Source organism: Pocillopora verrucosa, chromosome 6 (assembly GCF_036669915.1).
Source record: "Pocillopora verrucosa isolate sample1 chromosome 6, ASM3666991v2, whole genome shotgun sequence".
In the NCBI taxonomy this organism is placed as follows: Eukaryota; Metazoa; Cnidaria; class Anthozoa; order Scleractinia; family Pocilloporidae; genus Pocillopora; species Pocillopora verrucosa.
Window position 1 is genome coordinate 24,504,815 of NC_089317.1, and position 139,294 is coordinate 24,644,108.

The 139,294-nt window shown below is 37.6% G+C and overlaps 16 protein-coding genes and 1 pseudogene across 20 annotated transcripts in view; 6 read left to right on the plus strand and 11 right to left on the minus strand.

Annotated features, from left to right (window-relative positions):
• Positions 1–832: 832 nt before the first annotated feature.
• On the plus strand, positions 833–8,722 carry LOC131798225 (amiloride-sensitive sodium channel subunit alpha). The gene is given in 16 exon segments (XM_059115886.2): positions 833–943; positions 1,605–1,790; positions 1,792–1,818; positions 1,820–1,846; positions 1,848–1,883; positions 2,176–2,311; positions 2,413–2,701; positions 3,017–3,150; positions 3,430–3,593; positions 4,009–4,119; positions 4,621–4,735; positions 5,011–5,089; positions 6,327–6,384; positions 7,117–7,196; positions 7,379–7,454; positions 7,628–8,722. Coding segments are annotated over 15 exon segments (1,659 nt in total). The 5' UTR covers positions 833–943; positions 1,605–1,622; the 3' UTR covers positions 7,787–8,722.
• An 826-nt stretch (positions 8,723–9,548) lies between these two features.
• LOC131798224 (uncharacterized) lies at positions 9,549–15,680 on the minus strand. Of its 2 annotated transcripts, none has more exons than XM_059115884.2 (7): positions 15,526–15,680; positions 12,132–12,627; positions 11,774–11,938; positions 11,554–11,610; positions 10,986–11,048; positions 10,637–10,697; positions 9,549–10,329 (listed from the first exon to the last, which is right to left on the minus strand). In XM_059115884.2, exons 2-7 carry the CDS (start codon positions 12,597–12,599, stop codon positions 10,001–10,003), a joined length of 1,143 nt encoding a protein of 380 aa, XP_058971867.1. In that variant the 5' UTR covers positions 12,600–12,627; positions 15,526–15,680; the 3' UTR covers positions 9,549–10,000. The 2 variants fall into 2 exon arrangements, with proteins under 2 accessions (XP_058971867.1, XP_058971868.1); XM_059115885.2 differs by lacking the exon at positions 15,526–15,680 and adding an exon at positions 14,629–14,745.
• A 688-nt stretch (positions 15,681–16,368) lies between these two features.
• Positions 16,369–20,529, minus strand: LOC131798255 (cholesterol oxidase-like; annotated as a pseudogene).
• Positions 20,530–21,330: 801 nt separating this feature from the next.
• On the minus strand, positions 21,331–23,362 carry LOC131798222 (neuropeptide FF receptor 2). The gene is given in 3 exon segments (XM_059115881.2): positions 21,331–22,657; positions 22,660–22,852; positions 23,198–23,362. Coding segments are annotated over 2 exon segments (1,050 nt in total). The 5' UTR covers positions 22,802–22,852; positions 23,198–23,362; the 3' UTR covers positions 21,331–21,749.
• Positions 23,363–28,025: 4,663 nt separating this feature from the next.
• On the minus strand, positions 28,026–31,261 carry LOC131798240 (L-rhamnose-binding lectin SML). The gene is made up of 7 exons (XM_059115903.2): positions 31,143–31,261; positions 30,781–30,853; positions 30,020–30,322; positions 29,530–29,677; positions 29,126–29,277; positions 28,836–28,883; positions 28,026–28,279 (listed from the first exon to the last, which is right to left on the minus strand). The coding sequence occupies exons 1-6, from the start codon at positions 31,161–31,163 to the stop codon at positions 28,843–28,845; spliced, it is 738 nt and encodes a 245-aa protein (XP_058971886.1). The 5' UTR covers positions 31,164–31,261; the 3' UTR covers positions 28,026–28,279; positions 28,836–28,842.
• A 2,107-nt stretch (positions 31,262–33,368) lies between these two features.
• LOC131798231 (uncharacterized) lies at positions 33,369–37,584 on the minus strand. Its single transcript, XM_059115890.2, has 6 exons — positions 37,140–37,584; positions 36,410–36,456; positions 35,308–35,352; positions 34,893–34,946; positions 34,345–34,494; positions 33,369–33,994 (listed from the first exon to the last, which is right to left on the minus strand). The coding sequence occupies exons 1-6, from the start codon at positions 37,454–37,456 to the stop codon at positions 33,519–33,521; spliced, it is 1,089 nt and encodes a 362-aa protein (XP_058971873.2). The 5' UTR covers positions 37,457–37,584; the 3' UTR covers positions 33,369–33,518.
• Positions 37,585–41,893: 4,309 nt separating this feature from the next.
• LOC131798209 (ankyrin repeat domain-containing protein 42-like) lies at positions 41,894–51,335 on the minus strand. The gene is made up of 17 exons (XM_059115862.2): positions 51,225–51,335; positions 50,989–51,143; positions 50,264–50,371; positions 50,061–50,106; positions 49,885–49,958; positions 49,345–49,422; positions 48,909–48,966; positions 48,704–48,801; positions 48,065–48,134; positions 47,837–47,869; positions 47,292–47,417; positions 47,118–47,174; positions 46,822–46,914; positions 46,473–46,550; positions 44,427–44,553; positions 43,768–43,906; positions 41,894–43,137 (listed from the first exon to the last, which is right to left on the minus strand). Exons 1-17 carry the CDS (start codon positions 51,229–51,231, stop codon positions 42,982–42,984), a joined length of 1,503 nt encoding a protein of 500 aa, XP_058971845.1. The 5' UTR covers positions 51,232–51,335; the 3' UTR covers positions 41,894–42,981.
• A 129-nt stretch (positions 51,336–51,464) lies between these two features.
• Positions 51,465–60,813, plus strand: LOC131798223 (calpain-5-like). Its single transcript, XM_059115882.2, has 13 exons — positions 51,465–51,694; positions 52,960–53,097; positions 53,353–53,561; positions 53,668–53,860; positions 54,210–54,293; positions 54,935–55,044; positions 55,480–55,557; positions 55,703–55,883; positions 56,283–56,399; positions 56,934–57,130; positions 57,222–57,355; positions 58,643–58,782; positions 59,093–60,813. Exons 1-13 carry the CDS (start codon positions 51,530–51,532, stop codon positions 59,273–59,275), a joined length of 1,929 nt encoding a protein of 642 aa, XP_058971865.2. The 5' UTR covers positions 51,465–51,529; the 3' UTR covers positions 59,276–60,813.
• A 456-nt stretch (positions 60,814–61,269) lies between these two features.
• LOC131798208 (calpain-5) lies at positions 61,270–69,958 on the plus strand. Its single transcript, XM_059115861.2, has 13 exons — positions 61,270–61,530; positions 63,193–63,330; positions 64,027–64,235; positions 64,463–64,655; positions 64,752–64,835; positions 65,040–65,149; positions 65,246–65,323; positions 65,740–65,920; positions 66,330–66,452; positions 66,940–67,136; positions 67,836–67,963; positions 68,502–68,644; positions 68,991–69,958. The coding sequence occupies exons 1-13, from the start codon at positions 61,369–61,371 to the stop codon at positions 69,171–69,173; spliced, it is 1,929 nt and encodes a 642-aa protein (XP_058971844.2). The 5' UTR covers positions 61,270–61,368; the 3' UTR covers positions 69,174–69,958.
• Positions 69,959–70,411: 453 nt separating this feature from the next.
• Positions 70,412–80,674, minus strand: LOC131798257 (uncharacterized). Its single transcript, XM_066168290.1, has 8 exons — positions 80,338–80,674; positions 76,580–77,261; positions 76,108–76,212; positions 73,750–76,010; positions 73,529–73,583; positions 72,993–73,232; positions 72,096–72,173; positions 70,412–71,696 (listed from the first exon to the last, which is right to left on the minus strand). Exons 2-8 carry the CDS (start codon positions 77,250–77,252, stop codon positions 71,503–71,505), a joined length of 3,606 nt encoding a protein of 1,201 aa, XP_066024387.1. The 5' UTR covers positions 77,253–77,261; positions 80,338–80,674; the 3' UTR covers positions 70,412–71,502.
• A 2,369-nt stretch (positions 80,675–83,043) lies between these two features.
• On the minus strand, positions 83,044–94,723 carry LOC131798234 (fibroblast growth factor receptor 1-like). Of its 2 annotated transcripts, none has more exons than XM_066168705.1 (13): positions 94,648–94,723; positions 90,034–90,354; positions 89,690–89,815; positions 89,080–89,122; positions 88,414–88,589; positions 87,863–87,979; positions 87,155–87,342; positions 86,459–86,590; positions 86,186–86,274; positions 85,489–85,529; positions 84,949–85,048; positions 84,486–84,582; positions 83,044–84,043 (listed from the first exon to the last, which is right to left on the minus strand). In XM_066168705.1, the coding sequence occupies exons 2-13, from the start codon at positions 90,239–90,241 to the stop codon at positions 83,936–83,938; spliced, it is 1,425 nt and encodes a 474-aa protein (XP_066024802.1). In that variant the 5' UTR covers positions 90,242–90,354; positions 94,648–94,723; the 3' UTR covers positions 83,044–83,935. The 2 variants fall into 2 exon arrangements, with proteins under 2 accessions (XP_066024802.1, XP_066024801.1); XM_066168704.1 differs by lacking the exon at positions 94,648–94,723 and adding an exon at positions 94,393–94,484.
• Positions 94,724–96,629: 1,906 nt separating this feature from the next.
• On the minus strand, positions 96,630–101,630 carry LOC131799349 (extracellular calcium-sensing receptor-like). Its single transcript, XM_059117369.2, has 2 exons — positions 101,472–101,630; positions 96,630–99,765 (listed from the first exon to the last, which is right to left on the minus strand). Exon 2 carries the CDS (start codon positions 99,729–99,731, stop codon positions 97,053–97,055), a length of 2,679 nt encoding a protein of 892 aa, XP_058973352.2. The 5' UTR covers positions 99,732–99,765; positions 101,472–101,630; the 3' UTR covers positions 96,630–97,052.
• A 941-nt stretch (positions 101,631–102,571) lies between these two features.
• Positions 102,572–105,215, plus strand: LOC131780090 (DNA-directed RNA polymerase I subunit RPA12-like). The gene is made up of 4 exons (XM_059096744.2): positions 102,572–102,736; positions 103,345–103,442; positions 104,272–104,381; positions 104,909–105,215. Exons 1-4 carry the CDS (start codon positions 102,601–102,603, stop codon positions 104,931–104,933), a joined length of 369 nt encoding a protein of 122 aa, XP_058952727.2. The 5' UTR covers positions 102,572–102,600; the 3' UTR covers positions 104,934–105,215.
• Positions 105,216–105,709: 494 nt separating this feature from the next.
• Positions 105,710–112,627, plus strand: LOC131779931 (patatin-like phospholipase domain-containing protein 4). Of its 2 annotated transcripts, none has more exons than XM_059096642.2 (4): positions 105,710–105,860; positions 106,366–106,769; positions 108,351–108,416; positions 112,252–112,627. In XM_059096642.2, exons 2-4 carry the CDS (start codon positions 106,371–106,373, stop codon positions 112,531–112,533), a joined length of 747 nt encoding a protein of 248 aa, XP_058952625.1. In that variant the 5' UTR covers positions 105,710–105,860; positions 106,366–106,370; the 3' UTR covers positions 112,534–112,627. The 2 variants fall into 2 exon arrangements, with proteins under 2 accessions (XP_058952625.1, XP_058952564.1); XM_059096581.2 differs by lacking the exon at positions 112,252–112,627 and adding an exon at positions 110,265–111,564 and having other exon boundaries at positions 105,711–105,860.
• A 5,098-nt stretch (positions 112,628–117,725) lies between these two features.
• On the plus strand, positions 117,726–118,777 carry LOC131768272 (beta-2 adrenergic receptor-like). The gene has a single exon (XM_059084339.2). The coding sequence runs from the start codon at positions 117,857–117,859 to the stop codon at positions 118,775–118,777; it is 921 nt and encodes a 306-aa protein (XP_058940322.2). The 5' UTR covers positions 117,726–117,856.
• A 1,220-nt stretch (positions 118,778–119,997) lies between these two features.
• On the minus strand, positions 119,998–121,478 carry LOC131792345 (histamine H2 receptor-like). The gene has a single exon (XM_059109748.2). It carries the CDS (start codon positions 121,397–121,399, stop codon positions 120,491–120,493), a length of 909 nt encoding a protein of 302 aa, XP_058965731.2. The 5' UTR covers positions 121,400–121,478; the 3' UTR covers positions 119,998–120,490.
• A 1,352-nt stretch (positions 121,479–122,830) lies between these two features.
• The window catches only part of LOC131779601 (uncharacterized), a 23,019-nt gene continuing 6,555 nt past the window's right edge, over positions 122,831–139,294 (minus strand). For both annotated transcript variants that reach the window (XM_059096198.2, XM_059096267.2), the window contains 24 exons: positions 139,212–139,258; positions 138,771–138,808; positions 137,396–137,596; positions 134,939–136,803; positions 133,599–133,638; positions 133,194–133,228; positions 132,981–133,026; positions 132,222–132,310; positions 132,083–132,122; positions 131,486–131,559; positions 130,483–130,519; positions 130,261–130,400; positions 129,820–129,841; positions 129,178–129,245; positions 128,767–128,827; positions 127,632–127,816; positions 127,264–127,291; positions 126,958–127,031; positions 126,544–126,707; positions 125,939–126,084; positions 125,481–125,536; positions 125,307–125,343; positions 124,368–124,512; positions 122,831–123,883 (listed from right to left, as the gene is read on the minus strand). In XM_059096198.2, the coding sequence (XP_058952181.2) occupies positions 123,616–123,883; positions 124,368–124,512; positions 125,307–125,343; positions 125,481–125,536; positions 125,939–126,084; positions 126,544–126,707; positions 126,958–127,031; positions 127,264–127,291; positions 127,632–127,816; positions 128,767–128,827; positions 129,178–129,245; positions 129,820–129,841; positions 130,261–130,400; positions 130,483–130,519; positions 131,486–131,559; positions 132,083–132,122; positions 132,222–132,310; positions 132,981–133,026; positions 133,194–133,228; positions 133,599–133,638; positions 134,939–136,803; positions 137,396–137,596; positions 138,771–138,808; positions 139,212–139,258 (3,906 nt within the window). In that variant the 3' untranslated portion in view covers positions 122,831–123,615. The remainder of the gene's footprint in view (positions 123,884–124,367; positions 124,513–125,306; positions 125,344–125,480; positions 125,537–125,938; positions 126,085–126,543; positions 126,708–126,957; positions 127,032–127,263; positions 127,292–127,631; positions 127,817–128,766; positions 128,828–129,177; positions 129,246–129,819; positions 129,842–130,260; positions 130,401–130,482; positions 130,520–131,485; positions 131,560–132,082; positions 132,123–132,221; positions 132,311–132,980; positions 133,027–133,193; positions 133,229–133,598; positions 133,639–134,938; positions 136,804–137,395; positions 137,597–138,770; positions 138,809–139,211; positions 139,259–139,294) is intronic.

Below are 139,294 nucleotides of genomic sequence, written 5' to 3' on the forward strand. Positions count from 1 at the left end.
GACAGTTTGACTTTGGGATTAACCATCAGGCTTTGTTGTGAGGAATTTTCCTGATTACTTTAGGTCATAGATGTTTTGATTTGTTTTGCATCTTATTTCATTCTTTTGTTTTCTTATTTTTGGTCAACACTTTAAAAAATTGAACGCTTTAAAGAGAACTCTCGACATTCTCTGAAACCAAAATTCAAATACGTAAAACCTGTCAAAAGCCGGTGGGTTTCCTTTTGATCTCGTTTATTTCATTGTATACATCTTAACTAAAGTCGGAGAAACAGACTCTTAGCATCTGCCGTCGTTTGTTTCGTGTTGTTTGTATTTAGTGTAATACAACCCACAAACACATGTCGGTTAGTTTTTCCCCTCTAAGTAATGAGTAACACTTCGCTAACCATCCATTTACGTTCAGAAGTGCATTCTCACCATTAGGTTTTCCGCTAGTTAGTCAGTTACGGTAGATCATTTTATGAAATGACTGCCTCTGTGATAAATAACGGAAGTTAAAGAAAGTTACGCAACGCATGTCAATGAAACAATATTCCCCCATTATAAAACTAAGTATCTATTTTGTTAATTAATTAGTTAGATTCAATTCCAGAATTTTCATTTGCAACAGAGGATAGAGCCATACGGAATCATATCGAAAGGCTTCCTTGAATCTTATTCTTCTTGACTCATCCCTGCTTGACCATGTTGGATTCTTTGTCCGTTTTGAATTTGGACTGAAAGACACTTGTTTGTATCCAGGGAAGACAGCTCTAGTTATGAATAAGTAAAAATTCATTATTTACTTTAAAAGAGCCCACCAATTGGTCCTTTTTTCTATAAACACACAGAAAAGACGTTGCTATCGTCACTTGGAAAACTTTGACACAGGACCAGGTGACCGCGTCATTTCAGGACTAGCGTTTTTAGTTATTACGAGAGTCGAAACCGCATATTTCTGGTATGTATTCATATTTTGAGGAACGTTTCAGCATTTACGAATTAATCCATAATGGACTTGACTTCGTATGTACGATGAATTGTGATCATGCACAGTTCAAGTCGATAATTGTATATTTTACTGCATTGACAGTTTTAACAAAGAATTTATACTTCATCTTATTTACAACATCTCAACATCTCTTTGGTAAGCAGAGAACACATTTATAAAATTCTTCAGACGTAGGATTAATCAACAGTACTTAGATACGATCAAAAATGGGTTTCTGGCTCTAATTGTTCAATGCAAGATGAACGAAGATTTCTGTTCAGAACCATTCCCAAAAGCCTTTATAAAAGAGATAAGGAGCTGATAATGAATATGGCATGCAATGTTAAAGTTATTTTTAGCGTTTTTCTTTCCTTCGAGATGAGAAAGTAAAGCATAGGAACAAATTTAAGTTTTTGAAGGAGACCTGCAACGATTATGTGGAATAAATAATGAAGTTATCATATTTGTATTAAATAATGAAGTGTAATTTTTAGACTTCAACATTTCAACATAACCAGAATTCAAGCGAAATAATATTTATGAAATACACCAACAGATGCATGCGAATCAGAATCAAAGTTCTCTAATCGCAAATTTTTTACAAGGCTTCCTGTTTTCAATCCCTCCGAAGGGAAACCTCTCTGAGGTAATGGCATGTGCAACGGAACTTAATGTTAAGAAAAGCGAGGACAATCAATCGCCGAAAGAGCTAATCAAGGATTTTTGTGGCTATACAACAACGCATGGAATTGGGCGACTGGCAGAGGCAAGGACACTGTTCAGCCGTTTTATATGGACTATTTTCATACTTGGAGCATTTTACCATGGTTATATTCCAAACGCATGGGCTTGTTCACACTGTGGCTGAGTCGTCCCTGTTGCTACTGTGGTAAAGGTGAAACATAACGCTGTGAGTATTTCATGTTATTATTCTATTCCATTTAATTGAAGAAACTTGTTTTTATTGTTTCCGTTTTGTTTGTTTTGTTTGTTTGTTTGTTTGTTTGTTCTGTTCGTTACTTTACTTTGATTTTTTATACCATGGTATGCTTTTAGAAAATAACCAACTCATCAATAGATTGGTTTGGCTCCTTCATTAATTCAAATACTATTATTTTTTTGCTTACCTCTTTTAGTTATTTGTTTGCATGTTTCTATTTGTTTTGTTTTATTTTATTTGTTTTATTTTTTTTTACTTATAGCATGTGAGTTTTCCAGCCGTCACAATTTGCAACCAAAACCCTATTAAGGAAAGCGAAATTTCGAAACGTTATTTAGATGAAATTTACAAAGAAATTGACGAAAGGATGAAGGAACAGAAAAATGTTGCCTCACAAGGTAAGCAGCTCTTCATATGAGGTTTTGAACGATTTTGAGAGCTTTTGAAAGACGCTTTGAAACGATTAAGACACCTTTCGCATTATCTTCACACATACTAGATCCAGATAATGCTGACATGCCAACCAACGATGCAAATGTCCAACCAACTACAGAAGACGATCTAGCAACCCCCACGGACGCTTCTGGATCCGGAGAGGGAGACCGGTCTCCTAAAAACAACGACACAACGGAATACTATACTCCAGAGGAACAGCTCATTGTCGACTATCTATTTGAGGACTTGCTACTCTCATTTTTAGCATTAGAAAACCAAACAACCCTACACAAAATGGGTCACAAGTATGAGGATTTCGTGTATGACTGCAACTTCAGGGGAATTGACTGCAGGTAATCATTCGTCAGTATCCAAAAGGAACTGAAAAGGGGTCGGAGCTGCGTGAAGATCATCCCCTTTCTTATGTTTCTTTTGCTTTGTTCGTGTTGTTGTTGTTTTTTTTTTTTTTTGACATAATGGAAAAGATCGATATCTATTTGTTGTTCTTGTTCTCGTTCTTGTTCTTGTTTTTGTTCTTCTTCTTCATGTCATCATCGTCTTCTTTTTTTCCTTTTCATTTTCCTCTCTTGTTACCAATCTTGTTACCAATCAATTTCACATATACAATTTGTACATGTGAAAGTGAAAGTAAGAATTTTAACTTACAGGAAAAACTACTCAGAATACTGGAACAAGTTTTGGGACTATCGGTACGGTAATTGTTACACATTTAATGGTGGAGTGGATGACGATCACAACAACCAGACAGTTTTAGAAACTCACAATACAGGTCCATCAGGAGGTAAGGAATCTTAATATTCGAATCTTAATATCCATCAACCTCCACACAGCTGGCTTAGCGTGCAGACTGCCGGAGTGCTCCCACATTGTAAAAACCCGTAGCACCAAAAAAGCCCTAGGGAGAGTTTGCTATCTCTTCGATGAAATCTGCAAAATTGTGATCGGTCAAAAAGTTTTCTTTTTTCACAAAAGTTTATAGAACCACTATGACGTACTTTTTGGTTCGAACTGCAATGTTAGTACGAAGGCGTCGATCATCAAAAATCCTTTTTACTTTCAGGGCTCAAATTAAACCTTAACATTGAGTCAAACGAGTATGTGCCAGAGATAAGTCAAGCTGCTGGAGCGAGGATAGTGATCCACCCCCAAGGAGAAATGCCTTTCCCAGATGAAGAAGGAGTCAACCTGGTGCCAGGTTTTTCGACTGCCATTGGAGTTCGAAGGGTAGAAATTTATTTTTCATCATTGTTGTATCATTTATACCATCATCATTTGTTTTGTATTCTCCTTTGTCACCTTTTGTCATGGCGTATTTTCAATACCAGATCTAAAGAACTGCTATCGATCCATCTGTACTTTCTTTAACACCTTAATTCCTCTTCTTTTAATTCGGCTAAGTTAAATTCATTTCACTAGTTTGCTGATGAACGAAAAATGAGTTTCACTATCTTCTATCTCAATAGTAGAGTGTAGACTTCATGTGTTGGAGTTTTAATTTTTTTTTATAATATGCGGTTTGTTTGTTTCCATTTGTTGAATATATATTGTTTCTGTCATATTCCAAAATACCATGGCCACAAAAGGGAAACATACATCATCGCCGAGTTTTAAATTTCATATCTGGTTCACTTTTATACAGGAAGTTGTTATTAGAGTGGATCCTTTCAACAATGGAAGCTGCAGAAATCCCGACAGCAAGCAAAAAAGTGATCTTTATAAAGTGAAATATGGATCATTTTATTCACGGGAGGTACGAGTTAGCAATTTTAGGGCCAAAAAATAATTAGCCATTTTTTGCTTGTATTTGATAATGCTATCAACGAAACCTCCTCCCATTACGTAAGGGCTAACGTACTCAGAATGAATGTCTACTTCACCTTGCCGTTTTTCTCGATTGGGCACTTTTCGATTTGAAATAAAGTAACCACAAGCAAATAAGGCAAAAAAGGGAGGGTGACCTACCTAGTAAGTAAAGTAAAACTGATGTAATTTCGTTTTATAATTTCGACTAAGAATAACCCAAAATCACAAACACGAAAAGAAATGAAGGTTGATTTGTGCGACACCTTGTTGCTCTTGGAAACGGTAGGCATGGTTTAGCGTACTTTCCATTCTGAATGCATTAAACTGCATCGTCCCTATATATATCATTCATCTTTCTTATCTGTTAGAATCAGCGTTGCGATGTTAAAATGTAATTTCTTTCCGAGACGGTTTTCGATTTTCTATATCGTTACTTATGTATTTTCAGTCTTGCATGCGGTCCTGCCTGGCGATAGCCCAAATAAAGAAGTGCGGATGTGCTGACGCTCGATTTCCTGTCGAGGAGCGTCACATTTGCGACAAAATTAAGAAACCTGATACAGGTTAGGGCTGAATTTTTTTGTTATTAATCGATTTTTTTTATTTTTCCACGTTTCATTTCCCTCCTGCTCCTCAATTCCTTGGTCGATTATTTACTACACAAATTTTGAGCTCTACCGCGATGACAGCAGATACCTCCTATATGTAATTTTGAGATGCAGGGCAATTCCTCGATCCATATCAGCACTTGGTGACTTCCTTTTGCTGTTCTATGACGAAAAGCACGTCTCGATTGTTCGCCGCCTTGATCTCAATTTGCTGCATTTTTATGTCTCAGAGATTTGCCTTGATGACTTAACAACTCAGTTCAACGAGGAAGGTCTTGACTGCGATACAGACTGCCCTGTTCCTTGCAGGTGAAAATACACTGAATTTATCAGCTCAATTCTTAAATAAAGAAATACAAAACGCGCCGAGTGCATTGTTGAGTTATGTAAGCACGTGGGAATTTTTAAGAACACGAGAGAAGTACGGAGAAGCACGAGCCGAAGGCGAGAAGTGCGAGAATGCATTGTGAATTGCGCGCGCTCGTACCGATGAAGTAAGCTGCGTGCATAATGCCTCAACAGTGCACTCATGTGACTAAGGCGCGTGCTTTATAGAAATATGATAAACTTGTTCTGACCAATCACAGCGCGCACGTTCCTCTGAACATTTTTTAAAGGCGTAATAAATGACTCGCAAAGTGGATCACAGGCAGCCCAAGCTTCAGCTATGAGATGATCACCTTGCGTAATAAGAGTCATGGGGAAGGTATGAGAGCTTGTATGAGAATATTTACGACCGCTCTTGGGAATAAAACTTGAAAATACAGTCAAATTTTCAATGAAAATACCTCGCCTTGCGTTCACAATGCATTTCTTGTTGTCTGACCACTTACTTCGTCGCAACGAGGCCATTTTAGGGACTTATCCATTTCTAGGATTGCTACTCCCAAGAGAAGGACAAGGCTGCACACTCCATTTCCAAACCATGGTTCTAAAACAATTTATTGATGCCAAATGACGGTGTGGTCCCGGTGAGGCACAGTTTACTATGGAGGCAGGGTCACTAAGCTGGTTTTCAACGGCCGTGTGTCGTGGTTAATGTGTACGTGGGTCGTTAAACGTCTAACTGGAAACTTTGGAAGCAAACTTCGGTTTAGCGTCGGTTTAGCGTCGGTTAAGCGTCGGTTTAGCGTAAATATTCCCATACAAACTCTCATATTTTCACCATAACTTTTATTTCGCAAGATGATCATCTCACAGCTGGAGCTTGGGTTGCCTGTAGGTGGATGTATATCTTCTTGGATCAGATGCTGGTAATTCATATTATTTCAAACAACGTAAATGAAGTTTAAGAGGCACCCATTAAATGATGCGTTTGAAAAAAATCTCCTAACTCGCTTTAGACAAGAAATATCCACGTTCTCGTCTCCAAAGTTTTAAATTCCACAATATAACGGACTCCAACAGCTTGACAACTAGATCATTAGCTATATTTTATTAACAGACCTTAAACAAAGAGCTAGCATCTCTAAATAAGTATGGTGAGAAGTTTTATAGAGTAACGATCACTTTTTATCTTTATTTCTGCCGTCTTGTCAAATTCCAGTGAACTGATATACAAAACCTCCATGTCCATGGCAGAGTGGCCCTCCGAAGGATTCCAGGTGGGACTGTTTATTTCTCTGCATTCATTAAAAACATTTCGAACCTCTTTCTTAGTTTCAGAGACGAAATATGGGTGAATACAGGGTCATTTAGTATTATCAACTGAGTTCATGATGTAAATCGGCCACCGTAGAGACTTTAAAAGCTGACGCTTCGAGCGTTAGCCCTTCGTCAGAGCGATTGGATTTAGCTGACTACATGCTTCATTTCCTTTTATCCAGCATGTTCTTCAGGGCTCTTCCTCGAAAGATAAAGAAAGTGATGTTAGATATTAGTACATGCCAGTATAGGTAACAAGTTTCAGCACCATACGTTAAAAGAGAAAGAGCAGCCGCAAGAAACAAAATAAAAAGCATACAATATACAATGCCAACCAGCCTAAAGTCAAATACAAACACAATATAAAGCAAACAAAATAAAAAGCATACAATATACAATGCCAACTAGCCTAAAGTCAAATAAAAACACAATATAAAGCAAACAATATAACTAGGATGAAACAAAATCCAAAACAAAGTAAAGTTTAAAGTGCTTTGTGGTAACAACAAAAAAATAATGCCTTTATCAATATAAGCCTCATCTTTTTACTCTCGTATCTAATGACAACTTGCAGTCATTTTTTACTTTGCTAACAAAGTGCCAATAATAATTGCTCTATTAAAACAAAACCCAACTCTAGCTTCTCAAAAAATAAAATTAAAGCTACCATGGGTTCTTTTCATATTTACTAGGATGTGCTGTACAATCGTGTCATCAAAAGGAAAAATGCAGCGGCTCAAAATCAAAAAGCAGAGGGTCCTGAGTTTTTAAAGTAAGTAAGCAATGATCATTTACGAAGATAAACACATGAATAATAGAAATGATAATAATAATAATCATAACCATAACCATACATAAAATAATCATTATTTATGACTTCAAAGTGTAATCCTCGTCACAACTCAAGGATGCATTTGAATTAATCTGCATTTCTCGTGTACTTCAATTTCACAGTCGAAACTTCCTTCAAGTGAAAGTGTTTTACGAGCGACTCAACTTTCAGGAAGTTCAAGAATACCTGAGTTACAAGGTGAATTTTTACACTTAGAAAATCAATCGTAATGATGTCTTCAACCTACGCCAAAAGTGTATCAGAACCAGTTGCCACTGAGAGTCCTAGACTTCTGTCTTTTTTAAGGCTGGATGACTGTATCATAAAGTTTTCATTGATTTCATTATCATCACTCTTATCATTCTTAATAGGGGATTAACTTGATTGCCGACATTGGAGGCCAACTTGGTTTGTGGATTGGTATTTCGGTACTAACCTGCTGCGAAGTTCTGGAGTTGGTGCTGCTCCTGGGGCAGACTGTTTTTAAAAGGATCACTATGAAAGAAAGTAGGGTAGAAATACGGGAATAGCGGCAAAAAGTTAGAATGACCAAAACGTCTTTAGAACAAACATTGGGTATATTGGACGATTTTTCCTCCTCTCTCAGAAGCTCAGTTTAGTAACTATAGTAACAAGGATAGTATCGACATTGTAGATTGACAAGAAAACAACGTCGATTTCACTTTAATAGTTTAGAAAAATACGAAAAAAAAATTAATTTCAAACTATTTCTTTAAGGAACTTTTGTATCAGTAGATGTAATGCTCACTCGAGTTTCGTGGCAAGTTACGTGCATTACCATGGCAAATAAGACGTAATTATATGGGGATTATTCTTTGGTCGTTTTCCTCTCCAAATTTTTAACCAACCACACCATCTGCATTTCAAATAACACCTTATATAAAACATTGAAGCAAAAGAATGGCTAAGAAGTAGGATGTGTTATTCGGCAAAGAAAAAACATTGTAAAAATTACTATTATATTTAGTTTCTACCGACATTCGCTGGATGGAAAATCATCGCGAAAAGCCAGCTGAAAAAGCAAGCTTGTATAACTAACATCACTAAGGAAACCACTATCATATATAACCTTTCAGAATGCAAGTTCTTGTATAATGGGCTATAGTATTTACCAAACAGGTTGAATAGTGCTTTTTGGCCGCGCTGGTTGGCTGGTTTGGAAATAATTAGCAAGTACTATTCACCTGAGCATTCAAAGAGACAAACTCGCGTTAACAATTAAATTTCTGACCATTTTTGGTATGTGGACAGAAATGAACTTGTTGTTTTGGTTTCTGTGTGGTATATAAAAGAACAATTATTTACCTCAGTGTGAGTGAAAGCGGATATGATATTTGACTCGCTGCTTCGCAGCTCGGTAAATATCCACCACTATTCACCTCCAATTCGGTGATTATTGTTATTTGAATAATTCGACAAAGCCAGTACAGAGTTGCCAAAATAAATAAGTGTCGCCCGTGAAAGATCGGGCACCATTTGCACTTTACGGGCAAAATTCTCTGGAGCAATAATAAAGTATTTCGATGGTCTCACAATGTAGTCACTTCCGATGTGGATCACTAAGTTTCAATTGCATTCGTCTAGTCTTATTCAGGCGATGAGGTTGATTACTTATGTCAATTTAACTTCACAAAGCACTATGCGCCCGTACGATTGACTGATTTTCAACATCAGTGGTTGGGGCAATACGATTTCCTCCATGTGCTATCCTGAGAATTTCCTTTAGTTCTTACAAGTTTAGTTTCTAGTAACACCGTTTCCAATGGCTATTTCTAAGAATTTTTCTTTAAAAGCATAAAAATTATATTTTATGTTGCAAGAATCTGACATCAAGCTCACTGCGTTTCTTTCACTCTGCCAAAGAGCGCTTTTTCAACCAATCGAAGTTCCCGTTACAATGAAACTCCAGTCAAACTATTTCAATATCATTTTAACCAAAGTCTTTGATAAAAGGAGCGGGAAAGAGAGAAAGGAGTGCTCAGAAAGGGGAAAAGGGGTTCTTTATCCTTTCACTCCCAAAATCTCGTCAGTAATTCTGCTTACTATCTGCCACACGATTCTTATGATGTTAGTTTGGAGAATTTGGTATTGGATCAACTTGTAGCCCGATAATCGAGTTTTCTTCTTTATTCTCCTTTATTCATACATGGGAGTTAAACGGTTGAAGGGGAGAGGAAGGGAAATCCTAAATTTTATTAAAGGTGCAGAGGCTTATGTCAGATAAACATAATATAATGATTACCGAGCTCGAACGAAAAAGAGGAAGGATCCATATCTGAACAAAAACAGTTTAACAATTTAATGATATTGAGGCGTTAATGACACTGGGTCTACATCTTGCATCTTATTTAAAAACAACAGACTGCTACTAACCAATGTTAGATTGTCAATGTCTTTCGGTGTCATTATATTAGGTTCAGAACCTGGTCCTAGGAAGTCATTTATATCACAACTTTGAAAAACGCTGCTGTCGTCAATCTCTAGAAAATTTGTATTTTAGATGACAAAGTTAAGCTTGATACATCACTATAGATCATTCCTGGAAAAAAGGAACTTGCGGATACCTTTGAGCAAATTCTAAATCGATTGGAGACCTGATAACGAGCTCTTATCCTAGAATTTCCGTCGAAACATACTTGATCAGTTCTAGACGCCCTTAACTCTTTGAACAATTCTACGTATTACAAGTCACCTCAGACAGTTTTCTGGGCTCAATATGTCGTTTATAACTCATACGCGCCCAAAAAGTTGATAGTATGATCGCCTTCTATGGTGCCATGACCTAGAAGTCTCACTGTTACTATACTTGACTTTTTCATTACAAAAACAGCTCCAGAGTAAGTGGCTTCTTCACCTTTCACAACTTTTGACAGGTGAATATTTCCGTTGATCAAGATTTCAAATCCTGTCCTATCATTGTCAGTTTGAAGGAAGTGAAATTGGCAGTATACGAAGTAGCGACCATCTCGTGGAATTTCCAAGGATGTGTTGGTGGATTTTATCCCTCCAGCCAGATGTGAAGTTGGACACTCCGAGCACCAGCGGGAATATTCTGCTCGAGAAAAATAGAGACATGTGTATATACAATATTTCATTTATACATTTTTGACTGTAGAAAGCAGTCAACCTTAAATAATTTTATGATAATGCCAAAATCAAAGCGCCAATCATAATAAGGATCGCAATGTCTCATAAGATATTCTGCGATATTCACGACCAGGTGCGTGAGTTTGAGAAAATCGGTTGAGATTTTCTTCTCTATCACCCTAAGATATGTTCCCATGGTTAGACAAAGAAACAATTCATTTGGCACTTAGGATAGATAGACATTATCATATGTTGTAGCATTACTAACTTACCCAGACCGTCTGAGAAACGAAATGCTTTACCATCACTCGTCACATGAACAGATGGCTTCTCCTAAAAAAAAGCAAAACGATAAAATGAATCGGCAATTCAACAATCAACAACTCACTTGTCGATCAATACGTCAATCACTCAAATGTTATCGCCACACTTGACATAATTTGTAGAAAGTGCAGCACCACAGATCGGTGTCCTTCCTCTGTGCTGATGCATTCCAGACATTCTATCAGTTGAATGTGATAAAAATCATCGGTTCCTTCGTATTAAGACAAACAAACCAGCTTACAATTTTATTCGATTCTTCGATTGTTTGTTGTTGTTGTTGTTATTCACAAAGCTTACCTCCTTGTACGTAGTCGTTGAAGACGTAACAACACCACGAGTTTCATACGCTTCAGCGCACCCCTTTAATCCAAGTTGCATTTGAAAGGAGAAAAAAAAAAGCTGATGATGAGACTTTAGAATGTTTTCTTTTGTCGCTCGTGAACTCAAATACCTCATCACTTACCCATGTACCATAACCGTTTCAAATTTCATACTTAGGCTAAAAAAAAGATGTTATTTTTGTTCATCAAAGAAATTTTTCTCTCCCCCTTTGTCACCAAAATTTAACTAGCGAGAGTTTCCTCAAATTTCTATTTTCAACAAAAAAAAAATTCGGGCCCCAGTATTCTTAAGGTGGAGTCGACATCATGATCAAGCGAGAGTGGACTCGATTGTACTAATTACGTATTCTTTAAAGTACAAAAAGAAAAATGAGTCACTCTGCTGATGATCGATTGCAGCACATCCAGAAGTAAAAGTCGCATTATGTTGTATGTAGTCAAGCAAAGGCTAGATTTGATGAGTTTCCATCAGCCACTAGGTGATATTATTCATTAATGAGCCTTGTAGACTCTTTTCCGCTAACCTTTGATGATCCAGAAGGCCCGGCTGGTCCAGGAGGGCCGGGATAGCCAGGGTCACCCTGCAATGATTGAAAAAACAATATTCATTTATCTAATTATCTATTTGTTCATTTTAATTCATGCCTCTCCCAATCAATGGATCGATTCGGTTTTTTGGTATAAGTGATTAAATCTGTTCACTTAATGTATAGTAAAGATTACCGAGTTTTAGCAACTCCTTACTTTTGGACCGTCCCTTCCATCTCTTCCATCCTTTCCATCTTTACCATCCCTTCCATCTTTCCCTTTCAGTAAAGGAGCCACCTTTTTTATCAAGTCTTCAAGCGACATGGGATTGAAATTCAGTGGCTTTTCGTCTTGGGAGCTTTTCGACAGAGAAATCACGTCCTTTTTTCAAAAAAAATATGCATCAAACGATCAGAGTTAAAAGGAAGAAAAAACAAACAAAAAAAAACTTACATACAAACTAGCAACGAGCAATAACACTAACTTTTCAACCAAAATTCAACAAAAAACAGACAAAGACAAAAAAGACGTCCGACGGAAAAAAAGGTTGAACTAAGATGATTATTCCTCTCACATTTTCATGTAGACTCTTTTTTTCCCGTATGTATGACCTGTCTTCATTTCGTGGACCAGCCGTAAAATGGTGATATCTGTCTGAATTCTCAGCAACACCCATATAGTCTTTTAACATACCCAGACCCTCAGGAAGCTGGCGTTTATCAACTGAATGTTCTCTCTCCGTCCCTGATGAGTCCTCTTCAATTCTTTGTTTGCTAGCCAAATTGGCAATTTTGTCGTGGATATTCCTCTTAACTTGGTCGTCATATCTCGGTTCAATATTTCTTCGTCGTCGCACGAGATGCAGAGCCTCGTGTATCAAAGCACTTGGGTTGGCTGCAAGTTCTTTGGCCTTAAGCTTAGTCAACCCTAAGGCAGTTTCACTTGCGTTGTCGTTGAACTTTGCCCTTTGGCCGGTCACCACAAGGACTGAAGCGGTTATCAGTGAAAGCAAAACCTCAAACTTGTTTGAAAATTTCATCATTGATGCTTATTGCACACGTAAGGCATTTCTGAAAAGGTCACGGATAGAAAGAAGGAAACATTAAAAAGGAACATATTTTCAAACAGAAAGCCGCCAACTGTGCAGCCTGTTGCTCAAAACAACAATAACAATAACAACAACAAAAGCAGCAGCAAATGAAACATCAAGTCTAACTGACTGACCCTCTGAAAAACTGACCAGGCGGTCTCACATATCAGATTGGTTCAGGATCACTCACTGTCTTCTACCTGACCAATGGCTTAGATGTCGGATGGCTGATTTGGTGAAATGACTTCCAAAATAATTCATTAACTCAAACATTTGAAAGATTCTCCGTTGTCTTCAAGTTGCCCCCCTTCTTTATGTTATGATTCTTTAGATTAAAGAATAACTGACAAATTCTGTATCATGTGTTCACCCCCCACAAACATTTTAATTAAACTTAACGAGTGTTTACCCATATAAATAAATGACAGATGCTTTAAATGCTTTATTTGATATGAGATTTTCATTTACAATCTCTAACAATAATGTCATTCTAGGTCAAACGATGTTTCACCTTCCAAATCGGTTTTAAAGTCCTTAAATTCTACGAAAAGGCCATTCACTTCTCCCTTAATGGTATAAAAGATGAAAAAATGATACTGTTAAGGAAGAATGTTCACTAAGTTCCTTAATTGAAGTAAATTTCTATTTTATTTTATACACAAACTCAGTAAAGCGGAAAATCTGATCAGACATTGGCCCTTCCTGGCATACAACTTCTTTTTGGTTGCTAATACTGATGGGAAATAAAAGATAGTGGAGTGTCTGTAGTCAAAAACGTTTCTGATTTCCTTACTTTCCCACAAATTATTATTTTGAATAACTGAAAAAATTATATTTTATAATTTCGTTAATCGCTCTTTGTATCTTGCAACGAATAAGTTACATCTTATTAGTTGCCTTCGCAATATTAGATAGTGTCTTCAGGTTTCCGTTGTTGAAATAGGAATAAATATATTTTTTCCAGCAAGTTAAGGTTCAGTAAATTTTGTTTAAATCAGAGGTGACAGTTTTCAAGTGGGAGGTAATTAATTGGAAGCCGTGAAAAAGCAAGAAATTGTCCCACGCCACCCGCAAATGCAAATACTTGTAAAAAGCAAATATCCAAACAACAGCTGATGTCAACACAAGTATTAACCCTATAATCTACTCAACAAAATCTTATTTCATTTTTCTTTTCAAACGCTCATTCACAAAAGGAAGGAGAAACGTTTATTGAAGCTTTGCCTTATTCATTGGCGATTGGCTAAAACTGTTTTCAGAGCAGGTGCTCTTCAGGGGGTCATAAGTTCAAACAAAACAATGGCAATGATAAAATAGTCGACCACCATTGTCAGTAACAGAAATTAATATATTGAGTTACGCCCTAATTTAGAGTTATTTTTAATCCTTTTAACTAATAAACCCGCTGAGTTAGATTTTCTCAGGAGTTAATGTTAATGGCCAAGAGAGCGTCTTTGAGATGTCAAATGAGTATATGCTGTATTTTTCCATTAAATTTAGGCAAACTCACTACTAGACGAACGCCATCAATACGGATCAAAACCTATAGGAAGCGACGACTGAAAACGAGCTGTATCTAATTCAAAGTTACAATTACGGTTTTAAAAGCATCCTTTGTCATCCAGAATTCTCAGCAGTTGTTCTACTCCCTGGGACTCTAATTGCCTACCAGTCGAAATTAAATATAACTTAACCATCAAGATGGAAGTCATGAAACAGGTAGTTATCTTCGCTTCTGCGACTTAAATTCTAGATTGCTACATGTCCTATATTATAATTTCATCTTTTCCCGGATTCTTTATAATATAGGAGCACAACCTGATAGGAATTAGGTCTTTTAGAGCCACCAGTCTCGTTGACGGTTTCAAACAAACTCGTTCCTGTAGAGCAGGTGTATTACTGTTGACCAATTTAGCTGGTGTTGCCCTCGAAAACGTCTTTCAATTTCGACCCTCTAAGATATAACCGAGTTTAGACTTACCTGGATAGATTCCAGTCGCTCTTTGACTCGTTTCGAACATTTCAAAGGGTGCTTTGGAGCATTTTGCACCCGAAAAAATCGCATCAGTGCTTCGTTAAACTCGAATGTCGTTCTTCTGAAGCATTACCAATTCTTACAGAGGCAAAGCAGGTGGTTCTCAGTCATTCACCCACTCGGGGTAAGTGATTTCAAAAAAAATATATATCGAATTAACCTGATAAAATTAGGTCTCTGTTGAACATAAGCACAGCAGTCTTCTCGAAGAGAAGATTTTTGAAATACTTTTATTCAGTTCAGTTTCTTTCTAAAAGAGCACTTGAATACCCCGACGTTGGTACGCATGAAAATCTCTACGCTTGACCCAAACGGAAACATGAAAAATTATTTGTCAACAAATGTTGCTTTCTTAGCGAAGGATTTCAATCGAGTATTGTGCACTTATACTTCCTTCCTTCATTAAAGGTATTTATAAGTTTAACAATAGTTTTCCCAAAGATAATTGAAGGGAAATTACATAAGGACGTGCAATTACGATAATCAGCGCAAATTAGTTACGGCACTTAGATTTCTAGGGACTCACTGAAACGTTGAAAACAAACAAAAACAATCATGATTGTTTTCAAACTGTAACCCATCGTTTCAATGTAGTAGAGGTTGAACTTCCCCTTCAAGGAGCTTTCCATCATTCTAATCACTAATCACAAGAAAGGAAGCATTTTAGAACTTAAATAGATATGATAACTGAATAGCATTCACTTTAAGAAAATCCAACATTTTTATCCAAATTGAAACACTCGTTTTCCCGGAGGCAACTTTATTTGGAGTATAGTTTTAGACGTATAGTTTTAAACAAGACAAAGTGGATAGTAAGCTGGAAAAGTTCCCTAAATTACTTACCTTTCATATCTATTTTTCCATGTGCGAGCTCTAATTGCAAATAGGAAATCCTGAACGAACGATGCGTTTTCTCAAATGGATTCAACTTCTACTTTGTCACAGTTGTAATATGTTAAAGCATGTCCTTTTGTTTTTTCGATAGACGGGAAGTTCGTCTGAACTGTTCGCTCGATAGGATCCCAACCGGGAGTATGACATAATAGCTTTGTGACGCTATCAGCTTACTCCCAAAGTAGTTAGGTGTAAAGAAAGCTCTCAACGCCTTGATGTTACACTTCCCTTTAGTTTCGTTCAGTATTGCAACAAAGTCGTACTTTTTAATTGTTTTTCCTAAGCTTTTTCTTTGTTCAGAACAATGCTTAGAGAGCATTAGACTTTCAAAAGAATTCGTAATTTATGGACAGTGTCGTCTCGGTCCATGAAAACGGAAAAAAGAAACGAGGCTAATATCTAGCCATCTTGACCAAACAAGTTCGGTCAATAAAATATTTTCTATATTCTACATTTAATTTTTATTTTTAATTCTCTATCTTATTTAAGATTTCGCTTTATCAAGAATCAAGAATTACTTACCACAGTATGATAAATTCAAACATTTGTAACAAAGATTGCGACTTTGACATGTTAGCAACTTATTATTTAATGACAATTGAACACCTCTCGCATACAGTGCACAGTTATGCATAAATGTTTTTTTGGAGTTAAAACAGCCGCTTCATGTTCCAAATTTTCAAATGTTTATTAAAACTGGGGTGATCCCTTTGTGTCACTGATGTGAAGTTTAGCTATAAAAGCGACTAAATGAAGACGACTCTCAGTGATTGAGTTAACACTAAATTATTGTTAATTTCTGCCAGATTCACCCATGGAACAGCCATCCAAGGGATGCACGGAGATGACTCCTTTACCCAATGTTTCTGACCACATTGGATTGCTCACATATGTTCCACCAAGACCATGTACTACTTTTTGCAGTTTCTGGTCAATCGTCTTGAAGTTGCTCTCATATCCAACTCTGTCCCATGTTATATCAATGTCATCGATTTTTTTTGTCGAAAGAAATTTCCCCAAATGCACTGTCATGACTCATACTAAGAAGAGAGAGGGTGTTGTTGATTCCTTTGCCTTGAAGTTCCTGACGAATAAAGACAAATTCTGATTGTTTTCATTGATCCCAAAGGTAAAAGATGTAAGTGTTAACTCTTATACACATTTTTAGTTGTTGTTTGCTCGCGATTTAAATATTTTTTAATCGAGTACTGTGATCATGATCATGTGATCATGTAGGGATTTCTAAGCTCGAGATTCTAGTCCAATAGTTTGTATTTTTTGTGTACACGCCCCTTTAACAATTACACACGAACGCATCAATCTTTATAGTTAGCAACAGTACTCTAGACTCATCAAAAAACAACAGAACACTGAACTAATTAGTAGAATGTTCGTCAGACTTTTGGAACATTATCTTTTGGGGGCCTCAAAAATTCTACTTCTGTATTATTTGATAGCAGCTGTAGATGTTTCGAAATTCTCAGGAGGTACATCGGAGGAACTTTTAATTTGAAATGTATGCTGTACTTATCGACACCTTGGTTGCTACGTAATGCATTACCTGGAATGCTTTCTCGAGCGTTCAGTTGAAGGAGATTTATCTTCCCCGGTCATCTTTGCGGCAAAACTTACACCAAATGCAAACATCTCAGAAAGACTTGAGGCCGGTATGCCATCTTTGATGATTATGTTTTTTCCAAAATTGTCGTTATTCACTTTTCGGAAGTCCATAATTGAAGTAATTGTTGGTCCTGGGGTTAGACAGACGCCATTTTGCGGGTCTCAACCCCAAGAGAATTTGGACGGATACGTCCAAACCACGTTCCTTTGAGCGCTGAAGAATTTGGTAGAACCTAACGCGCCTGCACCTAGAATTACGTAGGTTGCACAGACTCACCGTTCTTCTAGATCGAAACTTCCAGGAGCCTGCCTCTTGTAACTGACATCCAATCAGTGAAGTTATGAGCCTTGTGAATAGATACTACCTCTATATACCTTCAAAGAAAAAAAAAATGGAATGTAGAAGATTAATTTGAGAGTACAGACTACGCAAACACGGTATCTTGATATTTTCTACTTTGATTGAAACCATATCTGTTTACCTTAGAATACCTGGAGTGTTATAAAGTTATTCGATTTTAAACGATATTCCTAACGACACAGAAAAATCATTGGACCGAAAAAGCCAAGACACCATATTAAGCAAAAGATAGCATTTTCTATAAATCATTTCTTATTAGTTATGAGCATCTACACAAGGTAAGTGAAGGCGAGATATCGACTTGTTTACCCTACAATGAAAACCTTTCTTGATCTCCTTTTAAAGAGATCAGTTAAATTACCTCCACAAATATCTCTGCTCCATGAGCCTTCGCATCAGGCAGGTAATTAAAATTCAATGTCTTTTTAGTTCCCACATTGCAGCCTGAAAAACAATTCCCGCACGCTGTGCATTTAGGTTTGGGGATACCAACGTGATTCGATGGCGTGTCCTTGAACGTGACGTAAAGAGATGTCTTGTAAAGCACCTTATCAAAGTCCTCGATATCAATCTTGCTTAATCCATCCCTCATTCGGTCAAGTTTTTTTAAGGGGCGGGTAATTGTCAGGGTATGGCGTTGGTTTTATTATATCAATAAAGTGCTGCTGATCGATTGTGAATAACTGATCCACGTCGTACCTTAGTTCTTCTAGCCATGCCGGGTCCTGGAACACCCCAGGCTCCGCTTCCAGTCCCACATTGGCATTCACCAGAGAACCCCCACCAAGACCGCACCCTTGAACCACTGCCAGGTCATCAGTGACGATCAGTTCGTGTAAATCAGAGGGCTGACCTAGAAAATAGTCGAGACTAGCATCTGTTGGGGAGAGCTTTCTTTGCACTGATTATGTGTAACTTTATCAATAATAACGCAAATGTACAGAGGAAGTCTCTTCAGATTGTAATTCGTAAACCCTAAACACTGTCACAACTGACATTGTGCAGACGTTATTTCTTTCAGGCTCTTTGTACGTGGAAATTGCTTGAAAGTACCTTATCCTTTTAAGACCCAAGGTAATTTGGCAAAACAAAATTGCAGAACACTGCAGTGAGAATAACCGTGATTGTTATCGTGAAATAGATTTACCATAAGAAAGTTCTGACTTTTTACTAAGTTATTGTCTTCAAGATCAACAATATTATAGTAGCATTTTAAATCGATCTTTATACTCTCGTTTGACTTGTGTTTATAGACAGCTCGCAATTTCTTTTTTGAAAAACACTCATTTTCTCTCCGAGCTGATTATGAGCCATACCTAATTTTCTTCCCTTGCCACCAAAATTGACTTGTGCATGTTCTGGTGCTTTTCTGAAAGTCTCAGGAAAATCACCCGGTAACCACTCCTTGCCTCGTTCCAGAACGCACTCTGATTAACCAGCGCGTGCGCAGCGGCTTGCAGCGATGGATGTCCCATAACCAGGTCCAATCACTACGACGCAATACTTGATCAAAGAATGTGGCGAGGATATCCTGTGAAATAAAGGCTTATTTTTAACCTGGATTGTGAGGAAAAAAATATGAAAGATGATTAGATGTGAAGCATTCATTGATGCCCGCTACTGAGTCAAAACAAGCATACCGCCAAAGGAAAGGGATTAGACTTACCGGTGAGTTTTTTTTAGAGCAAACCCCAATACTTCTTCGGGAATTATAATTTGCTATCTAATATACTCACATGATAAATCTTCAATTAACATCACGGTAAGCAGAGTCGTTTTGATGATGCACAAGAAGGCCACCATTTACTACAGCTGCATTTTAGGCACATTAATCAAAATATTTATTTAGGGACATAAAATCTCCAGTAAGAAAGTCTCGGTGGGATTCAGTAGTAGTCGCAAAACGACAAAAAAAAATTTCTGTTGGGCATAAGAGTTGAGAAATTTCAACCGTTATTATAAGATTGTTAACTGCTGTTAGTCGTAAAAAAAGCTAAAGATAGTAAACTGTAAAAAAAATTCCTGTAAACCGCGACGGAAAGAAATTAACCGTTAGCCATAAAATGGCCAAAATTTTACCCGTTGCCGTAAAAGCCATCACCCCGTGGAGACCCTTTAATTAGAGCCAAGGACAGGAACTCTCAAATTTCAGCTGAATTTCGTGTATCCAAATTGATTTTGCTTCGTATCCCCGTTAGTTTCTGTCAAGGGGACGAATTAAAACTTACTTCTACCTACTTGCTCTGAAAAAACTGACAGTGACTCGGAAAACTCGCTCTAGTTCGAGAGGTGGTTTTGTTTACTGAAATTTTAAGATATGGGGACTTCTGAAATTACATCGTATCTTTGAAGTTTGTAGAACTGGCGTCATTCTTGCATTTTTTTAATTACTTAAGGTAGGCAAGCATCAGGGAAGAAAAAGAAAAAAAATCGTCTTCTCTAGGCTTTTTGTGAAGCAAATTTGATTGCTTTTGCAGCTTTAAGACTAGACTTTTCTTAAATTTCTTATTTTCACCTTTTGCTATGATCATGATTTTAATAAAAATTTAATACAAAAATGCTGCATTTAACCTGAAGCAGATGATAGAGAAATTTTCATCTTTTTCTGTTGAAAATCATACAAGGATTGATTTACTCCTCTGTAGTCTTTTCTTGCTTTGTTTTTTCTTTCTGGTTATTTTAAAGACCTCAGCAAGAGGTCCCATGGACTTTCTTATACGATATGCAAATTTGCTGACTGACAAGAGAATGATGCTCTGAAAATGTGAGAAAGGTTTGCCAAACCCTAACTTTGTCGTATTTTTCGATTATCTTTTCATCGATAGGAGTGCTCTTCCCTTTTTTTATGAAACATAGGGCTACCTTTTATATTCATAATTATACTTTTTCTTTCTCTCTCCTGACGGTGCAACAAAAGAAACGGTTGCACTTACATGACCTCTCCTGCGCGGTTTTGAAGATTCATTTCCCATTACCACTACTTCAGTGAACCGAGGTCCCTTTAGGTCTGTGGTTTTAATTATCTGAATACATGAGTTTAACAATGTTTGTATCAGTGACACCCATATAACATTCAAGATGTAAAGGCCGACTTGCAACTGAAAACGCTAACAACATTCTGAACATCTGTACCTACAGAAGAAAAATTGTGTGATATAGGCTTTGTTTGTTGTTTCAAGCCATTGTTCATGCCTGAAGCTGTTGGCCATTGGTACAAGATACTGGAACCATAGAAACCTGACATTGCTTTTAGAAACCCGTGGCTTCTTTTTGCAGACAATATTCACAAAAACGTTATTAATTAATGACAGATGGGCTATTTATGATCAGAATCGGTGTTTAAAAAAATCTAGAATCTTATACTCAGACAACTGGTGTAAACATTAAGGGGTAAACACGACAGATTGTCGAGAGTATTATATCTACCTTGAGCTACTGTTTGAATTTGAAGAATTATTTTTGATACCTTTTTATTTACTTTTTTTTTAAATTTTGAAACTTAGTATCTCGTGCTTATCGTTATTCCTCTTACTTTAAATGCATGATAATGTAAAGATATATAAAATATGGACTCTACAAATACAAACCAGCAGTCAATTAACATTCTATTGGTTAATTCGAATGTTCGAGAACATGAAAGAGACTTTTGAAGTTAAAGAAAACTTGTCTCTTTCTCGAACATTATCTTCGTTTGATTCGTTTATCCTGCCAAACAAACCTTTAATGGCTTGCTACAGCATTACTCAATGACTCGTACGCGTCCATAAAACCATTGTTTACTGTGTGACAACAACAACTAAAACAATCCACACATAGTATACGGATGGTCATACTTATACAAGACGGCCATGAAATCCATCGACAAACTTGAAACGCACATGGCTGGAGAAACTGTGTTTAATGTTATTCTGATCAGCGGTACTCTTACAAAGCATATCAACTTAACGAATTAAACCAACAAGACTGATCAAAACGCATCTATCTGCTTTTTTATTCAAATACTAGTACTGGTACTCATTATAATTAAGATTGCACATTACTACCGGAATCGTCCTGATCTTTAAAATCGTAGTAGCAAGACGAGATGAGTAGCAAGCGCTACCATGAAACATTATAATCATTGCCTGACAGGATGTCTGCCGGAAAATGTCTTTAATTGAGCTGAGGCAATATTGACTACCTGCAGCTGGTTCTAGTTGTCAAGAAGAAATTTATTCATAACATAAGATGACACGGTGGATGATCTTTTCTTAGCTTCTTCAATGGAAAGTTGCTTACTGACAGCTTTGTTTTCCTTTTTTCCCAGCATGTCCCGGAGTTTGCATGATCTACATGCAATTAACCTCGATATTTCCTGTCGATAATTTTCATTTAAGATAGTGTAACATATAGGGTTGACAGCGCTGTTGGAAAATATTAGAATATTTGTGAAGGCGATCAACTCCCAAAAATATTTGCATTTCCTCTCAGCGTCTCCATAATCCAGCCAGAGCCACATGACGTTGTTTGGCAGTACACTCATAGCGAACAGCGTCGTCACCACCTTCAGCATGCGTACTACTTTCCGGGCCTCCAACTCCTGAACATCTTTCATAGACTGGTTGCCATTCTCCGCTCTTCTTTTCAGTTCTTGGCTGATGCTAAAATATGCAGTGAACATTATACAGAATGGCAGGAGATACTGGAAGAAGAAGATGACTGAAGTGTACACTTTGGTGGAGGTGGAGTCGTTCCAGCTCTCCTCACAGATGTGGAGCTCTGGATTAAATCGTAACGCTTGAAAATACGGAATAACGGGAATGGAGGCAAACAGCCACAATCCAATTATGATTATTTTAGCGCCAGATTTGGTCAGCTGCCTCTTCATAGGATATACAATGGCCCTTTGCCTAGCCAGGCTTACTGCTGTTAGAGTATTCACAGAGGCGAAGAGCAACAGTGTTTGTATGGGGTACAATATTTTACACATGATTGAACCGTACGGCCAGATAGAGTTCAATTCTTGTACTGGTATATCAAATGGGATGCAAAAACAGTTCAGCGTCAGATCAGCGATGGCTAAGTTAAGAATGAAATAATTTGTGACTGTCTTCATTTTTTACGTCTCAAAATGACGATGCAAACAAGACTGTTTGCGACAAGGCTTATAACGAAAATTATGACGTATAAACTCAACTTCAAAACCCTCAGGTAAAATGGAAACATAGGAAGCGACGGAGACGATTCGTCAGTGCTGTTTCCCATACTCCACGGATTCAATTAAATCCTGCCTCGTCAAGCTGATGTTCCGATATGCTGTGGAAGAAAGAGAGTCTCACAGTAGGAAAAATCAACCATTAGCTTAAACCTATTTTCGTAGTTTGAACTTTTTTCCTATTTTTTTTTTGTCATTATTTTACTTAAGGTATTGCATGTTACTCTTTCTCAATATCCTTTTTATATGAAAATGTAGCAATTCATTCTGTCTTTCTTCTGGTCGATTTATACAGAGCACTATACCTCTTCAGAAGTCAAATTATTTTCGACTCAAAAAAAAAGTCAGTTTGAATGTTATTCAAAGCCGATTGAAATGATGAAGCACGATTGCATGTGCTGCTTCCGAAATCATTAACTGCTCAAATATACTTCAAATAAACTTACCTTTAAAATGAAAGTTCAGAAAATTGACACAGCAAAAATTCCATATGTATTGGGGCACTGAAGATAAAGCTTCTGATTCTCGCTGAAAGATTTTAGTTGTGGGTTCTGCAACCATGCGAAAATGCTAAACCTGATGTGTAACCTATATCGAGAATCTTTATTCAAAACACCTCATTTTTCTTTGACAAGTTGGACCTCACCTGCCATCCTTTTTAAAATGTGATAGCAAAACAACTTCATTTTGCAAACAGAAACTTGATTAATTTTCATGCTTCCTGCCGCGCAGTGCGTATTAGTCAAAACATTCCAAAATTAAAAATTTACAGTAACGACTTTTATCTTTAATTTTCTGCAACTGCGGACAACGTGGCTAAATTAGGAGCAGATAAATTAAGTTTCACAAAGCTTGGAAGCATCTCGTCTCCCTATCCAGCAAGCTTTAAGGATTTTCATTTGACGTTCGCAAATTGAACGCTTTTTAATTATCTGCACCTCCTCCGCAAATGTTGACATAGTTGTCTTGCAGAGAAGATTGCTTTTTTGAATTAGGACTGTAAATGAGAATCCTGGCCTCGCTTGAGGAATGATTTTTGTTTGTATTACTTAGCGAAATTTAATTTCTTTTGTTTCCTAAAGTCGAAGAAAATATTATTATTTATTTATTCATTTCAATAACTGGTCAAACGATTACAAAGTTACATGGTCAAACTTAAATTTTTTTGATTTATTTGCCTTTCATTTACATTTAAAGTTTACGTGGAGGAGACTTGAAAGAGAAATAAAAAACGAGATTACATCGCCGAGTGACAAGTTATTCTTTTATAAATTATTACAGTCCGGATCTTGATATTAGTTTACTAGACGTTTTTATATCTACATGTTGATTTTGTTTTCTCATTTTAATTCTCTTTCGGGTCTCGTTGTCTCTTTATTTCTCTTTATTTACGTCTTTCTAAACATACTTATATAAATTTCCGGGCGGAGAAAAGTTACGAAAAAAGATTTAGAAACCGAGAAGATTGGTTTACAGTCAGATGGCGGTTCGTGACGTCAGAATGGGTTGTCATGGTCTGATTCCATCTCAGATAATTTTGAAGAAATTCATGGCAAACTCAGAATGTTTTAAATGTTGTCCGCTCTTTGAAAAGAGAAAAGTACATTTATGTCAAGCCGAAATAAATTAAAGTTAAAGGGAATTTGATCTGTTAGATTAAAAGGACTCCGATTTGATAATCAACCAGCAACGGCAATCAAATTGATCAGATAACATGTTCATAGATTTTTCATTCGGCTCAAGGAACCTTTTTTGGCATCAAATTATTCTCATGTGAAATGAAACTTAAACAAATAAGTGAGTAAATTAATGAATAAAGACATAGATGAATAACAAAGCTCAAAAATGGAAAGAAAAGCAAAAGCTAATCATAGTGGATAAAACCATGCCTCCAAAGATATTTATCTCGTGTCCAGGCCCTTGTAGAGTTGTTTAGTTCACACTTTTTCCATACTGCTCAAAGTACTCGTAGTTGAAAGAAAAGCATTTATTTCGGGACAGGCACCTCTTTAAGCACTCTGTGACGTTAGCGACGAAATATTCTTCAAATGCCTGATCTATAAGAGCGTGATCCCTGTTGTCGAGTTCGGCAGACATGAATCTTGATGGACGAATCAGATGACCAGCTGTTGGTTAAAATTTGAGAGTAGCAATGGAGGCAATAGGTTTTTATAAAGGGGAAAGTATCATGGCTGTTCAGTCCGTTTTATAAGTAGTTTGTATTACAAATAATCAAAACTATGACAAAATTCTCGAACGTGATTGGTTATCACAAGCCGATTTGGGCACCAATAGGACAGTTTACGCGTGATGCTTGTAATTGGACAGTGTAATGGGACAGTTGACACGTCATGCCTGTGTAAGTGAACATAATGTACAGTCGCGCATTTCGCCGAGTCAGCTGTTTTTGTTTTTGTTTTTGTTTTTTTTTTCACGAAGACGTATAACCGATATCTAGTTTCTTTCTCAAATTTTGTCATAGTTTTGATTAATTGGTTACAAGACTTCGCGTCGTCCAATTCTGTCTTTAATCATACTCGTAATAAACAACTCGTTAGAGCTGATAAAGGGCTAATGCTTTAAACTCTTTACAGTGGCCAATTTACGTTATCGACTCAGTGGATACTAAATTACCATGGACTCCACTTAGTCCTATTGCAATTATTTATCAAAAATGTAACAAATTCAGGGACGTGCTTGGCTATCTCCACCACAATTTGAGCACCAACATGACAGCGTATGCTTCATGCTCGCCGATTGGAAGGTGATTGGGCAGTGTAGGCGTCATGCCTGTGTAATTAAACAGTATGCGTCATGTGCAGGCGCTCTCTTGGTGCATTTTGCTAAGTTAACGGTTTTTTTCCTTTTAGGAGAACGTATAACCAATCGCTAGTTTTTTGTTGTTTTTTTTTGCAAATTTTGTCAGAGTTCTTAATATTTAATTGTAACAGGAATTCGTGTCGTCCAATTGGGGCTGTAATCAAACTTTTATTCACCTCTTTTGCATACATACGGTCTCTTAACAGAGCAGGCGATATCGTTCCACTTGCCGCTGTTTACCAAAGTCTCCACACAGTGTTCAACGCCCTTAAAGTTGTTTGGCTCCCCGATATTCCAATTTCTATACGCCACTTTAGTACCATCAATCCAAAGAAATGAGCCACCTTTAAAATTAAGCCCGATCCAAGCGCTCCCGGACTGCAGAGGCTTTACAAATAAACTGTAAATAAAATCCATTTCCTCTTGGCTTTTTATCACAACAAGATCCGCATTCATAGAATTACAATCCGCCAGACCTTCCTCCCATGTTTTCGAGCGACTGGATATTTTGTAGCAGGATGTGTTAAAAAACTTCCATCCAATTCCACAAGCTTCAGAATCTAATGAAATGCAATTCAATTTAACTTAATTTTATGGAACGTGAATAAAAGGTAAATATTTCGATCGATCAGCGTTGATCGGATTGGGAAAAGTTCTCGCTACTACCATCCCCGGAATACAGTCTCGCTCCATGGATTTGCTAATCACTTGATGTGACTACATCTTTGAGCACGAGGTCTCGATTCGAAGAAGAGGACGAAGGATATTTTAGAATGAAAAATAATAATAGATAATGCGACAATCTCACGGCTGGTTTCTTAAAAAATCTAGGAAAAAAGGAACATTGATCAGTTTTTTTTGTCACACTAAGTGAATAGGTGAGTCGAAATGATCATGGCAATCACTGTGGTGATGCAAACATTTGGACGCCAGGCTTAAATTTTTGCAAGGAGCTGTTTATTGCAAGGTGAAAATTTTCCTTTATGAAGTGGTTGGTTGATGACCTAACCTGATTAACGTGAAAGGTATCACATCTATTTTGGCGATAGACGGATACATAAATTTTTTTTTATTAAACAAGAGAAGATTTGAACATATAACATGACCGAGCACAAATTAAAATTTCTTTAGCATCGAATCGTGTACTGATTAAGTTGTAATACATGAACGACCTCATTCTTTTTTAACTATATTTCGACTTAAATCATAATTCTTGGAAATCCTTGAATGGGCCGAGTCATATACCATTATAATACACTTACCCAGTTGATCAGAACACCCAAAAACCACTGACAAAGTGGGACAGGCCAGTAAAACTCAAAACTTGTACAACGAAAGAGTTGGCCTAGGATAAAACATCCCCGCCAAAGATTGCTTCAATTCCTTCTCTCTCAGTCTTCACCTTAAAGAGATCATATTCTTCAATTTCGTGCTCCTCTCCGTCCGAACGTGAAGGTCAAAGTGACAAATGACCGTCTGTCTCTTTTTTCATTACCAATGTTTGCTCAATAAAGCCGCTTACATTAAATCTCTGCGCACGGAGTAATAAACTTGATAAAAACTGTATTTGCCATGCTTTTTGCAATATTTGACACTCAGATGTCTAAATTCAAGCCGCTCTTTTATAAAATTCTTTATAAAAAAAATTGTAATGCTAATGAAAAAGCAATAAAATTGTTCAGTGCCAAACTAAACTCAGGGACTCTCATATATAGGACGAAAGGTTCCCCAACTGGACTGACAACCGGATAAAAATATTGCAACTGTCACTGTGAGCTGCATGCAAGGTTTTCATAATTCGGAGAAAATGACAGTAATGTATTTCTCATAACGTTAAGGTTACAATATAATGTCAAGAAGCATGCATATTTTTAGGGTTCAGAATCTTACCCGTAAGTGAATTTATTCCATTCCAGAAAAATAACAATTTCAACAACACGTCCTTGATGTTTTTTTTTTTTTTTTGCTTTTGCATTTCAATCGTCGTCTCTGTCATATTAATCAAAGTGGCGAAACATCGTTATCATACTAAAAGTGAGCTGAGCTGTAACAAAAAGCTTTAACCAGTGATGAGTTGAATTATTTTCATTCTTACTTGTACCTTCCGCTTGCTTGTACATTTTCACCCATCTCTCTAAAGGTTTCATTTCAAGGATTTGAAACAACATCGGAAAATTACGACGTAAATTAGGATCAGATCCAGTATGGACAATTTTGCATCTGTTGTAATATGATACAAAAGTTTTCTGGCGTAAAGCATGCGAGGAAAGAGAAAGTTAGCCGATATTATGAGCTTGCCTGGTTATTCACCGAGACAACCAGTTATATTTACGAAAGTTAAAGCTGAAAAAAAATTATTTGTTGAGTGATATTATATTAAATTTTGTAGAAGAAGCCAAAAAGCGCAAAATAAAGTCATAAGCTTGCCCAATGGGTTACAATGCGAAAATCCGCCTTCGTGCTCAAGTCTCTTATGGTCTCTCAAGGATGTGCTGCAATTTAATCTGTTTTTGCTTTGGGTTTCTTTTATTTAATATTGCTTCTATTTCTCTCATAGCAGTTCAGAATCAATGCTACTTCTGTGAAATATTCATAAAAAAGATCGCTGGCACAACCATGCTCGAGTGTATCCTTTGATGTTATCATTTAATAGTTTGGGTACTCTGTTCTGTGTTCTCCATTTGCGTCAGACTTTCTCATCTCTTCTTCTGTGGATGCGACAAACAGTGAAAAGAATTTCTGCATAAAATAAAGCAAACTGATTTAACCGTAACAGTCTGTTCAACTCTTACTCGAACTTGCAATTATAGAATGGCAGAGAAAAAGTCTCATTAGTTTTTTTCGTGTTTCTAGTCATTTATATTGCTTCCATACTTTGCTTTCGTGTACTTGGGCTGCCCATCAGGAAACCCTCAGCTGTCTCCCAAACGCAAGTGCAATGTACTTGATGGGGGAAAGAGTCCAATGGTTTAGGCACCAGTAGGTGGTATATCATACTCGAGCTCCGCCGTTACGAAGAAACTCTGGAAACCATGAACACCAAACACGGGCCTGGAGTGTTTGGGTTACAAAGACCAGTCATGCACATGGGAGATCAGGACATGTAAGCAAAAAACAAACCAAAAAGTAGTTGCCGTTACCGTGTGGAATGGCTCGTTATCTTCAGTACGTTCACATTTTGAGATGTCTCAGGTGTCCATGGTTTTCGGAGTTTTAAACAAGCTTGAGAGAATCAATAACGATGTCCTTGACATAACTCCTTACCTCATTTTTAAATTGAAAAACTTTTAGCCATTTCTTCCGCGTTTTTTACTAAAGAAAAAGAAAATTCCACCATTTTTAAATCCATTTTTTTTCAATTCATTCAATCATTCATTTTCTGCTTTGAACTTAACAGACAAAAAAACTCTTAACTAAGAAAGACAAAAATATGGGAACCTCAGGTCCCTGGGTTGTCTGATGGCTCAACCTAAGTCCAACTCTTAAACTGATTGACGGCCTTCTTACAGGTTCGTTCCTCATTTCGATCCTCGGTAATTAATAAGTTGCCTTACTTATGGTTTTTCCTGCTTGACAATGATAATCCACTTGAAGGTACTTGTGTGTCTTTCCACAAGGATTTCCAAATGCTTCATTGGACGCTTCGAGTTCACAAACGTTTTGACCATTACATTTTTTTTTCACCATCTGATCTGACTTTGGAGACCTGCAGAAAATTAAAGATGGAAGGAAAATGACAAGAAACAACAAAGAATTAAACCAAAAAGAAAAATCAGGGAGGTGGAAAACAACGAGATAGGAAGTTTATATAGGAGACTAAAAGTGACGGTTTTCAAAGTCTCGATTAACAAACCCTTCTTAATCTATTTCTGCCTCTGAGCTGTCATATTTTTAGCACTACCACGATTCAATGACTTAGTTTGTCAATGTTGGTGAAGCTGTTCACTTATTCACTTACTTGCATTGGTTGTTTTCAGCTAGTTGTCCTCCGCATGTCCATTTATCTGTTCTTCCGTAGTTAGCATCGACAACTTGTATAGTTTGTGTCTCCGGACATGTAATATTTTCCGGTGGACTGAACTCGCAAATGGATTTTTTAATCATCTCTGTAAAAGTGTAACAATTGCAAAAAAAAAACATATATGAACACTGGGAGGGGAAAGCTTGTCTGACTGGAAAATAGCTATATTTTATGGAGAGTACACTGAGAAAGAAAAGATTCGATTATTAACCACCAAGGATAGAATAAGCAGCTCTATATTGAGCTCAGTTTTTCAAGAATCTTACTATATGTGACAACATTTAGTAGCAAATAATGTTTTTTTTCTTTTGTAATCACACCTTGTTTTATTTCCACTTTTGCGACAATGATAAAACTCTGAACTAGGCAGATTAGCACTTCCTGATTTAGTTTTATGGAGACGGCACCAGAGGCACCAACACCTTACCTGACTTGCAGAGGTAATAAACTTGTAAGTACTTCTTTACTCCGGCGCATTCTGGAGGATCTCCATACGCATCTTTGCTCGACTCCAGCTCACAGGTATTAGAATCGTCGCAAGTCTCCTGCACCATGGACAACACGGTGTCAAAGTCGACTTTGCAAGTGACGTTGATAAGCTGCTCACCGTCAATGCAGATGTCATTATGCTGTCGTCCATAACTCGCCCAAATCGTAGATAAGACGTTTTGCTTCGGGCAGGTTAGAGTCCTTGCCGGTTCACCATCGCATATGGTCTCCACGAAGAATTCTTTGAGTGCAAGGGAAAGAAAAAATTATGAGTGACAATCAGATTATTAAGATTTACATTACAACGAGAGCGTAAGGCGAAGGAAAGCTTACAAATAGGCTTGCCAATGAAATGGCGAAACTTTACAATTGCTGAGAGTCAGCCAAACTTTTTCTCACAGCTGGGTAACTCAGTCTGAGAGATTCCTATTCATGAGCATTGCATTTTTTTCTTAGGTTTGCGTAAGTTTCACAAACCGAAAATAGCTCGACACAGTTAATGGCCATTGGAAATTCAAGCTGTAATCATTTATTAACGGGGCTGGTTTACATAGAGTATAAAAGCAATAATGAATTTCTTTTTGATATAGAATAATAAACCTTCTTTTGACTAACTCACATTTAGGAAAAAATAAAACACAAGCAACAAACAAACTAGGGCATTGTTCCATAAAATCTGTCAAGTATTTTGGCAATTACCACTTGCTAGTTCTGCTTCGTGGACAATGGCAATCGTCAAAAACGCAAAAATAATAACAGCAGATGTACTGATCTGAAAGAAAAGTAAGACATCATGGTGAAGTTGAGCGCTAGAGAAGAGATAGTGGAGAAATGTTTCATAAAGAATATGTGGAAATTGCCGTCGAACACTCGCTTGATTCATAAACTTACCCGAAAAGATTTTGTACAAATACTTGCTGACTATTATTTACGAAGCAGGAAATAATGTGTTTGCTACATGTGTCCATTTTCTCTCAAAAACAAAAACAGATCATGAAGCCATGATAACATAAATATAAATTTGGAATTCTATGAAAAGGATAAGGGGTTGATGCGTTTACCTTCTCTCTCGAGACTACCATCTCCTTTGGCTATCAATACGACAAAATATATATAATGTAACTGCTTAATAACAAAAGTCACTTCAATCTGCTCTTTGTTTTTTGAAATTATGTCGTCTGTTTTCTTAAAAGAATCATTTATTCTGTCACCCAACAAGTGTCTCACTCGATGAATAGAAAACAAGTTATTCGTTAAGGACACCCGCACAACAATGGCAGGACAACCAGCTAAACTGACAATCAAAGGACCACTCCTCAAACTTATTTTATTTTTTTTTTGGATATTTATACCAAACAAAGAGCACCAAGCAAGGCGATTGAATTTCCCCGTAAAGTCTTGTTTTTTAAGTAATCCCATAGCATTGCTATCGTCATCGTCATCATCATCCCGACGACCTCATTCAGACTTCCATCGCAAAAGGTCTCCATACAGTCACGACTCTAATCGCGTACGAGCTGGTCTTTGCTTAAACGGATCCTCTATGTGTTGGTAGGTAAATGTGCGTCTGAGCCAGCTGCCACAACTACCTCGTTTTACAGGAGGAGGAGCGCATAGTATTATCTTGTGAGCAACTTCCTGCTCACTAACAGCGTTCCGCTAATATTGTCTAGAGAAGCATCTATCTCTGACGTTGGTTTCTCTTTTCTTCAGGTCACAATAGAATGTTCCCATTAGTGGCGCCTCTGAATCATCTCATAATCTGTGCCGCTCCAAACATGAATTTCTTCGCTCCAAACAAGAACTTCTTCGCTCCAAACACGAACGTCTTCGCTCCAAACATTAACTTCTTATCCAAGGCAATAATTAGAGACCCTGTACCTGATCCATACAGTAAAATTGGCTCTTCAAAAGCTTGGAAAACTTAACTTTTACGTTCCTTTGAAATGGCTATTTTCTGAAGTTTAGAGCAGGCTTCAGCAAGTTTTATTTCAATATTAAGCGTAGATCAATGCGAACCTTCAACAGTAAAATTGGCTCTTCAAAAGCTTGGAAAACTTAACTTTTACGTTCCTTTGAAATGGCTATTTTCTGAAGTTTAGAGCAGGCTTCAGCAAGTTTTATTTCAATATTAAGCGTAGATCAATGCGAACCTTCAACACTCCCCCCCCCCCCCCCCCCCGCACAGTCCACGGGTATTTGAGCATTTGAAGATTGGTTTGTTCAATAACCTGCCCTAAGGGTTAAAATTACGTCCAAATGGCTCACCCATTTTTGAACGATTGTTTGCCTGATCGATAGGTCTGTTCTGACTGTGTTGTAAAAAGCTAAAAAGTTGCCCGCTGGAATGTCAAAACGTTGCTGAAAAATTGCCAAAAATCTAAAAAAGTGCTACCTAAATTTCAAAAGTTGCCACCTAAATTTCTTGATATTTTTATATCAACGTTGAGTAAAAGCTTTACTTCTCGTTCTTCACAATAATTGCTACCATGGCTTGAAATTTAGCTTTAAAAAGTTGCTCGCACGTATGGGTGTCATGTAAGGGTACTCAATTTTCCAACGGAACACTGACACATGGGCACTTGAACGAAATTAGCTCCACTGATGGTTCGAAAGGTTGATCAATATTCAAGAAATTCGCATAAATAGAGGTTTTCTATAAAATCGTCGAGTTTTTTGCGCTTAATATGTGCTCTAAACCTGGATATTGCTGAAAAAATGCTCAGAAGGACAAACGTTGCTCGAGGTTGCTAGGGGTTGCTCCCAAATGCAAAATGCTACTCCAAACGTCAAAAGTTGCCGAGCACAAGCGGGACAGGCCTAACGATCAAAGAATTCTGATAGCAAAGTCACATATTTTTTCCGCTTGTTAGCATCGTTCTAAAATGTGAAAATTGTATTTCTATGCCATTCAGTCACGAAAGCAGACTATTTACCTTTAAGCACCTTCATTAAAACATGCGTATTACGCTGGAAAGACTTTTCGCTTCCGCTTCAAATGTCCCACTCCACCCAGGTAAGGTTCAAATTTTCCACTACTGGGACCGGAAGACAATCGAATGCCCGTGGGTTGTCTGAAGGGGAGGGATGCTGAAGAGTCTCACTTGAAGGTATCACGGCTCCAGTATGCAGAGTATGAACAAGCTCTCCCTTGAAATAGTTCTAACCTACGTGTAGCCGTACCTTTCCGTACGATGAAATGAAATAGAAAAAACTGCAAACAGGCCATTGGTTTCAATCATCGGACAAATCACCTTAACCAAACCAGTTTTATTGCCATGAAAAATCTTATCAAGACCCTATTGTTTATTTTAAAGTATCATGTTAAAAAAAAGATGAGTTTGACTCATTTTAAATTGTTTTATGTAGAAAACAGGAGGAACGACCAAAGGCTACAGCTTTCTCCAATGGCCATTGTCATTTTAAATTTGACGAAATTACTTTGTGCAGACAACACACGTCAGTTCATGCCCATGGATGTACGGTCCGCATGTTAAGGCGTGTCCACAATCTCCCTGTACCATATACAAAAGAGCTCCATTTGTGTCTCTGTGGCTTCCAGGTACAGCCTCTGCACCCTCGTCAACGCACACATATTCACTGGGATGGGCATGGTCATAGTGTGAGCTCATCAGATACCCCTTGTATTCTCTGGTCCATCCCGAGGGGCACTTATTTGTTCCAGGTATCATTATTTGGGAGCCACGTTTCCTGACGTAACACACAGCGCACGGTGCGTCATGCTGGTCTAGGTTCGAAAGGCCTGGGAACCCAGAGGTTTCATACTCGGTGCCATAGATTGCTCCTGTACCTTGAAAGCCACCAATGACTTTTCCATAAATTGGGCTGTCGGTGAGACAAACGAAGTTTGTTCCGTCACCAGCGTGTGTATAATATCCACTGCCCATAAATCCTACCAAAAAATGAAAAAAAGACAGAGCCTTGAGCTAGCTTCAGCCTTTATATCAGTTTTAAAGTCAATTATAGTTTTTTTCTAAGACTTGATATGGTTTGTTTGTTGTTTTGTGCGTCCTGCTTGTCTGTTTTTGTTGTTGTTGTTTTTTGCTGCTGCTCCTGTTTTTTTATTTGTTTTGCCTTTTTTCCTTTTATGGCACAATATTTGGGGTCTCTACATGGGTGTACTGATCTGTTAAAATAATATCAACGAGAGAAAAGTGGTGGTTTTTAATCAAGAACAACATCCCGACAACATCCGAGAACAACTTGAATTCCTCGGGTCACCAACGTTTCTTTCCTCCCTACCTCCGTACACTAAAGTTGCATCGCCAGAGCAGTTCTTTCGTCCCCAGCGGTTGTAACTGACACCTGACAGCCCATATCCTTCTTGTCCTTTTTTTCTTTGAGGGCCAGGAGGTCCCTGGGGTCCAGTACTTCCCGTTCGGCCGACGTCACCTCATCAAAATACAAAGTTATCAGCGTGTAATGCTTTGGTACATTAGCCATAAAGACGCTTAGTGTTGGTTTAGAAAATCTCCATCTTTTAGGCAACATTATAAAACCGGTAGGTTTGATTGATAAGGTTAATGTCTTTTGTTCATTTTTTTTTCTTTCGGAGGAATTTGACTTACTTCAGCATAATATGAAGAAAAATTGTCTAACCAGGCAAAATTTAACTTAGCACTGCGTCATCCTTAGAGGCTAAAAACAATTAGAGTCATGTATTCTGCTTGTTTCCCTTAAAAATGTTTTTTTTTAATTTTGTTAATTTTAAATTTAATTTGGAATCAAGGAAGTCGTTTAGCTGAAAATCTTACGTTAACCGATCGCAACCCTTAATTCCATGGTAATACCTTTTGGTCCCGGAAGTCCTCTCGGTCCTGCGGGTCCTTCTCTTCCATCCCGTCCTGGAAATGGATTTTGATAATATGATATAGTACACTTTAGTTATTTTTATTTGAAACTTAAGTCGTAATAAACAGAAAAAGGGAAAATTGACTTATTTTGCTGACAATGCGCGGCAAGAGAGATAAGTCTCTTTGGTAAGGAGACAATTTACCAGACAAATTGTGATCTTATTCATGCTAACTGCTGAATAAGAGGTATTGTTGCTTTCTTTTCTGTTTTTTTTTCCTTTTTTTTTCTCTTCTGGCGTTTATTATTATCACTTTCTGGCGTTTATCATTATCACTTTCAGCATTTCCATATGCATGAATGTCATTCTTTTTTCGTATCATTATTATCAGCATAATATCATAATTATATTACCAGCAGGTCCAGGGGAGCCTGACATGCCATCTCTTCCGTCTCGACCTGAAAAAGTTTTGAAGCGAAGATTTTAAGCGCATTTGATCATACATTTTAAGTAATTTGCGTAGTATTCACTATAATCATTATGGAAGACAAAATTGCACGGAATTACTGGAATAATCAAATGTTTGTTCATTCCACACTGATTGGCGTGACATCTTGAGCATGGAAATGGATCTGTGGATTGTGGAGTCAATATATCCGAATAAATTGACTCATTTGATAAATGATATGAACTGATCGAAAATCTTTCTACTAGAAGTTTTTCGATTAAAGTTATCTAGAAGAATATCACGCCATGTGTATTTTGTGTGACATTGGCCATTTTGACAATTTCAATCGGCGTCGATTTTTATCAGGCTTTTTTGAGACATTGTTTGAAGACTTTTAATAATCATTGGTTCCTTGAAGAGAGGAAGAACAACCATGCTGTAAACGAAGGAAAAACGATAAAAGCCAAATAAAAGTACATACAAGTGAATAAGTTGTCATCAAATATGATTCAGTTTTCAAAGAGACGTTTCAAGTTTATTGAAATATACTGTCGCAAAAAATTGAGGTCAACTGAGTGTGACAACGAAACAGCAAAATGCGTCTGAGTTGATATCTTACTGTGTTTGTCAGATTTTGATGGCATAAAAATTTGAAGCGGCCACTCAATAACCCAAACAAAAGTGTTATAAATATTCTTATAGACTCGATAGCAGGTATGGATAGATAGCTAGAAAGGACTTTTGAAACCCTTTGAATCATATTGACATTACCGGTGCTTCTAAACCAAACGGTCGCATTTGAGGAGGCTGGTTTCCGACTCCGGCGCAAATCAATTCTCTCAAATGAAGTCGAAACTGAGCAAAATTTTCCGAATCTTTGAAAACTCCACAGGAAATCTCTATGATCCCAAAATGGGGGGAGGGAAGATTAGGATTGTTTCAGGCCAACGTACCTCCCTTTACGCCAGATGTCTCTGTGCCGTGCTTCGTATTTAATTGATAAATAACTGTCAAACAATCAAAGTACTTATGATAGCAACAATGAGCACATATTATTCTTAACTAACCTCGAAGGGAAGACTTGAGACGCAATTCTTTCAAAAGGTTATCTGTCCTGCAAAGGAGATAATTAAAGGACATCTGGAGTATCTAAAATTTAATATCCATGAGCATTCATTTATTCACGAGATAAGACCCTAAGGGGCCCAATAATTGAACAAATCCTCTCTTAACCTTCGCCTTCAGCACTTTCTATCTTTAATTTCCACCTTCCTTATTGTTCAGTGTTGGAACATCTCTTCCCTTTTTCGTGTTGTCAGTGCTGACTCTCGGGCGAATACTTGCGTGACGGTCATCCGAGAAAACGTAATTTTGTATCTCTTTACGTGATGTGTATGTTTATAGACTAACAAGATGCGAACACATATTCATTACATCCGCTATCTTTGTTTACACGTGGCTAAATCAACTTCTGCGATGCAACGGGCAGTGATTTGTGCGCATTCCTAGAGAGATCAGTAATTTCACCGAATATAATAACTCATGATTTTGCGAGGTAATCACGTAGGTACTTTGAAGACCTTGAGCTCAATTGAGACATTATCATGAGTTATTTTTTATATTCCTGTTTATTATTTATTTGTTTTTCAGTACCTTGACTCAGTAAACGAAATCAATGTTCAACTCTAAGATTAAATCGGCGTCATTACGTTTAAATGGTTTCATTAAAGGTAGCATTATAATCAAGCTTTAGTTACATTCAAGAAATAGCCTGCTCCATAATTTAACACACTTTACCTGGTCTCCAGTGCTACAAGTTTCTTGGTGAGATCTGACAAATTAGTCTTAGGATTAGCACTTCTCCTGTGTCTTGAGGAGCTTAGCAGTCCGTTTGTCTCCATCTCAGACTGGGTGTACTCCGAACGTTTCTTTGAAATTTCATTCAGCTTTTTCTCAACTTCCTTAAGTCGTCTTTCCGTAGAGGCCAAAGTAATGAATTGAAATATTACACACGCAATCAGGCCCGCTATCACCACAACGAGCAAAGGGCTAGCTTGTTTTGCCAACGGATAACGTTGGTCAGGTTTTCGTTCCTTATCTGGGATTGTCTCCATCACGGTAAACGAGCGAGCGACAAAAACACGGAAGTGTACCAAAGTTCTGATAAAATGAATTCTTACTCCACTTGTTTGACTTAAAGTCAGCTCGAGTGAATGATTAGTGTACGTGATGACGAACCTAATTCTTTAAAAATGCTTCAGTACTTGGGGAAGTAGGTTTCGTTTACATCGATCATTTGATCATTTCAAAGTACAGCGAGTCTTAAATTTTCACACGTGGGATATCTGTGATAAGCTGGTGCGTACTTTGAACTAAAATATCGAGTCCCTCAACGAAGCCATTAGTTTTTTTAAAATATGTTGCTTGTCATTCACTGTTCCTAAAATATCTCGATTTAAAGACAGTTCACCAGTCTTTTGTGACTGTTTTCATCTTTCTCTACATTTAATTGCAGTTGTATGTGTAGTATGACTTGTCATCATCTTTCTTTCTCTTTTTTCCTTTTTGTGTTGGTTTAGCTTATTAGTGAATATATAATAATGCACCCGTTTTCAAAAATGTTGCAATTTAAAAATATGTATGAATATTTATACCTTTTCTTTTCCATTAAAAGGTGATGACAGTATAAATTAAAAGGACAATTTTCATAACGAAAGTACAATCGCTGTTGTCAAAATGAGAAGCAGCACTCTCAAGTAGTAAATGAATTTAATGAAGCTATGGTTATTTATAATTATGAATCTGTAACATTCAGGTAACATGCAATCTGCATTCGTCATTTAGTCATGATACCTGATCTCTAGTGCAACAAGTCTCTTGGTAAGATCTGAAAAATTGGCCTTTAAATCAGCATTTCGCCTATATCAGCTGAGCTGAGCGATCCTTTCCTCTCATTTTCGGGCAAATTGTGCTCAGTACCTTTTTTCGAAATTTCTTTCAGCTCGCTCTCAACTGACGCCATTCGCCTTTCCACCGAGATAAATGTGACAAACAGAAACACTACACAAACGATTGGGCCCAAAATCACCTAGAGAGCGCGAAACAACCTAATTTCCATGACGGGAAACTTTTGGAAGGTTTACGTTTACATCTGCAACTTGTTCCATAACGGTAAACGAGTGAATGACAAACTCAGCACCTTGGCGGTTACTAGTATCGGCTTTCAGGTGAAAGAGGAAGAATTCTTGAGTTGTCGTGTTTTCTCTGTACTGATTCCGGCTGACCAGTACATCAGTGTGAAGTATGAGAGTGAGTAATTCGAAACCTGTAAAGAACTTGGTTAATATACCGGAAATAAGGTTTCATTTACATGCATGTCTCTGTCAAAAAAAAAAGAAGAAGCAGGTCGCACTAGCTGAGCCATCATGAGCAGTGGTATGAGACTATCTGTTTGCCTTCCTTAAGAAGATCGTATCTTCGGACGTGTTGAGCATTTTTCAAATGAGTCTCATAAAATCCAACAAAAGTAGTAACAACGGCCAACCAGAGCGAAGTAAAGTATGACAAGGAGCAAATGAAAAGTCAGAATCAAAACAACAAAACAACCTGAAGAGCGGGAAATTGCAAGTGACTAGGTCACAATCGGTGTTACTCTTTGCAACTTATTTGGTTGAGGTGGCAGGAGCTTCAGAACCAATTAAAAAGCAGAGTAAAGCGAAAAAGGGGCACTCTAGAATTACATTCGACAAATATTGACTTACCAACGGTTATTACAAATAGCTGTGACTCAGACAACCAATTCCACGGGTTTTTTTTCATGCAATTTTGACAGATACGTACTTTTTGTTTCTTCATCTAAACGTAAGTTGGCAATTTCTGACGATAGCGGTTATTGCTCCCAAAAAACAAATTTGTACTTAGCCCGCAAATTTGATGCGCGGATTGTTTGCGTGAATCGGAACTGTACAGGAACTTCGTGTACCTGCATTAACAACCAGTTGACACAAAACCGAATTTGGAAATGAGAAACCATATAATGTAAATTTTATCATTAAAGTATGGTTAGTAATTTCTTGTGTCAAATGAAATTGTACGGTTGCAAAATTTTCGCCCCACTAATGGTTCAGTGGAACGACATTTTCGACAAATTTCTGGGTGAGAAATTGTCCACGACTGGTGATCAGTGTTAGAGACAAAAAGAAAGAAATCTCATCAAATATCGAGTAATCTTGAACTTATTTAGTCTATAACAGAGAATAAGCCGCATTTGTCTTATCAAAAGTTTTAGCGACGAGAAGAAAACGTGTTATGATCAACAACACATGCCGGGGAAAACGTTCTGGAGTAAATTTTCTTTAATCTTTACAACCTTTTTGAGAAGTGTGTTCGTCAGGTACTAGATCTACAAGTACACACCCTTCAAAGTCACCTCTTTTGTGTTATGTGATAGGGAATTAGGGAAGCAGAGGAACACTCAAAGATTAACTAAGACTATCATTTATCGAAAAAATGTTTTTAGAGCACAGAAACCATCCCAGCTGACTGCAATGAAACTATTAACTTGATAATAATGCATTGTTTGAGTACTAGTTTCACCGCTTCAGTGGAGAATAAATTCAACTTATTATATATTAACAAAGTGGTCTGCTAACATAGGATGGTTTTAATTGTCTCATGTTTACTTTTGAAAAGAAAACCTGTATGTTATGTTAAAGATGAATTACACCCTTGTGTAACTTAAAGCCAATTGGCTGTTTAACTTCAGTGTTAAGGGCAGGTTACAAAAGGGAGTGTGTGAATTTGAAAGTTTTCAGTAGATTACAACAGTGTGTAGATGCTGTGAACTGAAGCAAAGAAGCGTGGGAAAACTTAACCCTGCCAGTAATTTTCAAGAAATTACGAAACTGAAAAGCCTAACATTACAGGGCATATTGAAGTGTCGACAACATTCTTTTTCTGTGGGAATTCGATAGGGTGATTCACTCAAGAAACGTTTGGCGATTGATCGCGTAACTTTGGGAGCAAGCTATGGCTGCTGTGTTTTTCAAGTACACAACTGATAAGGCGAAATTTCCAAGTAGAGATCAAACCTTTGGCTACAAAAAGAGGTCAGTGGAAGCTTTTTTGACAAGCAATGGTTGGTATTCAGTCAGTAACCAAGTGTTTCATTCCGGTCCTTCGTACGGCACGGCTAAAGAGCAGATGTTATCGCAAGCTAAAGCACTACGAGACATTGAAGAGCTCGTTAAATGGAGACCCTCATTAAGGGAATTCTTCAAAGATACTTTAATAATAGTGGGTCAAGTTTACGACATTGATTCCTTGTTGAAAACTTCCGATGTGGATAAAAAACCCACCAAAAAAGAGAAAAAGGGCAAACAAGCAGTGAAGCTCGATTTGGAATCTAGGGAGGAATGCTCCGTCAAGGAAAACCCCGTTTCTCTCAACGACGACACAAAATCTGAATTGAAAAGCGCTAATGAGACAACCAAACCCGTAAAATTCGGTCATTCGGGCGTGACAAGCCCAGAAAGCCTGCAACTCAAGAATGCCCCTCGTCCTTCCCGAAATCGCCGAATGGGATCTGCCTCGAAGGTGACGAGCCGACCAATTGTAAATTATCCTAAAGCACCCGTCAAAACAGCCAAGAATAAAGCAACCACAAGAATGTTGATTTCTGGTCGTTGTTCAAGCGACATCAACTCAAACCTTTTGACTGCCCTTGAATGCGGAGCAGAACTGGTCTATGACGAAGACGATATGACCCCGTTGTATCTCCCATGTTTGGAAGATGAAGAAGAGGAAGAACGGTTGGTTGAAGAGGGGCAGCCGTGTAGGTGCCGAGAGTATGGGAGCTTTCATGTGGAGACTTTCGTCAAGATGGATAGTTGTGTGAGAAAACTCTGTTGCACAAATGTAAATGTGGACCCATCAGAGCGAGTTGTGGTCTGATGTTTAAAAACTACAAACAAAACGTTATTGACCCTCTAAATACCACATCCTTTATATCATCATATTGATGCTCTAGTGACTAATTTAAAATAATTTTATGGAAACTTATGAATCCGTTCACAAATGGTTAACAAAATACAACTAATGGGTCACTTCGTTCGTCAGTTAACCAGCTTTTGAGCAAGAAATTAGCAATCATCCCGTCGGTCAGCATTGCGATTGTACTCGAGCGACTTTATTCCGCGCCTCCACACTAATCCTAGTGAGGCGTTGTTGTTCAATAAATGAACGCATGTAGCAGCCTGTCTATCTGATCATTCGGTTGATGGGTCAGTCGGTCGATAAGCGGTTTGATAGTTTGGTAAAATATTGTTCCGTCAGTTTGAGAGGATCGGTAAAGAAAAATAGGGAAATGGAAGAATGTGCTTTTAGACTAGCAAGTATTATAAAACGCCGCCAACCTCAACGACAATGAGGCGAAGGTTGAGATATATATTTTGGTTCACTGACTTGCGTCAATGATTCACAACTTGATTAGTTTTACAACGAATTCTTTTTATATCAATTTTGGTCTTGACCATGAAATGTTTAAATGTCATGAGTAAGGTCGGAATAAAAATAAGTTATTGAGCACGAGTTTTGAAACTTAGTAGCTCGAAAAGTCGTCAACAAGTTGTCATGCATTGCGAAACGAACCACACGTTGACCACCAGAGGGCTTTTGAAGAAAAGAAAAAAGGAAAACGTGTTCTTCAATTTAAAGGAACACATTTATTGCCTTAATGTAATGCACATGTCTGTGGATCAAATTTCAGATCAAGTTGGCAAGCGAACGTACATGTAATTTTACCTGCGCCAATCACCAGTAATATAAAGATTTAAATAATCGATCAATCGTCATCGTTGTAAAGAGAATATAAGAAAATCATATGTTTCATAAATCTAAAAATCATTTACAACATTAAAGACAGATCAGTCTACTCTGAAACAAATCTTGTAAAAGCAGAGAAAGATGTTATTCCAATTTCATGAACGTGAGGCTGGGGAAGATCTAAGTCCTCAAAGAGGAAGTGATTCTCAAAACTTCACATATCGTGGTCCGACGATCTACCAAATAGCTCGCTGGTGGGCCAGGCCAAGTTCGACTTCCAAGCAACGCATGTGAAGAAATTTCGGTATACTGCCTGGATTGGAAATGTCGAGAGCGTTGTGTTTATAATTGGAAAAGAAAAGATGGTGAGAAAATGGGTAAATGAAGCTCCACACAACTTCAAGCGGCATCGGTATCAAAGGGCAGTCATGGTCTCCAATTTCAGACAAGTTGAAACTGTGTTAGCTTTGATTTCAGAACTAATCAGAAGGTTTAAATGGGGTTTAAAATTTGGCCATCTAACGGCTAACTCAAAATGATCCTTTCTAGAAAGGTCAAAGTTTTTGCGGTTACCTTCTCTTACTACTTCCAGTTAAAATTTGTTAAGTTTTACACCTAACGGCTAAAATTTTCTAGCCATTTTACGACTAGCTACTACTTAACCCCATTGAAATCCTCTTTTCAGTTCTGCTTTTAACTAGTATGACTTCTTTTCTAGAAAAATTATTATTATTATTATTATTATTATTATACACAGATCTTATAAATATGCGATTATGCCTCTTAAGAGTTTGTCTCGTCATGTAAGAGATGTTAGTCAGTCCTTATCCAGGCAGTGAATTGTCCTCGGACTAGAGACTCCTCTTCTGACGAATATTCCAGTGGTGGTCGTGTCTAATCGTTTGGCTTTCTTTTTCTTGCGTCGTAACGCAGTTTGCTGTGTCGAGGTTGACGATCGTTGAAATTCAGATGACTGCAATGAAATTTTAAAACATTAAAAAAAACTGAAAGAGAAAATGGGAGGCTTCTCTCCAGGGTGAGTAAAGTCGCAAACTGTAATGATAAACAAGGACCCCCCCCCCTCTCCCCCAGTAAAAGGAATCTAGCCCCCACATCCGTTAACCCTCATAAGAAAAAAAATACTGATTTACACCACCCATCAATCACTAACAGAGAGAATATAAAAGAAAATGGTCAATTTAATAAAATAGTTCAAAACCGTTAAAGATTAGGGTACTTTTCTGAAAAGCGCTAAAAAATAAACGACAATAGGAAATAAGATAAAGTGAACTGAAATACGCTTTGATAAAAAAAAGAAAGGAAAAACATGAGAAATTTCGAGTGGCTGACAGGAGACTAATTAGCCATCACAAAACGCATCTAAGGAGAGGAACTTGGAAATCAAAACAGAACTGACATGTAAAATGCTTAAACCTTGGTTAATGTAGTACAACTGTAGAGGTCATCCTGCCTTGTCTCCTCCTTTACATTCAAAAGGTGAACAACCAAACTCAGTGACATCCATAGCGATGATATATTTTAAAAACAGACGCTTCCTAAACTACTCCTAGGTACAACTGCCAGTTACAGTGAAAAATCTTACCGTGGCGTTTCTGCCGCGCTCGTCTTCCAGCTGAAGGGTAAGAGTGTGTATCTGAGCACGCAGTTTGTCCATTTGGGCCTCCAGCCTTTCTCGTTTTTCTCGCTCATATTCCAGCTGAGCTTCTAACTCGCGTATAACCCTGAATTAAACGAGACAGAGACCAAATATAACAATATGCTACGAGCAATAATTATTCCCTAATGACTAGCCAGGAAAAAGAACACTGATTAAGTTCAAGTAAATAAAAATTCGCGATCACGAAATACAATTAATGTTTTCCTTATTGAAATTTCCATGAACGCTACTATTTGTTGCTAAAAAGCAACAAAGTGACCGAAAATAAACATTTTACTTTGATTCCGACAACAGCAAGGAAAAAAAGAAAGATCCTTCTGTAATCAGTGTCGAAGTTGAGCAGAATTGCAAGAATTGTTAAAACTGAGGTCTGTGTCATCTTTCGAAGCCGAGGTCGACTTCCGCCATCGCTCAAAACCGAATTCAAAATTCTTTTAATACGCAGGCCTAAAAACTATCGTCTATAGGTATGACCAAACGAAAACTGTACCAGCTAGAACTAAGGGCGTCCTTTTAGCCAATCAGAATTACAAGTGTGGCAACGATGTACCATAATGATGTGAATTGTCTGTCTCTATATGTACCTAGCACTTTCTCTCTCTTCTTCAAGTTTCTTTTGGTCTTCATCCAAAACTCCTCCCAGCTGTCTGTAGTTCATTTTGGCTACATCTAACAGATGCGCCAACTCATCAATTTTCCGCTTAGCACGACCTGCATGCAAAATAAAGGACCTTAATATGGAAGTAAGAGATACAAGGTTATATGATTACTACTTGCGCTCCTAGAATGAAGGTGCAACCTGAATAGAAGTGTCCCAGAGGAAACGTTTCTCCGTTTAAAGACACGTTTAATGGATAGTGAGTGAAGGTATGGTATAAACGGCTCTTTCAACCATCTCTCAAGTTTACCGAAAAGCTGAAATCGACCACATTCAAATTAGTATTAACCAATCACCCACGAGGAATGTTGGGATGATCGCTCAATACAGGTTCCAAAGTAAAAGGATATTACAAAAGACAATGCAAACAGGCCGTTGGGATTTAGTCAAGGGTGACCACGACCGTTAAATAGAGATGAGCACTTAATAGAGGTAAAATACAGCGTCTGGGGGGAAAGGATTTCGGGACTGTCACAATTGACCGGGTGAACGCTTAATACGATGCCGCTTAATAAAAGTACGACTGTCTTTAAGAAGAGAACAGTGAGAGGAACTTTGAAGCTGATGACAGAAATCAAATAGGCAGAAGGTTCAGGAATAATAACAATAATAATAATAATAATAATAAATAAGATATAGAAAAATAGGAATAGAAATGAGGTCCCAAATGTGAATGAAACCAGTTATGAAAAAGTCATTGTGGGTATGTATCAGTTGTTCATTTTTTAGTACCTTGGGCGTCTTCAAGTCGCTTCTGCTTGGTGTCCTGAACAAGATCGTCCGAGATTTCCGGTAGAAAGGTTGGAAAATCATTACCTTCCGGATCTCGGTCGTCGCGAAGAAGAAAAGGAAAAGCTAAAGGATAAAAAGTAGAAACGAAAGAGAAAGGAAGAAGAAGAGGTTTTATAGATACTAGGTTGAGCATAGAAGGTTGTTACATTGGGATCCCTCGTCTGGTAAACCCAGCAAACGTCCTTGCATTAAGCTGACCGGGCAAATATCAAGTTTATATTTTGAGTCCTTGGTATGTCGTTGCCGAAAGTTAAACTCATGGGCGGGAGAATGATTTCAAATCAAAGTGCGGATAAAATCGCACACGTACAAACGTAAAGAGTCTTTCGACGATTTTCAAAGGATTGAAAGGTTAAGCCCACGTGTTGCTTCTTAAAGGCCCACTACGGCGTTAAAGTCTTCAACAATTAACCAGGAAAGAATTTCTCCTTTCGACATCAATACAATATCAAGAAGATAAGTGATGAGAATACAGAAAAATATCCATTAGGGGATCACTACCTGATCCAATATCAAACTCTCAGAGCTAACATCATAAGAACTGTATGGCAGAAAGTAAGGACAATTGCTTGTGAGATCGTGGGATTGAAAGGCTTGAGAGATGATTTCACCGGAAACTTGACGTGTTACACGAAGCCAGAATAACGGGATTGAAAAAAGAAAAAAAAACACCCTTGAACGAATCAAAGTATAATGGACTCGACAACGCCGCAAACTTGCCGAGAAAAACAAAGGAGGTGGGTGAGGACGGTGGGTTTTCAGGAGGAAATCAAAAAGAGGCAGTGTCGAGACCAGAAAGAAATTTTAATTGAACAGAATTAGCAAATTTTACTGAGATGAAAGAAAGTCTATCGGATGGAGGGAGCAAAGGCTCAAGATAGTAATTTCAATTTTTATGATACCATTTTGCGGAGAGGAGAATAAAAGGAGAGTACAGCAATAAAACAAAGAGAAAACAGTGATGGGTCAATAATGGAAAGGCAATATGATTGTGACCGTTACATTTGTCGGTATGTGTTTATCATCATTTAGTCATCAAATTTATTCATTTTTTTAAAAGCACAACAATTTCATTTCTGTAAAAAAAAAAAAGGAGAAATAAATTCATTCTCATGGTATTCTTGGGTGAGCCAAACGAAGTAAAAATAACTAAAAGATTAATATAAATAAGTAAATGCACCTCTGGCCTCGGCTTTAGACTGTGGTTCAGATGGCTTGAAGTCTTCTGCTCCTTCGTCTACAACGTTTTCTTCATCGTCTAATGAGCAAGAAAAAATGTGAAATGCAATAGGAAAGCAAATTATAAGGACGAAACATGCAAACAATGAATGGAGAATTTTAAAAAAGGTAGGTGTTAAATATACTACACATTTAACGAGCTTCGCAAGAAAGATTATTTTAGTTAAGGCGGTAATAAAAACGGGAATTTAATAGAGTCAAATGTATTTTTTAACTATAACTGAACTCTTTATTACAGGTACATGTGGGTTCTGCAGTAATTTTCCTTTGTAAGGTAATGGAATATTCACCTGAGTCGCCTCCAAGAATTGCAACACAGCCAAGGCGACCAAACCTACGGGCCACATCTTTGGGTGTTTCACCAGCGGAGTTGACAATTCTCACTGAGGATTAAAAACAATGACTTATTTTAAATCTAACAAGTCACAAAGGCCGTGAGTTCCACAATGACAGGTTTAAAATGATGCTATCACTGTGGAATAAGTTTATCGTTTCGTTTCTTTTTCTTTTTTTCTTTTTTTTTTTTCAATTACACCGTATTTAAGTGAAAGTACAGTGTAACAACAGAAAATGAAAATTTACTTACAGTTTGCTCCATTTTCAACAAGCCACTGTAACACTTGAACGTGGCCATTTCCTGCAGCTAAAGTTAAATGACAAATTATAACACTAAGTAAGAACGAAAGGGATAACGTGCATGTTAGTCGTGCTCTTCGAAAAAAAAAACAGTGTTTTTTTTACCAATATCCAAACTCTGTACCTTTATGTGCAGGGGTGGAACCTTTGTCATCCCTTTCATTCACAGATACGACCCCAGTCTCTATTAGCATCTTCAACTGGGCCAGGTCGCCATTGTATGCTGCCACATGGGCAGGGAAAGCTAGGTCTAAGATGAGACACAAACATACAGTAGTAAGAATGTAATAATTCTCAGTCATATTTATAATTTATTATCTCTCTCACACACACTATAATTGGTCAATTTCAGTGTAGGGCTTGGTTAGTTCAAAAGTTGGTTTGGATTAAAATCCCCTTCCTCTATTTGAACGCAAAGATGTAATAAATATCTTACTAACTCAATCTGTACTGTAAATTATGGAACCTTTTTTTTTCTCTTGAGTTCAGTCTGTAACTTACCAAGAAAAGACCTTGAACTTGGTCAGTTATTTAAAGATTGCAGAGCCAGTTCAACACTTTAATGTTATTGCAATGCTTATCAGGAGGCAGCCTCTCAGTAGATACATCTAAAATGCATTTAGACCAAAATTAAATCATTCAAGAAGTGTGATGCACTGATAAACTTACTTTCTTCATCTTCAGGGTGAAGCAAGTCATATTCTGAAAATGGTTAAAAAAAAAAAGAAAAGAAAAATGACTAATTGCCCAAGTGAAGAAGGATGACTGTCATGTATTAGGAACTCATACACTGTATGTACACATCAATGATATGTATTTACCAAGTTTAAAATTGAAATTTTTAGCATACAAAGGAAAAAATTAATTTTAGATACCACAGAAGAAAAACTGACATACCGACTGCATTAAGATAGTCAATACAATCCTTTTTGTAGAATTGCTGAGCAAGATTTTTGGGTGTGTCACCCTATTCAAAAAAAGAAAGATAAAATAAGACATTCACACAACAGTGTCTAACTGATAAAAAAATTATTTATGATCGTTTGAAGATTTTTGTAAAAAACTATTACCTGGGTAATTAGTATCATTACTAATGAATTTTTTTTTCACTGGCAGGACTTTCTGAAACCATGGGAGGAGAGTATTTTCCCATTTGGAACACACCTATACATCAAGGGATATCATATTTAACATTTTAATTAACCCACATGAAAAGCTATTCATGAGCCATACAAGAGCCCACAAATATGCAGTTTGCTGATGTTGATTGGAAAAGAAGTTCTTAAATTTTTCTCATTAAGAGGGGAGAACTGGACACCTCATGAGAAAACAACTGCATTACTCCCAACCTCCAATCAAGTAATGGCATTCTAGTTTCTTGCAATTGCTTGAGACAGAATGGCATATTTGTCTCATGCTTTGTCATAAGAAGTCTGTAAAAACAATTTGCTTTGAGTATTAGATTTTTCAAAAAGTTCAAATTGTAACTAACATAATGCAAAGTTGCTATACACTACTCCTCACATTGGCATGTACCTGGTCATTGCGCGCATTCATTGTGTGATCAATGCTTGCTCCAGCACAAACAATAAACTTGAGACAAGGAAGATGACCTTCACTTGCAGCCAGATGAGCTGGATAAGATGAACAATATGGGTGTTAAATAAAAAAAAATCATATACACTTAAAATTTAAGGTAAGTAAATTTACCAGAGGCTACAGCTGGGCAACAAATACAAACCTGGTGTACTTCCAGAATGATCAACCTCATCCACACTTGCCCCCCACCTGGAGAGAAGCTACATGGAACAACAGGAATAAAAATAAAATTGAGTTTCAAATGATTTCTTGTAACATAATTCATTAGGGGCTATTTCATTTTCATTTGCTTTCACATTACAGTGTATGGCACACTTCAGAAAACCATAAACATCAGAAATACTGGTACTCATGGGATGTGATTGCATTCAAAGAAAATACCCAATTGGGTTTTGGAGAATATCAATCTGTCAGTATCAAATCAAAATGTTCATGGTTTTCTGAATCTCACAGTAACTACTAGGTAATATGAATAAGACGCCAATTGATGCTAGTTTTATTACTTCATTTAAACATGATCAAGAGACTCTTCCTATGTTATACATTGTATTTGGAAGCATATAAGGGTCTGAGGTTACCTGAAGACAGCCCAGTCTCCCATGGAAAGCAGCACAATGAACTGGGGTCCAGCCCATGTTGTCAGTGGCATTAATGTCCTAAATGATATGAAGTTCAACCATATTAAGCCCAATTCTTATCCTGCTGGCATATTAGTGACTTTGTGTATTATTTTGAAATATTATTTTTTAAGGTAAAAAATGACCTTGGCAAGTCAAGCATTGATGATGTTGAAACTTGCACCTTCTTCATACTAGTTGGGAATGACTACCAAATACTTTTTTACACTACAGTATCTCAAATATTGCATATTCATTATCAAAGCATTTATTTATGGTTCAGCTGCCTACTTTGAAATTTTCTGATAACCTAAAGTGGTTCTCAAAAGTAGATGAACAACAATTTGCAATGTGAAGGTTTCATGAAATATTAAGATGAACAACAATTTGCAATGTGAAGGTTTCATGAAATATTAGGTTGCCTTTGTGCCTCAACATAACAAGCTGGTCTTCTTATTATTAAAATGTTTGGCATAAAGTTATGTCTTCCAGATAACTCACCACACCATGCCTGAGTATTGACTGCAAACAGTAAGAATTCCCATGGGCTGCAGCCAAATGTGCTGCGGTACAACCTGCCACAAAAAGTCATAAGACACTCACTGATCAACTGTCCCAACATATATAGCAGGCCCAGTGTCATTTAAAAGGTGCAATAATTGCAAAATCAAATTTACCTCTATTGTCCTTGTCATTTAGATCAGCCCCATTTGCAGCTAAGGCCTTTAAAAAAAAGAAAAATCAATTATTACACACTACACATTACTGCCATTTCTACACACTCAAAATTCATAACATGTATCTGGCTATCTAACAGGTATCATCACAAATAAATCAAATAATTGTACATTTGTTTGCCAAGAGTGAACAAGTGTTTCACCTGTAAACAAGCATCTTGTCCCCTGATTGCTGCCAGATGTGATGGTGTCCACCCTTGAGGAGTTTTGTCTGAGTGATCAGCTCCATGCCAAAGTAGCCAATGTAAGCACTTTAAAGAAATAAGTAATATCATATTATAAGAAAAGCATCACACAATCAGAAAGAAGGCTTCTCTAAAGGAACTAGGAGCAATGGTGACATCAAAATGGGGTCTCCTCTTCCTCGTTGAGACTTACAAGAATTGTGTGGATAGAAGCTTATGGGGGTTTGTCTCATTCTTATTTTTTTGGTTAATATTTATTAATCTTATTATTTCTACCCTATGTTCTATGAATTACAATGTTAATTTCAAAAATTACTAGAGGATTGAAAATTCTGCTCCATTTTTGTCATTAATAAGAAAATAAATTTCCTGAAAATAATTAATAAAACATAAAATAAAACACTGTTGATTGTCACCATCAAATTAAATATTTAAATGATTACTCCATTGGGAATACATTGTGCCGGATGAGCAAGCATAAAAATTACAAAAAAAGTAATTTCGTTAAGGGAGATCAGTTCTGATCCTAATTAAAAACACATTAACATAATACACGGTGGGGAATTAACAAATCTGCAAAGTAAACTAAGTCGAATAAACAAGACTGAATTTATAACGCGTACTTGTCGCGCACTCGTAAAAAATCCACAGTTTTTTAGTCCTATTACATTGTAAGTTCATACCTCTAAGCTGCCATGATGAGCTGCCCAGTGCAACGGAGTGAATTTAAATTTGCCATCAGCATCGTTTATTCCGGCACCTCTTTGGACCATACTTTGCAATTCCAAAACGTCGCCATAGCGAACCGCTTCATGAATATTAGCGAGACGAACTTTCTCTGCATAATAAATCAAAATGAGAAAATAATACAATTAGCTGGTAAACCGAATATTGACCTACTTGTTTTCACCGAAATTACCTGGCATCGCTAGATAACTGAATTTCGAAAGATCGAACGAATATATGTAGAGACTATTTTAAGAAGATGGCGGCACGTTCCCAAAACATTCAGTTGCCATGAAGAACCCGCTGCCCACAAAAACAGCGAAAAGACTCAACTTCCGGTATAAATTTAGATTTCTAAACGGGTCAACCAATGGCGTCGCAGATTTTCTAGGTGTGCATTTCAATCAATTTCCGCGCGAATGATTACGAGGCTTTCGTCCAAATTTCCGATCGCTCGAAGTTCACAGTCTATATCGTAGGTTCTCTCTAAAGGAAAACATGGTGAAGTTACATTATTTCAAAAATCAACGTTACAGCAAGCTTAAGGGACAATGCGAAAGAGATGAAAGACTTTTTGTGGATCCTGAATTTCCGCCCGAGACGAAATCATTGTACTTTAGTCGAGCGACACCTCCCGAGCACGTAGAATGGAAGAGACCCAAGGTATTGTAACATTAATTTTCAGCAGGGCTTTCTTTTATTTGAGTTATGTAGACTAACTAACGCTGTGTCTCGATCTCGAGCATGGCGGTGATCCGATATGCGTTTGAAAATACACAGACTTCTAACTCATTTATCGGCTATTGAATTCATTTAAATGTTTTGCTGTACATTGTGTTGCTTAACGAGAGCGTAGGTGAAAAGTTGGTTTATTCTGCCTTTTAAAATACCTTCTTGAACCCACATTATTGGAAAAGTGCTGAATTATTTACGTTAGCCAACGTTAGACATTAAATTAATACATTAATCCTTTAATATTGTTGTGTCTCCAAGCTCTTGTAAGGAGCTGTTTAAAATTCTGGTGCCCGTACATAATACGTGACGTGTGGAACTTTCAAAACGATAGATTGGTTCGTTTTTTAGTTTCATTCCAGCGATATTTTGTAATCGTAGTGATATTCCGCCTTTTTTGTATCATGTCGATGTACCAACGCATTGTAGCTATATAGTTTTATGGAACTTCTGGATTGATCGAGACGGTTAGAAAACATAAACATATTTAAATTAATTGTCTCGTTATTATGTTATGGTCACTTGAAGTATCTGCTTTCGCAGTGCTTGATGAGTTTTGCGGCTCTGTGGTTTTTCAAACCACAGAGCCGAGAGAGAAATTGAAGCTTTTTTTGGTTTTTTTTTTCATAAATATGAAAACTAAGTCATAAGTGTTTTATCGTTCCCCGAAATGTACAGGCTTGAAATGGTATATTGCGCTATTCTTAAGCGCAGTTACGTTGGTTCGCGTCCAATTCATTTACAAATATTGCACCATGATCAATTAGCTCCCTATAGTGTTATAGTGAAGCAATACTATGCTATAAATGAACAAAAACTATGTCCTTTTTTATACCTAAGCAAGATATTTATTTGCGGGCATTCTACTGTAATTGAATTCATTACACCCGCAGAACTTACCAGAATGTGAACGCCCATCCACTTCCTTCCCCAACCCCCCTTCCTGTGAATATAGAACATCAGAACTTTCCATGTATATGTGGTCAGTCATGTGATGGGGGAGGGCAAATTTTAGGGGCTCTATTTTTTCATAGTCTTTTAAAACTTTCTCAGGGTTCTTTCCCTTCCTCCACAAAACAACCACAACAAGTTCCTTTAGACCTTTGCTTTCATATAGGCTCAAAACAATGAAATGTCAAATTAAAAAAAGATTTAGAGTAAACTCTGATGGATCCTGTTTTCTGCATTTTCCTCAGGACATCTGTACTCCTGACCCTCCTCAGCTGTTTGTGGATGGAATGAGCAGCCATGATGTCACCCAAGGCAAACTTGGGAATTGTTGGTTTGTTGCAGCATGTTCCTCATTGGCTTTGGAACCATCTCTGTTAGAGAAGGTCTGTATATCTCAGTGATGTTACATGACAGTGCACTGCTTGTTGAGGTTGATTGCATGTGAAAGGTCAAGAGTGAAGGTTAAGATCCCAGTGAAGCCTTGATTTCTTTCCATTCAATTCCTATATTGCTTTAACTGCAGGTGACCTATGAAGATCAATTCATCCCTCTTATCAACCACATTAAACTACCATGATGTTAAAATATCAAACAGATATTTTGACATTTTCTGTGTTATTTTTTTTTTACCTGTTCAGGTAATTCCAGATATAAAGCATCAGGAGTGGGACCCTGAAAATGTTGGTAATTATCAAGGAATCTTTAGGTTCCGGTTCTTCCGTCAAGGCCAGTGGACTGAAGTTGTCATTGATGATCTTCTACCAACAATTGCTGGAAAACTGGTGTACATCCACTCGACAGACAAGAATGAGTTTTGGAGTGCCCTGGTGGAAAAAGCATATGCTAAGTAAGCAAAGTTTTTGGAAGTTATTTAGAAATAGCAGACCATAATACTCCATATGCCAATGGAGTTGTGAAGTGAAATGGGTTACAATTTTTTTTCCTTTTTTAAGAATGGCAGGTTCATATGAAGCATTAGAAGCAGGTAATACTGGTGATGCCTTAGTAGATTTCACTGGTGGAGTCTGTGAGTCGATCAGCCTTAAAGATGGGGGTTACAGTCAAGATCAGGAGAAGAGACTGATCTTGTTTAAAAGTATGCAAAGAGCAATGCGAGATAAATCCCTGATTGGTGCTTCAATAAGAGTAAGTGCTGTACAAACAGTGGGTGTGTACTTGCATATTATACATGACTTGTATACTAGTTGGATTCACAAGGACCTAAAAACTTGATTGGAAAATGAAAGGAATTAAAATGAGCATGGCAATTACTTTTGGTTTCCCTTTTGAAAATAATTATATTCAAATGTGAGAAAATCTTAATCAATAAAATGTGGAACTTAGTTGTGATGTACAGGTTGCCTTATAGTCAATTAAGTCTTATCTTGACAGATAGCAAACACTGGAGGTGTGTCAAGTATTCACCTTGCAAAGAAGTTTATCATATGAACACATCAAAAACTTGATATTTTGACATATCCCTTTTTTTTACAAGATCAAAAATAGAGACGAGATGGAAAAGCGCACAGAGACTGGTTTAGTTATGGGACATGCATATGGTGTCACAGCAGTAAAGAAGGTAACTTCAACTTTTTATCTTATGGTAATAGGTTATAGTTGGTCATCATCATCATCTTTTAAAGTGTTATTTACCATGATGGTAAATAACACTTCAAAAGAGAAATATAATCATTTCTCCCATGATGTGGTCACTTCTGATCTCAGTGGATTGCGATGTTTCAACTCAATATTGCCAGTCTTCTCCAGGCAATGAGGTTGAACAAATAAATGTTCAAATCCATGTGCTGTTGGGCTCAGTTGCGATTGGATGGGATTCTACAGCTGTGATCAGTGCATCTTACGGATCAGGTTCCCTGTGGTCTGTTGCTGCACTGCTCTCCTGCTGTTATGTTTTTTGATCATCAGCATTCAGAAAATCAACCACAAACAAATAAATTAAAAAGCAAAGTAAGAAAAGAATAACTTCTCAAACTGCATGGTGACAAAGATGTAGATTCTAGGCTGCAGGACATTATTCTAAAGATAGTAACTTCATTAGATATGGTTTGTTTAATTCTCCACTCAGAGGAAATTTTCATAAATACTGCAATTTTTAGCAACTGGTCCCAGAAAAAGGTAACTTTGTAGTGATTTACACACAACTATAACAGATAAAATTAAAACCCACACTCGGCCGTACAATATACTTGTTTATTTCAGATCACCATCGGTGAGGGTCTTTTCAGTCTGTTCAATCGACAACATCTTTACATGATTCGTCTGAGGAATCCTTGGGGTCAAAAGGAGTGGAATGGACCTTGGAGTGATGAGTAATAACAACTGAAAACTAATTTTTTTTCAATAATGATATTTTATGTTATTCTTATCAAATATTCTTGTTCAAAACTAGGATAATTATCCTAATTTAATTATTATTTATTACTATTAATTATCTTATTTTAATATTATATTATATTATACTAATACTGGTTCAAAAAAATATTATTCCCATTGTTATTTATTACAAACAATCACCACTTTGAGGGTTTATTTGGAATCAACATAATGACCAGTTCCCAGTTAGCTTGTTAGCTCATGTGGTAGAGTGCTGCACCAGTATCACAGAGGTCATGGGTTCAAATCTCATACAGGCCTTAATTTCTTTTTGGCCTTATTTTCACAACTACTTAAGTAGTGTTCATAACTGCAAGGATTGCTTCCGTATTAGAATTATGATATCTATTTTGAATTCATAATTTTTTTAGCTCTGAAGAGTGGAAAAAGCTTAAATCAAGTGATAGAGAAAAGCTTGGGATTGTCTTTGAGAATGATGGAGAGTTTTGGTTAGTGCATGTACTCTTTTTTAACATATTTTACCCATTACTTGGTGTTGTAGTTTTAGCATATCTTTGGCTTCTCTTCTTTACATGTTTTGAATTTTGTGCTCACCCATATTGATTGTTTTTGTATGGTTTTTCTTGTCTTTAGGATGTCTTTTGAAGACTTCTGCTCACACTTCACCAATGCCACCTTGTGCCATGTCATCAACACATCAATCTTTTCACTCTCAAACAGATGGCATGTGTTTAAACACAACTATCAGTGGTCACCAGGCTCCTCTGCTGGTGGGTGTGTTGAAAATAGAAGCACTTTCCTGAAGAACCCACAGGTACATAACATTTTTCTATGAGCTTAAATTTACCTGTGTGTTCTTTCATTTAGTTTGTTTTACCCAGAGCTTGCATTTTTTTCTGTTGGAGAACCCAAACCTTGTAATAGACATTTCTTGTTTCTTAGCTAGAAAATGTTCTCACACAGTGCTCTCTCTACCCATGTACATGTAAATGAGTAGCACCAAACCATCAGGGGAACCTGAAGAAATGTTATGGGGGAGGAGGCAGGGGTCCGGGAGCAGGAGGTTACTTGAAATAAGTGAGACTTGAAAGATATGAGCACCGGTAGCTTTGAGTCATTTGGCTTGAAAAGTTAAGTGTCTTTGCATTTTTCTGTTTATCACAACTTCTTGAGGTCTTGCAACTACTATCAATTGAACGTTTAATTTTGTCAGTATGCTTTCACTGTAAAAGAGGAGGGAGAAGTGATGATCTCGCTGATGCAGGAAGACACAAGAAAAGCGAAAGAACATGGCGCAGAAAACCTCACCATTGGATATTTTGTTATGAAGGTAACACTGCTAAAAACAGCTACCAATTATCTGGGTGAGATCTTTTCATTTCTGAATATGCAAACCATATTTGTCAGAATTCGTTTGTTTCAAGTCAAATATTTGTCATTTTGGGGTCTGTCTTAATGCCTATCAGTCCCTATCTTCGTGACGACTGTCAGTTGATTTTTTCTGCCACAATGTTTGTTTATGTGTTTTTGACTGCTATACTACCACCTACATGTGCATGTCCGTCAGTTTGTGTGATCATAGTTGGTGTACGTTTACAATGTGTTTCGGTATCGGTGTTTCTATTTGTCTGTTTATTGCTGTCCCTGTCTGCCTTTTTGGTTTCCTCGCTTAGTCATTTTTCTGGCCTTCAATTTTACTATCCTGTACTGTTTTCGCTTGTCGGTCTGTATGTGTTTACTTGTCTGTCTGACTGTTTGTCTATCTGGTACAGGAGTACGTTTACGTACGTATGTTCAGTTTTGAGTCGTTTGGTCATTTTCTGTCCATTTTTGCCAGCCCTCAGTCTCATTGTTTCGCCCTCAGGTGGAAGAGAACAGAAAGTATCGGTTACATACGATGTTTGAAAAAGCTGGAGATTCTATCTTCATCAACGCACGAGAAGTGGTGAACAAGTTTCACTTTAAGAAAGGAAGATACGTGGTGATACCATCCACATACGAGCAAAACAAAGCTGGTCAATTCCTGATGAGAATATTCACTGAAAAGTCCTCAAAAGCAATGTAAGCATCCCTCTACCTACCTCTGTACCTGACGCTGACCAACTGTCCCAAAATCAATGTTTTCATCTCTGTTATTTGCTTATTTTTGTAGATTTCTAAACCAGGAGCACTCCACCGGAAGTAAAATATTTTGCTGCTTCCCACAGTGTCGTACTCCTGTCTGCGTGCTTTCCGTTACCGTTAAATCAGCTGGTGGACTTCAAAAAACCAGCAGACTATCAATGAGTAAGATAACAAAGTGTTACTGCCAGTAGTGTAAGAGTTATCGGAACACTAACAGCTTTGTTACTAGTTACAAACATTGTTGAATTCAGTATGTGGTTTAAATTGAGCAGTAACACTCGTCCTATTTAAAGTCCTTTTTAATGAACGTCACCTTTGTGGGTGACACATCCGTTGCGAACTCATGCGTCGTTCTCGATACGTTCATAACCTCTCATGATGAGGGATCTCTTTTAACTGGACCCTTTCCGTAGACTAGTGAATACTTTTTATCGGAAGGAATCCATTTCGTTATCATCACCGCACTCGACACCGTTATTACCATCGTACCACCGGTTACCGGTCACCTCGCCACCAAGCAGACTCGCCACCAGCGAACTCGCCACCAAGGAACGATCTCGCCACCAACGTACTCGCCACCAAGCGAAGTCTTCTCGCCACCAACCACCAATAAAGAGATAAACTAGAATAAAGTAGTCGAGGAGAGTAGGATGTTCGAACGAGCACAATTCAAATCAGCCGATACGTTTGTGCGCTTGTCTGTATTTAAATTATGACCTTCAGCGACGTGTTAGATGTGTTCCGTTCCTAACTCATTGACATCGAAACGTATCGTGTTTGTCTTTTGCACGTAAGCGAGGAGAAATTGCAAAACTCGATGCGAGGAATAAAAACTTACTTGAGAGAAAATGAAACTTCATGGGAAGAAATAAGTGATGAAATGAAACTCGATAGCAGTTGTATTAAAACTAAACTTATCGGTTTCGAACGTGCTTTCGACAACATATGTTTATAAAGTTTGAGTACAGACAAGCGAACAAACTTATCGGTTTCGAACGTGCTTTCGACAACATACGTTTATAAAGTTTGAGTACAGACAAGCGAACAAACTTATCGGTTTCGAACGTGCTTTCGACAACATACGTTTATAAAGTTTGAGTACAGACTTATCAGCCGAACATCCTACTGTCCTCGACTAATCTCTTTATTGGTGGTTGGTGGCGAGAAGACTTCGCTTGGTGGCGAGTACGTTGGTGGCGAGATCGTTCCTTGGTGGCGAGTCTGCTTGGTGGCGAGGTGACTGGATACCGTACCACCGTACCCGAGGTCGCAGCGAGGCGTTAAGAGCCTGTTTTCATAAAAGAATCATGCTCTAAAGAGTGGTGTTTTAAGCTTTCTTAAAAGTCAATTCGATTTCCTAGTAGGTGAAGCGTTTTCTTAAATTTAACCGAATTGTATATTATTATTTTATTTCTGATCATTGCTTTTTTTATTTTGTAATAATTTCAGCACCTGATCCATATGCCACGATCAGCTGTGAGGGACGGAAAGTCAAGACTCCTGTGCAGAAAGACTCGTTGAATCCACAATGGAATACTGGCGCGCTTTTTTTTGTCAGAAGACCTCAAAAATCTCGCTTGGTTGTACAGGTAAGGATTACTAACAAGTGGTCGCACTCATTGCTTCATCATTTACTCGTCAGTAGAATTTGATGACGGTTTAGAGATTTTTAATTTAGTATATTGTCACACCTTTTTCAGTGTCGTAGGTCTTCCTCTAGAGAATTATACTTATTCGATATCTGCCCCCCCCCCCAAAAAAAAAGTCGTGTATTTTCATAGTTCTCCTATGTAGTGAAGCTTTCGTGCTTTGAAAGAAATTTCGTCATCAACATGGCCGTTGCGTGACAGCAGGTACAAGTACTTATGTGGGTGTCTTTCTCGTCGTCTTTTCATTTAGGTGTGGGATTACAACTGGTTCTGGGACTCGTTCATGGGTCAAGCTAAGATAGCAATTGATATTAACAACAAAGCCGTGACAGAAACACATCAGCTGATGGGAAGAAGACGAAATCACCAAGTACAAATGCCGGGTGTTGTCACCGTGGAGGTCAAATGTTACCAGGATCTGCTTGCCATCTAATTATATGAATTGTATTGTTATGTTGTGAACGATAGATCTTATCAATGTCTGCTCTCATCAGCCTGAAGGGAAGTAGTAAGGAATTAAGTGTACGAGGACGCTCTCCATTTACTAGTTGTGGTCGCATTTTAAGACGTTGTTTCTGCAGAAAGTAGATACTGACATTACGCAAGTACGCGCGTACTTAGTTACAATACCGCCCTTTTTTTTCTTTCTTTCTGTTGTTTTTTAAGGTGGCTGTCACCTGTTTCTTTGGCGCGAGATTTCAAACCCGAAGAACCAAAAACAAATAAGGCAGTGTGTAGCTTTTTTCTCTCATGATTGCTTTTTTGATAATTATTTGAAACCTTTTAGGCTTTTGCCATAGTAACTACAAATGACATGATAACACTCGATTTGGACAGACTTTAACTTATTTAACTCAAACCTATGAAAAACGTGGAAACTGGTACGAGCTTCCTTCGTACCAAAGAGCCGGAATTGGAGATGAGCAGAGATTGACACTCAAATTTCAACCCACTCGCGAATAGCCGCACTGTCACTTGAATATATAAGGATCCTAGTATATGAAATGGCGGGCTAGTCTGGCCTGAGCCAGGTACCTCATTTCGGATAGGGATGGGGCTGAATAATTCAGCACTGGTAAAAAGGGAAACTCTTTGCGATTATCATATGAAGACCTTTGTGGAATATTTTCAATGACATAAAGCTGCAGCGCAATATATAGAAAATTGGCATGCTTTTAAATTAAAGGTTTCTCTAAGGGAAATTGTTCATATTTCGGACAACAGATATCGTTGACAAACCACGATCTAGAACAGTATTTCGTTGTTGAAACAACTGGAGTTCGTGTAATTCATAACACTTTTGATGAATCATTAATATTCTATCTGACACGATTTTTGTAAGTGGAGGGGCAACTTTTAATAATCGTTTTTGTAGAAGTTAAATCAAAACTATTTTTCTAGTCGCCAGGAAAGCATCACAAACCGCACTTTTAACAGTTATTTTATTTCCCAGTTAAACGCCAGGTACTTTCATTAACTTGAGCTGGGCATTGGGAACGCAATGAGCGAACTTGAGCTCTCTCGCTGAATTACAGCTTCGCTGGTTTCTAATGAATAGTTGTCTGAAATATTTCACTTATTTTACTTATCTTAGAAGTGTAAGCTCGTATACCGTAGCTAATATATTTCTAAGCTTTGATGTGAGATATAACTTATTTTGAAGTATTTAACACACACTACAAACTTTATTAGACACTTTTACACAAATGATACAAAAGAAAAGCAAGAACCTTAAATGGTGCGTACCAGTGAAAAGTTTTGCCATTTTTATTACAGTTGACAAAAGATAGAAATTTTACAGCTACCAAATTGCAAACGAAGAAAAAACTATCGTTACGACCGCTAGTTTGTTGTAGTAAAGGGTGGAGCTGGTTAGTTCTTTAAATTTTTCTCTATATTACTATCTTAAGAATTTTGTAACACTCTTATGTGGATTGGGGAATTAATAAGAAATAAATTTTCAAATTCGAAGTGAACCGTGGATGTTTCCAATGATCGAACGAAAGAAGGAAAGAGCTGCGCGCGTGACATGCATGTACGCGAGTGTGATTGATATAAGTGGAGATTTCTGCGTTAATTTGCGCTGTTAAAGAAGCTGTGACATAGTTCGTTTCATTGATATGAGTTTCTTTAGCATAAGACAGAGGGTATTTGTTTTAGAGGTGAAATCTCTCATAATCGTCCAATAACCAGTCTTTATGAAGTTTACTCCGCGAGATGGTGGTACGATCTGAGGTAATGTTGTAGGTACACTGTTACCAGCGAAATTACGAGGGTGGGGATATGAGCCTTAAAGAGATCTCCCTTAAACTGATGACTGACGTAATATTTCTTACTAACTCTTCTTATGAGTTCATTATCGAAGACAAAGAAAGATGGATTTTTTAAATCGACTCGACCCAGGCCCTTCTGTGCGCCATCATCCATAAAAACCCCGATGATGTTACCTACTAACAAAATCAAAATTTTGACACACTTTACACCTCTATGAATCCAGTTAAGCGTGAAATCGTATCTGTTTGAGCTATGGTAAAGCTGAATTATTTCAAGAACCAGCGTTACAGCAAACTCAAGTCACAATGCGAAAAGGAAGAACGCCTGTTCGAAGATCCCGAATTTCCAGCGAACGATAAATCGATATTTTTCAGCCGTGCGCCGCCAGAACAAATCGTTTGGCGAAGACCTAAGGTATGATTAAAGCCCTTTTAGTCCTTGGTCTATTTTCAGCTTCATTCTATGCTTTAAGAAAAGTATTAAAGTATTGAATAATCCTTGAATTTCCTTGTAGACATGTAGGACCAAGGCTGTTTCAGTTGTTGATTATGCTTATCACGGATGTCACCTTGTTACACGAATTTACCGTTCTTACTTAGATTATTTCGCTTAGAAAAGTAAAGAAAGCCCTCCTTCTTAATCAAATTTGAAAAAAAACTTCTAATCCGAATAGATTTTGACGGATAGAACGAAACAGTCAGAGAAGGGAACAATCTAGCAATGTTGCCAACGCAACTAAATGGGGGTTTATTGTCCAAGTTAAACTTTTTAAATTAGCATAGTTCTTTTGAAAACAAAAGGCCTTAATGTTAAGATAGCTCGCTCTAACGAGCAATGCTTGAAAAGTGATTTACAACCCAACATTCGTAAGAACTTCTTGTCAGATTTCAAGCTTTAGGTTTGTATAATTTTGTTGGGGCGATATGGAAAGTACGTTTTGTTTTGAAACTTATTGTAAACCCAATAGTGGCGAGCGCTTCGTTGATTCAGACAATCACATGAATATTGAACATAACACAACTCACGCCAGAGTGATTGAGAAATATGATGAACGCTTCAGGTGGTCTGGAAATTAGACTACCATTTTCCAATCCCTCAGGTTCAACGAAAATTTAATGTTATTTCATACTTTAGAGTGGAGTAAGTGTCTAATTTCAAAAGCTTCTTTAGTTTCTATTCCAAACTATTTACCAAGTCTCCGTCGAGATAATAACGTCATAACAGACTTCACAGGGAGGTAGAAGGGGGTGAATGTTCTACATTGAATAAGTATACAAAGTGCTCAACAAAAAAAATCGATGGGTACTTAAACTATTTAAATTTTATCTTCTTTAATAGAGACGTAAACACAAAACACTTAACGATCAAGTGTTGATCAATGTTATTTCAGCCACCCGTTTGATAATTCAAATATTTACTTTTCAAGGTCAGTTGTCAGTTTCTATAATAAGGTGCCAGTTGACAAGTCGAGCCATTTTTCAATTGATTCTTGGAATGAAGAATTTCTAAATCAAGAGGCAAAATAATGATTTAAGAAGATAACATTCAAGATCGGTCAATTCATGGATTTTCTATCACTGCTTCATGTCTGAGTCAAACATTAAAAAATTGATTTTCTAATTTTTTCGCACTCAAGGGTGTAGCTGAGAAAGGGACGGATCCTTGGCTACTTTGACTCCCACCACAATTCTTTCTTAAAGAACAAATTATAATCATTTTATGATTAAGATAATAGTACGCTAATGAAACGTTTTCAAGACTTCAAGCCCTCATCTCCACTTAGATCAATAGAAAATGAACAAAAAGGAGACGTCATACTACAAAAACAAGAAAGTTTACCACGCTCCTATGTATGGAAAGTAGAGGGTTTGACAATTTTTCTCTGTTACCGGGAGCCCACTCTTGCTGTTACAGATTAATTTGCATAACTTTAAGGAATCTTAATTGATTAGGCGGCATCCTGCACGCGGTTATAAGGAAAACCAATATGTTGATTACACCTTACGGTAGAGACGTTGTCATATCAACATTCTTGGCTAGAATATTCAATTTATCAAATATATTTGTCATTTTTAGGACATTTGCGAGCCAGATCCTCCAAGCCTGTTTGTTGACGGATCAAGCAGACATGACATCACACAAGGAAAACTTGGAAACTGTTGGTTTGTGGCATCATGTTCAACTCTGGCCCTGGAACCTTCACTCTTGGAAAAGGTATACACCTGACTGAAAAGAGTTTAACACAATGTTAAATGTGACTGGCCTTATACTCAAGTCTATCTCACGGATAGAACCTCCTGAGGACGGTTTAAAAAGGCAATAATAATCATATAATGAAATCCGTCTAAGGCTGGATCAAATAAGTAAGGTGGCTTGGAGGGGAAATAGGCTGGAAAAGACAAATAATTTGCTAAAGATATTGTTCAGTTGGTATTGGTGGGAAAGCGAAACCGGATTTCATACATAATGTTCAGAGCGCAAGGCTACGGAACGAAAATCCGGGTTCGAGCTCTGACTGGGGATTTGTGCTGTGTTCTTAGAAAGACACTTAATTGTTACAATGCTTTAACCCACAAAAGACTATAAAAGTATCTCGGCAAATCTTTGCAACAAAAACTTGACGCAGGGAGGACAGTGATGGATTAGCATCCAATAATACTTCGTGTCACCGGGAGAAACAAGGGATTAACTCAGAAGACCGTTAGTTCTTTCAGACAAGACAAACAGCTACCATCAAAGAAAAAATGTTGTAGTCCGGCCAAGCCTATGCTTAGAGAAAAGTAAATGCTTGAGGAACACGACTTCTACATGGTCTGCCACTTTAAAATAACTATTATTCGATAGCAAAAAAAGAAAGAGAGAAAAAAGGCACTTTGATGTGAACCTGGTGTTCCTTTATAACTACGCTAGGTTATTCCTGACATGAAGAACCAAGAGTGGGATGTAAAAGACGTTGGAAAGTACCAGGGAATCTTCCGGTTCCGGTTTTGGCGTCAGGGTGAATGGACTGAAGTGGTAATTGATGATCTTCTTCCTACAGTTTATGGCCAATTGGTCTTCATCCACTCCTCGTTGAAGAATGAGTTCTGGGGAGCGTTACTTGAGAAGGCTTACGCCAAGTAAGTCAGAGTATGATTGGTAACGACTACATTTTTAACTTCAAAACTGTGATTGTTTTAAAACAAGGTTTTGCTACGACAACGATTAGAGATGTTTTGATAAGCACCTCAAAGCATTTTTATCTAAACGCCAAGTTGAATAATCTTTAGTAAAATAATGAAAACCACAAGAGCTCAGTAAAAACCGTCAGTAGCTTGCACACGAGATTTATTTAAATAAATTTCAGACTGAGCGGAAGTTATGAGGCTCTGGAAGCAGGCAATATCGCCGACGCTCTGGTCGATTTCACAGGCGGGGTATGTGAGTCAATTAACCTTAAAGACGCGAACTACGATGACGATGAAGAGAGAAGACTGGAATTTTTCAAAAGCATGCAGAAGGCCATGGATAACAGCTCTCTTGTTGGTGCTTCAATCTCGGTAAACACTCCTTCAATGCTGTTATCGTGTCTCTCTTGTTTATGTGTTTATTAATCTGTGCATCTATTTCAAATCGAATTGTTTTACTTTTTTAAGGCCAAGTGCCATGAAGAAATGGAAGAACGTACAGAGACTGGTTTGGTAAAGGGACATGCATACGGAGTTACTGCGATAAAAAAGGTAAGTAAATTTTGGCGCCTCAGGCAAGGTAATTTTACTCGTCCGATGAGCTAGATTTAACAAACGAATTCTATAAATAGCGCCTTCTTATATCAAAATGTTATGTTTGTTTGTTGCTTGTTTTAGTTTTTTTACGGTGAAATTTTGATTTTGTTTTTGATTTTTAATCCTTTTCTTTCCTTTTTTTCCTAATTTTTTTTTAAGATCACCATTGGTGAAGGCTTATTCAACTTGTTTAATCGAGAGCATCTCTACCTGATCCGACTTAGAAATCCCTGGGGACAAAGAGAATGGAATGGCGCGTGGAGCGATGGGTAACAAGCATGAAGTCAATCTTTGGCTTGAAAAAACTTAGTTGTATGGTCTAGTTCTTGTTATGAGACGCCCTTCTGTGTTTTGTGTTTACATAGTTCAGAGGAGTGGAACAAGCTTGAGGCAGAAACAAGGAAAAAGCTAGGAATTGATTTTGAAGATGATGGCGAGTTCTGGTCGGTTTGAAAATACCATAATGATGATGCATGCGAAATTTTTTAACATATCAATAACAAATAATAACAGGTGTTTTCCTAGACAGTGTTTACCAAGGTTTCTTTACTTGTTCCAAACTCTTACCGTAGATCTTCAAATCTTTTATCAATAACGTGTGATTTATGAGGCCTTTAATTTCCCATTGTAGAGAACAAATGATTCTAGGAACTCCTATCTTTACACCCCATGCTCTAGCATGCCATGTCATTATTCACTCGTCATATGTACTATCATTTTGTTATTTTTATTATCATTACCAAAATTTTTGATGTTGTTTTTTGGGGGTTATTTCCAAACATTCCTGTACGCATTTCTTTAGAACTTCCTGTCGAAACCGGTTGTTTCAATTTCTGCCATATTTTTCCATTTTTCACAGGATGTCGTTTGAAGATTTCTGCCGTTACTTTTCCAAAGCCACCATGTGTCACTTGATGAATACATCAATATTCTCTTTATCTAAGCGATGGCACATTTTTAAACACAAAAACGAATGGAAGCCCGGTTCATCTGCGGGAGGATGCGTTACCAACCAAGCCACATTTTTCAAGAATCCACAGGTATTGAAAATAATTTGATCGGTCTCATACAATGGGCCATGCCTCACTGGACATCAGCTAGTAAATCACTTCCCACTTCAACCTTAATCCTTTAACCCTAGGAATGACAAGCATCTTATTTCTCCCTTCAATATCAGCCCAGAATCAAACATTAAAGTCACGAGAATAAATCAATAGATCACCAACTAAAGAAGGTCTTGATTGTTAAACACATTCTCCATGTCAGCACCTTAGGAAATGTATAGAGAGCAGTATGGAGAATATGCATATTGATGTTTGGGTGTAAAGGGTTAAGTTGCTTCTGTCTACCTACAACTTCAAAACTGACAAACGCCTCCCTAAAGGTTTCCTTGCACGTTGAAGCTTCCACAAATATCATCACCACAAATTACCATTTTTGCGTTCTTAGTACGCTTTCAGCATAAAAGATGATGACGCAGGAGAGGTAATGATAGCACTGATGCAGGAAGATACGAGGATTGATAGAGATGAAGGCGGAAAGAATCTAAGTATTGGATATTACGTTATGAAGGTATTACATTTATAAGAGTAGAAACGTTTTCGGTTATCTACCAGTCGATAGCTGTTAATCAGAACCAGGGAAAAAGAAGGTCTCCTTGACATTGATGATATTTGCGCTCAGGAAAGCTTGCTCGCAGAATGTCTGCGTAGGATGCTGAATGAATAAATAAGAAGGAAAAGAACAGGAAAAAAAATTAAAAACTGAAATGAGGATTTCAGAAAAGGTCATACGTCGTACCATGAAAGACTAGTTAGAAAATTCCCATAGATTTGGAGGGGTTTCTTAATCTTAGCCAACTAGTAAATTAGCCCAGTTTATTTAGAAACCTGCCCCTTTAGTAAATTAGAAGTTGCAAGACGACTCTATGATTATAGCATAAAATGATATAGAAAAAGAACGTTCTTCTCAGCAGAAAATTTTGGAAAATTACTTTCTATTCAAACCCATAGTCGTGACAAAATATACTGGTATTCAGAATTTATTCATTTATGTTAAGGTGGAAGAGAATCGTGGCTACCGTTTACATGTAATGATGGAGAAAGCCGCTGACTCTATATTCATTAATATGAGGGAAGTGGTTAACAGGTTTCAGCTGAAGACGGGGAGATATGTTATTTTACCATCAACATATGAGCCACATGTGACTGGGAATTTTATGCTGAGAATCTTCACCGAGAAATCTTCTAATGCGAGGTATGTAACTCGAGGAAGCTTTTGTGTGCAAATACTATCTCCAGTTACTTTAGAAAGCCCGGGGCGTAGATTGGGAGTTATTAGAAAAACACAGTTTTAGTTGTGGCACCTTTGTACATATCAAGGAAAAAGAAAGAGTGAAACAACGATTCGAATAAAAAAGAAATTGGAATCAAATAAAACGAGAGAAAAGAAACAAAAAGCTTGCTTATCAGTGAATGGAAATATGGTTTTCGAGACGTACGAAACGCTTATCTTTTCATTCTTTTGTTTGTTGTGTCGTTTGGTTTCAGCCATTTAGCTCTCTGTATGTCGATGCATTGCTGCGCTCCATTGCAGTCATTTCCTGGGTCAGAATCGTTTTAACTGACATGGAATCTACGTCTACAGTTTTATTAGGAAACCACTGGCGTGTTGGTTGTGGGCAAAAGATTAAAAACTCTTGGTATGGGGTATCACACGACATGCCGTGTTTCTAACCCTTTCATGCCTAAGATCTCACTAGTAATTCTCCTTAGTGTTTGCCATACACTTATTATGATGTTAGGTTGGAGAGTTTGATACTGGATCCATAATTCATATTTTTCCTTTTTTCTCTTCACTTGTGTACTTGATGTTGTATTGATATTGTAAGGAGAAATTCTGTCTTGGTCACTCATGGGAGTTAAAGGGTTAACTTGTCCTGTTGATTTTTCGTAGAGCATTAGTAAAGGATCATCCCAAGAGAAGTAACATTTGCTGCTGCATCCCAAGATTTCGCACCCCTGTTTGCATCCTGTCTGTTTTTGTAAAGTCAGCGGTTGACCTCCAGAAGAGAACGTTGCTAAGTAAGGATGTTACCTTAATCAGATATAGAGCATATAGATGGCAAATAAATCTCATTTGTTAAAAGTAACGGTCCAGCCATCTTTAACAACACTAGCAGCAACTCTTAAACCTCAGATGAATTGGCTGCAGAGGCATAGCTTCAGTCAGCAAGAGCAATGGCAGAATGCAAATCCACATTCCTGTAACCTATTAAACTGCTCAGCGATTCAATTCTGTTCAGATATAAAGTTGAAATCTCCACCCTGTATAAATGAAATAGCCTTCGATATCAGTGGCCAGTTTGTATGTATACGAAATTCGTACATAGTAGCGAAAATAATCTAAAAAAGAACGAGGATAGTTAAGAGTGGATAGCATAAACATGATCTGAAAATAACTAACTTTAATAGTATGAACTAGATTTTTCAGAAGTTTAGAAAGCTGCTTTGAATGATCGAAATAATTATCATTGTGCAATGAAAAGTTAAAGAGAAAAATTAAGTAGCATTTGACTATTTATATTTCTTTCCTTCTTTCTTTGTTCAAATGTTCTATCAGGCGTTGATCCTTACGCCCTGATCAAGTGCGAGGGAAACACTGTCCGAATTCCCACAGTGAAGGACACACGAAACCCGGTGTGGAATTCAGCTGGTGCTTTGTTTTACGTCAGGAGACCCAAGGAAACGCACTTGGTAGTACAGGTTGGTCTCAACTTACTAACAATTCTTCGATAAATAGCGGGGAGAGTGTGGAGAGAATCAGGGTGGTATTAGCTTGGGATTAACCGAGTTAACTGCAAAAAGTCTTACCTGGTCCAAGCCTCAGTGGGCGTTGCTACAGAGTTGTCTTTGGAGTTGTTATTGCTGATGTTAATAGTGTCTGTATGCTTATTACCTGCCCAGATGGTGCGAGTATTTCTTAATTTTGTTTCACTTTACAATCACCATTATCATCATTACCATTGTTCTTAGTATCGTAACTATTAATTGTATATTATTATCATTAATTTCTATTTTCAGTCTTTTTTACTATTGTGTTGCTTTCCAGATTTGGGACAGCAATGTGTTCTGCGACTCCTTCCTCGGTCAAGCAAAAATGAGGATCAATATTAACAACAGAACAGTGGTACTATCACATCAGCTGATGGGCAGAGGACGGAAACATGACGAAAAGATGCCTGGTGCTGTCACACTAGAAATTGCTTGTTATCACGATCTAAAGGCTGTTTGATTTCAGTGTGCCTTCAGAAAAATGGTCATGGAAGATATAGGCAGTTCCGCAATCCTTAACAGTACGGAGAAAATCATCAAATTCAAAAGGAATAGGTTCAAGGAAAATTATGGAGGCTGCATCATTCAACCGTATTCGCTCCCAGCTCAGGCTCGTGGTGTTACGCTTGCACACGCAACAAATGTACACACACGAAAACGACAATGCTCTGGCTAGCTCAGCTATTAATGTATTTTACTTCTTATCAAGTCTGTTCAGGTTCTTGTTTCCCAATTGCCGAAACCGTTATTGCTGTCTCCTTTAGCATGAACGATGCGCTTATAAAGCCTCCTTAATTCTACACATACTCCGATTCCAGAGTGTAACTCTATGAAACCAGACTTGGACAAGGACGCTCCGGTACGGTTGGTTTCGGGCTGAAATGGTAGTCAAGTAAACCATGGAAAAAAGTATTATGGTCTCCTGAAGATGGTTCACCGATCTCTTCCTCGTTGTTATCAGGTGCTTGAACCTTAATCGTCGATTTAACTTTGTGTTTATAAGAATCCTTTTTATAATAGTTAAATCAAAATGTACTACTCTGCTTGCAGAAAAACTGATTGATAAAATAAGAAAATAGCCACATTACTATGCAAAACACAAATTTATTAACGAAAGTAAATGTAGCATTATAAAAAGTATTTTACCACAACTGTTAGGATGATTAAAGCAAATGAATCAATTCTTGAATGGTTATTTTTTAAAAAAATAAAAGCTCATTCAACCAGCGTGGTAATGCATAACATCTTGGTTATCTATTTATTCCTAATTTGATTGTACACCACTACATGATAAAAAAATTTCAGATAGTCGGCAATTGCCTTGAGATCACTTGGTGACCAGAAATAAGTAATTGTTTCTAGAAAAATAGCTCTCTATTTTTTTTCTTTGTTAACATTTGAATATATAGCAGAACAGACTACCTACGTCACACGTGAGGGCTGAAGACGTCGTCTAACGAAGCTATTTGATGAAAGCTCTATTAAGTGTCTGCGCACCCTCGTGAGAACTCTTTTATTACCTTCTGAAAGCTATTTGAGGTCAGCATTGAAAAGGTAAACAATCCACCTCTCATGTGGAAGTGAAACTTTGAACAAAAGCTAATAACATAAATAAAAACCAGCATATGTAGCCGTTGCCGAAGCATTAAGCTTCCGTTAACTGCTGGAGCTACTTTAATTTCAAAAGAATCAGAAAAACAAATTCAGACTTCTTTAATAAAAGCATCTTGAAAACAAGAAGAGAGCAAGCCGTTAGGTCTCTTTCTTCAGTCAAGAAGTATTTTCCCCTCTCAGAAATTCAGTCTAATAAAGTTTACAAAATGAATTCCTAGCAAAAAGCTATAGCCTTTTAAGTTGCAAGTTGATCGTGAGCCAATAAAGCCCCTTTTTTCAACTTATCTACAAACTGCAGGAATTTACACCATTTGGAAAAAAACTAAGGGATTAAAATCGTTGCTATACCTATACCCCTATACCCCCGACTACGCCATTTTCGTCGGAATCCCCCAACAGTTCGTTGGTCCCATTTATACTCTGGGAGAAAATAGGTACCTCGACTGACCCTACACGTTATGGCGTTTTCTTATGGAAACTATGGAAATAAACCTTACTTAAGTAAATATATCCCTACGGTTAATAAACGTAGTTTTTTTTCGTTCAAAATTTTGAAGATATAAACCTTTTTAAATGAAGAGATATTGACGCTTGCTAAGTTCGTCTGAAAGCCGCCATTCAATCAGGAACGCAAACTATTCTTGAAGGTATAGCCCTTCGATTTAGTCTCATGCCACTCACTTTTTTTTTTCACGGCATTTCTGTTGCCAACATTAGACCTCGCTAGAACTCCTAGGACTTACGCTCTTGCATCTGAGCAGGAATGGCTTATACAACTCCAGCATTAAAAAGCAATGTCAGGCATCTCAAAATAATTGGTACCCAGAAAAAGAAAAACTGATAGCGTACTTTCAAAGCCGAATAGCAGTTTATGATTCAGTGGCATCGTCACTACAGTCTTACTAATAAATATGGTTTTGTCTTAAAATACTTAATTGTTCGAGACCGATGCGCAGACATAAGAGGCGAGGGAAAACGTTAGACGGGAGGAATAGATCGCCAAACAAAGCCAAAAAAAAGGTAAAAAAGAAGCGGCGGTTTTTTTCGCCAAAATGGAGTTAAATTGCAAACAGTAGTTCAACCCGCCCTAGAATCCAATGCTCCCTCACAAATACGTCTGTTGCTAATTAACTTTAGAACTGTTACAAAAAAGGAAATGGTCTGTAGCTCGTTTCTTATAACAAGTCAGCTATAATGGGCTGTTCACATTCGATCAAGGTATCGTAAAGCCTACCCACATCAATAAAACGCTGCCGATGGCTGTGCACTAGAGCCTCAAGACATGGATTCATGGTTCTCTTGTCAAGGTAACGGATCTCGGTGTCTTTCAGACCCAGTTTCTCTGCAAGCAGCTTCCACTCTTCTCCACCTGAGAATGGGACATTAATCAGTTCTTTGTGTTGGGAAGAATCGTTACAAGCCTGCATTATTAAAAGAAGAAAGAACGAAAGGCCCACCCCCATAGAGTCTTTCCCATCATGGTAACCGCTTGATGGGTACTAGATCAAGAGACAACAGTCATTGGGTAATAACGTTCTATTTACGTTTTACAAAAAGCTACAAATTAAAGAAAACAGAGAGAGTAGACTAAAAACATCACATTTTAAGTTTTGACGTTTGACATTATCTAGATATGACTTACCATAACAAAAAAGTTGCTAAAAAACTTTTTGGTCTAAGACCAAGTAATCACTGGTAACTTTTGCTTAATATTGACTAACATATCAAATTACGAATGTAATTTTTAGAGAAATTAACGATTTTTTACCACTCAAGCTCATCGTAAGTTCCACAATCTGCGACTGAGGAATTTCTTGAAGACCGAGTTCTTCGGGCAAAAGTGGACCTAAAAGAAAAATGTTTCATACATAAGGATACTAAAATTGTGGAAGACATGAAATCACATCAATTCAAGCGCCTGGAAAAAAACGAAAGGGTGAAAAGAAGGTAACGGACAACTCCGTTCTATAGAGGCGGTAATTTTCTAAAGAAACTGTGGCGCTGCGTCGGTAAGAGAGTATAACAGGATAATTTAGTATTAACAAATGAGTTGAAATCGTAAATCGGTCACCGTAAAGATTTACAAAACTGACGTTTCGAGCGTTAGCCCTTCGTCAGAGCGCATAGGAATGATTAGCCTTTCGTCTTTCGTTCTGACAAAGGGCTAACGCTCGAAACATCAGCTTTGAAACTCTTTACGGTGACCAATTTACGTTATCAACTCTGGTCTATAGACACAAATGAATAAACAAAAACGGAAGCAAAATCGAAAGAGAAAAAAAAGCCACACTTTACATTTATATCGCTAAAATCTAACTCTAGTCGATAGTCGATTGTCGATTGTCTGAGTGAGTGCAGCCCTAAAAAGGACTTGGATGGGCGGAAATAGTCATTTGAGTCAAATGAAGAAATGTTCAGTAGTATTAGCCTGTTCGGGAAATAGATTGGCCAGATTTTCCGAGATGTTATTGCTACAAAACTCAAGCAGGCAATTAGTTTTAAGTTCGTAAGCTTACTTGACATCCTGGTCATTACGACAATTTCAGATTTATATGTCATTCGAAGCACCCTCGTTATGAAGGCTGAATTTTTTTGTCTACGACACACAAAGAAAATGGCGCCAAGTCTTGAATAATAGTTAACAAAGAAGTAATGAACAAAATACCTGCAGTTCCAGCTGAAGTTATTTGCCTCAAATGCTTCACTACGTCGGTGCGATTTTCTCTCTTAGCTATTCTGGCAAGGCAACGGACTACTCTGGTGGTTTCAGGTACGGGATTTGTCAAAGCCTCTTGGCTTAACTGCAGCTTTTCCAGAATTGGAACGACAACACTTAAAGCATCAGTCCTCGACTGAAGGGACTCAACAGCGCCACTCGAGAGAACAAGTTCTTTCGCTTTCTTCTCTGTACCGAAAAAAAAGAGAAAATAGAGTGAACAGAAGAAAAGCCTAAAGGTAAAGAGTTCTTCACGTGACTAACAATAAGCTAGCGTGACGTGTCTTAGTGACACGGAGGGTAGTTTACATGAAGCACACCTTACTTTATAATGAGATATCAAAACGCTGTTGATTAAAAGAAATGACCCAACTCAAATAAGGATAATAATAAAAATAGCTACAAAAATGACAATATATAGCAGTCATGGTAATAATGATAAAGTTTATCAAAATCTCTGGGCAAAGGGAGGAAGGCCAACTCACCCTTCACAGAACAAAGTTTTCTTGAAAAATAGTCGTCATGATGAACTTGTACTTTCTATAGATGCACAAAAGGAATACGAATTAAGTTATTGAGTTAAAGCGCGTTCCATTTAATGTGAAACTATTCCCGAAATAGTTGATGATAAGATAGCTAGTTGTGATGTTAAAATGAAATATGAAAATATAATCAAATCAAATCAATAATAAGCATATATATTTACGTTAACTTGCTCATCCAGAAAGGTGTACCACGGTGCAAACTTCCTGATGTCCAATCTGGGATCGGGAGCACAAGCAGACCTCTCACAAACAACGAACTGTTGATTTCGAGCAAAATCGGCTTCTGACCAGAAGTGCAGGCAATGCTCTTGCCTACAATTTTTCATTCCATGGTCGCGACAAAAATCAACGGACTTCCCCCGGCAACATACCGAACAAAGCACTTTCAGTTGCCATTCCATGTTTTTCAACCAAGGGAACTCCTTGCGCATACATTCCTGCATCAAACCCAATTGCCTTCTGACGGCCCGTGCGACGTGAACATCAGGAGGTTGATCAGACACAATGGCAGGCAAATCGACGTTCCCTTTTGAACCGTTGGAGGTACTACAAACTCCTGATGTCCAGTGAGGAACGACTTCGATGAAGGAAGAGTGGCAAACGAGAATGATAGAGCAACCTTCCTCTGGTAGGACCAGGAACCTCGCAAAATTGCGGTATAGTTGTGGTTGGCATGAATTTGGCCATTCTTCAGAACACCATTGGTAAAACTGTAGGACCATTCGCGGAAACAAGCTGGTGGGAACCTGACGGGAGTGGAACGAGATATACAGGGACGGAAGTCGAGAAGTTGCAACAAGACCAACCACGTCTTCGGACGGGTATGACATAAGCATGGACGGCACAAGGTACTGCTTCCCGTCATTTGACGATGGCCATTCGCACATTAGGCTGAACTTCTCCATGATTTGAATAAGACTTTGGAAGACTTCCCTCTGCTGATACAAAGCGCCCCACACGTGCGCAAGCAGTTCTTCATCTAGACTACCAGTTTTCTCAAGTTTGAGCCAAAGGTCTCTGTAATGACTTCCTTCCACACCATACGGCTCAACAGTGATCACCTTCTTGAAAACATCGATAAGCCACTGCATGTCTAAAACAACCATCTTGTTTAGACTCGGTGTGTCACAAAAATGAATCACAATACGCTGGTCGTGTAAAAAGTTTAACAACGTCGTAAATTCTAGTTCGTCAGAAATATGGCACTTTTCAAATGCAATTTGCCTTGCGTCTTCAAAAGTGATCCATTTAATGCCCTCATTGATCCTGAGGCGTAGTTCTTTTTCAAACTTTAGCCACTTTAATGGAATGTCCTCCTTGGCATGCGGTAGCTCCTCAGCAACGGAGAGGATTTCTCGTCTTAAACGTCTGACCTCTGGACACTCGTGCTCGGAGCCCGCCTTTGTGTTATCTACAGCAAAGACACTTTTAAACAAGTGGGAACTGTACAGTTTGCCTTGAAGAGATCCAAAGATACTGGCCGCCAGCGAGGCAGGATCCTGATCACCATACGCTTGATCAGCATGAGTACAAACCAGAAAAACCGGGGGAAGCATTCCTGGCAGGTTGTCAGATAGCTTGATATTTGAATGATGACCGTTAAAATTATCGACTGAGGAAGCCACAGATGACATCCAAGAGTCCAGGTAGTCAAAGTTGGTCTCCAAACAAAACCTGTCTTCTACTTTCCCAAACAATCCTCGTCTCTCGGATGGACCAGCTGGATCACTGGGATTCCAGCTGAGGTCATAGGCTAAAATGTAGATAGCTCGCTTTGTCAAAAAGAGAGGGTGTGTGACATAGTAAACCAGCTGCCCACCAAAATCCCACAGAGTTGAATAAATCTCTTCCTCATAGTCTGACTTAACATCTTCGAACAATTGACTTCTAATTAAGTCCACTAACTCTTCAGAAATGCCAGGTTCAGTCAAGGCCTGCTCTTGCGCTTGGGCTGAGTCATTTGAGTGGCTAATCTCGTGCGTTGATTGAAGGCTGTCGCAGGTCACCGAGGGATAGTATTTGGCCTGAGAATTCCGTGTAGTGTCAGTTGGTGGCCCATTTGTACCACCACAAATCTCGTTTGCATCAATCAATTCATTTACAACAAGTCGTGCTGCTTGATGTTCAAATGAAGTAGCGGGAGTATGGCAACTATTTTGATCGAGGTTTTGTAGCTTCCATACCTCGGTGGTTACTTCACAATGAGAAGGATCCACCTCTATTCCTGACGTACTCTTTTCATTGGCATTAAACTTCTCTCCCTTGAGTGATCTTTTCAAACTTGTTTTTCCAGCTCGATCCTGTCCAATTAACATGATTGGCAACCTTCTTACTTTTGTTTTTCCCTCCATGAGAGCCTTGTTGTAAGCATGTAATGTCAAGGGACCACGTGCAAGGATTTCTTCAGGTACAATGAAGTACTCTGTGCATGAAACAAACCAAAGCAAAATGATGAAATTTTTGGCCAGTGTACTTGCTGAAACAACAACATAATTATTACCTAAATGTTATTTGTTCACCTGCGTTCTTCTTTGCTGTGATATCTTGCGATCTCTTCCATTTGTCGCTTTTATACGCCACGATAGCCGCTAATAAATGAACCACGATCGACGGTACTACTTTTCCTAAATCAACAGAATTCCGCATTAAATCAAAAGAATATCATCATATAATCGCAATGATGCAAACGCACACGCGCACACAAACGTTAGACATAGCTGTGAATCTAAGCAATAACACCCCCCAAATTTGATGATTCAATCCCAAGAGCATAAAAAACAAAAGGTAATTAACACCCTGACGAAAGAAAAATAGATGTTCCACAACAGTTACAGTTTGTTTCAAGAAAAAATTTTTCTCTTGGCTGTTTTCTTGGAAAAAACAAGATCTGCATTTAGCGTACCTCAGGAAGAAAGAGCCTTTTAATAAATGTGATCAAGTACAATGAAAAGGGAAACTTAAAATAAATGTATTAAATGGATAAACTTTTACCTAATGATATATCACTAGTTAGAACTCGCAATCCGGTTCCCAACGCACTTGCAATGACGATGGCCATTGACGGGGAATCTCCCCTCGCATCCTTTGGTTTAAAGAGCATGCTATAATGTTCCTCACAATCGGCGTCTAGACGTTCCCTTTTAAGATCATTGATAGGCTTCCTATAAAATTCTCCTCCTAAACGCACTAAGATATCTTGGATATTTTTCCAGAAGAAGTTAAGTGTTGTGTCATCAATTGCAGCCCATTTAGAGAGCTTGTGAACCATCATATAATAGAAACGTAAGCGAATGATGTCAGCCTGAATAGTTGTATCTGTGTTAGGGGGAAATTCGTTCCACCCTGTCTCAGGTGGTTGAAGATTACAAATGCTAATCAGAAGAATTCCTAGCAAGGCGGTGTCAAATTCTTTCGATGAAACTGTAGATCGAACCGATGGGTACAATTTGTCCCATTGCGATGAGCTGAGGACTTCTTTCTGCCAAAGTGACCGTAACTTAGCTGTTATTCGAGGATTAGCTAACAGTTTGTCAAGGTCCCCTGAAGGACGAACCTTGTCAAAAGTCTCTCTTAGCACCTCAGATCCCACCTCGACCAATAGTCGGTATAACCGATAAAAATTTGCTTTTTCTTTGGATGCAAATGCAGATGTTGCAGAGGCCATCGCATAGGGCTAAACAAACCAGAAAATAAGCAAAATTATTTAAGATTATACAATTGATAGTACCAATTATTACCATCATGATTGTTATCATTTTTATTAACATGATTTTTATTGATGTTTATGTAAAAATGACGATGATGATGATAATGATGATGATAATGAGTCAGGCTTATTGTCACTAGAGGCAGGAAGCTTGTGCAGAGAGAGTGCAGGAACCACATTAGCAAGGTGGCCCCGAAGGTTCAATGAGAGATGTGCAGAAAACAAAGGATAGAGTCTTCTGAAAGGTAGGTTTGATCATCGATTCTGCAGAGAATTGAGATGAAAGGATAGCCTGAGACACAATAGTATTTGCGGGCAAAGAGCTGAGGCACAATCAGTGTGATATTACATAAGATCAGGCACTTCACGAAATAGCCAAACCAGCAAACCAGATTATCGTCAGGGCTGAGAGGGAAACATCACTTATTTATTTGGTTTTTTATTATCTTGTCGTGCCTGACATAATTACAAGTGCACAGTAATCACATAAACCCTTATGCAAAACCCTAGAGAACATTAGAGGACTGAAGAGAATCTAATAACACCTACAATAATAATAATATTATCAGTACTAAGCATAATAATAATTATTATAATAACGACAACCATAGCAATAACAATAGTATTATAAGTAACAATAATAACAGTAACAATAAGAACAACAATACCTAATGCAAGTAAAAATATTAACATTTATGATGATAATATAAAGTAAAATCTTGCAGTCTCTCAAAAATCTGCATTTTTCAGGACTGCAGACAATTTGCAGAAAGTGCTGAAAGTCCAAGGTCATAGAAATAATCAACAGTATGAATAAACCAATCACTTTTTCCAAGACTGTCTTTCAACTTATTGGTACAAAGGTTTCAAGTTCAGAATTCATGGATATTTCAATTAACTGGTTTTAACAATATCTTTCAATTTCACTGCCAAAAGTGCCTTTTCCAGGAAATAAAAGGGCAACTGAGATAATTATGAATTCTCACTGAAAACAGTGATGCAACCTTTTAAGATATCAAAGGAATGTATAAATTAAATGTGGTATATAGTATGATTGTAGCCAGTGTTAAGAACCATTGGCCATTTAGGACTCCATTCTTAATAATAGCCAATCAAAACTATAACAAAATTCTCAAACATGATTAGTTATCATCAGCCCTATTTGAGCACTAATAGGACAGCATACACTTCATGCTTTTAATTCAACAGTGTAATAGGACAGTTAAAGGGACAGTTAACATGTCATGCCTGTGTAAGTGGACAGAATACATCATGTGTGCATGCTGTTGTCTCATATTTCAATGAGTTAACAGGTTTTTTTATGAAACATATAACCAATGTCCAGTTTCTTTGTCAAATTTTGTCATAGTTTTGATTAATTGCTAACAGGACTTCATGTCATCCAATTCTGTCAAGAATCATACTTGTGGTTGACAAATCTGACTCCTGCTTCACTGTCATCTGATTTTGTTAATCACTTGTACGATTACAGACCGAATTGGACTCCATTCCATCCTACCAGTATTAATTGACTTACATGTATTGGTTGGAGAAGATGTCAGTTGTTAGTTTTTTTTTCATGTACATAAGACAAAGTCTTCCCTAAAAATAATTACCGGGAGAATCCTTGACAAGCAGTAATAGAAGTAGCTTAATTTGCAAATTAGCTCTTAAGACTGCTCAGTTGGCCTAGGGACTTGCTTCATGCCTTTGCTTTAAAGTTCATAAGAAGTCAACTTTCTTCTCTTGATCCTTCAAACTATGATATGAATTAGTATCTACATGTATATGTAAAGTCATGATAACATGGCTGTGAATGAAAAACATCCGATTACCCAAACTAAGATAAATTTAAATGTGATCAACCACAACTTATACTCTTACTTTAATTGAATATTTGAATGCACCAAGATGCTGTAATTATGAAATCAAGGCACAGTCTTAAAATGATTTTTACACTTATTCAACATATGAAAAGCTTCTGACAACATTTAATCCCCTCAAATACTTTTCAACAAGTTTTTGAAGTCAACATGAAATCACAAATGCCCCACAGATTCCAAATGGATCAGAAATGTAAAAAACCTGAACTGTAAACTCAGGACTTCTTTGGAGGGCCTGAGAAATAGGTAAATATTGTGCCTTACAATAATCCCCCTTGGCACTGTTCTGGACAATTCATTATCACTTTAATAACAAATGCTATAAATAATATTCCCTTCCACTGTATGTATAAGTCAACTTGTTTAGCATAAAAATTTATCCATTCATCACTGATTTAATAATAGTGATTAAACTGAGTGGAGTGCAATTTTGTCTGAAATTACACACGTTTTTTATTTATTCAAAATTGAATGAGCACACAATATAAGTTCACTCAGCTTAAAATTATAGGTAATTTTCAGACCCAATTTGCAACTGTACAACATAAAGCTATCACTAACTCAGTACATATACTTACAGCTAAAATCATTATATTAAATAGCATTTTCAATGACTGGGAACGGATACAATTTAACGCAAAACACACAGCGAGGAACTAATGAAATAGCAAGGATTTAAATAATAATCGAATTACATTAAAAAAAAGTGGAACGTCACGATATGATCGATCATTTTCTTTCTTATTCCGTTCTCATCTTGAAATTGATCCCTTTTAACGCCTCATAATTGTTGACTTTTTTAGCAATTATAATAACTAAAATAATCAAACGTATCTGGCTTTGCCTTCCCTTGAAATACAGTTTTAAACTTTCAAGATCTGGCTGCTTTTAAAATACAAACTCATTTTCGTCCGAAGTCATTAAATATCTCTGGAGATAAAGATGGATGCCCTGATAACTTGGCATCTGTGATGAAGTACTCCTTACTATCATTTATTTTATAAGCTCCAGACAAGTACAATATTTTTACGGCTGAAATTTAATAAATCAATAAACCTGCTGAAAGTAACTAGCCATAGTTTCAGTAGGTTAATATTGATTTTTAATTCTAGATGTCTAACTGCATCACAACAGTACAATGCGAAATCATGATCGTTTACCTTATTCCTAGTTTTTCCAAGCCTACAAACACGATGGACTTTAGTGACACTGTCCTATGTAGTTCCAATGATCGTGTGCGCTAAGTTTGTTGGGTTGTCCCAGCAAACGAAGGTCAGGTTTTATCGCAATCGAATTTCTCAAGGCTAATGCAACGTAGAAACCCGGAAATAATTTACACAACTGTACAAACCGTTTCAGCCAACGTTCTTCGAGGGCGATTTATGCAATACGAGCATGGCAATATGATGAATAACAGCTTAAAAGCTGATTAATTTTTCAGACAAATCGCAATAAAGTGGAAACATCGAAACCTCAACAAAATTCCACTCCGAAGCTTCTGTTTAGCAAGGCTTTGCAAAGATTCACGGGAAAAAGACGAGAAAGAATGTATGTAGGACCGTTAGGCGTGTAAAAACTTTACTTGGGAATTCAATTAAAAGTAAAACATTTGCCTGCGCAGAATCGTAATGAATCTATTTTTACATCCATTTCTGTTTTTTTGCAAAACCTGAATCTCTGACTCTCTCAGAGGCAAACACCGCAGATGTCTCTCTTTCCAGCTGACTAGTCACTCAGTGTTGCTCCGTGAGCAATATTTGAACAGTTGTTATTTATTACCGGGGCCAGCCAAAGGCTGGAACCGGTTATAAAATGCTGTCTGTTCCTTTCGTTTTTTCAATGTCTCGTTTCCAGGGCCCCGCTTTCTACTGTATTATTCCTTGAGTCTGCGAACAGAAGCTGGCAAGCGTTTCTCAGTATTTTGGTGTTCGGCGGTTTCCACGTGGCCTTCGTCACACTTTGATTCTCCGCTACTTTTGCTTGCTTTTTCTCGATCTAGAACGATTTTGTCGCTGCGCTTTCCCTCTTTGTGTATTGAATATTAACAAATCTCCTTTTGTTTCGTTTAACACTACGAAATTTACCAAAACAAGGTTGTGTATGTATCCTTAAAGTGTCTCCTGTATTCCGAAAACTAGTCACCAGTCTTCTAAAACAGAAAATGAAGTGTAAACAATACAGTTTCCATGGCAACCGATTAAATCGCTTTCAAAAACTTTGAAAATCCACCAAATTGCCCGTAAATACGGAAAAAACAAAGTGATATTGATTATACTACGTCTAAAGTTTTTAAAAACGCGGGCACCGTGTGCTATTGGAACAAGTCTTCCGGAATTACAATTTTTTCCTCAAAAGAATATTTGTGATAAAATAGACTTGCATATCGCGCGACAAACTTGGTGATTAGACGGTTAAGAATATATGAAAGTCATACATTTGAACTGCGGATAAAGACATGAATGAAAGTGATCCTCGCAGTGATGTGCACTACTTAGGCAGTAGTGAAAATAAGGCCTGAAAAAAAAAAAAAAAAAAAAAAAATTGGTGATGTAAACAACCCTTATGCATGCTAGTCTAAACGTGGGTTACCAAGGCAAAAGTGGCCCCGGTAAAATTCATGAAGTGATTCTCGTTTTCTTTTGATGCTGGCCGTGGTTACACATTCTAATAACTGCATGTGGCGGAAATTTTATGCTGAGAATCAGACATCTCATGCAAGCCATGTAACTTGACGAACCTTTTTGCGCTTATAAATTCTCCCGGAATTTTAGTTAAACCGAGGCGCAGATTGTGAGTCGAAAGAAATTAACAAAGCTAAAGGGGAGGAAGCAATTTAAAAGGATACGAGTATAAAGAAATTAACTGAAATAAAATGATCGAAAAGAAAAATAAGTTAGCTTTTCAATTAACGAAATTTGGTTTTGTGGACGGACAAAATAATTTCTGTGTTCGTTTTGAAGAAAGTAATGTGTCCTAAAGCTTTGGGAAGTTACAAGGATATGACTTGGAAGAATCTAGAGAACGTAAGTAGAAATATTAACATTGATGATGATAACATTAAGTAAAATTTTACAGTCTCTCAAAAATCAGCATTTTTCATCTTATAATTTCTCCCGGAATTTTAGATAAAGCGAGGCGCAGATTGTGAGTCGTAAGAAATTCACAAAACGAAAGGAGAGGAAGCAATTTAAAAAGATAGGAATAAAAAGAAATTGACTGAAATAAAATGATAGAAAAAAGAAAAAACAATTTTTCGTTTGTTAGTTGTTTCGTTTTGTTTGCAGCTTTTTAGTTCTCTTATCTGTTGAGGCGCGCCATTTAAGTCAGATCATCTCCTTGGTGACAATAGTTTTGACGGACAGGGAATCTACTTCTACACTTGTATGCATTACCCCACTTGGGCGTGGGGTAATACATTACATGAATTTTTTTTATATTTTCTCTCTGATTTTCCTTAGAGCATTAGTAAAGGATTCCCACGATTTCGCACCCCTGTTTGCATCCTGTCTGTTTTTGTTACGTCAGCGGTTGACCTCCAGAAGAGATCGCTGTTAAGTAAGGTTTCATTTTATTCAGGTATTAAGGAAGGGAGATGGTAGAAAAATCTTGCCTGCAAAAAGAAACGGTGATCCGGCCATCCTCGACCTACTGCAATTCCAGGTGATTTAATCACATAGGCGAAGTTTTTACTTTGCGAAAAAAATATTCGTTACAATTGATAAAAGAATACGAATGAAAATTCCTTCAACTCGTTCAACTTCTCGTAAACTCAACTCGATTCAAATATCAAGCTTAAATCTCCATCAAGTTTAAATGAAACAATCTTCGATATGCCAGTTTGTAATTATAAGAAATTAAGTCCTATACAGTAGAATTGAAAAAAGGTTTTATGTGATCTTTTTCATCTCTATGAGCTAAAATGATAGTTTACCAAAATCCCTAACATTTGCAGTTGTCGTGCGACTTGACCAATACCATTGCTACACACAGTATTGATTTGGAATTTTTTAGCTTGTTTTAATTTTGAGCAAGAAAAGCCTTAATGATCATGTAAAGCGTACGATACAATAGTGTCGGGGTTTTGGGTTACAGCAATAATTTACAGAGAAAAAGGAAAATTTTATCAGCTAGAGGAAACTGTCATTGTCCATACAGGCCCTAGTGGCTGTTGTTACACAGCTGTCTTCGGAGTTGTTACTGCTGATGATGACAATGTCTGTGTGCTTATTGCCTTCCAAGATAACGAGACTATCTGTTTTTCAAGTTCTCCGTTTGTCATTTGAGTTATTTTATCTCTCTCGGCTAAAACTTTTTCTTTCATCACCATTATCATTATTATTATTATTATTATCGTTGTTTTCTACTTTCAGTTTCTTTATTATAATTTTTCTTTCCAGATCTGGGACATAATAAATCAATATCGGAGCTGCTATTGCCGTCATCATCATTATTATTATTACCATCATTACCATTGTTGTTACTTCTATCATCATTATATATTTATTTATCTATTAAAATTGTTATTACTGACGATGTCATTTCCTTGGTCCATAACAGTAGCTTTGTAAATATGACAAACTATTGCGAGGAAAAAAACCTTAAGGATTTAAGAATTCAAGAACCTATCATGCTGTTTTATCTACAGATTGCACGCATTTAAAGACTATTTCCTTCAATCTAAACAGTTATAAATCACAGCAGTAAAATGGTTTTTAGCTATACAGTTTTAATCCATGTTCTGATTATAATCTTGATCTTCTACAGCACAGTTGTCAAATTATCAAAGGAAGCAAGACCTGAAGAAGTGACCATTTCCTCCACATTTGCATAAAGACTTGGTTCATACTTTGACATATCCACATAGTGCTGAAAAAATGGCATGGAATTAAAAGACATCTAATACTGCAACATTCAAAAGATGTAGTGAGAAAATCCTAACAACGGAGACCCTTACTCTATAAAATTAATAAGCCTTCTTATTATTCGACTATGAACACATTGCAGCTCCTACACACACTATTTCATAGGGTCGGCAACTAGCCGCTACTAAAACATTCTTGAAGAATAAGTATGTATAGGCCTTTCACAGTAGAATTTGATACTATACAGATTATATCTATCCTCTGCCAGTTACTTTGGGAAATTCGTGCCCCTACTGTCCACATATGGAGGCTTGCCATTCGCAACCAATGGCAATTTTAAGCCACGCAATGGATCAAATTCAGACTTGACTAAATGGAACGCTTTTTGAGATGGCATGAATAGACAAGCAAATCAGGAGAGTATTTTGTCTAATGTTAATAGTTACCTCTTCCTGCAAAAACCCAGTCATTACTTCATGAAGATGATCGAACGTGGGTCTGGCGTCAGGGTCTTCGTTCCAACAATCCGCCATAAGCTGATATCTACAGATTAGGGGTATCGAAGGAAAAAAACAGGACCAAAAATTTATTGTCGACCGGGTAATTTGATCATAGGTGTGACTGTTTAAACATTTTTGGCCAGTTTCGTCATTGCCTTTGGGAACCATTACGGGCTTAGAAGGCGTTTGTCAGTTTTGATCGGCTAGGTTCAATGGGTCCGCTCAGTTCTTAAGTTTTATTCACTTTTCAGTTATATTGCTATTTTTTAAAGAAATTTGTTTTGAGATAGCTAAAAAGACGACATAAAATTATTTTATTGCCTCTTGTAGGGATATAGTTTAGGCAACAATAAAAGATAGAAATCCATACGAGTCACCAATCTTATAAGATTGGTTAATTCGCACTTACAGTTCATCACTGACATGTTCTGGTTGAGGCATCCGATATTTGTTCACTTTCAGTTCATACACAACTTTCCATTCGTTCCACCCTGGATAAGGCACGCCTCCTATTAAAAGAAATGGTATCAAGTCGGTATATTTGGACGGGAAGCCAGGAACACTGGGTTTAGTACACAAAACCAAGGTTTATGGTTATTTCCGGATATTCTTCCTTTTATACCCAAGGAGACTCATAAGTAAACATGGAAGTCTGGATTTTATGTACTCGACCTAGTTTTCGTGACGCACGTCCAAATGTGATGAAAACAAATAATGAGTGGATAATAGAAATCCCTTTTCTTTTAAGAAATGGACTGATATCCCTATGAGTTAAGCGCTTTTTCAACTTAAGCCTGAAAGCGGTAATTGCAAAAAGTGTAACCGCAAGGGTGTAGAAAAAGTGACGAGTTTTGGAGAAACCGTCATTCAGAAGTGCCTAACGACAAACAGTAGAGGTTTCATGAACAGTGTCAATACTGCATTTAACGCTGAGGGTTATGCAACTCACCTAGAGTAAATATTTCAAACAGAACAATGCCGTATGACCAACTATTTTAAAAAGAGAAAATAAAACAATGTGAAATTAACAAATAATTATAAAATATCTTGTACCAATTGGTCGAAAGTCATTGTCAATAAGAGTACAGACAGTGAAATGACGTCATATCACTCCACAAAACCACGGACGTCGGCTTTCGCCGAAAGGTAACATTTTTCAAAAAGAAATGGCGTAAATCACTTGTAAAGGTAATGCCATACGACAAGCATAAGTTAGAAGCTTTCCACAAACGTTTTTCGTTTCAATACACTTACATAGGCTGAAAAAAATAGCAACGAACAAGAAAAAGATTCAAGGTATTCTTGAGGATCTCGTACGAGTGCATTCACAGACCTTTTAGAAAAGTTAAAAAAGAATCGAGCTAAAACACTCATTAGAAAGCTCAAGGAAAAAAATTACAGTTTCATTAACCTTTTAACTCCCAAGATCTCATTAGTAATTCTCCTTACTGTTTTCCACGTAGTTCTTCTGGTGTTAGTTTGGAGAATTTGGTATTGGATCAACTAATAATCCCCTAATTAAGACCTTTCTTTGTTCTCATCACTTATCTGCTTGATATTGTGTTGATATTGTAAGGAGAAATTCTGTCTTGGTCACTCATGGGAGTTAAATGGTTAAAAGATGACCCCTTAGCTAGTTAACTTACACATCACTTTTCTCTGACACTCTGACGTTTTTTTCGTCAGAACCTTTAAAAAGATGCTCAGGAGCGGTCCATTTGATCGGGAGGCGACCCTATGAATTGGAAAACGATAACAAAATCAGTTAATGAAACAAAATAAGAAAACACTGCAATAGTAAGTATGCACAAATAAAAAAGTTGATTAAGTGTTAGTTCGAGTCATTGTCTTTGTTCCTCCATGAAAAGCGATTAAAGTCACCCATTCAGAGAAGTTAAAGATCTTACAAGTACAGGTACCTTTCTAACGGCAGTGCAATAAAGATACTGCTGATATTTATCCCTTATCAGAGCCAGTCCAAAGTCGGTAATTTTACAAATCCTGTCTGCTCCCAACAGAACGTTTCTTGCAGCGAGATCACGATGAAGGATCTGAAAATTACAGAATTGCTTTGAGTGGAAACGCATAGGCAACGCAAAGCTGAATGAAGAAATGGAAAATGGTCTCCGTGTTTACATAGGCTGATGTAAACACGCGGGAGGTTGGGAGAACATGAGATAAGCGTAGGAAACCACGACGCGAGGCGGAGTGGTTTCCAGCTTATCGTGTTTACATCAGGCTATGTAAACACGGAAACCATTTTACATTTCTTTTATAAAATAACTAATGAAAGAGGAACGAAAACCGTGTTTACATACGCTCATGTAAAATGGTTTTATGGCCAATCAGAGCGCGCTTACTATTTGAATTATTTTATAAATAGTGCTTCTCGACCGGTGTTGTTAAACCATAGTAGCTACAACTGTTGGCCATAAAAAGGAAGAGTACATCAATCAGCCTTCGGGAACCGAAGTATTAACTTTCCTTAGGAAGGTGTTGAGAAATTTTTAAGAGACCAGTTGTGAATCGTAGCAAAAATTAAGGGAAATTTCTATTTACATTTGACGAAGAATAATACTTCTCAGACATTTCCTAGCGTTTAAGCAAACACATACTTTCTTTGATGCCAGAAAACTCATTCCGGAAGCAATCTGTTGTGCAAAACTAAGCAGATCGTATGAAGTCACTTCCTGCTGGCAACACTCTGGGGAACAATAGAACTGATCTTCCACTCCCCTGCTTTTCCGGAGGTAGCCAAGCACATCCCCGTATGGAGCATATTCCAAAACCAACATCATAGGTGCTGTAACATAACAACGATACTTATAAGTATGTGAAATAAAAGAATAGCTATGACGAGTAAGAAATGAAAATGAAAATGATCGAACGAACGATCAAATAAATGAATGAATGAATAGATGCAAGAAAAAAGGAATACATTGATGAATAGAGAAGTGAATCAAAAAAATCAAAATGTAAAGAAGAGTGAAATACACTGCGTTCTTGGTTTTATCTTATGGTTCCAAAACTTCCTTGTCGCATGGTGGGTTTAGAGGATTTCGGTGATCCTTCACAAGGCTCTGTAATATTCTTATGATTTCCCCTCGTTGGCAGTTCATTAATCGTCAATATTCTGCAGTTCTTCCTTTATACTCTATTGACGAAAAATGATCCCCATCTCCTTTCCTTCTGAACATCATGCTCCCCACCCCCCCCCCCCAGATCCTCCACCCCCTCTCTCCACCCGACAAATAATGTCTGGTCTTCAAGAATAAAATATGATTTGTCATGATACTTTAAAAATTCACTACTTAGACACTTACTGCATGTGGAAACACACGCCAGGAAATTAACGATATTGGGATGTTTGTCTCCACCCAAAGATTTTCCCAATTCAATTTCTTGCGCCAATGATTCCTGTTCGTGGTCAGAACAGTTACCTGTTATCGTAATGTGTAGACAAAGAAATAGATAAATAGGTAAAAAGATATCATCCACCGGTCTACATCGAACACTTGAACTGGAAATTCACAGTAACTCAGTGCTCGTTCGCATTTTCATTGAAAATTTGGCGGGAACTAATTGCGGAGATCTGTTTTGAGAGACGGCACTTATCAAGAATATAAAGTACTACGTAACTTTTGAATTTATTTCAAACATATGATATATTGTCGAAAAATTGTTATATATGAATTATGATTTATACACTTTTAAAATTAAAAAAAAAAAACAATATTTAAGTTATGACAAGTCGAGATTCCGAATACCCTCAAATTCCTTCCTAACCTAGTCGTAAACCACGTTTATGTATTTTTTATGTTTTTTCAACTGTATAGAACCTTGCCTAAATGTAATAAATTTAGGCCTTAGTTACGTTTTAGTTTCTTGACAGCCACTGTAGTCTCGTCAGGGTGCCCTTTCATTCCGTAAACCACAGCTTTCCAAACCTCTCCAAATGCCCCAGTTCCCAGTATGCTTTGGAGGTGAATTTGTTTTGGGGTGATCTCCCAGCGAGAAGCAGTAACGGAGAGATATCGTTTGTCTGTGTCACTAGGTAAAAGGGACGGAGGAAATTATGATAAGTTCTAACTACTTAAATTGCCCGCACTTGTTGGGAAGACCAATATAAATATTGCTTAGCTTCTTTTCCAGGACGAGGAACTGGTTTATCGACGACTACGCTCGCCAGCACTTTACCCTTAACCCACGTTCGGACGGCATGCACTTCTAAAGTTTAGTAGATGTTCAATTCATTCATCACCTTCGTAATCAATGATCACCTTTACCCCTCTCCCCCCTGTTTTCGCTCACTTCTACACTTCTAACATCAGCATTTTTCTTTCCTCCCACTCCAGTTATTTGTTCTTTCCCGTTTATTTGGATTGACGATGCTACCCTAAAAAGATCCATAAAAATTAAAGATAAACTACTAGATGAATGATTAATATTGAAATTAAATGCCGTCTCCTATTATCAACAACCTGAAAATTAACACATCACCTCTTACCATGCTTCGTATATTAACAATTTGTGACTGTACCTTTGTAAAGTGAAATTTTCCAAACGATCAACGTTTCTTAGGGCTAAAAAACCAAAAATGAAGTATGTTAACATTAATTGAACAATTTTTACAAGGAAATCCCTTATGTTATTCGAGAAAACAGAACTGACTCATTCATTCTTAGCATTAACATTTAGATGATACCTCCTCTATTGTTTCAATTCGGAGGGAAAGAACATACCGCTTTACGATATTCTAATACTGCAACAACTATTTTCCAACCACTATAACTGCTATATTACTACCATTCATACTACTACTCCTACAGCTACTACTATACTACTAATACACTAAAACTAATACTTATACTAATACTAATACTGCCATAACTACTATTACTACTACTACTACTCTTACCACTACCACTACTACTATTACTGACACAGGTTTCTTAGATCAAGATATGCTTTAAAAATGGTTTCATCGGATAAGTTGACAATGTGAATTAGAGCGATGAAGGGACAATGTTTGAAACGTCAGCTTTAGAATATCTATACGGAGGCTGACTCACAAGATCAACTCAGTTGATAAAGCCAATTTATCTTGTAAATACCCCAAACCGACGCAGCACCGCAGTTTCTTACCATACCTGAAACTCGTCTCTTGTGGTAGACAAGGCAGACAAAAATGCCGAGGCCCAGGAAACCGGACACAAAACCCAGAACGATTACTGGAACCTCATTATGATTCTCATCGTCGTCTCCGCTATCTATATCTATAAGCAAAATAACACAAGTGTTAAACGAAAGGGTAGGGACACGAGAGAGCGACAGGCAGATAAATGCAAGCATAGATTAATCTTTACGCACACCTGTGATCAATAACAAAATTGTTGGACAGTCTTTCTGTCCATCTGCACGTCCCACAATCTATGTGCAATAGTCATTATCAGTTACCAAGATATAGTTAATATTGAATGACCACACCACTTACTGGTCACATTCAGAAAGAAGGAATCCTTATCTGAACCAATTGAGGAATTTGCTTGACAGGTGTACCGCCCTGAATCCTGAAGGGAGACAGCCTCGATTTTCAGGTAAAATTTTTCAGGAGACGAAACTCCTGTATCTACTTCACCCAAAGGATAATATTCCCTTCGGAAAATTTTTTCATTTGTTTCTCTTCTCCATTCTGCTGTCATGGGAACTGTTATCTGTGGAAGCTTGCAAATTATTGATGCTTTTTGACCAACGACGAACTCAGTGAGTTGATCCGGTGGAATAGACACATTGAAATCCTTGGATGAATTCGTGCCTGTTTACAAACGATTAATCAGCGTCAGCAGAATTATTAGTATTTTAAGAGGAACGCCATTAAAACGAGGGGCAAGCAAACGAAACTGGCTGTTAGTGATAAGAATAAGTTTATGAAGGCAGGTAAGTAGCAATAACGACTTCTTAAAACTTTCCTTCTTTATCACTTTGTGTGGGAATTTGCAAGTCGTGTGTGTTCAAATATGTCTCTTCTCAGTGGTCATGTTCCTGGCAACTGGAAAATTGTTGTTACGCCTCTACTGAAAAAGCCAGGACCTGACTTGGATTTAAAAAATGTGTGCTGTGTAATCTTTCATTAATTTTCAAGAGGAAAATGCTGCAAACATTTGGATTCATTTCTACTGGATCTTGTTCTCATTGGTGATGAAACCTTCGACCACTTTTATCCCAACTGCAGAGTACCACTGGGTGTTTTTATGGATCATATGGCATTTATTTGCTATAGCTTCGCCAATTTGATATTATTTATCAGTACCCTGCCTTTCGTCCATTGTTATACTGATGACAGTCACATCTACCTTTCCTTCAGACTTACGCTAGTCACTCGAAAATAAACGCAGTTTCTGTGATCAAGAACTGCATTGCTGATGTTCGTTTTTGGTCTACATTGCTAATCCTTTAATTATCAACGATTCTATTGTTGTTGGTGACACTGTCATTAAGCCTTTGAGCACCTTTGCTGATGCTAATACACGGATGGATGTTAATATTAATTTATCCAAAATAGCTAAATGTAATGATTTGGTCGTCAAGTCTTTGCGCGTTTGACATATGCACTTGATGATTAACTCCATAATTGTACTTCAAAAGATTACTGAACTTCGTAAATTTATTTGAAATATTTTGTTAGAATTTAAAAAGAAGACAAGAGCAAATTAAAGAGAGGGTCTCCAAGAATTTCTTTATACTGAAAGCAACGGCGCATAAAATGAAATTGATACCAAAGCCTAGTTTTTTCGAAAATAAGTGTGGCAACTGTTTGATAAAAGGAGAAGGAATGAAACAACTTGCCAGTTCCTGAATCGGTTCCATATTCATTTGTAGGACTCTCCTTTGTAGTCTCCAGAGGACCTGTGTGAACAACTGGATGGATCGCAGCGATTGCAATGAAGTGATAACATTAGTTTTCAAAGAAACTGTTGAACTACGTCGGCAGATATTTAAAACAACATCTTAGTTTTCAACTATTATGTAGCTGATAAAGATAAATCACAAGAGTTGATGTTTTGGGCGTTAGCCCCTCGTAAGAGCAAATTGGGAAATTGTGGGTTATGTTTTTGTCATACAATGGAGAATGGAATTATCCTATTACAGTAAACAAAGTATAGAGTTTTTCTCCGTACAAGAAGACTTTCCCTACCACCGGAGTTTGTATCTAATGTTGATATAGTATGAAACGATGGGTATACACTGTAGGCTGGAATGGCGAGAAAGCTCTCTACACCTATCAGCAAAAGGGCGATTACTACGTTAAAAAAGTTGGAAGTATATACCCTCTCTGCTTTTATCAAAAATTTGCCTGAGCCTATTTACTTGTTGTGCCTCTACATACAGCGGCAACTCTGTGAGGTTCGCTACAATTAGAAATCATTCTTTGAAGAGTGCCACAAGTTGTGTTGCCATATCGGTGAGTCTGGATCATATCGCAGTTTGCGTTATTCTCAGCTGACTCAAAGCCTTGGATCTGGCAAAGTCTATCAGCAATGCCTACTGGATGGCAAACGGGCGTCCAAGTGTTGTTCACATACCCATCAAGCTTCAGTTTAGCGGCAAAAGGAAGATTATGGGAAAGCCGCACTCTATAAGCTACGATAAGACGGCAAAAATTAACAGGAAACATCGTCAATTTACAACCGTCACTTCGAAGTCAATGTCAATAACAACGATGGACAATATACGCAATGAAAATTAACCTCTTACAAGAACTGTACGGCACTCTGCATACAAACAAGAACTGATTAACGAAACGAAACACATTGATTTTATACAGTCACGCTTTACACGGAATAGAATAAGCCAATGAAAAAAAACGAAATAGGCAATGCATGATTACGCAACTAGCACAAAGATGTGAAACGAATCGGAAGCTAAACAAGCATAAAGCGAGAGAAAACTTATTCGAGAAAACAAACCCGAAAAAAAATATTCACACTTACAAAGTGGAACAAAAACGAACTTATAACCGTCGCTTGTGGCTACGGGTTATTTTTGTTTGTTTGTTTGTTTGTTTTAGTTTTCGACTGGCTTTATTTTCGTTGTTGTTGTTACTCTTTTTCTGCTCTTCCTTTTCTTGTGAAGTTTTTTTTGTCTGAAATGTTAACCTGAACGTGTACACAATATACAGGTACAATATATATATATAGTCATCAATAGAGCAGCTGTACATTATACCTGAACAGTTTTCATGTGTTGAACACTCCCTAATCTCTATATTTTGGTCACCAACGCAACCCTTCGAACAATTCCTTGCCTGAAATTTAACACTGCACCGACCAAAGCAGGGACTCCAATTTGACCATTGCATTAAAGCAGACCCTTCTGAAAAAAATGATTTTGATAAGGGTCGATACAAATCTGGGACAAATCTGGAACAACTTTCAACTATGACACGCTAAGAGAAAAATTTGTGATTTCCCCACCTTCTCCCCCCCTTCTACCCACACTCACACACCCTACACCCATCCACTTTGTTGTCTCCTCTATACAAGCGAAGAAAAACCATCAAACAAACAAATATGTTAGCCTCTCCATTATTTTTTTTCAGATACAGAGGATATCATGATATGGAGAAAATATCAATAAAAGCTACTGATTTACAGATGACCTTCCTTGTTATCGTTGTCAACCTTCTGGTCTACATACTATATTACGAGTGATTTCCTATCTAATCATAACCATTACAAATTCCTCAAATATTATTGGTGCACTCGCAGCTTTATTTTTCATAAATCGTTCTGTACAGTTGTTATCGGACAGTGTAATCGGACAATTGGCGGTGAATTTGCATTTGTATTTGTATTTGTAGGTGTATTTGATTTTTCGGAAATTGAAATAGTTATGATTAACTGGTAACAGGACTTCTTTTCGTTCAATTCAGGCTGTAATCACATTCACGAGGAAAACATCTCGGCTAGTTCAACTGCAATTTGTAAGTTTAATGCTCACGATCAACTGAAAGACTGCAACCCATAATGCTGCGGTCCGTGTAAATTTTTATAGGGTTCAAGAGTTTACTTTCCATTTCCCAATGAGGTTCAGTTTTACAATGAAAGGATTTCTTTTTTAAAGTTTGGCCATAATTACAAGGGTCAGATAAATTTAGAAGGAGTTGATGCCACTTTACCTTCGTGTTTTTCGAGCCTTTGCAAACACCCTCTTAAAAAATTTTATTTAAACAATGTTTGTCATGACTTGAGGCAATCAAATGGACTGAAAGGTAGTAGAAATTAATATGGGCGGTTCATGTCTTATCTAATACTTAAAATAGAACAAACGCAAATCTAAAAAGGCAAAAGCAATACAATTTCAAGCTAATGGCAGAATCTAAAGCATTGTCTTACGAATGAATAGTTGAAATTATTTGAAGGATTTTGAAAATATAGCAAAAGTGGGACGAAAACTTGCCTCATAACAGAATTATATATTTTAGATCAGACGACAATTAGTTATTTCCCTGACTTGAAAGGAAACTCGCATCTTTTATGAAACAAAATTGAACCTATTGTCCAAACAATGTGCGTTCACAAGTTCCTGATGCATGATGTCAATTTCGGTGATCTCGACTAGAACGGATTAGATATCACCTGCTCACGACTGACGTGATGATTCGTGCTATAATTCAAGGATGAACGACCATAAAAAACGGAGCTGCAGTCTGTGCAAAGCTTAAACTGGAGCCAATATTCTCAAAAAAAAAGTATGAACGATTTTTTTAGAAAAATCACAATCTCAGAATAATAGAAAATGTTTAAAGTAAAAGTAAAACGCACAACGTAAAGATAGGAAAAAATTATATTACCTTGGAGTGATTTTTCCTTTGAGAATCCAAATAAATAAATCCATACACAAATGGAAAAGCACCGAGGCATTTTATCTGACTTTCACCATTCCACTGCTTTTCCAATATCAATAGAAATATAACTGTACTTTTAATATATTTTCAACACTGATAAACCTTAATGGCGCTTTTGTTTTCAAACTGAATGAAAATTTAATTAATACAGCGGACAACAATGCGCAGAACTCAGTCATTCTGTACACAGATAAAACTCACCTAAAAAAATTTTTTCCGTAATGTAAACACATTTCCGCTTGAGAATCAATTACCTTCAGCTTAAGACAAACTCTTTCTACGGTATACAGTGCATTACGATTAAAAATTTGATGTAATGGATACCTCATTAAACTTCCTAGAATAACACCCATCAACCACATCCATCTGTTTCAAATTGCAAATTCATATAAACTTATTTTGTGTCTGCGATGTATGCCTAAAATGGAAATTAGATAGTTCTTTCTTTATTGTTCTACAATTAATTATTTCCTTCTAAATAAACTTTAAAAAAATTAACAATTTCTTACTGCACGTTATTTCTGCTAAAAATACTTTTTGCATTTGTCAACCAACGACGTGGAAATAACTCAGTTCCCTTCGTAAAGGCACAATTAACAAAATACGGTTGATGAGTTAATGCAAACTTCAATTAAATCCTCAATTTTATGATGGTTATTAGCTGCAAAGTCTCTTCAATTACTCGATACCAGCAGAGAGAATGAAGAATTGAAAGCCCCTATGTTTATACGTATACAAAGAAAGAATAATGCATGTATTTTCCCTTATATTGGGATTTCGACTTCAACTTCCGTTGCAAAGGGTAACATTTGATTGACTCATCTTAATTGAAGTTGTGAACGAACTCAAACAGAAGAACAATCCTCTTAAATTTCTTTAATTAATTTTTCAGACTAGTCCATTTTACATTTGTGTGCTTAATTGCCGAACCTTTGAACAGGAGTGAGGCTAAGGGTGACCTTGTTATGGTAGAAACGTTGCTGCTTTTCAAATGCAAATTACTTTGTTATCATGCTAGCTAGATACTGGTCTCTATTACAACAAGGTCACCTTCAGCCTCATGCCAAATTAAAGGCTTGGCAATTAAGTACAAAACTGTAATATAGCCCATTAGTTCCCACTGCTTGTGCAACAACAACAACAACAAACAACTGACAAAGAAATCCCTTGGAGGTCCATCTCGTCGTACACTGTAACACCTGTCACTCTGTCATAACACTTGTCGCACTTTTTAATTAAAAAAAATTATAATTAAAAACTTCGCGTAATAATAAATCATCTCACTTTATAAAATTTTGATATAGATGGTCAGAGGGTAGATAGACCTTATGATAACTACCACCCTTATCGGTAGTAATAATAATTGTAATAATAATGATAATAGTGATGATATTGATAATTATAATCCATCAAATATATTTGCTCTGCGCGATTGGTCTAAACGCATCACGTGTCCGAATACCCCCCAACTAAAACTGGTTGATATACGAAAACATCACCCAAGCGATAATTCCCCAACTTCATAAAACCTGACGTCTACTACGAGAAGTCTTGAGACTTGAGAGAGGGTTTTGTGGAAGGGAAATCTTACCCCTAGCCACAAAAACCAAAACCCCATTGAGACCCTCTATGATATTTTGTGAGCCAAATGTGAATAATTGAAACTTATTGTTGGCTTTTGTTGACATGATTTTGAGGATCGACAAAAGTCATCATAAGGAAGAATTTCATCATCCTTTCGGGTGGTATGTGCCAAGTTTTGGTTTTTCTGCATCAGTTAGTGTGATTCAGCAGCTTGCACTGACTTTGATAAGTCATGCTCTCCAGAGCAAATTGATGAGCAGAAACAGACTAAAGGCTCTTACTTGGCGAAGAAGACACAATAGAGAAGAAAGCGAGACAAAAGATCGAGGAAAATAATGTTTTATTGTGACGTGTCTTGTAGCTTCTACACCAATAACAAGGAGCCAAGAACAAAAACAAAAAGCAAAACAAGCCAGATTACTCTGAAAGCAAAATTGAATATTTGATTTCTGATTTTCAATTTGCCCGAGCAACTTTTTTTTTAATGTATATGCATTAGGTTCTTCCGTGTTTATGCTCTAAATACAACTCATGGTGTTTCTAACGCCAACGCAAAGAACCTTTTGATCCAGCTGAGCGTTTATCGCACAAATTCTCAGTTGTGTATGAATTCGTGATTTTTAATGAATTAAATAAAGGATCCAAATACTAGTAAATTTAGGAACTTTTATTTATCTTGGTCATTCTTGTGGGCAGTATGAAATATATGAAATGAGAATTTTGACAAGCTATTTAATCTGATAGAGGAAATGCTGAGAGAGTTTTCCGGTATAAAAAATGCGTTTCGATCGCCTTATGTAATCACAACCCTAAACCCTAAAAGTATAACTTTTATAGGAATCATCATCCCTGGAATTCTTTTATATTCACTTTTTTCCTAATGCAAAACCGACTGTTTTTTTCTTTTACTGTCTTAAATCTCCGTTTACAGTCTTAGCCAACTAATCTAAACATCGTCGAAAACAAGAAACACAAGCCAATAAAGCCACGACTGTTGATATATCTCCTACTAATCTGTCACGCTATATACTAACAGAAGCAAACTCTAAATCCAACTGTTCTTGATGGCCTACGGCGTCGGGTTTTGATGGAGAAACAGTTGTTATTTTTCCTCTAAGGAAGTTACTAAACGAGAAAACTGATACTTGTGAACTTACTGCCTGGTGAGTATTTTGTTCAGGTTTTAGTATGATCACGTAAATCTTTGGGACAAACATGCAGGTTAATATTCCATAGGAACTTAGAAGACTCATCGCGCATTTCAAGTTTGTTGCATATGAGCCATAACGACCGATGTTAATGGGAAGATATCCTACAGACGACAGCAGCAAAATGTACATGGAAAATCCAATATATCTTGCCTCGTTAAAGTTTTCAGGTAATGATCTTGCTTTAAAAGCGTAAAATGTACAAACAACCGCGAGAAACGAAGTGTACACTGATATAACAATTTGCAATGCCATCCCAGTCGATGATTGATGTAAAGAACACGAGAGAAGATACATACCTTCAACTGGCTGAAAGATTCGTCTCTGATGTGGTGAATCTAAAGCAATCCATAAGGTTAAGAAAAGAACTTGCGGTAAGATAAATAGCAGAACGAGAAGTGATTGGCTCTTCGTAGATAAGATAAACTCTTTGAACCTCTTTGCGATAACGTTTATTTGGAACACACTTAGTATCTTCATAGTTTTAATTACTAATATGGAGATAAAAGTTACAAGTACCATGGAACGTAGACCATTCACCAAACTGCACATAAAGCTGGTAGGCTTAGCGAGAGATAAAATGGACACACAAAAAGACGTTGTGATGGTGGACATAAGAATTACACTTAGTTCACGGTTTGAAGCTTTCACCAGCGGTGTCATTCTAAATTTATAAAGGATGAAACTGCAAATGGCAACGAGAAGGAATCCAATTACTGCGAACACTATGACCAGGACAGATGCAAGACTTGACCATTTTATCTCAATTTCCGGGAGATCCAAGCATTCTGATCGACTATCATCGGGCGATTGTCCTTGGGGACATTCCGTACAATTCATATCATTTATACGACTACTTATAGTTCCAGTCGGGCATTTGAGACATTCCCAGCAACATGGGGTAGTGACTGACCTAAAAGTGCCCTTAGGACAATCTTCGTGACAGAAAGACTTTGGAACAAACGTTTGGTTACTGATTGTATTCCACCTGATACTACCGATGTTTAACTCTAGCTTTTTCTTGCGATTTTTTTCCCATGAACCGATAACCAGTTTTACTGGATCGTGGCTATCTAATGTGTCATTTGTTTTAAAATGGACGATGTCATAAGAAGACTCCAAAGGATCTCCGAACTTGTCAAAGCGGACCTGTCCCGTCATTCCCGTAAAGTTAACGACACGAAGATAATCCTCTACATATTTCGGGTTCAGCATAGGGAACAAATCGCTACCTGGTGTCTGAGACTTTTCACAACCCAGCCTTGAACAGTTATTCATGACATGAAGAGCGTAAGCAATAGCATAAACAGCATCCACAACATAGGGAATGTAAGTGTCGTATATTGTGCGAAGTACTATCTCTATACAATATTTTTGTTCACTGAGTACTGGTAGGGAAGAGCAGTGTCTACTCTCCTCGCTCTTCCAAAATTCTTGCCACCAAGGAACTTGTTCACTTTCTATTAATCTGGACGATTCTTTGATTAAGAAATCTTTGAAATCTTTGTCATCTAACATACGGGGCTGTAAGCCCAGTGAGCCGTGAAGAATTTGTTGATCCGTCGTTTTTAACCCGACAAATACGTCATCTTCTGTTGCTAGAGCATCACTGAGGATCCAGGTGCGATCCATCAAGTTCTGTTCTACAGCTTCCTTAAGAAATCGTCGTCCGTAGCCACCAAATAGCCATAAAACCACAACACGAATATTGGGATAGCTTTTGAGCTTGCTGACAGCCCTTTTCAGCTTAGCAATGTACTCTTGCCGGGGAATGTATTCGGCAAAGGACAAACAAAACGTCTTTCTGGCTTCGGCTTCAGACTCCAGCTTCCATACTCCATTTCGACCGTAAGAATCGTCCATTGCCACAGCAGCTACATAGCTCCAGTTAAAGTGTTGTATGAGGTCAGCCATTGCACTTGCCTGTTGTCCATCGGGGGGGGCAGTTCGAAAGAAGTGACGGTATTGTGGTGAGCTCAACTCGTTGCTTGTTGCCGAGTGGCTAATGACTGGAACTCCACCCACTCGCAGCAGGCTTGCCACAAGAACAGCACTTCCAGAATCTGTCGGGCCAACGACTGCTGTTATTGGCTTTTCCTGGCTCTGCGTCATGTTCTTCTCGTCCGTCTGTTTACAACTAGCGTTTTGGGTTTCTGCAATTATTTCGTTTTTCCGTATAAAGTCATAAGTGTGTTCCATTGCCTTTGCAGCACTTTCACAGTAGTCCCGGATGTCGTACCCTAACGTAATGTTTGGAAGCAGGTATGGATCATTGTTTATTTTGTGGATGGCAAATATCATTGCCTCTACATGTCCGAGTCCTATTGGGAAGAATTCGCCACACTGACCGTCTTCAGTTGTGTAATGCAGCAGAAATAGACCACCAAGTGTGACATCACCAGGCTGATGATAACGATCATTTCCTGTTACTTCTGGAATTGCCAGGACACGGAGGGAAATAATGGTAACGAAGAAGAGCAAGCAAGCATTCATTTCAAACAATCACTGATTGAGTTCCAGGCTTTTCCTGACAGATATAGTTTAAAAATATATATCAATTGCTATACTGGCTGAAAGACAATAATAGTAAAATTAAGCCGGCAAAGATATCATAACAGTCCTCTTATAAAATGCTTCCTGATATCATCTATTATCCCGCGTAGGTCAAATTCATTAGGCGAGCATCGAGTTAATTAACAATCTAGAAAAAGGATCCTAACTGGTACTGATTTTCAAGTCCACAGGGATAGAGCAAGAAATTTAACCTACGTAACTAAGGAACATACGTTATATTTAACCTTATCAGTTCCTACTGTTTGTTGCGGGTTGCGGTTTACGACGTTCTGTTGGACTTGTGTGTAATATACTATATACTAAAACGTTAAATGAGGAGCGGTTCTGAAACAGGTCACTCTTGCCTAGCTAATTTTAATCAATTTTTTTACTTTCAGGCTTGCATGTCGAGCTTCTCTTGCCATCGACTGTTCCTTTCTCGAATCTTACCGATGTACCAAAGGCCCGAGAAGTTAATTTTCCTGGTGTTTTTGCAGCTTTAAGATGACTTGATCTAACTATGGTGACGGTAACCGTGACTTTGGATTACAGTAGAACTAACACATATAGCATAATTTGACGGATTTTTTAGATCCATTTTAGTCGTGAGGACTTTCCAGCTCGTATTTTGTCTATCATTTAATCCACAAACTGAAATGAGATCGCAGCATTTGCAAGGAGGTTTAAAACTGTTTGCAGGTGATAACAAGCTTAAATTATTTTGAGATGCTAATGTAGCTTTTTAACAACCGGTCTTCGTAGTGTATCCTAGCAAATTTGAGCTAGAGAGTATGCAAATACATGTTTTTCGTTTGACATTACACGTTATTTTCAGTTCAGAATTTTTCATATCAGAACTAAGACATCTCGTAAAAAAGTTATGGTCAAGTTGTCACCTCTTCCCTCCGTTACTCGATCCTTTAAGTCGATGTAGCTTAGCTACCTGTCAGCGGTTGGTTGAAAGTCTTTGAGTTAAGCTATCATGTTTTCCATCTTCAGCTTGATCTCTGTTTGTTTGTCTCACTAAATGTTTCAGCTGGTTTCAGCTCGTCGTATCTACTATTTGTCTTTTAACAAAATGAAAAACCTTACTCTGAATGGAAAATAAAACAAAGCGATAATAACTCACTAATATTCACTGATACTCGTGAATATTTCACTAGGAATTAGTTTCCTAGAGTTAACGTAACTCCTTTAATTTTTTTTCGGTGGGCTAAGCTGATGAAAGTAAAAAGGAACATTAAAATGTTCTCTTCTAGGTTCAGATCTCGGGATATCACTTCTCTTTTTCATAACAGTTATAAGCATTGGCAAATTTCTGCCTAAATATCGACGTCCAAATTTGATTTTTCTGAAGGATTTTTTGCAGGGACATCCTATTTATTTTCCGGGCCTGTTTAGCTGAGGCTGCTTAAGGATCATTATAGAGTGACAACGGACAGTGTCAAGTTTGCTTCTCAAGGGAAAAATCGAAGTAGTTGTCCCTTCTTCCTCGGCACCAGACTATTCGGTCAAACCGAGTTAGTTAAAAATTAAGGAAAAAGTACATGTGGCATTAGCCACGTTTAACTTCAGCTACAATTTTTTCACGTTGTTTTTCCTCGAGGCATTGTACGATTTTTTTGGGGGTTAATACAATATTTGAAACTGAAGGAAAAAATTAGGGTAGTTCGCACTTACTGTACAAGATGCTCTGCAAATTCACTCAGGGTTTTTTGTTCTTGCTGCGAATTTTTTTCGTCGATGCTTAAAAAAGTCTTGCTGAAGTTTTGCTGAAATTATGATTTTGTAGTGAATCGATGCAAGTCTGGCACAAGTCTGTAACAATATGCAATTTCTGTGAAGGCTACTTGCCTCTCAATTTCATATGCTTCAACTTCGACAATCGTTTTATTGTGAAAAACCAATTTTTCAGTTATATGTAACTATTGTTTTCTTAGCAAATGAGATTTTGACAGAAGGTTCACAGAGTGAATCTTCAGACATTGTCAAACTCGCCGGTAAGTAAATAAGTGATAAGGATAATAACTTTTTTAATTAATTTATTTGCAAAGAAAAGTTTACTTTAGAAAAGAATGGATCTCATCGCTGTAAAAAGCCTCCATTTCGATCGTCTGCCAACTGAAGATACTGTTTTTTACTTACCGGTAATTATCTATAAAGCAAAGAGTTTGGTAATCGAACGTTTATTTTAATTTTTTTTTTAACCTTACTTTTAAAAAACAGATGACATAGTTGTTTTTTTCTTTTCCTGGAGCTGTATATTTGCTTTGAAGGAAAATGCTATATTGTTTTTATTTCCAGCACACGATTATTGGCAATGTGGAACTGTATATCACGTTTCAAATACGATCATATAACCGCATTGTGGGGCTTTTGAAAATAATTTGTTTACTCGAACGACTTTCAAATTTTTTTATGCATTTAAGTTACTGATCATGTAAAAAGAATTTATGCGTGACAAAAACTGTGTTGCTACATCATTGGGGGATAACACGATTAATTTTAGTTTTATCAACTGAGTCGATAACGGAAATTTACACTCTATAGATTTCCGCAGCTGTCGTTTTAATAGAGCGTTAGCCCCTCATTAGAGCGTAAAAAAAAAAGAAAAAAGTTTGGGCCCTGCTCAACATGCGTACTGGCCAAAGCCCTAATGATCGGAAGTGAGGCAAACGCGAGGTGAAGCTCTACGAAACCTCGCCTACCTCAAAGATGAAAGGGATCCTTTGTGTCGAGTGGGAGTGGTAACGAAAAGTATTACTGAATCGCCGTTCATTTTGACCAGCGTTCGTCAGTCGCATCCAAGATGGCGAAGCTTGTTACAAAGGAAGCGTTCGAGTGCGATCCAGATTTTTGTCCTCGCTGTGGTTCCATCCTTCCTCTTCCTGGTGTATCGGATGTTGTTTCCTGTATTCTGTGCGACTTCAAAAAAGACGCATCTGGTAATACTTCACAGAGAAGTTTTGGTTTTTAAAATTCGATGAGAAGCTGAGGAACTCGATTTCCACAAGTTTCTACTTACAGCAAAATAACTCTTGGTAGATGATCACATTCTTTCGAAAGAAATATTTTGAAGATTGACAGTTTAGACCGTCATGACGAAAGTTTATGGTAGTAGTTTTTTCTTTTTTTTTTCTTTTTCATAGATCAGCCAGATTTTTTGTTTTTGGTTGTTGTTGTTGTTTTTTAATCGTTTGGCTGTTGTTTAGGAACTATTAAATGGGGTTCTATCAAATAATAGAATACCTATGTCGGTTGCAGGACTCATAAGGTCTCAACCTCGTTATAATTTAATCTTTTTCAGGTGGAGCCTGGGCACTCTGTCAGAAACTGTGTGCTATAACATAACTAGTAAATTGGAAAATTAAATATCATTGTATAAGTATGCCTCACATTGCCATTGTGCACACAGAAGCACAATCTCAGGTTTTCAATCCATTTTGCACAGCACTTTCCATTTCCAACACTAGACTAATCATAACAGACACAAAGAGACAAGCAAAGCTATTGTAACCATTATACTTTTCACTTTATTTTCTATGTTTTACAGAATTTGAGGATATAGAAGTTCACTCACGAAAGGTGTTCAACATTCCAAAAGAGAAAGCAAACGCTTTGAAAGATTCAGAGGAACCAATAGGGCCTATGGTAAGATAGTGGTTTCTTGTCTAGTTAGTAGCTATCATTTTAGCAGTTCTTAATATTTTGATATACTTCTGAAGTTACGTAAAACTTTGTATTAACTTGCTATATACATAATTACAGTAACCATGAAGTTTACTTAAGGCTTGAAAGCTAATAAGAATCAACTGGCCAATGTTTCTAGTGTTTCATGAGTTAAATTTCCAAGGTACCAAAGAATATTCAAGTAAAGCAATGATCTTTGCAGATGACCTGCACCTAACCTTTTAACTCCTAAAAGTGATCAATATGAAACTTCTCCCGATAATGTCATTACATTATCCAGCAAACAGCTAATGAGAATGTTTAAACTTATGAGTCAGAAGCTGTTGTCTTGATCTAAGACCAAGTTCTCATAACTAAGTTACAAGGATATGTGTAACAACTAGAGGGGAGAGTTACCAATCAGATCTTGGGAGTTAAAGGGTTAAGCAATCACAGAGAAGGAACCTGAATAAAAAAAAATTCAGGCTTTGACAGGATTAGAATCCATGCCTACTAGATACTAGCTGGATGCTATTACTAACTGAGCTATGAGGACTTTAAAGTTTTCAAATTTTCTCCTTAACCCTTTCCACCCTAACATCAGTATTCATATTCTCCATACTGCTCTCTCTACATTTACTAAGGTGCTGACAAGGAGAATTTGTCTAACAATCAAGAGTTTCTTAAGTTGTTGATCATTTCCTTTATTCTCATGACATTAATGTGTGATTCAGTGGTGATATTGCAAAGAGAAATTAGATGCCAGTCACTCTTAGGTGTTAAAGGGTTCATTTTGATAAATTCTTTTCAGGCTGACAGAAAATGTTCAAACTGTGGACACGAAGGCATGACATACACCACAAGGCAAACTAGATCAGCTGATGAAGGCCAAACAGTGTTCTTTAGCTGTCCACATTGCAAGTAAGAATCTGATGATGTAATGTTGCATTAACGGCCGATACAAAGTAGACATTGGAGTTTTGTTTATTTGCCAGGTTGTCTCTAAGATGCTGTTTGTGTTACTTTTTGTTAGTCTGTTTTCTTCAGTCTGTTTTTGGACAGGCCAATTTTTTCAGGCTTTAAATGTAGTCAATGTGATTAGCTCCTAGCACATCTGTTTTTGGACAGGCCAATTTTTTCAGGCTTTAAATGTAGTCAATGTGATTAGCTCCTAGCACATTATGTTGGTGCATAGCCGAACATTGTGAAATTTTTGATTATGTTTTTTGTTTCAGTCTCGTTTTCCCCTTGGTTTTATTTTAAACTTTATGGTCAAGTGGGGTGTATTCCTCAAAGTGATGAAATTAAAAGATGAATCATGTAGTACATATAGCTAGAAATTGTGACTGTGATCCATCACAGTTGCAGTTTCTATTGAACTATATCAATTTTACATATTTTTATGTTTGGTATTCACTAATAAAGTTTTCTATTCTTTCTTTCTTCAGGATTCAGGAAACAGAGTATTCTTAAGGATTTCTGTGGTTTAAATCATTCATGCATTTGCAAACATCTTTGCATGTTAATGCCAGTAGCACAGAAACAACAATCCCTGCTTTGTTGTGCAGGCTTCTTTTTGGAGTTTCTGTCTGCATTTTGTAAGATACAACCAGCATTCATGCATTTACATGTAATATAGTAGAAAGTGCCTTGAGTAGTAAAACTGTATGTCTTATTTAAGACTTGAAGATTCCCCTCAAAAAAAGAATATCATACCCTACTTGGTGGAATACACCAGTCATGGTAAAATATAGAAATGCCTTAAAAAAAAAAGCTTTTGCATTAAAAATATTACAGCAAAATGGAGAGTACTTTTAATTTTCTTAAAATATCAATTAATGGATTCTCTTGGTATGAGCATATAGCTAACCAAGAAGACCAAACAATTGCTGATAAAAAAAAGGAAACAACAACAAAAGTTACCATCAACTCTCAACAAATGGACTTATTATTAATGGACACTCTCGTAACCGGACACTTCCACTTACAGACACTTTCTTCAATTCCTGTTTGTGTCCATATATGACGGAGTTGACTGTATAAACCCAGAGTTTATTTTTTAAATGCACATATATGCACCTGACACTTGATTCCTATCCTACTTTTGGCAGAATACGGGACTTGAGAAAAAAATTGAAAAAACAAAATAAACAACTAAGAGGAGGGAAAATTTAAAAAGTGATCGAGGAATCAAGCTGCCAACCGACGCAAGAAATCCGAGAAGTCCACTCCACTGGTATAATTTTGTAAAGCTTGGTTACCCTCACAAGCGCGGCTACCAAGTTTGATGTTGAAGTTTATGATGAGTTCTGATCGTTCGATCGTTCGCAGAAACAAAAGATTATCGTCTGGTCAAGGATTTACATTAGTTGAGACCTAGCTTGTCGTGGTGGTGGAAAGGTATAGGCTTACTTTGGAATAAATTAAGCATAATGTTTGTTTTCTAGGGGACCAAACCGTGTTGATCCTGTTTCATGTCGGCGTCCCTTTTGTAGGACTGCATGCGTTTGAAATTTTTGGAAGGCTGATAAGTCGCGATTTATTTCGCCTCCTGTAACAGTGAGATAGTGGACCATTGTCGTCTCAGAACACACAAAAGGAGAAAAGAAACGAACACTGTCAATACTGAATTAAATTAGTTTTGATTTCAACCTAAGCTTGGTCATATACTCTGACTCCACTCACTTCCCGCCTTCGATGCTGAATGATCAATTTTATGCACCAGGAGAGGTTGTTTTCTAGTAACCAACATTGCAAGGGAGAGTACAGTGAAGGATTGCGAAAGCTTTTACAAGGATTGGTCAAAATTTGATGTTTTCATGAACTGCCCAATTAACTACATGTAATCATGTTTAAGTTTGTTTATCAGAACACTATCGTTTTATCAGTCCACTCTTAATTGCAGATTCCATGAACCTGTCATTTGCAGGCTGTGGTTTTCTTGGGGTTTACCACCTTGGAGTTGCAACTTGCCTAACATCACATGCTCCACAGTTTTTAAAGAATGTAACAGCCTTTGCAGGTGCTTCAGCAGGGTCACTTGTTGCTGCAGTGCTAGCAACATCAGCTCCACTGGACAAGTGTTCAGATTATGTCATAGAACTTACTCATGAAGCTCGTAGACACCCTCTGGGGCCTTTTAATCCCCAGTTTGACTTGGTTGGGAGTTTAAGAAAAGGACTTGAACTTTGTCTTCCTTCAAATTCCCACCGAATTGCTTCAGGAAGGCTTTTTATTTCTGTGACCAGTCTAAAGGACAGAAAGAATGCAATTCTGTCTGAGTTTGATTCCAAAGAAGACTTAATTCAGGTAATACATAATTGATAAAAATGGCTAAGGTCTGGTATGAGTTAATGTAAAGGAGCATAATTGGTGAGGAAGCAGTGAGAAATTCAGAAACTGCCCTATAGGCATAGCAAAGTGAAGTAGAGTACAAAGAATTTGAAATGCATTCTAAAGCTGGTGAGTTTAGTTGCTGTTAACCCTGTAACCCCCAATGCACCAGTCAATGTAAACCCCCACACCCCCCAGCTGGGACATAGCAGGGCATTTGACAAGCGCTCACTTCTAAGGTTGCAAAATGCCCCGGACCCCAAGGTCAGGTTTTTCCTCTAATTGAAGCTAATGACCTTGCTCATATCCCCCACTCTTGTTGAGTGGAAGACACAGGCTAATGTAAATGTAACACAGGCTAATGTAAATTATTTGTCAAGTAATGCATGTCACTGCATACAATGCTTTTCAAATGGTATAAAATGTTTGTGGTGCCATCTTGCCAGACTAGTGTTTCTTGACCCAGTCCACCATGGTGGAAAATACCCTGGTCCACTCCCCTGCTGTTCATGGATGACATGCAAAAGAGGTCAAAGTCCCCAATACCTGCAGCCCTTTCACTCGTCAAATAACGGAAAATTCCCCGCAAATACCCCGCAAATACCCCGCTACGTCCTGACTGGGAGAGTGCAGGGGTGTACATTGACTGGTGCATAAGAGTTCCTAGCACCTAATTTCTCCTTCGAATATCACCCTTGAATCGAACAGTAAGGTCACAAGAATTATGGAAATGACCAACTAACAAAGCTTTTGATTGTTTAACATATTCTCCTTGTTAGCACCATTGGAAATTTATAGAGAACATTGTGGAGAATATGGATACTGATATTAGGGTGGGAAGGGTTATTAGTCAGCTCTCTAACCCATTTAAACCTCTGATCTCTGCATATGAAAGGAAACTGGTGGCAGTGAAAGCAAAAAGTTTAAAGATTTTGTTTTGTCCAAAACACATTGTAAATGTGATTGATTCAATATTAGCTTTGATAGGATCTAAGGTAGAAATATTTGCAACATTACATTTAGCTGCTGAAGGAGGGAAACCTTAAACCAGTTTAAAGGCCTCCTGGTATATTTTTATGAAGTCCTTGTCAGTTTAAAGTAAAGACTGCTAAATTTTTGATGAATGGTGTTGAGTTATGCTAATTGGTGGCACATTTTTCCCAATGTTCATACAGAAAAGCAGCACCCCTGATTTGTTATGAAAATTTTATGAAGAGAGGTTTATCTTATAGGCCTGTGTTATGGTAGTTTAATAACCTGTGTATGAGTTACTTAAACTAGCACATGTCTCTCACATAGTACAATTAAGTTTTAGACAGCCATGACCCTATTATGGAAATGGTATTCAACTGTACTCTCTATAAAGAACTAGACCTTTGTATTCTATTAGTTGATCTCTTGCCTTCTTTACAAAATGAGACTCCTTGCCTTGTATTCATGCTCTATTACAGTACATTTGCACATAGTGTGCTTGCCAGTAAAGAAACTTCTAATAACAGGCCACATTGAATTAAAGATTGAAGTAATGATTTTCCTTCTCTTTCTGCTTCTTTTAAGGTTTTGCTGGCAAGTTGTTATATTCCCTTCTATGCTGGACTGAGCTTTCCTAGATTTAGAGGTCAGGTAGGGTATTTTGGTTTGTCTATTTCTTTGCATTATTGTTATTTTAACCCTTTAACTCCCAAGATCTGATTGTCAATTCTCCACTCTAGCTGCTACACATTTCCTTGTAAATTAGTTATGAGAATTTTGTGTTAAATCAAGATGACAACTTCAACCTGATAATTCTGAGTATTCTCAATACCTTTTTGCTAGATAACGTATTGATATGACAAGGAGAAGTTACATGTTAATCACTTGTAGGAGTTAAAGGGTTAATTTGCAGTTTTCTTACGTACACTGTTATTAAAATTATCTCTTTTGAATATTACAGAGCTCATTAAGCAAAATTAACCAGTCCCTTTATTAGAAACAAGAGCAGATTCCAGTTAACTTAAATTTACATACCAATCAATTTAACCCTTTGCACCCTAACATCAGTAGGCATATTCTCCACACTTTTTTTCTATTAATATATGGTATTGACAAGGAGAATTTGTTGAACAATCAAGAGCTTCTTCTTTAGTTGGTGATCATTTCCTTTATTCTCATGACCTTAATGTGTGATTCAGGGATGATATTGTAAGGAGAAATTAGATGCTGGTCACTCTTAAGGGTTCAAGGGATTTCAACAGAATTTAGATGTCCTGATTGCTTGTTTCCTGTATTGGAAGGGAACCAATTGTGTACAGGTGACCCCTGGTAACAGTTAATATGCTACAAAAGAGAACCAGATTTTTTAAAATGCATATGTAAATAAAAATGTGATTGTATAGAGAAACTGCCTTAAAAACTGAATTTGATAGGAAAGAGGGAATTCTTTTAAAGTGCCATGTATGTCCTCTAATGTTGATATTTGAGTATTAAATTTCGCCATGCTCATAACAGATAATGATAAAGGAATCAAATGGTGAGTGGTGTAAAAATGCATACAACAACAAAGTAATGGTGTAAGGCTGGGTGTTCATAAAACCTTCTGCTTTTCCTATACATTCACTTTTATAAGATAAAGCTTACAAACTTAGAGACCTTTACTAAGGAATAAACTCTAAAAATGATTGCAGTCTAGTTTCAATTTCCGTCTGCAGAAGCCTTCTTTAATTACACTAGAATCTTTCATCAAATAAGGCACTCAGGATTCACCAGTTTTTCCACCCTTGCTTTACTTGGAACTGTGACATCACATTACAGAAAATTTCAAGTAGAAACTGTTGTAACTTTACATACGCCTTGGTTTTGGCTCAAAAGAGGTAATGGTTTGTGCTATTTATCTTGACAATGATATGGTATGGTGAAATACCAACTCAGAGCACAGAACCCTAACCATTGTTTCTTATCATCTAACCCTTTAACTCCCAGAACTGATTAACAAGTAACTTCTCCCTATAATATCCATACATCATCAACAAAACAGGTAATGAGAATACTCAAATTTATCAGGGTAGAGGTATCTAACACCAAATTCTTGTAGTTAAGTCAAAAGGAAATGTTTAGCAGCTAGAGGAAAGAATTAGCAATCAGACTTTGGGATTTGAAGGGTTAAGAGCCATTTACACCATAATACCAGCATACAGATTCACATCACTGTTCTCTGTACAAATGCTAATTGGGGCTGACAAGGTTAAATCTGTGGAACAATCCAGAGTTTCTTCAGATACTGATCATTTCTTTTATTCTCATGACATTAATGTTTGATTTAACAGTGCTACAGTAAAGAGAAATTAGATATTAGTCACTCTCAGGGTTTAAAAGAGTTAATTAAGACTCTACTACTGTACCACGATACCACTTCTCCCGCCGTGTGACAAAGGGTAAGGTTTTATCCCAAGGTCTATACAGGTAACCTCTGCATGTATCTCGTTTTCTCTGCAGAAATGGGTAGACGGTGGACTTAGTGATAATTTACCAAGGCTTCCGTTCGGCCGAACTATACGTGTATCTCCATTCAGTGGTAATGGTAATGATATATGCCCACAAGACGAGTCTCGTGGTTTTACTGACGTCACTTTCCATAATATGAATGTCTACGTAAATAGAGAGAATCTTCAGAGGGAGTTGCAGATATTTATTCCTCCCAAGAAAGATGGGATTGAGAGTTTAGTGCAGTTAGGTTTTAATGACACTCTGAGATTTCTGCGAAAGGAGAACTTATGCAATTATTCAGTGAAACCTCTTTCTCCAACTCTTCCCATGAAACATTTTCATGAATAGTGCCGTGTTCTAGTTGAAATAACTGACTGTCACCTTTGTTGTCATTTTATTGTCGTATCCCTCCAAATCGAAATTCAATTGATGTATAGTTTTTACTTAAGACAGTACTTTTCAATTGAGATCAGGTTGGTGGTACTCTGGCCTGAGTTTTGATGACGAAAATCTATTCTTATCTGGGATATTGCCCACATGCCTCAACGAAGATGTTTTGATAATAATTGTTATTATATTACTATCGATAATGATATTGGCTCAATCCTTTTATCATTCCCAAGTTCCTTTTAATTCTTGCCGGATCAGTCAATGCGTGGTTATGGAGATCAGGACAATTGTGTCGCTGTACAGTGTGGGAAGAATGCATACAAAAATTTTATGCTGGCGTTTTTAGCCTGTTCTAGAGGGTTGTTGGTTTGACTTTTTTTATTTACACGCACCATATACCACTGGTGTCAGGGAAATTAAGCCTTGATTAGAGTGTTTTATGGTTGGAGTTAGGCGGCCGTGGATGAGCAGTATGTTATGACTCGGACAATAACCCAAGAACAGTGTGTTACACAATGCAGTATATAAATGAAAGGTTATTTATTTTATTACTTGTTTAATATTCTAATCTATTGGTTTACGGTTAGAAGTTTTGATAAGTTTGAAGTGAGAACTAAATCTGTTATTTTAGTGTTAATTTACCTTTTTTATGTCGTGGCAATGGGTTGCCGTTTACTTTATTGTTATGTTATGTTAAACAACACTCTTTGTGTTGTTGATATCTTAAAGTTATACAGCATTATTTTAGTAATCACTGCAACTTGCGTGTCGCTTCTTGTTCTCGTCTTCCTTGTGAATCTCGTTAGTTAACTCTTTTAGTGCCAAGGTCCGCCATAGTACATGTATAAATGGAATTAACTTGACCAGAAAGATTCTGTATTTACATGAAGAATAAAATGTTATAGGTTTTAGATTTTCACCTCCGGCTGAAGACTAATAGACCCGTTTCAGTCTTGGGGCAGATCGTTAGTTTACCGCTGGATGGAGGTGTTGCCTTAAAAGGCTCCAGATTTCGTAAAACTAAAGCTATAATGTACCTTGATGTCTCGTCAGCTTTCATTTCGTATCTCTGTGCAGTGACCCACTTTTCAGCGCGTTACTAGACTTGCCATAGAGAGGTCTATTCGAAGCTAGGTGGGTTCCTTTCGTTGTGCGCATGGGTGAGACACTTCACCCTCGCAGTTCCTCTCTCCAACCAGGAGTGTAAATAGAAGCCAGATAGCTGTTGGAAAGACTTGAAGAGATGCAGGGGGTAATCTGTGATGGGTGGTATTCCATCCTGCAAGAGTTATTAAACTCCCAATCGCTCCTGTAATCGTTTAACCCCCAAGAGTGACTAGCATCAAATTTCTCCTCATAATATCACTCCCGAATCACACACAATAGGTTACAAAAATAACTGAAATGATCGCCAGCTAAATAGGTTCGTGATTGTTAGACAAATTCTCCTTAACAGCTCCTCAAGAAAAGCATAGAGGTCGGCATGGAGAATATACTTACTGAAGTTAGGGTGTAAATGGTTAATAAAAGAAAGACCAGTAAGCCTTCTGGATAGATGAGCCGCTCGGCTTGTGTTCAGACTCTACCATCTTTTCACGTTACATAGGCTTGGTATGATGGTGGTTTTACTGATAACCAGCCCATTCCTTCGACGGGGTCGACCATCAGAGTATCACCATTTGGCGGGAACAGTGAGATCTGTCCGCGAGATGAATCGTACGTCTTTACTGAACTGAACTGGAGGAAAATGCACGTTTATGTTAACAGAGAAAACATGAACAGGGGAAGACACGTTTTCTACCCACCCAGGAAACGACACTTGTCTGAACTATTTGCAAATGGCTATGGTGATGCCTTACAGTTTGTCAAGGAGAATCACTTGACTTGATGCAATCTGATGTGTTATGGTACCAGCTGATTGAAGCAGTTTCCAAATGAATGTCGACAAGCAAAATTAAAGTTATCACAGTGACCAATCAGAACCAAGATTATCATCATCATCAGCCAATGAGGACTCAAAGAGAAAACAAGCAAACTTCTTGAAGCGCGGGGAAATGCGGTGAATTAAGTTGTGTTTAATGTTGCATCTGATTGATCGAGAGAGAGTGGTGCGAATTTTCTGGACCAATCACTAAGCGAGGCCAAACCAATCTTGATTTACTTTCTTCGCCAACTTGAAAATGGCTCATACGTTAACCTATAAGTTTTTAAAGGTATACCCGACTATGTGGAGTTAGTTTCACGAGTGATCATGGTATCAACGATTAATTTTCCGAATTTCTCGTCCTTGCATGCGCTTATAGGAGAATGCGATAAACAACAACCAGAACAAATAAAACAGTCATTACCCATGAGACCTTTTTGGCGTTTGCATGTTCACCTCTGTTTGACACCTTCTCGAATGAGTGGTTGATCAGGTGTTTTTGGTTATCGTGTCTGTAAATAAGATTGAAAGCTGTGATTACGAGCTGTCTGCATATGTCCAAATTAAACTTGAAATGTAAAGAATAAGCTGTGTTCCGTGTACCATTTAAAAGCACCAGTGGTGGGTGTATGCTTCTTATCTTTGATGCATTTGGCTGCGAAATAAAAATCGACCATCACTGACATCTGCTTACATCGTCTTTGATGGTAGCGACTAAGCGTGATGAAAATGAAAGTCCTGAATTTCCAAATTGTGAGGTGTGAGCATAATCTTTATCGTGCAAAGCATTTCCTTTCAATTTTTCTTTTTTTGTACCTTCTATAAATTGTATATTTTGTAGTTTCATTCGCTCATGCTACACGCCTTTTCTGATTTTTATGGTTGTATTAATTTGCACCTGATGATATCTCGCATAGATGCAAACAGCCGGTCAATTTATTGGCAATTTGTAATTATACTAATGCCAAAAAGCTTTTTGCATTGGGAGTGATGTGTAAATCGATCAAACACGCGTCATTCATTTCTTTTTTCCTTTTTCGTCGACGTTTTTCTTTTCAAATAAACTTACGTTTTTTCAACACCCTTTCAAAGCGTCGAAACCAGAGTTCAGGGCATACTTTATATTACTGAGCCAAATTAACAGCTTACAAATTTTCTTTGTTATTAGAAAGGCAGTAAGATTTTTACTAACAAAGCAAAGTTGTTTAATCACGTAAGCCACAGAAAATTAAACCTTACTGTTCTGCCGTAACGCCGCCGCAGGTGATAACTCTAAATTTTCGTGGTTAATTGAGGCCACCAAACATCTCAAGTACGGAAGCCTTTCTCGATGATCTTATTCCTAGATAACTCCCTCTATATAGGGAATCAATCTGGTGCATTGACATTATTTGTTATTACTTGAGCATGGTTTGTTGTATAAATTTCGTTTTCCGGTATTTTCACGCACGGTTTACCGATTAAATGAAGTGTACCTACCTAACTTTACAAGCTGAAAACTACTGACATCTTCACTAAACTTTTATTCACGTACTTGTAATTGTTCTACAATTACAGAAAATCTGCAACTAAATTAAAAAACAAACTCTGAACATTCTGTTTTTCTCTTGTTTGTCCTATATTTTTCCTTTTCAGAGTTATTACATCTGTTCACGGTCCGTGTGTCATTCGTCCATTCAATTTTCGTTTAAAATCAAAAATTGAAATTGATGTCAATTTTTGATTTTCTTTATTTTTTATCATAAAAAATACGAAAGTGCCAAATTGACAGCTTTTGACTTTTTTTTCCCTCAGCGCCCTCTCCCCATAGCTAGGTCGGTTTCCTTGCTTAAGGGGTGTGGGAAGGAAGTGAGAGTTTCACTGTCCCTTCGCGGTCTTTCACGACGTTTTGGAGCGTCCTCCTCAGTTCTGTCCATTATAGCGAGCAGCCAGACTTTGGACGTTAGCTAAGAAGTTAAAAAGATCTTAGACTTCGTATTGGAGCATATTGGAGCGGGTGATGTAGCCATATCGACTTTTCAGACACCATACTGTAAAACATGGTTGGAATGAAGGTGAGGGAGAGCGAGGGGGTAAATTTCTGATACCAATCCCTCCCCCACCCCCTCCCCAATGGCCCGCTTGGAGTCTGCGAAGGAAATGAAAGTTTCGCGCTCTTTTGGACTGTCTATTCGCCGAGATTATGGCAAGCAATAAAACCTCTGATTTGACGAGAGACGGAAAAGTGTTTAAATTACGAATAGCAGCGGGGGATATGACAGTTTCGAGGCTTTGTCGAGCTTTTCAGGCAATACACATTGTATTTACATTTGGAGTCTTGCAAAATCGCCCGATGACATGACTGCAACAATGGAAGAATAAGTAATCTTAAACAAAATTTAGATCGTGTTTAACTGTGGTTACCCTGTGAGCAGTTGTGTTGGGGGTGAAATCTTCAACACTGAAAACAGCAAACGAGGAAAATTGTATTTCTTAGGTGGAAACGAATTCGTTGTACTTAAGGGAGGAGTTTGGAGACATGACGTACTGGCCGACTGACTCAGAACGATTTAATGTCTTGCATTATGACGATGGATCTCCTCTTCTTGTCATGGAGAAAGATTTGACGAATTCCCCATCAAACATCCCGCAGATAGCTGAACAACATACAGGGCAATTAAGTCATTTGTTAACTTATGGTGGCTCTCTTACTGGCTCTCATGCAATCGAGTTTTTCAAGGCCACCACTTTTTGGTAATGCAAGATGAAAAGGTGGCGTTCTTTTTAAGATTATTCCTGCAGAAATAACACACAAGAATGTGAAGGGATCTCCTACGCTCCAAGAAGTAGTGGCAAATATATTTTGGAAGAAACCGCTAATGTGATTTACGTTCAGTCTAAGGTAAGGGATACATTCTACGATTCATCTCTAGAGTTGGTGATCACGCTTGAACAAACACCGAAAACTGATTGAGCCGTTCACTACACTCTGTTAGAAAGTGAATTGCCGCAATAAAACATGTTGACCAAAACAAAGATTCTGATGCTGTTACGTACGCATTCAATGTTTAATTCCTTTCAGTACTGTTAACAAATCATGGTGAGTGTTGAAGACGTGTGTTGACTGCTCATTTCTTATTGACAGCCCGGGAAAAAACGAGCCTTGACAAAAGCCTACAAATTCACGCTAAAAGCTGAAAAATTATTTTGAACCCTGAAGGGTGCTCATATAGACGGCTATACAAACAAGGAAATGAAGGTAGAAAAAAGAAGAAAATATTGAACAACAAGCATCTAAGTCTAATAAACTTATACTTACCCGAGCAACGACGTCCCGCGTGCACTGCTCAAGCTCATCATTTGACAGGCGGTTGCGTATATTTATCCCATTCTCAAAACAAAACCTTCTAATTGACCTCGAACTAAAGCCTTTCTTGTCGGGAAATCTTTCTTTCAGCAATAAGCTCACCTCGGAGTCTGTTTTTCTTTGAGTTATTACAAGATCCTTTATGTACTCAGTACTGAAGTCGTTCATGTTGGAAAAGTGACTGCGCGGTAATACGAATTTCCCGCTTCTTCCTTTCCAGAGAAGCGTAGCGTGGGAGGGGAGGGAGGGGGGCAGGGGCAAAAAAAAAAAAAAATTCGCATGTGGGGAAGGGGATCTAAGGGGAGGGCGCTTGGGGCGCGAATTACCGTGCGAATGGATCCCTCCCCCACCCTCTTGGGTAGTTCTGTCAACGATTTTGAATGTTTTGGCCGAGAAACAAAAATTGTAAATTGATTGCAATTTTCAATTTTCAATTTTTAGACTTCCGTCGAAAACAGAAAAACTAAGCCATGCCACAGACTGCAACATTGTCGGAAAAGCATAATTGCCGCTCAGTATCATTTTTCTCTTTATTGTTGAGAGGATTAAAGTAAAAATATAAGTTATGTTTCAATATTCTATCAAAAGGAAAAAGTCCAAAATTTTTGATTCGGCACTTTCGTATTTTTTATGATAAAAAATAACGAAAATAAAAAATTGACATCAATTTTTTCTTTTTGATTTTAAACGAAAATTGAATGGACGAATGACACACGGACCGTTCACGCATTAATGCAAACATATCTCATTAAAAAAAGCGTCGTAAGCACAGTTTTAGTTTTACTTTGCACGTATGGTTTTTTCAATGGAAAATTGATAATCCTTTCTCAGTAACCGTTAATTGCATTCGTGTCATTTGGACGAAAATTACTTTTCAGGCGATTGTACGTATCTCCGATAAGCACAGCGCTCTATTTCCTGTCAAAGTAATTCAAACCTTTTTTTTTTGAAACATCAAATGATTCCACTGAGTTGTGTTTCAAACAGTAAGCCGTCGTAAATACTTCTGTAAATCAGGTGAATGCTATTAAACAACGGATCACTATGAGTTACTCATACAGAAGAGAAGTAATTTCGTACCCATGTACAAGCTGCCGCCATACTGTTAATCTCACTGAGAACCAAATATTGTTAAGATAAGCTAGTTAAGGGCAACGGGATCTCTTGAAAATGAATCTTAAGTAGGAGAGCAATTATCAACGCTATCTATTTAATCGAGAAAATATACTCTCGCACGCACTTTTCATCGCTGAGAATCACTTTGATAGAACGCTTTGGTAATGTCCAAGTGGTAACTTTACGACCTAAAAAAAAAGTTTAAATAACTAAAGACTGTCCATACTACATGGCAAGCAGTATTTAACAATCTTTTCGAACCGCCATGGGACAACCATAACTTTACCCTTTCTAGAAAGCTTACAAAAAAAAAAATTAAGTATTTATCAGGGAAACGTTGATGGGTACAAGCTGCAAAGCGTCTTTCTTCGTCTTTGTTTTGGCTCAAAGATCGAGAGAGTCTTTTGTTCTTTTAAGCTCGCTCTATCAATTATTGATCGATAGGATGCTCAATTATCGACGTTTTTGCTATGGGCTTAATGCTTATTAGAGTCAAAAACCCAATACTGTTTATATTTGTCGACATTTTTATTGAAATCCGACGGAGATAAATAACTTCCACGCCTGCGCAGTAACGGGGAAATCACCAGGAGGTAAGGAGTGGCATATCATCAACAAACTTATTTGAAAGTCCTAAGGCGTTAATTTGTTGTCAAATGTAAGGAATTATTTATATACAATTCTAGTATGAAAATGCATTCAAAAAAGCGCTGTAAGAGAGGTGTAATAGCCATTCAATCACATTTGTAGGAGCTTTCAGACTCCGCGTGGCTCTCTGCCTACAAAATTCATCGAGAGGGAATCGGTTACGCTTTAAAAGAACAGATGGCTTCACGTTCTCACAACAATACTTCCAGTTCGCTAAACGCAACTAATTTAGAGGAACTGAGCATCTGTCAATTAAACATTGATCTGGCAGAAAGGATTTGTTATGCTTTTCTCTCTCTCGCATGTGGTATTCTTGCAGTTGGAGGGAACTTGGCCTTACTTGTAGCTCTCAACCGCACGTCAATGGTTGGCCCCCGTGTCAATGACTATTTCATTGGTTCACTTGCATTCGCTGACTTCATGATCGGTCTTATCATGACACCGCTGTATGCTTGCTACGTCCTGGTTTCTGTTGATTTGTGGGTTGTAAAGCTCGAATCCTTTATTTGGATCGTGACAGTTACAGCCACCACGTACAGCTTGATCGCAGTAAGTATCGACAGGCTGATTTCAGTCGTATATCCTCTACGTTATCATCAATTGATGACTGACAAACGTTGCCGTCTCGCCATCGTCTTGATTTGGTTTGGATCCCTTATTTTTGGATTTCCAAGGCTTGTTATTGATGACTATAAAAAGTTAGAAAGGCTCTGGATCTCTTGTTCTGTTACCACAGTAGCTACTCCTTTGATAATATTGTGCTTGTGCTACGGTAAAATCTTTTGTGTCGTACACAAACAGAATCGAGCTTTAGCCCCCTCCAGGTTGTCGACAGCAGGTGTTAGAAATAAGAAGGCCGTTAAGACAATTGGAATAATTGTCAGTATGTTTATCGTAACATTTACTCCAAGCGCTGTTGTGTATTTTTTGCTTTTATTCGAAAGTGATTTTTGCCAGCAGATGATACTGAATCATGCGTGGATTTGGGTGGCATTTGTATCATTCACCCATTCTGCTTTCAATCCTTGGGTTTATGGACTTCGATATGAAGAAATGCGAAACTCTTTAAGGCACTCTTTCGTGAATAGTCATATTTAGCTAACAATCATGGACTATAGTTCTGTTTGTTTTTGTATGCAAATAGATTATAAAGTAATTATAATGATTGTTGTGTTGCATCGCCAAAGATGTCCATTTGCACTGAGATGCTAATGAAAATTATAAACCCATCTATATCAAATATTATCTTAGCATGAAGACATAACTGTTACCATGATCTGATAAATACTGTTCTATCAAAAAATGTTTTGTTTTTTTCTGGCACAAATTGAAATGAACGAGATCATTACAAGTTTTTCCTTAATTAAGAATTGCAGAATCTATTTTGTTTCATTTTAATAAACGTTTGGCAGACTTCCAGCAGTGTCCTCGTTAAACAACTGTCACTTTCATTAGAAGAGAATTCGGTTTTATCAACTGAGCTAGTTTTTCATGAACAGAAATAGAAAGTGAACTATTTTAGGTAAAGAAAAGGAAGCCGTGTTTCCCTTATCTCGAATTTGCTGTTACGTAATTTTCACGTTTAAGAGAATTTTCCTTGTCTCAACATAAACCCTAAGATTATCAAGTACGATGACTGTAATAATAATGAGTTTAGTCAATATATAGTTGATCGTTGAATAAAAGACGGAATATAGAAAGCAGTGAAGAGTCAGTATCCACCGACTGAGCCATGACATGAATACACACAATTCTCCTGATCTGGTATGAAAATTTTATCTGGTGGCTGACGGACACTTACGTGCTTTGCAATGCGATAAAAGGAATGAAGAAACTTAACTAAGATTTAATTATGGTGACTTTCCATGTTTTATTTGGGAAATGCCTTGCGGAAGACGTCTTAACACAAGTAAGTCTTTTCCTCATTAGACTACACCCTCTTAATATCCGGTATTGAAATAAACTTTTCTCCCCAGCAGGATTTAGTTTAAAGTTAGATAAATCAATAAGGAGTTTTACATCATATCCATTTGTCATTAACAAGCTGGCAGCACCTTAATCAAAATGTTTTCAGTTATGCTCAGGATATTGCTGAACAATGGAAAAAAAACAATTCTGCGAGTATATTTACTCAGTATATTTACTGTCGCCGATCATTACAAATGAAATGAAGTTGTCATCATAAGGTGTTTCTAATATTCGGAATCGCTTGAACCTTTTTGAAGAAATTCGGTGAAAATTTCTGACTACTGGGCATTTCTTTTAGGACCGTGCCTTGCTATGGAACAATTAGTGACAGCTTATTTAATTTCCCTTATGCAGTCATCACCATCTAAACAAATCAAGAGTACCAACATGACAGTCGTCTTTCCAAGAGTGTTTTCAAAAACTGTTTCGGTTGAGTAGGTACATAATTGATATAGCCGTAAACCCAGTGGGAGCCGCAAGGAAAAGTGGTGTCAAATTACTTATAGGCAAGATGTGATCATGAAATATTCAAGATGTAAGACAATCTAAACACATACATCAATTTCTCGTAGGAAAGTAAAGCTTTCTAGCTGAGGGGTACACATTTGTTCCTCAAGAATCTAAGTCAGATTTTGAAAAAAGTATTTTTATTTACAAACCAGTATTGTTCGAAAACTGGACTTCCCTGCGGCTGACATGTAGACAGTTTGAAAGCATTGGCGTCAATCTTCGAAAATATCACAAGGTTCAGATGCGGCGGAAACATCGGTTATGAATGACAGTCTTTCCCAGGACTCCTCTATTGCTGATCGCACGTAATGATAGAAACTAGCTTATTTTTATTCACCAAAAAGCCTTGCACTTTTTGCCAAACAATTTTTTAAAATCTTTTCGTAACTCTCCATGTCTGAATCCATAAACCCACGGATTGAAAGCAGAGTGGTAGAACGATACCAGCGCGACCCACAGCCATGAGTTGTTGAGTTCATACTCCGTGCAGACATCATCCTCAAATAGAAGCAAAAAATAAACAACAGCGCTCGGCGTGAAAGTCACAATAAAGAGACAAACTATTATTCCGATGGTTACTGCAGCCTTTTTGTTGACCAAACCTTCCCTTGGGGCATTAGGATTGTTGATGATATCGCCATTTTTTTCTCTAACGATGGTAAAAATTCTCCCGTAGCTATAGCACATGATGAGCAAGGGAACTGCAACAGTTGCAATAGAGCAAGCAATCCATAACTTTTCTAGTTTTCGGAAGTCATTAATGAATAGTCTTGGTGAACCAAATATGACAGATCCCAACCAAATGAGTAAGATGATCACAGTGCAACGTTTCCTAGTTATAATCTGATGATAGCGCAGTGGATAAATAACGGATATCAGCCGGTCAATGCTCACAGCACTTAAGCTATGCGTCGTGGCCGAAGTTGTCACAATCCAGAGAAAGCCTTCGAGCTTGACGAGCCATCGCGGTTCAAAAGCGACCCCATAGCATATGTATAACGGTATAATCGTTAATCCTATCATCAGATCAGCCACAGCCAACGAGATAACAAAAATGTTATTCATTTTTTCCCGGACCGTTCCACAATAACGAAAAATCACCAGAAGTGTCAAATTTCCTCCTATGGCCAGAAGTCCACAGATGGAGCAAAGGAAGACGAAGATGATCGACTGAAGCTTGCCCAAGCCATACAAACATTTCTTGGACTCGCAGTCTTGACAATGATCATCCAGTCCATCCATGTCAGTTGACTTGTTTGTGTGAGAGAAAAATTAAGGTTTAGCTATCTTAGACTAAAATTCGCAGTTGCAGCGAACCTTTCGGTCTAATAAACAAAAAAACGCCTACGATTCCAAACACGTTCCCAAAAAGACCCTACGATTGTCAATATTCCAATAGCAACACGATCCCAAATGCCACCTATCTGTCTAGTAACATATTAAAGCTCAATTATTTCAACATACTTAAAAAAAGTTATTAAAAATTGGAAATGAAAAACAATAATTTCGGTTGCAGCTGATAAAACAAAGCTGCACCTCTACAATTTCGTTCAACTTCTCAAGTTCCAAAGCAGCGAGGGAAACATTTTAGATTTTTTAACACTCCACACCAATCAATTTTTTCGCGTACCAATACGTGAAACTGGCTGCCTAAATTTAGAGGTAGCAAGAACTGACAACTTTTTAATGAATAGATCTGGACCTTGATGCGAAGTCAAATTGAATGAATTAATGTAAAGTAAACTTCTGTGTCATAAAGAAACACGATGTATTTGAGTTGCGTTCAGTTGTTTACAAAAGACATTTGGAAAAAAAAAGAGTGAATCGCCATCATGCTTCATTTCGTCCAGATTCTAACGGCGTTAACAAAGTAATATTCCACACAGCTCTCCCAATTAAAAACTAAAAGGGTATCCGGTAGCATTTCACGAGCTCTGCTCGAGGTCTGTTTTAAAGGACGCAAAGTGATCATCATTACTTGCAATTTTGTGAACCGATGACTCCCCCGCGTTTCTGACTTTGGTTCCAGGTTCCGCTGTACATGAAAAGACACGAATTCACCAAAGTTCATCGTTCCTCGAGATTTCCAAGCAGTCGAAGAAAACGTTCACGACACGATCAATTTTATCAAGGTTATTACAGACGTAAATAATGACAAATTTTACTGTGTGGGGGAAGTCCCATATTTTGCGCTCAGCATATCTGAGTTTTAGCTTCCTCACACCCAGGTTCCTGAGGGTTATAATCACTGCGGAAAAGACACAAGTAGGGAGAGAAGAAGAAAACATGGAGGTGAATATAAAAATGCTAATCGGGAACAAAAAAATTAAATGTATATCATAAGAGGAAGTGCCACGAGAAACACGGAAACAAAATGAGAGACAAAGGTGACGTTAACCCTTTACACCATAAAATCAGTATGCATTTTCTCCACACTGTTTTCTATACATTTTCTAAAGTGCTGACAAGGAGAATTTGTTTAACAATCAAGAGCTTCTTCAGTTGACGATCATTTCTTTAATTCTCATGACCTTGATGTGTGATTCAGTGGTGATATTGTAAGGAGATATTAGATGCTAATCACTCTTAGGGGTTAAATGGTTAATGGTGAAGCGTCAACGGATGTAAATGATGCAAGATTTCTAAGGAATACACCATAACCAAACGCAAAACGACAGTCCAAATGGAGAGTTGTAATGAGCGCAAAATAAGATATTCTTGACAAGTGGCAAATTTACAGTTTATCATTGTAGCCTGCGAAACATTTCCCTGAATGCGCTAAACATGCTGGCAGCTCCATCAAGAACATGTTACTTCATCATTTACAAATAAAAACTATTTTTTTAATTCTTCATTTTCTTGCTATCTTTCACTTTTAAGTTACAGCAACTTATTGGCAAAGGAAACACCAGACACGATAACAAAATGTTTCCTCATTCCACCACTGGCTCGATACAATGATGTTGGAAAGCAAATTGTTTCGCTCCTTTTTTTCCTGCTCATGTCCAAAGGAAATGTATAAAAATAGACTCGTGACCTTTCTCTTTTACAAACGTAACTATGCCCATCCTTACATACAAAACTCAGCAAAACATTGGGAAAATGTCTTTTCCCCACCAAAAAGTTCTTACAGTCGACAACCCTTAACCTTCAATCCCTGTGGTTATCGGCGAGAACTAAACTGCAAAATTAACGACAACTCTGCTGTTCTACTGGCCGAGAGCTTATTACAACAATTTAAATGTGCTTGCGAACATACTTCCAACGGTAACAGCGATGATCTACGTCCATTTAAAGGGAACATTATTTAAAAATCGCATCATCAGATCATTCGCTTCCTCTTCAAGCCGATCGGAGAGGTTTCATATCCGTTTTGTGAACGGCATTTATCTCTAAAGAGCTGAGAGGTGACCCTTAGCGCCCGACTTTGGTTCCGATATGGTGGATGCTTCCTGATTTCAGGTCATGTGAACGGATTCCACTCTAATGTTTAGGAGTCTCCTAAGATTGTAGTTTATAGGTACAAGTTCCGCCATCGCCTCATGGGTGCTGCTATCCGCTGGGGTATGTTTTGGCACAACACAAAGGGGTCTGTCGGCAATTTCTGCCATAAACTGGGACCAGGGCATTTCTCGTATGTCTAATCTTTTCGCCTTTTTAATCAGAGCCCCTCGGCTTATTCCAAGATGCTCCAAGACATCAGATAGGAGGAAGTAATTTCTTCGCCTAGCAGGAAGCAGAACAGATGGACGAAACGAATCAGAGATACACGTAAATCACGTGTTTAAGTGTATGACGACATGAATTACCCCGGAGTCTCCCAGTATATACATGAAGTAAGGTTATGGAGGGTTACTGCTAACCACTGGACAAATTCTCCGTGAACTCGCCCAGAGTTCGGGGTATTTCATATCGAGAAAATCTCTTTGCTCATTGGTTTGTTGCCGTTGTTTTAGACTTCTCTTTCATTTGGCAAATTATCCAGGGCCATCCTTTTCTGGTCTATTCAATGGGCCAAACATTTGTGCAACAAACTGCATCGTAATCATCCATGCACTGATAGCCCTGGATAAATGCAATAATATCCTTGACAAAGTTCAAGCAATTGTCGTATAAAAACAACTATTTCATAAGTTCTAAATTCTAAAAAAAGAGGAAGAAAAAGTGAAAAAAAAAGACCAGAGTTTCTCAAAAACAAGTGCCTCCTTACCCAGATGATAATTCATCATTCACCATAACTGGCAGATTGTAGGTTGGAAGGTGAGGTCTGTCACTTAATTCAAACTCTCCATCCGGGATAGTTTCACTCTTAGGAACTCCCTCAAATATTCCAGACATGTGATCCAGTGACTCATCTAATATTAGTAAAAATAACAATAATAAACACAAGCTTTAATCATTAGTGCAAAATTTAAATCAAGGACATCATAACCATTATTAAATGTTAGCACGTTCTTTACGTAACAATATACATGAAAAATTTACGGGCGTCTGGTTGGCTGAAAACGAGTGCATTTTCATTGCAAAGTTGTAACACGAGTGAAAATTACAATTAGCGAGCGCTGTCAAAATTTAATTATTTATAAGTAACAAAATGATTTCTCGTGAAATTTGGTGTAAATAAGCACTTGTAAATTTTTCAAAGACTAAAAATTGCACTCGCCTTACGGGCGAGTGCAGTTTGTAACCATGAGAGTTTACATGAGAGTTAACCCTTTAACTCTCATGTGTGACCAAGACAGCCGGAATTTCTCCTTACAACATCAATACAAAATCAAGGAGACAAGAGATGGGAATAAAGAAAATATCCATCAAGGGATTATTAATAGATCCTATACCAAATTCTCCAAACCCACATCATATGAATCGTATGCCAGAGAGTAAAGAGAATTACTAAAGAGTTCTTGACCACACCAAAAACAAAATCTATGTCCATTTCAGAAATAAGGACACAATTCTGTGACATATTGACCCGTTTAAAGCGATGCCAAACCAGCCAAGAACGATTAAGCCACATTCAGGCTCGACCACGACTATTGGTTAACCCCTGGATGGCCATCAAGTTTGGTGAGAAATTCACTTCTAAGCCAATTACTATACAATGCAGTTCAGTTAAAAAGTTAGTTCCATCACTTCAATCCTCACTTACCCATGACAGCACATGATCCATCAAATTCCCAGCATCCCTACACGAGCCAAAAAAAAAACCAAAAAAACAGGGAAAAAAACATGTCAAGCAAGCACAAAGCAATCAAAGCAAAGAACTCAACTTCACTCGATATATAATTGGAAGAAAAACTCAGTTGTAGTCACTTTTAGTCACCTCAGTTTCTGTTGCAGTCATCGGAGGGTTCTTCAAATCAACATCCTCGAGAAAACCTGACGAAGAAAATAAAACACGATGAGTTAAGCGTAAAGTTATTGATCATAAAGTCAATTCAGCAATGAAACTAAAAGGTATAAACCGTGATCATAACTCACTACAAAAGAAAATGTCAGACGATGTACATTTTGAAAAAAGGAAGAAACTCTCTACCTGTAGTCTAAGATTCCTCTTCTACTGTTTTGTTACCAAATTTTATTCAAGCACCCGTAAATCACGTGTTTCCCTAACATCCAAGGTTCACCTCGACCAATGAGCACAAAAGAATTGCAACGCATTTTCAGAAACAATCACTCAATCAATGGGTCATTCAGTCAGTCAAGGTGTCAATAAGCCGGTCAATCGATCAGACGAAGTTGATAAATCGAAAAAGATATTTGGGTCACGTGCCCCCTCACCTTCTAGGAAAGCCCTGGTGTTGGAGTCTTTAGTGCAAGTAAGGGCGCTGTTCCCGGAGTACGTTGCAAGCTTTGGGTCTGCACCGTACGATAACAAAACCCTAAGCACATCCACGTAACCTCCTTCTGCCGCGTCATGAATGGGCCTAACGACCAGGTGTAAACATACGAATAAAAAAGTAAATAAAAGAGAAAGCGAATGAGTAAGCACGCGTGAGTGAGTGAAGGACCGCTAGATTATGTGACTAAGAGTGAGTTAGGGCCTATTTACACGGTACGACTTTGTCGCATGCGACAAGCTTACGACAGGCTTACGACACGAATTGTTTCGTGTAAATCAAACCTACAACTCGCTTACGACTCTTAAGTCATGTCGTAGGCCTGTCGTAAGCTTGTCGCATGCGACAAAGTCGTGCCGTGTAAATAGGCCTTTAGGGTGTGCGGGTGTGCGTGCGTGCGTGTGTGCGTGCGTGCGTGTGTGCGTGCGTGCGTGAATGACTGACTGAAAATTGAGTGCGTGGACGCATGAACGAGTAAGAGCAAGCGCGCATGAGCGAACAGATGAGCGATAATTGTTCAATAAAAAGAGGAAACGTTAAACTCACCGAATGCCATCATTAGAGCAGGCGTTTACGTCAGCACCGTACTTGGCAAGCACCTTGACGACATCAACTTTGCCTCTAGAGCAAGCCTCGTGTAACGGCGTCCAGCCAGCGTTGTCTTTGGCGTTCGGGTCGACACCTTGATGGATATGGTGATGAACCGTTTCCTGGTAAATATTAAAAGCACGATGGATTCATTGTGTCGCTCCGTATTAGTCGTGATATTTTACAGACGTCTTTGGCTATTTCTATTTCCACACCTCTGCGTGAGAGCAGCTGTTTCTTATTTTTCCTTAGAAATTTTGGGCGGGGAAATTGGTGCAAAGTCAACCGAGATTGATCTTCTTGCGCATGCTCAACGTATGACCGCTGATCAAAGAAAGAAGTACAATAGTCAAAGGCATTCTTGGTACTCACGTGGTATCCTAATCGTGCTGCTTTGTGCAATATGGTTTCCCCTGTGTTGCGATTCACATTCAACTTCTTGGCCTCTACAAGAAACATCCAGAAGTGGTCACCACAAGAGATACGCACGTTATCTCTGATTATCGTTCCCACTTTGAATGGGGCTAAGAAATGGGAGGCCATTACAGAGATAATTATTCACAATTTCCGTCCTGCAGAACTGAAAAGCTAGTCGAGGCGGTGGGTGTTCATGATGCTTTATTTCTAACAAAAACAACAAACTACTAAAACCCCTTGTAAACTGCGGAAAGCACATACCTCTCAAGGTATCATCATCACTGGTTTTCTACGAGAGGACAGAAGAAAGCTTGTCAAAGACCTGCCGGTGATGTCTACATTGGTCATATATGATACAGGAACAAATAATAGAGAAATAATAGATATACTCACTAAAATCTTAGCAAAAGATGAAACTATCTTCGAAGTTCTTTCAAGGATAAATCGATCTTTCATTTATAGAGAACAGCAGGCAAAACTGCACACGGAACAAGACCCAGACCAAAACAAATTTCGATTCCAAGCGTATCAACAAACGATTACTCATTGGGGCTACTTTAAGTGATCATCTCTGAATTTATCAACATATCGACAACTGCATTATATCCGATTTCCTAAAACAGAATTACCTCTTCGACAGAGTCATCCAACTCCCACTTTCCGCGTGCTTTTAGAGAATTCTCTACAAGTTGTTGGACCTCCTCATTCTCAGCGATGATACTTTTTCTGATAGGTTTCGAGTTGACACTTTCAACCACCAGCAGAGGGAACTCAGACGTCTTTGTGGTACTCTTATCATTGTCTGGTTGGCCTTCTAAAAAAGCGGTATTTAAGAAACTGAGTGAATTTTCATCTACTGAAAAATAATTTATTAGCATCACAATTCACTACGAATATTTACAGTTATTGGCAGGTAAGCAGAAAGTACCTTTGTTAAATATCATAAGGATTTCATAGTTTTTGGCTGGACTGTCTGAAAGTAATTGTTTAACCCGAACATAAATAGGAAATTGCAGCAAATTTCGTGCAACTTTGACGCAATTTTGATTTGCTTTGTGTTTAGTTTAGTTTTTTTTCCTTTTTTTAAATAATTCATCCTGTGGTAAACGCCAAAAAAGAATGGGTAAAAACGTAAGGACCACAAAAATTTAGCTTTTTCTCGGTTAACCCTTTAGCCCCCGAGAGTGACTGGCATCTAATTTCTCCTTACAATATCACCACTGAATCAAACATGAAAGTTATGAGAATAGAGAAGATGATCACCAACTAAAGCAGCTCTTGACTGTTAAACAAATTCTCCTTGTCAGCCTCTTTGGAAATGTATAGAGAACAGTATGGAGAAGATGCATACTGATGTTAGGGTGTAAAGGGTTAACCACACTTTGATAATCCTTATTCATTCCAAACGATCCTCGCTCACTTTTTTTATTATTATTTCTTCCTCTTTGGAGTTTGTCTTCCTTGGTGAACTATTTACTCTTTCGAGGTTTCTTTTTGATAAACAAACTTTGGGTCAATATCAGTATCTGGGCAACTGCCCACCTACCCCTCCCCTAACTCAACAACAGTCAATTGATAGCAAGTTAGGGTTAATGTTGGGTTAGGGGAGGGGTAGGTGGGCACTTGCCCAGATACTGATATTGATCCCAAACTTTTTCCACAACCTCCTTCCCTTTTTTCTCACCTAAGAAGAAATGAGTAACACCTTTCGAATTTGCCTTAACATAACCTTGACCCTCATCAATGCCTTGCCTCGTCACTTACCACCATCCGTCTGCTTGGACTTTCCACGCGTCCGAGATTCGAGAACCACTGGCTTGAAATCCTGTTCAAGAGAAGAATGATTAGGCAGCATGCACTATGCCTCACACATGTCTCTTGCACATTACAGCGCACGAGGGTACATTTCTACCCGTGCCAACAGTACATGAAAGAATTGGCTGACGTTACGGAACAAATGACAGTTTTAAGAGAAAAATTGTTCCTTGTGAATGTAAAGTAAAGAAGTGAAAGATGTTTTGGATGAGTTAACAAAAAACTTAGGGTTGATCCTAGACGTTTTGAACAATGTCGCCCTTTTGATTTCCACGGATCGTGTACGCACAAATTTGAGTTACTAAGAAAACAGCGTTTTTTAGAGCAAAATAGAATGTTGAAAAGCAGAAGTTAACGTACCCTAAAACCTTGATACGCCGTGACCAACATGTACGTCTTGGTAACACGGTGAGTTCGGTCAGTTTTAGCTAAGAATAACAATAAAAATAAATCATTATTTTGTCACAAGCAAATGGGTTTTACGCTCATAGATGAAATATATGACTGTCGTTTGTCCGTCCTTGAAATAAAAATCGATAAATTAAACAGAAGAGTGCTCTATGCTATGATAAATCTTAAACGTTTCCTTTCCCTACGCAAACAGATGTCAATAATTCCACCATACATATAATCTTTAAGTATCATATGGAGCATAGAGAGATTCTTTAAGTCACAGGAAGCATCCGCCTGTACCGCCTGTACCGCCTGTACCGCCTGTACCGCCTGTACCGCCTGTACCCTTAACCCTTGAACTCCCAAGATCTCATTGGTAATTCTCCTTACTGTCTGCTATACAATTCTTCTGATGTTACTTCTGAGAATTTGGTATTGGATCAACTAATAATCCCCTAATTGATAATTGTCTTGGTTCTCATCACTTGTATCTTGAATTTGTATTGATATTGTAAGGAGAAATTCTGTCTTGGTCACTCATGGGAGTTAGAGCGTTACTACAGCAATCTTTCTTTTCAAGATCTCATCTGACATGAAGCTAAAACTTACCGTTTTTGTCCACAACAACTTCCTGAGAAGGAAAAAAGGAAAACAAAAAATTATGAGAAAGTGTGAAATTTTACAACAACAAAAAAACTAAAGGAAAACTTCCAGTGGTCCCTGAGGACGACATCAAATCTCTTTCGTGTGAAGTTTTGGTTTTCTTTCGTTCAAATACAGTGACAGCGTGAAAAAAGAACGTCATCTTTCAAAAGAATACAAAAAGATTAAAGAGAAGACCTTAAGCGTTATAAGGAGACTTTCCTTCCTTTCCAAAACACTAAGGATAACCTAAACACGCTAGAAAGATAAAAAGGGGCCAGAGGCATGTACAAATAAAAGTTTGTTTGATTGGGATTATAATAAAAGAAATAAATCCATCTGCAATTTCATCTATGAAAAGAAGAATGGTCACAAGTGTTCTGTTGATCCGAAACTACATCAACTGACCTGCTTGTTCACTCGCAGCGGCTCTATCTCTACTTTCGCACGTTTAACAGCTTTTTTCCCCATTTCAACTGGGGTAGAGGGTCTTTTGCATAAATGTTTTTCTGGAACGTTCTCCTTTTTGGTATCCTTAGGATCACAGGCTAAATGGAGGAAAAAAGAAACTATGTGAATCTAAACCATGAACAACTACAGAAACTCAAAATCGGAGCAAGCTATACTCACTTTCGCTCGAGCTTCTTTTCAATTTCACAGGTTTGTTCTAATAAAAGAGGAAAATGGTTTGGTGAAAAGTGGGAAGTCATTTCTCGGTGTACATAATTTCACGTAAAAGGAGCAGGGAAATTGTCCAGCAACTTAGGCGACTTTTTTTAATTTGAAATTTTACGACAAACACCAGAGCAAATGAAAAGGTTGCATCCTCTGCAAGAAAATAACGAGTATTGTTCAGCTTTGCAAAACTAGTTCCCAGACCCAGAAGAAGACCTAGCGCCTGTCAAAAAACATATTAACATAACTAAGAAACTTCGGTTACATTTCGGTGTTTCGTTGGCTCCTCTGAACAGAACCACACAATATGCAAACAAAGGTGTTCCTTTCTAAAAAAACCGAAACCACAAAAAGAAAAACACGTTTCATAAGCATGAGCTATGTTTTAGCATCGTGAAAAGCAACAAAATAATTTCAATTCAATGCTAAAGATATGCATTATTTTTTGCTTTTTTTGATGTTCTCTTTTCGCTCTCAAATTTCAGTTGACAACAATTTTATCTCCAATTACAGTTATTGCGAATATCATTACATCAAATATTCTGAACGCATGTGTTTTAATTAAGATCACGAAGTTTCTTCGAACGAAACTATCGCAAGTGCCTAAACACATAGTTCTAACGTGCCTTAACGTGTCTTAACAACCAACGTGTTGATTGCTTTTCAACATGATTCGTCCGACATCGAGCGCGACCTGAATGATCAAATGATACCTTCAACTACCGGTGCATTTCGAAACTAATCCAAATATGGGCAAAGTTAGGTATACGAAGCCTTAAACCACAAATAACTCGTCATCTGGTTAGCAAGATGAATTCACAGCATTATCGACTGTCGGTTTGTTTATGTTATGAACTAAACAGAAAACATTTCCGCGAAACCTAAATGTCGAGAAACACAGCAACGCGAAAAATTTGGAAAATGGTCACAACTAGGAAAAAATGATGATTATATTTACCGTGGTTTGTTGCTTCGGTAAAACAGCTGCTTCTTGTGGGGCATCCTTTGGTTTGGGAACAAAAGCTCGTTTCTCTGCGACCAAAAAAAAGATTATCATAAAATATTAATAACATAAACGGGTAATGACTGGTCTGAGGGATTATTTACTGTCACGAAATAACGTATCACGATAATGTCACGCGCAAAAACGCAACAGGATTTAAATAAGGGCCTTACAGCTTTGATAAACATTTCAGAACTTATCGTAAACATGTAGAGCCTAAATATTCGAAACTAGAAGACAAAATCTTTAAAATCAGAGTTAAAATTCTATTTGGAGGAGTTAGAGTGGTTGTTCCTAATACAAAAAGTTGCAGTCTTGAGAAGCATGTGCTAAATTCTCCGATTTAGACCCTTTTCAGTTTTAACATTCTCGAAAGTTTTCAGTTTTGAAATTCTGGAAATTTTTTTTTATTTTTTGCCCTTTGGTCATTTAATTTTAGGTTTTTGCGAGTAAAAAGTAAAAAATTTTGGCTTTTGTAATCTGAAGAGTTTCCTTTCTCGACCGCTTTTTTGCACCTCGTTGTTAGTTATTAAATTTAGTTATACAACTTACCTCTTTCCACACGATTTCGTTTCAACTTGGGTTGCTCATCCTAATCAGAAACAAGAAATTACAGGGTCATTGGGGCATAATCACTCCACGTTCCAAAATGCCATGGAAGCATCAAACAATTGAATAGAAGCATTCTTACACTATTCTGCAATAAGCTGGTTCTCCGCTTCTTTGTGACAGTTGCTGTCTGCTTTTCACTGCTAGTCACCGCTGAATTGTCCTCTTGGCCTGAGAGGTAAAAGGCAAAGTCAGAAAAACAATGAAAAACGTCTTATGACCCAAGACAAACGAAGAAATCGACCAATACGATACAAAAATTAACAATACCAGTCTGAATCCCAATCTGACCATTACAAACGACCTATCTGTGACCTATAAATTAAGGGGGTAAGTTTCTAAAGAAACTGTGGTGCTTCGTCGGTGGGAGAGTACAAAAGTAACTTTGAATTTCCTAACTATGCCATCATGATCAAATTCTGGCAAACATTTTACTAATAGTTGACACGACTTGGTATAATTTGTAGTAACAAAGCTTTGGCCACCATGAATAATGGAAGAAAATCAAGACTAGAAGAACATAAGAAAGGAGGAAATAGAGAAGAAACTAAAATACAAACAAATGAAAAAAAAAATTCAACCCATTTCCTAACTTGGTTTTTGACTCATCAAATCGAGTCCATTACAACATTTTGAGTCATTCTTCTTCAACGAGAGAAAAAGTAAAAATAACGGTTTAAAGTGATAAAAAAAGAGAAAGATAGGAAGAGAAATAGAGTAGGCGTAAGACTAGGTCCAAATGGACTGCAGATGGCCCAGATGAAAATATGGGCCCATGTTATAAAAACGCACAAAACAAGAACAAGCTTCTTCAATTCGCACTCTTAGCCAAATAAGTTACCTGTAGACTTCACCATTATACTTCTCCTCTGAGAAAACCAAAGCCGCTGCAAAGCAAGTTGGAAATAAATAAGTATAAAAAACACAAATCTGATTCCGAATTTAAGGGGGGGTTAAATTGTACCAGGCCAAAATATGCACCTGCGATTAACTTTTGTTCCCCATGATTCCCAGTTAAAATGTCCACTATGACAAAGAGGTTTTTTCTACTTACTCTCCGCTTAAATTTCTTTATCCACACCTTTGTTGCTACAAAATGGAAAGAAAGGAATTAATTATACCTTAAAAACCAGTAAAGCGTACATACAGAGGAACAAGTACACGCAAGACCGAATTTGATGACCACGAAAAAAAAAAACCCACAAGAAAAAATTTACACAAATAAACTCATCCCTACCGTTCGCTACAAAGATTCCGTACAACCACAGTGCGATGCACTACACTACATTTCACAAAATTCCAATAATTCATTTCAACTATACCACTTTAGGTTGGCAAATATACAGCGATGTTAAGATATAAAATTTTCCCTAGGTGGTTGGTTTCGTTTGGATAAAAGTGTACTCGACAGATAAAAATAACAGAAAAAGAATAAGTTGGAGCCTAATGAAAATTCTACCTGTTTGTTTCTTTCCATCATTTGGTAAAGTTGATTTTTCCTAGTATAAACAAAATCAAATCAAACAGAATTAAATACACAAAGAAAATTTTCTGTTCCATTAAACTACAAAAGGAGGAAGGTTTTTCTTTAGAAAGACTTGCTTAAGGTTTGATAACATGTGTGTATTACACTAAAAGTAAATTAATGTAAACATCAAACACAAATTATTGATGAGCTAGAGCTCAGTAGGAAGCATCGAAACCCATCGAGATTTGGGATGGTGGAAAGCAGTGAATTATCACGTCTGGCGAAGGTGGCGAGACTCCAGCTGACTTTATATTAGTCAAATAAGCCTACATGCCACCTTAAATGACGTATCAGCTGGAGAAGCGCTTGGTAGAGAGCTCTAAACTCCAGGGAGGATTTAAGTCGTGAAAAACTACACTATTAACTAAAATATGTCCTTTAGTGACAAAACTTGACTACTATTTAATGTAACGATCGGAACTAAATGTACAAGTTGTGAACAGCTTAGACAAGAAATTAAAACATTCCAGAAATATTAACCAATGAGCTAAGGAGGTCAAGAAACATCTTGAGAGCCAACTGGAGTAAGCTCCAATGCTTCAGTTCAGTGAGAAACAAAGCCACGGTACACGGAACAAATAAAAAATATCTATCATAAGTAATTAAAGGTTCCACTTTTCTTTTCTTACTATTTGTTAATTTTAATTCCATGATTATTTCTCTCCCACCTTCTGGACAAAAATTGATTAAAAACCATCCTGTTTGGATATCTACCTCGAAATGTACCTACCCTTCGTAACCAAAACACGCTAGCAAGATATTATCTGTATTTTACCTAGATTATTAACATCATGATTAATAATGGTAATTGAATTGAGTGGAGTGCAATTAGGGCTGAAATCATACGCGAGGTTCAATTACCACGTTACTACATCCATTTTGAAATCGCCCAAATACAGAATTTGGTCAGTTCAAATATTTTATTGATGCAGTACTGAGTCGGTTTGAAATTAAATTCATCCCTTTTTTGGAGGAAAAAAATTACACTTTTGGAAACAAAACTTGCAAAATTTGCCACATGATACTCTGTCTTTCATTTTCCTGCAATTTGATTGGTTACTTTAAACAAGACTTGAAATCTGATTGGTTGTATTTTTTTTAGTGTAGCCTTCTTATTGACTCAGAAAAAGATGCGATTTAAAGCAAAAAATGGTGCGATTCGTGAATAAATCGCTCCAGTTAGAGCCAATCAGATTAGAGGGACCACCAGTGATTTCAAAATGGGTGTAACAAAAAGGAAAACTGAACTAATTCAAACGCGGATACAATACCTTGTGTCTTTTCCGTAGCCGCCTTTTGAATGAGTCTTTCTTCCTCATTTCTTTACATTTCTCTTTCATTTCCATTTCACTAAACTGCATCATTGCTCTTTGTAAAGCTCTTTCTTCACGAGTTAATTGGCTTGGGTCTCGGTACAAGTCCCCAACGCTGGTTTCACGGACAGGCGATGGAAGCCTGGGCTCAAGGCGGCGAATCATTGCTTTGTTTTGCTTTTTCCTGGAGTTACTTCCCTTGTCCTCACCAATGTCTTCAAGATTTTCTTCGTCTTCAATATTTTCTACGTCTTCAACGTTTCTTACGTCTTCAACATTTGCTTCTTCTTCAACATTTTCTACAACTTTAACGTTCGTTACGTCTTCGACACTTTCTTCGTGCTCAACATTTTCTTCGTCTTCAACATTTTCTACGTCTTTAACGTTTCTTACGTCTTCGACATATTCTACGTCTTCAACGTTCTCTAAATCTGTCTTATCAACAGGAGAACGCTCTTCCAGGCATTCCCCAAGGCGATTTACACTTTCTTCTGCATATTCTTCCACGCATTCACTTACATTTTGTTCCAAATTTGAAGGAGGATTGTCAACACCTTCCAAATCCCCATTGCACACCACATGAGACGAAACAATCGATTCGTCAGTATTGATTTCACAAACGTTTTCAATTTGTTGGCTGTTTGAAGAACTCCGAACCGTAAAAGGTGACTCGCAGCTTAAGTACCTTTCTATGTCAGGGCTGTTTGCCGACTCACGCAAGGCACACTCGTAAGATTGATCCGCAAGCTCCTCTTCCACAGAGCCCATTCTGTTAAGACTATTTGTTCTCGGGGAGATTGAATATCCAGTTTGAGGTGGTAAAGAACGAAAAACATTCGGTGGTTGAAGCGAAACTCGCGTATGGCCAGAAATACCGGCATTGATTACACATTTAGCAGGGGAAACTGGTCGAAACGTCCTCTCCGGTATATCGGGTGAAGATGTAAGTCTCTCAGGGCAAATTAAGTCTGGATGCGTTCGAATCGGTAAATTGTTTCTCTCCAAAGCAGTCACGGAAACAGGTGGAGGTATCACACCACAAGGTATTCCTGCAGGTGAAAGCAGTGGTAACACCATTACTTGTCCCTTAACAGGAGAAGTAACAGCTTGCAATTGTGGGCACGTTGGGGATTGCAATCCGTTCGCCAATGGCTGTGAATGCACAGGTCTAATAGCTGCAATGTAGGTATTCGGGGGAGGAGTGCCAGTACCAATAAAAGGACCAATTAGATGAGTTGTTGCTATATTGGTCTGAGTTCTGTCAACGTTTACTTTTTCACTAGTAATCCCCGTGGAGTCTAAACTGATCAGGTCAGGTTTATCTACAGTACAAGGTTGAATAGCCACGGGATTCGTATTGCCGTTATATCCAGACGTAGGAACCTGATTGGGATACGTATTTTTAACACTTATCGACCCTGATGCTGGATTGACGTATTTTATCGGAGTCACTGAAGGAAATATTAAATTCGAGTCCACCTTAGTCCGCCCTGTCGGAATTATCACTTGAGTCCCAACAGGGTTAGCCTGCCCGTTTATAACACGCGCTGGGATGGCATTTGATCGCATGTTGGACGCGTTTAACTGTGGAAATTGTTGTAGGGGCCGACCGGAAGTAACAGCATCATAACCCGTTCTCAAAGGCTGCACCGCAGGAGGCATGCTACTTCCAAGTTCCTTGTTTATAGATGTTAACTGTCTGAGTTTTTCAGAAAAAGGAAACACTCTGTTTCCTTCCATAGAAGTCGTTCTTTGAATTTGCTGTTTAAAGTAGGAGGTAACCTTTACATGTTCACGGACATTACTTTCTTCCGTTGCGGTATCTACGAAGTCAAAACAGAGTAAGTGGCGTCAGTTGGAAAAAACAAAAAAATGAAAATAGAAAAATTTAATATGCATATTCAGATTTGTCCATTAGTGCTCTTTCTGACTTAATTGATGGGCGATTGATTCAGACGTAAACAAGATGAACGAACATTGACGTTACCTCGCTTAAGACATGCAAGACAACGCTGATGTTTAGCCATTGACCACCGAAAAAGATACAATTCAAATACAGGATTTAACTCGCAACACTACTATTAACAAAGAGCTTCAACTCTTAGAGGCAAAATAGAGTGATTCCCTTCATATTTGGTTCATGAGTTAAATTAATACATGTAACTTTAGGGGTGACTGAAGTTTGCACAAGGTAACCTCATTTATATAGGAATTTTCAAACATCAATCATGGTCAGCGAGACACCATGCCGCATTGACAAATTCTAGAGTGTTCTGGTCTGTTCCCTCAAGCACAACATTCACATGTAAAAACAAAAAGGCTTGAGAGAAAACCTGTTGTAACGACTGTGCTAGAGAAACACTCGTGAGCACAAAAACCATATATACTACACGGGGCAAACTAAAATTCACATACTCGACGCCTTCTGTTTTTCTTCCACTGCTGTCGGACGAGCGTCCTTCGCCGATCCTTTCCCATTTGGTACAGTCTCGACGATGCGGTTTTGAGCGAAGGTAGCGGCAGATCGAAAGTTGTTGTTGATATGTTCGAATACAGAACGTTCATTTCTCAATTCTGACGCTGGTTCAGAGCTTTCGTTGTTGAGGGTCGTGGCAGCTGTCAGGAGACAAACAGAGTCACACAATTAATAATTGAACATTGATAAGTTACATATGAATACATTAGCGCAACCCTCACCACTCAGTTCTTGAAACGATCCTTGATTTGGTTGGTATTTCCAACCGCGGTACTGAATCCGACACTAATTTCTAAATAATCGTATCACCAATAGGAATGAAAATGATGATGGAGAAGAATTTCCTACCAACGAAACTTTACAATCTCTTCAAGTACTGTTCTAATATAGTAATTGTACCAGTAAAAAAATTCGTCGTTGATAAATTTTTCCTTAGCGAGGATCTTATTCAAGTACTGTTGTGACATATTTCAGAGAAGGTGACGAAATATTGAAGAAAAACTTGTCGTATGTTTTTATTCTATCTACCCTAGAAAGGAAAACATGTCGAGGGTGAACTTGTCCAAGAAAAGCCACTAATGTAAATACACCTTTAGAGTTAAAGTTGGGTGATTCTGATGACAGTTTCAAGCCCGATTTCTAAGTTTAGATTTGCATTTGACCATAGCATAAGATCAGCTCATCACACAACTACGACAAGCATGTTGGTCTGTAAATCATGCTAGGGATAAAACTCACCGATAGCTTCACACATCACTAAAACTGTCCTTCTATTATCAAACATAATTTAAAATTCTGTATGAATTTTAAAACCTGCATAATGTGCTTGGAACAGGAAACGTTTCTGACGTATACAGGGACTGTGAATAAGAACAAAACTCCGTGTACGTACCCTGTACATCATTTTTATTTGCATGAAAACAAAAATAAAATATTTTACATGTCAAAGGCTTTGTATTTACACCCCAATGTACATGTAAACAGAGGTTTTGAATACCTCGAAAATGGCCGATTGTAATCTCGCTCCTAACCTTTTAAACCCTAGAGTGACCAGCATGCAATTTCTCATAACAGTAATATTGCTGAATCATTCATTACGATCATGAGAATATAAGAAATGATCGCCAACATAAGACGCTTTGATTGTAAAATGAATTTTCCATGTCAGCATCAAAGGAAATGTATAAAGAATGCAGAATGACACGGAGAATATAGATACTGATGTTGAGGTGTATCGATCTATTTTTTTGACAATTCAGGTTTTTCTTTCCCTATGAATGCAGATCACCTCTCATAAATTCAATAATGCCTCACCTAGAGTCACGTCATGATATTCAACGTTCAGGTTTTTCCTGTCGAGGAATAAAATTCAACACCAAAGGTACACAGTTAGCGTAGATAAACATGTATATGTAAAAAGAAAAAATGGACTTTTAGAAAACTTTTGTGCGCAGAAAACACAACCACTCTTACAAGACTCTAATTACATAGAAAAGGAAAGACAGAGAGAGAGAGTTATTTCAAGAATAACCCAAGGAAGAAACAAAATAATTTGCTTTATCAGAGTTCAACCGTGTAAGTTTAAGTAAAATTTTCCTTTTAAAGAAACATACGAGAAATATCGAATAATCGTACAGATAATCATTTCACGGTAGTTAAAATAGTTTGTTACACTCGTCAAAGAATTAGTGTGACGTGAACTGCTGTGTAACGGTTGATTAAATAGTTGTGTGACAGTCTACATTCCCATCGTACCTTACAACCTGGACAGTTGATTCAGTCACGCCATTGACATCTCCCATCTGCGTAAAGAAGAAAAAATATTGTCACTGCCCTTG

Coding starts and splice junctions, on each gene's coding strand:
- LOC131792345 (XM_059109748.2), bottom strand. CDS start 121,399: ATGGATGGACTGGATGATCATTGTCAAGACTGCGAGTCCAAGAAATGT.
- LOC131779931 (XM_059096581.2), top strand. CDS start 106,371: ATGAACCTGTCATTTGCAGGCTGTGGTTTTCTTGGGGTTTACCACCTT. Junction 106,770..108,350: donor CCAAAGAAGACTTAATTCAG/GTAATACATAAT, acceptor GCTTCTTTTAAG/GTTTTGCTGGCAAGTTGTTA. Junction 108,417..110,264: donor TTCCTAGATTTAGAGGTCAG/GTAGGGTATTTT, acceptor TTTTCTCTGCAG/AAATGGGTAGACGGTGGACT.
- LOC131799349 (XM_059117369.2), bottom strand. CDS start 99,731: ATGAATGCTTGCTTGCTCTTCTTCGTTACCATTATTTCCCTCCGTGTC.
- LOC131798234 (XM_066168704.1), bottom strand. CDS start 94,462: ATGCCTCGGTGCTTTTCCATTTGTGTATGGATTTATTTATTTGGATTC. Junction 89,123..89,689: donor CCACAAGAGACGAGTTTCAG/GTATGGTAAGAA, acceptor TTGGTTTTTTAG/CCCTAAGAAACGTTGATCGT. Junction 86,591..87,154: donor GTTTTCTGGCATCAAAGAAA/GTATGTGTTTGC, acceptor TGTAATTTTCAG/ATCCTTCATCGTGATCTCGC.
- LOC131798208 (XM_059115861.2), top strand. CDS start 61,369: ATGGTAAAGCTGAATTATTTCAAGAACCAGCGTTACAGCAAACTCAAG. Junction 66,453..66,939: donor TTGGATATTACGTTATGAAG/GTATTACATTTA, acceptor ATTTATGTTAAG/GTGGAAGAGAATCGTGGCTA. Junction 67,964..68,501: donor CCAGAAGAGAACGTTGCTAA/GTAAGGATGTTA, acceptor ATGTTCTATCAG/GCGTTGATCCTTACGCCCTG.
- LOC131798240 (XM_059115903.2), bottom strand. CDS start 31,163: ATGGTAGTCTCGAGAGAGAAG. Junction 29,678..30,019: donor TTATTACCTCTGCAAGTCAG/GTAAGGTGTTGG, acceptor ACACTTTTACAG/AGATGATTAAAAAATCCATT. Junction 28,884..29,125: donor TCAAGCAGGAAAAACCATAA/GTAAGGCAACTT, acceptor CTTTTTCTTTAG/TAAAAAACGCGGAAGAAATG.
- LOC131798223 (XM_059115882.2), top strand. CDS start 51,530: ATGGTGAAGTTACATTATTTCAAAAATCAACGTTACAGCAAGCTTAAG. Junction 55,045..55,479: donor AATGGACCTTGGAGTGATGA/GTAATAACAACT, acceptor TAATTTTTTTAG/CTCTGAAGAGTGGAAAAAGC. Junction 55,558..55,702: donor GAGAATGATGGAGAGTTTTG/GTTAGTGCATGT, acceptor TCTTGTCTTTAG/GATGTCTTTTGAAGACTTCT.
- LOC131798209 (XM_059115862.2), bottom strand. Junction 50,372..50,988: donor CTCATCATGGCAGCTTAGAG/GTATGAACTTAC, acceptor ATTTCTTTAAAG/TGCTTACATTGGCTACTTTG. Junction 43,138..43,767: donor AGCGCGGCAGAAACGCCACG/GTAAGATTTTTC, acceptor ATTTCATTGCAG/TCATCTGAATTTCAACGATC.
- LOC131798257 (XM_066168290.1), bottom strand. CDS start 77,252: ATGGCCTCTGCAACATCTGCATTTGCATCCAAAGAAAAAGCAAATTTT. Junction 73,584..73,749: donor TTCTGGATGAGCAAGTTAAC/GTAAATATATAT, acceptor GTGCATCTATAG/AAAGTACAAGTTCATCATGA. Junction 72,174..72,992: donor AACTTCAGCTGGAACTGCAG/GTATTTTGTTCA, acceptor TTTTTCTTTTAG/GTCCACTTTTGCCCGAAGAA.
- LOC131768272 (XM_059084339.2), top strand. CDS start 117,857: ATGGCTTCACGTTCTCACAACAATACTTCCAGTTCGCTAAACGCAACT.
- LOC131798231 (XM_059115890.2), bottom strand. CDS start 37,456: ATGGAGACAATCCCAGATAAGGAACGAAAACCTGACCAACGTTATCCG. Junction 35,353..36,409: donor TCTCAAGTCTTCCCTTCGAG/GTTAGTTAAGAA, acceptor AAACTTTTTCAG/GTCGAGACGGAAGAGATGGC. Junction 33,995..34,344: donor TGCAACTTTAGTGTACGGAG/GTAGGGAGGAAA, acceptor ATTTTTTGGTAG/GATTTATGGGCAGTGGATAT.
- LOC131780090 (XM_059096744.2), top strand. CDS start 102,601: ATGGCGAAGCTTGTTACAAAGGAAGCGTTCGAGTGCGATCCAGATTTT. Junction 103,443..104,271: donor AGGAACCAATAGGGCCTATG/GTAAGATAGTGG, acceptor AATTCTTTTCAG/GCTGACAGAAAATGTTCAAA. Junction 104,382..104,908: donor TTTAGCTGTCCACATTGCAA/GTAAGAATCTGA, acceptor TTCTTTCTTCAG/GATTCAGGAAACAGAGTATT.
- LOC131798224 (XM_059115884.2), bottom strand. CDS start 12,599: ATGATGAAATTTTCAAACAAGTTTGAGGTTTTGCTTTCACTGATAACC. Junction 11,939..12,131: donor AAAAGAGTCTACATGAAAAT/GTGAGAGGAATA, acceptor TTTTGAAAAAAG/GACGTGATTTCTCTGTCGAA. Junction 11,049..11,553: donor GGCCTTCTGGATCATCAAAG/GTTAGCGGAAAA, acceptor CTTGGATTAAAG/GGGTGCGCTGAAGCGTATGA.